Source organism: Macaca mulatta, chromosome 18 (assembly GCF_049350105.2).
Source record: "Macaca mulatta isolate MMU2019108-1 chromosome 18, T2T-MMU8v2.0, whole genome shotgun sequence".
NCBI classification, from domain to species: domain Eukaryota; kingdom Metazoa; phylum Chordata; class Mammalia; order Primates; family Cercopithecidae; genus Macaca; species Macaca mulatta.
In genome coordinates, this window is record NC_133423.1 from 60,375,715 (window position 1) to 60,519,893 (window position 144,179).

Sequence of the window (144,179 nt, forward strand, 5' to 3'; positions counted from 1 at the left end):
CAGGGCTTGAAGATCTTGCTCCATGGACACTTCATAAAATTGCTTTATAAGGTGATTAACAATTTGAAATGGATAAAATAGGTTTATAAAGTTAAATCTGACATATAGCACCAGCATGTGGTAGCTTTTTCTTATCCACGTTTTTAAATGCAAAATAATGGGTTATCTCCTATATGTCTTTCAGGGTGAATTATGAGAGTTAAATGTTTGCCTCCAGACAAAATTTTAATTAGACACACAAGTAGGAGAAAACCACTTTTAATTGAAAAATAAAGCAATACATCTCAAATAAGGCTCTGTTTAACAACAAAACTGTAATTTGTTGAAATAGCTTTCCTAAGTGGTACTGTGAAATTTAGGTATTGGGAGTATCAATACAGTTTCCCTCTTTTAATCCTGACTCAGCTATAATATTAAAAATAAAAACTTTTCCCCATAAATTTAATTTCCATAAATTAAATCTGTAAAGTCTATCCCTATTTACTGACAAAAAGAAGGGAAATTTTAAACAATCATTTTCATACTGAGAAATTCTCAGATAAAAGCAAATAGTATTTTCCTTATGAAAAAGCTGGTATGTGAGACACACAAGACTATCAATGATATTTAACTCATTCACAAAACTTTAAAACACAATTCCATCAAGATGACCTCTACTACAATTTTCCTTTAAAGAAGTTCCCAAATCCCAGAATGGTTTAACTTGACATATTGGATGTATTAAACTTTGAAAGAAACTATGAAAGTTACTGCTTTAAACTGGAAAAAACTATGGTCAAAAGTCTCTTAAAAAAGAGCTGTTTTTTAAATTACACCCATGTAACTGCAGAGAAAATGCTCAAGCACATACATAGTAAACATCACTCTTTAAAATGACAGAACAAAGGCATATGTTCATTAAGATGTATGGCTTTTTTTGTGGTTATTACAATCCATAAATAAAGTCTTTACTGTTTGACTGAAAAAGGTTTTTACAAAACTCCACTTCCAAAATTAACATTTTTATTAAATCAAGTTAAAAAAACGTTCAGTGTAGAAAAGTCAACAAGGGTTTTAACAAAACCAAAATATACCTTTTTATACAATATATGTATATATTAGCAGCAAACTACTTCTGAGATTCTCTTTTATGTTTAGTTATTTTAAAGAAAGCATAAACAATGTATATTAGTATGGAATGTCAGCGAATCCATTCTTAGTCCTTTATTCTGTGATTTGGGCCTTCTACAAAATACTTTATGATTTTCACTAATGAATACTAAGAACAAACCCAATTTTGACTAAAAAGTAGTGAAACAGTGGTTGGTAGAATCTTTCTCATTGTATCACGGTCACACATTATATTTGAGAATAACAAATGAGCACCATATACACAGGTAATTGTGTGTGTGTGTAAACTCAATTTTTAAGGTGTAATAGCAGCCAACTAGATCACTTAGCACTGTGACTATCACTTTTTAATTTGGTGATATACAAAATTTTAACAAATCAGATAAACACTTCAACCCCCTATTGCTTGTCCATTTAAAAAATCCTTAATAGAAATTCTATATATAACCTGACAAACTGCATACATACATACGTGTGTGTATATATACACACAAAAGTATATGTATATATACATATACATCTTTAGCTTTGAATAAATTTCTAAACTGAGATGAAGTCAAACCTCTCATTTACATCTTCTAGAATACAATATCACCAACTGAAAGTTTCTAATAAGAGTTTCAACTTAGTTAATCAGAAATACTGGCTACTGAAAATTCTGAGGCCAAAGAGCTGTTATTCAGCTTAGTATATTCCAGGCTTACGAATCAGTCAAATACTGAAATTACCAAATGCCCATGAAAGAAATAAATTTTTCTCTTTGTATTTCCTTCTAATAACAAAAAGAAAGTATCTTTACAACAAGCTTTCACTTTTTAAAGAACTAAAATTATTACAGAAATCTCACTAGTCTTCAAAAATAGCAAATGTTATATAAATACAATTTTCTTATAGTTGAATTTTTCAGCTAGAATCTGCATTTTAAAAATTTCCTTTGGATTATTCCATTTAGCACTTCAAGTTTCTATTCTGCAACTCTAATAACTGGCTCAGATTTGTTAGGTTATATCAATCACATCGTTCAAAATTTGATACTGTGTGTTAAATGTGTACAATAATAAAGTAAATGGGAGGAATGCACCAAATTCCAAAAGCAACATAATAATGAAAAATTCAAGAATATTTAATATTACAAAAAGATAAAGTACAACAGGGATTCTCTTTTACCATTACATTAGTGAAACATCTTTTTTATGCTTTTAAAGCTCATGTCATAACTTTCATTTTTTAACTTATCAAGAGGATGAAGTTTTTAGAAGCCCCACCTTTATTTTCAATAAAAAACTAAAATGACTGAATTACTTTTATTAATATACACATCAAGTTACTGAAACGGTGACCTCATGTAGTTTCCCCCTTAAAGATGGCACTTGCAGGTACAAAGATGCAGAGATGTCTACAGCCTTCAGATGTTTACTTGAAAAGATTCTTCAACAGCAGTTTGATATTGGGTTTCTTCATCTAGCTGAAGATTCTAAAAACAGTAACAACATTCATGTCAACAGGAAAAACATACTCAACTACTCAATACTTTGCCCAATACATTAGACATCTTGATACACATTACACACACTCAGGACAGTTATGTACAACATATATAACGGTATCTTTTAAGATACAAGATTTGAATACCTAAACTTTAATAAAAACTTAAGTTCAGTTGTAAAACAGAGAGATCAGCACAGAACAAAATCTGAGTTTTATAATGCCTTATAAGTCATTAATAAAAAACGTGGTTAATTGTAAAGCTGGGTAAGCATGCGCCTGTAGTTGCAGCTATTCAGGAGGCTGAGGCAGAAGGTAAGTTTGAGCCTATAAGTTTCAGGCCAGCCTGGGCAACACAGGGAGACTGTCTCTTTAAAAAATGAAAAACACAACTGAAGTTAATCATAACACACAATCATAAATATTTTTTGATTTATGAATGTTTTGAAAATTTCATCTCTAGAAAATAATGCCAAATATCTGACAGTAAACTGATTTTAAGAAAACAAGCATTTATTGAATTATAAGTTGAGTAAGAATTTTTTTTTTTTCGGGAGTTTGGCTCTGTCACTCAGGCTGGAGTGCAGTGGTGCAATCTTGGCTCACCACAACCTCCACCTCCTGGGCTCAAGCAATTCTTATGCCTCAGCCTCCCAAGTAGCTGGGATTACAGGTACACACCATCACACCCACCTAATTTTTGTATCTTTAGTAGAGACAGGGTTTCGCCATGTTGGTCAGGCTGGTCTTGAACTCCCGACCTCTGGTGATCCACCTGCCTCAGCCTCCCAAAGTAATGGGATTACGGGCATGAGCCATCATGCCCAGCTGAGTAATAAATTCTTAACCATCACATGAAGTCTACAGCTTATTCAATCAGTTATAAAACTACTCCTTAATTTTAAAAATTACATTTGCTATATTTGCTATCAATTTTATGCCCTATGAGTTTTGCTTTAAAATTAAGGCCTCTATTTGACAATGTGAAATAATTAGATTATTGACTTTTCTTGTCTTTTTTTTTTTTTAATACAGAATCTCGCTTTGTCATCCAGGCTGGAGTGCAGTGGCATGATCTCTGCTCGCTGCAAGCTCCGCCTCCTGGGTTCATCCCATTCTCCTGCCTCAGCCTCCTGAGTAGCTGGGACTACAGGCACCCGCCACTACACCCGGCTAATTTTTTGTATTTTTAGTAGAGACCGGGTTTCACCGTATTAGTAAGGATGGTCTTGATCTCCTGACCTTGTGATCCGCCCACCTCTGCCTCCCAAAGTGCTGGGATTACAGGTGTGAGCCACCACGCCCTGCCTAGATTACCTACTTTTCTATGGCAAGGTAAAACAACTTGACAATTAGATCAAAAGTGGTTCACACATTTTTGTATTTCCAAATACATTACAATCTTTCTTACAATGAGAATTTAATAATAATCTAGAATCAACACTGGAAGGCAGACAAAAATGTAGATTTTGTTCATGTCACTGTGCTTACCTAAACTGGAAAACAAATAGCCATTCTTTGTCAGGGCTAATTTTAAATAAAGTTTTGATTAAACTGAAGTTGAATAAAATGCAATTTAACAATTAATAAAACAGGTATTCACCTAATTTTAAAAGTACATCACACATATTTAGATGTAGAAATTAATCCATTTTGCTCTATGAATTCATTTTTACATTATATAACTTCTCTTACACTCTTAGTCTCTTTGTAACCTAGCTTTGCCTGATAACTAAGCTCCCTCATTTTAAAAAGGATGTGTCTTACATGCTTGTTAGATGTGAGAAATCTAAGATTTCTAGCATAATACAAGCAACTTATATGACATGAGAAATATATCCTCCATATGTTGTACCAATTTTACTTCTCCTGTAGGTACAATTTTCCCTTAAATCTACACAGAGTTTTCATGTAAATCCTCATTTTGCTAATCTGGGTGCTTGCTGTTCCTCTATTAATTCTCTTTAGTACAGGAGGTAGAGAATAAACTCCATTTTTACCATTTCTACAAGCTAAAGTTCACCAATATTATTAAAAACCTAAGAACTTGCTCTAAATCCATCCAGTAAGATATAACAGCTTGCTACAAAATTTAAGTCTAGATTTTTTTAAAAAGTTATTTTAACTTGAATATTTAAACAGTACTTTTTTAATCTTGAAGAATTCACTTACCACAAATTCTCCATAATCAAACTGATGTCTCTGATTTAGATGACTAACAAAATTTCTGGTAATCTGGCTAGGATCTCCCCAAGGAAGAGACACACAAATAGGACATGTCTATAAGAAACGGATTGTTTTAAACAAAAATTAATAAAAACAATGAAATATTATACAATTATTGAGACTATTAAAATAGCACAGGGATATGTAACCAAAAATATCTACGTGAGAAGCATTTTTAAAGGCCAAGTTCCATGACTAGATCATTTCCCAATTAATTACCTTAGATAAATGACATTAATCTAACACAGTAAGAATATCATTCTATTCCTTAAATCTCTTATTACACAAATGTTTCAACAGAAACAGCACATCTAGCTTTTAATAATACCAACTGTAATAGTTATCACTAACTGGTTGCCTGCAACATACCCAATATATTATCTCATTTGATCTATACAATAATCATATAATTAGTATTAGTTTTATTTCATTTGTAAGTAAAATAAAAATGAAGTAAACTGGAAAATTTACTTTAAATTGTATCCTTAGTTTTTCTTTTCTTTTTTTAAACTAGAGACACGGTCTCGCTGTTGTCCAGGCTGGGTCTCAAACTCCTGGGCTCAAGCAATCCTCCTGCCTTGGCCTCCCATAGTGCTGGGATTAAAGGCGTATGCCACCACACCCAGCCATATCCTTACATTTAAATGAAGTACATCTTAAAAAGTGAATGGAGGCCGGGCGCGGTGGCTCAAGCCTGTAATCCCAGCACTTTGGGAGGCCGAGGCGGGTGGATCACGAGGTCAGGAGATCGAGACTATCCTGGTTAACATGGTGAAACCCCGTCTCTACTAAAAATACAAAAAACTAGCCGGGCGTGGTGGCGGGCGCCTGTAGTCTCAGCTACTTGGGAGGCTGAGGCGGGAGAATGGCGTGAACCCGGGAGGCGGAGCTTGCAGTGAGCCGAGATCATGCCACTGCACTCCAGCCTGGGAGACACAGCGAGACTCCGTCTCAAAAAAAAAAAAAAAAAAAAAAAAAAGTGAATGGATAACATAATTGTAATAACACACAAAAAACCTTCAGTAATTAAACTCTAGTCAAAGTTTATGATACATCAAATATTATGCAGAAATGAATAAAAATTTGGTAATCCAATATAAAACTAAGTAAAATCTTAAATATGAGCGAGATTTCCTGGAATTTCTTTGGCACTGTATTTGTCTAAGCATAACTGAACCCATTCTAATAAGCAAAGTAGGTAGTACACCTTCTTAGGTGGTATGTGAGAGCTTAAGATCATCCCTCAATGGTTATTGAAGGATATTCTTTTTATTTTCTTTATTTTTAAATAGACAGGGTCTCACTATGTTGCCCAGGCTAGTCTCGAACTCTTGGGCTCAAGCAATCCTCCCCTCTTGGCCTCCCAAAGTGCTAAATTACAGGCATGAGCCACCGTGCCCGGTCCTGAAGCATATTCTTTCACAACTCTTCCTAGCATACTCAATAAAACAACTTAGAAATATCTACAATTCTTATTGATAACATTTTCCTTCCTCTTCTTTCTGAAGACAGTATTTATATATCCAAATGTTCAGCTGAAAGGGAAATATCTCTCCCAGCTCAGTTTCTCCTGTTCCATTCACAGCTGAAATAACCTACCTGTGAAACACTTCTAGGATCATTGTATGCTGGAATCCTGAATTCTGCTCTATCTCCCTCACTATCAAAAAGCTCTCACCATTTTCTTACATACTCTCAAAATGTCATAAAAAATATGTAGGCATCAAATAGAAAGTCTAAGTCTTTTCTTTCCTTGCTTTATGCATTCACATACTATATTCTGCAAGAAAACAATAAAAAGACCTGCTGACTTTATTCTTACTTAAAGGTATTTTCACCTATAGCAATCTACCTGACTAGATCTACTTGTCTGCCATCTACAGAGCAAGTAGTAACTGAGGCCTCAATGGACAGGTTGTGCTACTGCGCAGGAATGAGTTCCCAGTTCATCTTTCATTACTTCACTCTTCTCCAGACTGCTATATTACCTCACACTATGCATCTCCCTTTTTATAATGAGAGTTACTGCAATTTTAAATATCTCATTTTGCTTCACAGTCATCAATCCTTTGTTGACAAAAATCTACCTTACTGATAAAGCCCCAACCAAATATAAATCAACTACTTTCCCTCGTATACATAAAGTGAAATAAATAGAACAGCACGTTTTATTCTAAGCAGAAGACTGTCTTAAACATATGTACTTACCACAGGAACTATCTGAAATAGGTGATTACTGTTACAGTGATCCAGTAAACGCTGTCTGGTAAAATTTGATTCTTGACACAGGGGACACTTAAAAGTAGGATGACCAGAAGAACTATAAAACAATTTTAAACGAAACATACTTACTTCAAAATCATAACATAAAAATAATGCTCTCCTATTTTTTGAGGAATCACTACACATTTTTTAAAAAGTTATAATTTTTAGACTATTCAAAGATTCTCTCATTTTGAACATGTTTTCAGGAAATGATGCATTACAGAGGTTCCCAATCTCAGTTTACAGTACTTTTAGTGTCCTCAGTAAATTTTTTCATGGTGTCTCTAGGTCAAAACAAAAACAAAACCAAAAACCTAGCTGGCTCCATTTATTGCGTAGTTAGGTCCAAACTTAATTGTAGTCGTTTGTGTGATGCCAATAGCTGTCATTGTATGTCCCTTGAAAATTTTTAATATTCTGTAGTATTCCACATTTTGCAAACCTTATATCTAGGAACTTAAAACTTGTAAAAGACTTCCATCAATATTGTATCTCTAATAAATATCAGGCCCTAGGAATCCAACATCCAAAATTCAAAGGAAAAGCAAAAAAAGAACTGATCATGAGAATGAAATACTCGAAAACATTCTAAGGGCCAAGCATCACTGAGTTTTAATACTTCTGAATTTCAGGAAGGGACAGTTCAACATGGACAACTTTACCTGAATAATGTGTGGAAGAAACCTGACCACAGTGAAAGAGAATAGCTAAACTCTTCTAACCTAATGTGATTCTTAAAAGCAGTAACTGCATTTTCTATTTCTAAACTGCTAACTTCAAACACTATGCCTAATGATTTAACTGAATTTTTAAAGTTTAATTTACAGCCAGGCACGGTGGCTCATGCCTGTAATCCCAGCACTTTGGGAGCCCGAGGTAGGTGGATTATCTGAGGTCAGGAGTTCGAGACCAGCCTGGCCAACATGGTAAAACCCTGTCTCTACTAAAAATACAAAAATTAGCCAGGCGTGGTGGTAGGCGCCTGTAATACCAGATACTCAGGAGGCTGAGGCAGGAGAATCACTTGAACCTGGGAGGCGCAGGTTGCAGTGAGCCAAGATCACACCACTGCTCCAGCCTGGGCAAACAAAGCGAGACTCTGTCTCAAAAAAAAAAAAGTTTAATGTAAAAAGCTATTTGATAAAGTAATAAATATATTATTTGCTAAAGTGGCAGGATTTTTCAAAAGCTTACCTTGTATTCTCTTGGTAAGTTTCTGTGTTATCAGATGTGGATGTTTCACTCCTATTGCTTAAGAAGCACAGGGGGAAAAAGTTAGTACCTCAAAGTTATGAAAACACATTAAAGGTTCATTATCTTGAACCATTAATGAAGAAGACTAGTCTGAATTTGTTTTAAAATTCTGAACTTCAATACTCCTTTTTCCTATTGAGTCTCAAATGGTTCTGAACTATGAAATAATTACAATATTAATTACTTTTAAATAAATTGACTGCTTACTAGATTCTTATTCATGTTCTTTAAAATTAACTTATGCACAGTTACAGAAGTATGGAGAATTTTGCAGAATTACCTTAAATCCCATTCCTCTACCTTTACCTAGACTAGTAAGCTTTTAAATGCTAGGGTAGACTCAAGAATTTGTGAACTTTTTTACTTGAAACTAGGACGTGGTATAAGGTTATGCCCTCCAAAGTGGAGTAATTTAAGAAAATATGTAAATGTTCATTATGTTTGTATTTTATTTCCAAAAAGGAAAGAAACCAGGCTTCACTAACATTTAATATATAGAACAACTTGACATCTCTACTTTTACCATATGCCAAAGAGTCATGTGTCATATGGAATATCAGAGGAATCCTGAGGGAAGAGTAAGTATTCCATACAGGGACTGTCACTTGTGTGCTACGGAATTTGATCAATGTGGTCAATTTTTATTTATTTATTTATTTTTTGAGATGGAGTCTCAATCTGTCGCTGAGGCTGGAGTGCAGTGGTGCAATCCTGGCTCACTGCAACCTCCGCCTCCTGGGTTCGAGCAATTCTTCTGCCTCAGCCTCCCAAGTAGCTGGGATTACAGGCGTGAGCCACCACGACTGGCTAATTTTTGTATTTTCAGTAGAGATGGGGTTTTGCCATGTTGGCCAGGCTGGTCTTGAACTCCTGAGCTCAGGCAATCCACCCACCCCAGCCTCCCAAACTGCTGGGATTACAGGCGTGAGCCACCACGCCCAGCCCAACGTGGTCAATTTTATAAAAGCAAATGTCTTTCAACAGTAGAAATCTTAACACAGTAATAAGATAGGTAGTGGCTAAGAAAAAATTGTACAACACAGGTTGGTTCTATATCTCAATGCCAAAGTTTAAAAAGTTGAACTTAAACTGGTTATTCATTTTTCCTTTATAAAACGACAAGGAGTACTATATCATCTACCTAGCAGCAGATCTTTCTTTTCTGTTTACTTTCATAATAAATGTATACACAACAATGTGTACACAGTGAAAAAGCACCATTCCAATGACAGTTCACTTCTGTGAAGATAACCATGTTATGTCTCCACACATAGCCCAAGCAAGCAAGCAAACTTCACTGTTAAAATACATAACCTGGCTGGGCGCGGCAGCTCACGCCTGTAATCCCAGCACTTTGGGAGGCCAAGGTGGCGGATCACAAGGTCAGGAGATCGAGACCATACTGGCTAACACGGTGAAACCCTGTCTCTACTAAAAATACAAAAAAATTAGCCAGGCATGGCGGCGGGTGCCTGTAGTCCCAGCTGCTGGGGAGGCTGAGGTAGGAGAATGGCATGAACCCAGGAGGCGGAGCTTGCAGTGAGTCGAGATCCCGCCACTGCACTCCAGCCTGGGCAACAGAGCAAGACTCCATCTCAAAAAAAAAAAAAAAAAAAAACATAACCCAGGCTGGGCGCAGTGGCTCACACCTGTAATCCCAGCACTTTGGGAGGCCGAGGCGGGCGGATCACAAAGTCAGGAGTTCGAGACTAGCCTAGCCAACATGGTGAAACCCCGTCTCTACTAAAAACAAAAATTAGCCGGGCGTGTAATCCCAGCTACTTGGGAGGCTGAGGCAGAATTGCTTGAAACCAGAAGGCAGAGGTTGTAGTGAGCTGAGATCGTGCCACTGCACTCCAGCCTGGGCAACAAGAGCAAAACTCTGTCTGAAAAGAAAGTATATAACCCAAATAGACTATTAAACTACTATTTGCACCTTTCTGGAACTAAAAACTTGCTCTTCAAAATAAAGTCAAATTATGGAGAGTGCATTTATTAAGGGAGTGTTATATGATTTTGTTACCAAAAACAGCATGTGTCACCAATTAAACAACTCATATCTATACATTGAAAATTGGTAGATTTTTTCTAACCAGCTTAAAAATCTTCCAAATTAACATAATCAATAGGTTTTAAATGTGCCCTTTAAAAATACTATAACAACTTCTAATTGGTTTATAGAACTATAACATCATTGGGGAAGATGCAAATTTCAGCAACAGTCCTTTTTATATTTAGAAAATAGGCTTAAAATTTTGGGGCTTTTTTTTTTTTTTTTTTTTTTTTTTTGAGATGGAGTTTCACTCTTCTTGCCCGGGCTGGAATGCAGTGGCACAATCGTGGCTCACTGCAACCTCCGTCTCCCGGGTTCAAGTGATTCTCCTGCCTCAGCCTCCTGAGAAGTTGGCATTACCGGCATGCACGACCACACCCAGCTCGTTTTGTATTTTTAGTAGAGACAGAGTTTCTCCACATTGGTCAGGCTGGTCTCGAACTCCCGACCTCAGGAGATCTGCCTGCCTTGGCCTCCCAAAGTGCTGAGATTATAAGCGTGAGCTACCACACACAGCCAGGATTGAAAATTTTTATTTTATCCTATGGCATACATTTTCCATTTGGATCTACTTTTTTTTTTTTTTTTTTGGAGACAGTCTTGCTCTGTCTCCCAGGCTGGAGTGCAGTAGCGCAATCTCGGCTCATTGCAAACTCCTCCTCCTGGGTTCAAGTGATTCTCATGCCTTGGCCTCCCGAGTAGCTGGGTCTACCGGCACATGCCACCATGCCTGGCTAATTTTTGTATTTTTAGTAGAGCCAGGGTTTTACATGTTGTCCCAGCTGGTCCTGACCTCAAGTGATCCACCCACCTCGATCTCCCAAAGTGCAGGGATTACAGGCGTGAGCCACCGCACCCAGCCAGTACTATGCATAGCTTTAAATAAACAAACACTGGGGGTACATACTCAATTATTTTACTGATAGGGTAATGCAATCACAAAACTTCTGATTTAAAGCATTTAATATCAAAGTTAATACCCTTTTTAAACATGTTCTCCTTTCTATCTACCATTGTAACTTCAATTTTTCCATTATTACTATCATTATCATCATTCTAGTTCTTAGTCATCCTTGTTTCATGCCTGGCCTGTTGTATTCATCATGCCTGCTCATCCTTGTATCATGCCTGCTCATTTAGCTCAGAATAGGTTCAACAATAGAAAATCAATTACTGACAGTAAATTATTATTTTTTAAAAATTATATGATTTTATCAGATACAGAAACACCAATAAAATTCAATCTCCATAATAAAACAAAAACAAAAATTTATTTTCCCATAGTTATGTCTGTTGCTTTTAATGTTCTATATCTCACTTGGTTTACTGCATTTAATAGGATCTCTATCCAATGTTAAAGAGTAAGCAAAATGCTTTTTAAAAATATAAATGCCTAGACTCCAGATATCAGAATATCTGGAACTCTAGCCAGATGTATATATGTTTTTAATTTCATATATTATTCTGATTTGAGTAAAACTATTTAATGGGGAAATCTTAAATTCAGGGTAATACTGACATGGAGCAGATAAACTGTAAAACTAAAAGATCTATGCTAAAAAAACTATAGTAAATATTATACTTATTTGTAAAATTATAGGTGTATTCCCACTAAAATCAGGAAGAAGAAAAAGATGCGTGCTATTTAACACTGAATAGAAAACCTACTCAATGCAATAAATCAAGTATTATCTAGAACAGTAGGTTTAAAAGGAGCAGACAAAACTGTAGGAAAATATGATTTTCTATATAATAAATGTAAAAGAATCAACAGATAGATTTTAAGAACTACCAGATTAGAACTATTACAACTAATAAATCATCAAAGTTGCTGAAAACAAGATTAACATAAAAATCAATCGATATTTCTACTCTCTAGTAATAACTAATTAGATTATCAAACAGGGAAAAAAGGGCTCATTTTTATAGCAACAAAAACTATAAGGTTTTACTAGAAAAAGATATAAAACATTTACTCATGTTCTAAATGAACTGTTAATGCATTTTTTTAAAATGAGAAAGAGGCTGGGCGCAGTGGCTCACTCCTGTAATCCCAGCACTTTGGGAGGCTAAGGCAGGTGGATCACCTGAGGCCAGGAGGCCAAGACCAGCTTGGCCAACATGGCGAAACTCTGTACCAAAAATACAAAAATTAGCCAGGCGTGGTAGTGCATGCCTGTAGTCCCCGTTACTCGGGAGTCTGAGGCAGAAGAATCACTTGAACCCAGCGGCGGAGGTTGTAGTGAGCTGAGATAGCACCACTGCACTCCAGTCTGAGAGAGAGAGTGAGACTGTGTCTCAAAAAAAATAAAAATAATAAATAAAATAAAATGAGAAAGAGGCCAGGCACCACAGTGGCTCATGCCTGTGATCTCAACACTTTGGGAGGCTAAGGCAGGAGGACTGTTTGATCCCCAGAGTTTGAGATCGGTCTGGGCAACACAGACCCTGCTTCAATAAAATAAATAATAAAATAAGAGAGGTCATATTTCTAGAGGAATGAAAAATTGATCACCTCCTACTGCCACCCCTCTACCCCCGGAAAAAACACCAGAATGCAGAGATGTGTAGAACAGAAGTGGCATTATAAATCAGTAGACAAAGAACCGGCTCCTCAATGAATGGTACCAAAACAAATGGTTTATCACATAGGGAAAATTTTTCCTACCTCACATTATACATCTCAAATAAATGTGAAAAGCTCAGCTTTTAAAGTTTAAGAAGAAAATATCTTTTATAACCTTGATGTAGAAAAAATTTCTCAAGCATGATATAAAAAGAAAATTAAAGAATATACATACACATGTAAATACAAGTGCTGTAATCCCAGCACTTTGGGAGTATAATACATGTAAATACTTTTCTATGTCAAAAGGCACCATACAAAACCAGCCAAAGACTAAACAAAGATATCTGCAATGCATGTAACAAAGGATTTTTTTTTTTCTTTTTTTGAGACAGAGTCTCGCTCTGTTGCCCAGGCTGGAGTGTACTGACACGATCCCAGCTCACTGCAACCTCGGCCTCCCAGGTTCAAGCAATTCTCCTGCCTCAGCCTCCTGAGTAGCTGGGATTACAGGTGCACATCACCACGCCCAACTAATTTTTGTATTTTTAGTAGAGACAAGGTTTCACCATGTTGGCCAGGCTGGTCTCAAACTTCTGACCTAGTGATCTGCCCACCTCGGCCTCCCAAAGTGCTGGGATCACAGGCGGGAACCACCGCGCCAGCATTATCATTATTTTTTGAGAAAGAGTCTTGCCCTATCTCCCAGGCTGGAATGCAGTGGCCAGATCTCGGATCACTGCAACCTCTGCCTCCCGGGTTTAAGCAATTCTCCTGCCTCAGCTTCCTGAGTAGTTGGGACTACAGTTGTGTGTCACCACACTTGGCTAATTTTTAGTAGAGACAAGGTTTCACCATGTTGGCCAGGCTGGTCTTGAACTCCTGACCTCAGGTGATCTGCCCACCTCAGCCTCCCAAAGCTGGGATTACAGGCGTAAGCCACTGCACCCAGCCATAACAAAAGATTATTATCCAGAATATATGAAGAATACCTATAAACAAGAAAAAGAACATTTTAATACTATGCCAGATTTCTTCATAGTTATTTAGCCACTTAAAATATTAAACAATCTGGAGAGAAATTTATTAGGAAAAATAAAAGACTGCTGGCAATTTTCCTTTTTTAGTTTTTGTGAAGAGCTGTATTTGAAATAAACTGTATGAGCCTACTGATACCCAGTTATTAATGTTTACAAAGAGTCAAGATTAGTAGGAACAGTCTGAAAACAGACCAAATGATTTCCAAGGAAGATAAAATTGAAATGTCTTCTGTATCTTAATGATTACATTCATCTTCCCTCCTCCTCCCCACCTCCTGTGGTTAAAGAAAACAAAAATATATAACCTTATGTTAGAAGCAGAATTTTGTTATAAAATAGGAATGGCCTTAGTAAAATTAGCACTGCTATCTAATTATTATGGGAAACTACCCCACACCAATGCAAGAATTTTACTAAAACATCCTCCAATATTTACTAATTTATAGTAAACAGTACTACTCTGAATGATATGAATGAAAATGGCATAGATTATTTTAGATGGCTCAACTGGAAGTTATAGCTTACAGTTAGATATATGGAAAAAATAATGTCTGTTTTACTGATTCCTGTATATTCAATAACATGTGGAGTGTGTCCAGCACTTCAGAAGGTATAATAAACAGTATGAATTTGTGAAATGATCTATGAATTTATTTTGCAATTTTTTTTCTACTCAGATAATGCCACTTTAAGAATTTCCATAGCCATGCTCTATTCAGCTGTCTTCTTCAGGTTCTGGTATCTATTTCCTCCTCTCTCCTGCTTTCAGCAGACCCAGAGCACACCATTATTCCTTGTGGCTTCCTATACCCTACTTATATAGTGTACCTAATATACTATTCTTTGAAAATAGTCCCTTTACTAAATTCTCCTCAAACTGCATAATTAGAGCCCACTGTTTCCTGCTCAGACCATGAGTATACCATGGATCACATCTTATTTTTCCTACCATTAAAACAAACAAACAAAAAATTTCTGGCTGGGCACGGTGGTTCATGCCTGTAATCCCAACACTTTGGGAGGCCAAGGCAGGTAGATCAATCACCTGAGGTCAGGAGTTTGAGACCAGCCTGGCCAACATGGTGAAACCCCATCTCTACAAAAAATGCAAAAATTAATTAGTTGGGAGTGGTCGTGGGCACCTGTAATCCCAGCTACTTGGGAGGCTTAGGCAGGAGAATCACTTGAACCTGGGAGGTGGATGTTGCAGTGAGCTGAGATCGCGTCATTGCACTCCAGCCTGGGCAACAAGAGCAAAACTCTGTCTACAAATAAATAAATTAAAAATAAAAAAAATAAACATTTCTGGCTGGGCATGGTGGCTCACACCTGTAATCCCAGCACTTTGAGAAGCCAAGGCAGGTGGATCGCCTGAGGTCAGGAGTTCGAGACCAGCGTGAGCAACAAATTGAGAACCCCAGCTCAATTTAACACCAAAAACTCCCCGCCCCCCAAAAAATCAAAAATTAGATGGACGTGGTGGCATGCGCCTGTGGCCCTAGCTACATGGGAGACTGAGGCAGAAGGATTGCTTGAGCTCAGGAGGTTGAGGCTACAGTGAGCCATGTTCACGCCATTGCATTCCAGCCTGGATGACAGAGCAAGACCCTGTCTAAAAACAAAACAGAACAAACAAAATAAATTTAAAAATTAAAAAAAAAACACTTTTCCTTCCTTTGCCAATTTTCTTACTGACTAAAAATCCATATGCAAACTCAGTTATTCCATTGCAATCAGAACTCTGCATAGGATATAGAAATAAATAAGACTAAAAAGCTCATTCTAGGTGAGGAGACAGGCTGAAATAAATAAATAAATACAACAGTTCTACCAAGAAGAAGAAATTCTAGAGTTCAGGAAGAATTTTACTGAGTAGCTAATACTTGGTCTAAGTCTTCAAGGAGAAGAAAAAAGTCGACCAGCTGGCAAAATGCAGGTTGGGATATTACTGGTAAAAGTGTGGAGGTGAGGGAGTGATAATGATGATGATGAGGAAGAAATAACATTTTTCAAGCAAAGTACCATTCAAGTTTCTTTACCTGTATTAACTCATTTATTAACTTCAACCCAATGAGGTCCTAATATCATCGCCTCTCATACCTTTCCTTAAACAGATGAGACAACTGTGGCAGTTTCTTGCCAGTGTAATACAATTAGTAAGTGACATCTGAAATTTGAGAGGCCACGGTGGGCAGATCACTTGAGGTCAGGTGTTCAAGACCAGCCTGGACAATATAGTGAAACCTTGTCTCTACTAAAAATACAAAAATTAGCCAGGCGTGGTGGCACGTGCCTATATTCCCAGCTACTTGGGAGGCTGAGGCAGGAGAATCACTTGAACCTAGGAAACCTAGCCTGGGCGACAGAGTCAGACTCCGTCTAAAACACACACACAGAATGCAACACAGATTAGAGGATAACTACCAACTAAAAGGCTATTATCATAGTTCGAGTGAGAGATGATGAGGGCCTGAGCTAGGGAAGTGACAAGATAAAAGTATAGATGAGGAATATTGCTATTAGGAATCAAGTGTCTATGACCAAGTGGATCTAAGAAGTAAGGGGGAGGAAGGCCTGTCTCCTGACAAGAAAATTTGGTCATTAAAAGCAGTGATTATAGTCATGTACACTAAGAACTTTACTGAAAGCTGGGGATATGCTCAACAAGACAAACACCATCCCCTCACACAAGAACAGTCTACTGGGTAAAAAAGCAGATAGGAAATTACAATAAAGTAGAAGTACAACAATAAGAAAAACATAGAAATGAAGAAACCCAGAAGGACTAAACAAAACTACAAGAGCAACAAATTTCAACCAAATTTCCTTGACACTAACAAATCAAGTAAAATGAGAACCTGAAAAGATTTTTCAGACTAGGCAATCAGAAAATTACTACAGATCTTTACCAGACAATCACTAAAGATCTTTACCAGAAATTTCAACTGAGTAGGGAAGATGCCCAATGTAGTATGATCAACATGAAGTGCTCACGGGCGCTTAAGTTACTAAAAATTAGCAATATGTAAAATGAAAAGCCACTAAAATAAAATCTTACAGACTGCTTAACATACTGCCTCCTGGGAACCTTTCTATAATAGTGGCAATATTGTCTTTCCTTACACAGTTATGTGTGTGCTTACTACTGAAGTTTTCAAAATTAACAATGCATTGTTATAGGGATACATGCATGGGTGATGATACATAAAGAAAATCAAAGGAATGAATAATCCAAATAAGAGGATAGTGGTTGCATCTAGGAGTATACGGTTCAAATGGGGCAGGAGTTCACATAGACATTCTAAAGTTCTGAAAAATGTCCTATTTCTTGACCTGGGTTAATAGGTAACTGGATGTTTATCATTATTTTTTTAAACCACAAGTGCATTTTGGCCATTTTTCTGTGTAAAATACATTTCATAAAAATGTTTAATGTACATAAATCTGAAATAAGATACAAATCAATCCAAATCTAGTTGTTTAAAAGAAATGAGACTCAAATAGAACTGCATTGCACCTGGTTTCACTTTTACATGACATTTTAGAATAAAAATTTCAAACTCTAAGTCTATCCCTTAGATAGCAAAGAAAAAATAGGCTGTAGTTTGCAAATACATTACTGAAAAGATTTTTCTATAGTTTTTCAAATCACTTCAGTTGCAAAATCAGTAAGAGAAAAATCTCCAACTGATTTTTTACTCAAAAACGAAAATTCTTAGAATGATTTTAAATAACATAAGCTTAAGTTCATGAAGTTCATCTCCCAGATGAGATCTTACGTGTGCCAAACAGATTTTGAAGGCAAATGCTGTAGTTCTGATACTTGGCAATTCACTTTAAAAACACATGTGTACATACACACACATATCACCCCAAATACCTTATCATATAGTTCCCAAAACAATTTCCATTTCAATTATGAAAATTCTGTATTTAGGAATAAGTATTGCTTACCTGTTCCCTACTGAATCTTGAGAGATCTGAAAGTTTGGAATGATAGAAGAAACACCATATTCATCCTGATACTTCTTACAAGATTTGTAATGATGTCTCATGCGATAGAATTTAATCTGTAAATTATTAAAATGTGACTTTTAATTTAAAATAGAACTCATAAGATTTGAGATAGTGTCAAAAAGAGGGAAAAAAAACTAAATACTCCTTTTAAACAAGAGTTGTATTTTTTTTAAGTAAATGATTTCATCCTTAAGTAGGAGTTAAAAATAGATAATACATTTCTGTTCATTAAATGAAGAGATGGAGAAGAGTCCATCTGTCCATAAATTCACTGCAAAAAATAGCAAATAACTTCACACTTGAAAAGATACTACTAGTAGTAGACAAAAAAATTAAAAGCACTAAGAGGATGCCAGATGCTATTGGGCATGTCTTATTATTTAACTTCTGCAGCCTGGCAGAGTTAGAAAGCAGTTTTAAAAAATTAAGTTCCTAGCTGGGTGCGGTGGCTCACACTTGTAATCCCAGCCCTTTGGGAGGCTGGGGCGGTGGACTGCTTGAGTTCAGGGGTTCGAGACCAGCCTGAGCAACATTGTAAAACCCCGTTTATAAAAAAAATACAAAAATTAGCCAGGTGTAATCTCAGCTACCTGAGGGGCTGAGGCAGGAGGATTGCTTAAAGCCTGGGAAGTCAAAGCTGCAGTGAGCCAAGACTGTGCCACTGTACTCCAGCCTGGGTGACAAAGTGAGACCTTGTCTCCAAAATAAGAAAAAAAATTAAGTTCCCAGGAATACTTGGAACATTTTTCAGTTTCTCACTGAGGAATAGCCAGAATCTCTCAAGTGTGTTTTCTAGCTTCAATTCATTGCCCTGTCAAACACTTCCTTCAAAAAGATGGAAAAGCATATCTGACTTGTGTGAATGCATGAAATAGCAACCAGTTTTGCTCTGAATTCATTAGCTATTAGAAAAAATGTCGGTGATAAATCTATAGACACATGGATATACTCAAAGCCTAACCACCCCTCACTATTTTATTCCTTCTCCAAATGCTAGAACAATAAAATCCAGATTAGAGAATTAATGCTGGTTATTTGTTAACACCTGATTTTCCTACATGTTCCTTAAAATTAACCAAATATGTTGTGATTTCTTTTTTTTTTCTAACAGTTTTGTTCTTGTTGCCCAGTGTGGAGTGCAATGGCACAATCTCAGCTCACCACAACCTCCACCTCCTGGGTTCAAACAATTCTGCCTCAGCCTCCCAAGTAGCTGGGATTATAGGCATGCACCACCACACCAGCTGATATTTGTATTTTTAGTAGAGATAGGGTTTCACCATGTTGGTCAGGGTGGTCTCGAACTCCTGACCTCAGGTCATCTACCCACCTTGGCCTCCCAAAGTGCTGGGATTATAGGCGTAAGCCACCATGCCCGCAGCTTGTGATTTCTTAAATACATAAATATATAAGTAAAGTGAGCAGCTAGAGAGTTCCTTAACTACATAAATCCATGTGCCCAAACTAGTAACATGTCTATGTGCAAAGCTGCAATAATGATGCTACCATGAGAAAAACTTAAGGGTTGAATTTGTACCAGAATGAGGTTTAAATGAGCTAAATGCCAGTTTGCTAATTTAGTTACTTTAAGTAAGTAATCAATGAGAAACTACTTTTAGAAAAATGCCATGCTAAATATCATGAAATTCAGTGATTTTTTTTTTCAGTGTCATTTCTCAGTAAGTTTATAATCTAGTAAGATCTATGACCACAGCTTTTTTTGGCCTTTTCTATCCAATTCCCAGTCTAAATATCTTTCATCTTTTAAAAAAAAACAAACAAAAAAAGCAGCAACCAAGAAAATTCAAACAATTTCAGAGTAGAAACTTGGCTTCCAAAGAAGAGATATGTCACATTTACTCTACCTGTTTTGCACAGCATCTGCAGCTACCAGAAAACTTCCGCATTATATTTTCAAGGTCTAAGGCCCGTTCAGGACATGCTCTCTCTCTTCTAGTCACATTTCCACGACACAGGGGACAATGTGCTCCACTTTCCCTCATTGCAGTCAGGAAACATTTTCTACAGAAGCTAAACCAAACATTATGACACATTAATTACAGAAAAAAATTACTCTTTTCATCTCTATAAATACAAACAAGTGATTATAAATATGTATTCAAATTAAATAAGTTAAGCTACTCATATGCACATAAATCTCAGAAGTTTAAGAACTGTATATGTAGTTATCAGAGAGTAAGACTGATAACTGGACTAGATGGTAAGGTTTTAAAAATTACACTCAAGTCTTCTTTACAACTTCCTAACACAGTATATGATGAATAAATATTAATGCTACATATTAATAATATTACTAGAGGAAACATGGTACAAAGGAAGAACTGGATCCTGGCTCTGCCATTTAGTAGCTGTGTAATCTTAGGCCAACAAATTAACCCACACTGGATCTCCATTTCCCCCCCTTACAAAATAAAAGGATGAATGACATAAGCTTTTGTCTCAAACTGATGTATTTGTGACATGTTGTTCCACAAGACATAAACAGGTCTACTACAAAAGAGCACACAAATGATTTGGGAAGTTCTAGAATAAAGTTAATAGGTTTTACCCAAAGTTAGGTGTTACCCAAAGTTATCTGCGTGTTAATAGGTGTTACTCAAAGTTATCTGGTCAGGAAATAGGAAAATTTCCCAAACTGTGCAATGGAATGTAATTTGAGAAATATTTAAGAATACTTCCGGCTTTAAACATTTATAACCAACTTTCTAATTAGAATCAAACTAAAATCTTTTTATCTTCTCTAGCCCTACCAAATACCTTATTTGATCATTTTGCTTTTAAGAGAACCAGTTAAATTACAGACATATATATCTGGGATCTAGAATATATATACATTTAATCCAATCTTCTATAAATATATATGAATATTCCTCATAACAAAAGTTGAGGGGAAATGGTGCAGTAACAGATCACATAACCTGAGTTTCCTAACCATGTAGCACCTTTTTTTTTGTTTTTTTTTTTGAGACGGAGTCTAGTTCTGTCGCCCAGGCTGGAGTGCAGTGGCCGGATCTCAGCTCACTGCAAGCTCCGCCTCCCGGGTTTACGCCATTCTCCTACCTCAGCCTCCCGAGTAGCTGGGACTACAGGTGCCCGCCACCTTGCCTGGCTAGTTTTTTTGTATTTTTTAGTAGAGACGAGGTTTCACCGGGTTAGCCAGGATGGTCTCAGTCTCCTTACCTCGTGATCCGCCCGTCTTGGCCTCCCAAAGTGCTGGGATTACAGGCTTGAGCCACCGCGCCTGGCCAATGTAGCACTTTTAAACAAGTCAGTTTTCCCCTATAAAATCCGTTTCCTCAGTCATGAAATATTAAAAGTATCTACAATTGACTGGGCTGTTCAGAGGATTAAAATAGATAACACATATAAAATGCTTAACACAGTATTTGTGATAGTCAGGAAAGTGCTCAACAAATGGTAGCTAACATCATTAAAACAGCACTAGAAGTCATTACCAATTAATACTACAAACCAAAACATTAGGCAGGGTGCAGTGGCTCATGCCTATAATCCCAGTGCTTTGGGAGGTCAAGGCTGGAGGATGGCTTGAGGCAAGGAGTTGAAGACTAGCCTGGGCAACATAGCAAGACACTATCTCTACAAAAATTAAAAATAAAAAAAATTAGCTGGCTATGATAGCATGCACGTCCAGTCCCAGCTACTCAGGAGGCTGAGGCGAAGGATCACTTGAGCACAGGAGGTTGAAGCTGTAGTGAGCTATGAAAGTGCCACTGCATTCCAGCCTGGGTGACAGAGCAATACTGTCCCTCAAAACACAATAACAATTAAATATATTTACCATAGCCAGAAACCAAAATAACGCAAAGTAAACAAGATGCCAGTTTTCACTTGTCAAACTAAAAACTAATTTTATTTATTTATCTTTACTTTTTTGAGACAGAGCTTTGCTCTGTCGCCCAGGCTGGAGTGCACTGATGCAATCTCGGTTCACTGCAACCTCCGCCTGCAGGGCTCAAGTAATTTTCCTGCCTCAGCCTCCCCAGTAGGTGGGACTACAGGCACACACCACTGCGATGGCTAATTTTTGTACTTTTTGTAGAGATGGGATTTCGCCAGTTGCCCAGGTTAGTCTTGAACTCCTGAGTTCAAGTGATCCAGCCGTCTCGGCCTCCCAAAGTGTTGGGATTACAGGCGTGAGCCATGGTGCCCAGCAAAACTAGTTTTAAATATAGTAAAAGTAACCAAATCTGGGCACAGCAGCATGTACCTGTAGTCTTAGCCACTTGGGAGGCTGAGGTGGGAGGGTTTCTTGAGCCAATGAGTTCAAGGCCCACCTGGGTAACACAGCATGACCCTATCTCTAAAAAAATAGTAATAATAAAACAATGGCCAGGCACAGTGGCTCACACCTGTAATCCTGCACTTTGAGAGGCTAGCGCAGCAAATGGCTTAATCTCACAAGACCAGCCTGAGCAACATGGCGAAACCCCATCTCTACTAGCCTGGCATGATGGCGCATGCCTGTAGTCCCAGCTACTCGAGAGGCTGAGGTAAGAGGATCACTTGAGCCTGGGAGGCGGAGGTTGCAGTGAGCCAAGATTGTGCCACTGCACTTCAGCCTGAGCGACAGAGTGAGACCTTGTTTCAAAAAAAAAAAGAAAGGAAAAAGACAAAAATGAAAAAGGTAGGAAATACCAAGTGTTAGGGAGGATATGAACCAAACTCACATTGGATGCTATGGGAGTATAAATTTATACAACCATTTGGAAAACTGGGTGGCAATATCCATTAGAGCCCATAAATTCCACTCTGAAATATATACCCATCAAACCTATATACATAAAACCGTGGGCAGTGGCTTATGCCTATAATCCCAGCACTTTGGGAGGCCAAGGCGGGAGGATTACTGGAGGCCAGGAGTTTGAGGCCAGACTGGACAACATAATGAGATTCTGCTCCTATAAAAAATTTAAAAATAAAAATAAAAAATTAGCTGGGCATGGTGGTGCATGCCTGTAGTCCTACCTACTTGAGAGACTAAGGAGGATTGCTTGAGCCCAGGGGGTCAAGGCTGCAGTGAGCTATGATCACTCCATTACACTCCTGCCTGAGCAAAAGTGAGACCCTGCATTTATTTGAAAACAAAAATTACATATATAATCAGAAAAAATTTGCTAGAAAGTTCTTAGCCACACTATTTATAATAGCCCCAAACTGAAAACTATACATAGGTCTGCCAACAGAAGAATGCATAACTAATTATGGTATATTCACAAAATGAAAACTACAATATGATGTATTGAGAATGAAAATGTTACAGCTATAAGCAACAACATGAACATAATGATAAAATGTTGAGTTAAGCCAGATATAAAAGAGTACAAACTGCATGATTCTATTTTTAGAATCTACAAAAAGCAGTTCAACTATTTAAAGGTCAGAATAATGGTATCCTGAAGGAGGTGGGATATGTTCCCTTGGTGAAGGGAACATTAAGGGAGTTTCTGGGATGCTAATGTTCTGTTGCTTGACATAGGTGCTGAATGGTTGCTTGATATGGGTGTACTCAATTTGGGAAAATTCACTGAGATGGACATTTGTGATAGGGACACGTTTCTGTATGCATTTTATACTGAAATAAAAAATATTTGGCCAGGCATGGTGGCAAATGCCTGTAATCCCAGCACTTTGGGGAGCCGAGGCGGGTGGATCACCTGAAGTCAGGAGTTCAAGACCAGCTTGGCCAACATGGCAAAACTCTATCTACACTAAATCAGCCAGGTGTGGTGGAGGGTGCCTGTAATCCCAGCTACTCAGGAGGCTGAGGCAGGAGATTCACTTGTACCTGGGAGGCGGAGGCTGCAGTGAACCGAGATCACGCCACTGCCCTCCACTCTGGGCAACAGAGCAGGACTCCGTCTCAAAAAAAAGAAAAGGAGTACCCCTTACACAAGGGGAGTTATATTAAAACTGTTATAAAAATAACTAAATAAGACCGGGAGCAGTGGCTCACGCCTGTAATCCCAGCACTTTGGGAGGCCGAGGCGGGTGGATCACAAGGTCAGGAGTTTGAGACTAGCCTGGCCAACATGGTGAAACCCCGTCTTGACTAATGATACAAAAAATTAGCCAGGCGTGGTGGCGCGCGCCTGTAAGCCAGCTGCTTGGGAGGCTGAGACAGGAGAATCATTTGAATCTGGGAGGCAGAGGTTGCAGTAAGCTGAGATCATACCATTGCACTCCAGCCTGGGTGACAGGGTGAGACTGTCTCAAAAACAAAACAAAACAAAAAACAAACAAAAAACTAAATTAAGATTATCTTCTAACTGGCCTTAAAAAAAACCCTAAAATTTAAAAAAGAATGAATTACTAGAAAAAAAAGAAAGTGGGCCAGGTGCAGTGGATCACACCTGTAATCCCAGCACTTTGGGAGGCTGAGGAGGGCGGATTGCTTGAGCTCAGGAGTTTGAGACCAGCCTGGCCAACATGGTGAAACCCCGTCTCTACTAAAATACAAAAATACAAAAAAAATTAGCCAGGCATGGCGGCGTGCACCTGTAGTCCCAGCTACTCGGGAGGCTGAGGCAGGAGAATTGCTTAAACCCAGAAGGCAGAGGTTGCAGTGAGCCGAGATCACGCCACTGCACTCCAGCCTGGGTGACAGTGCGAGACTCCATCTCCAAAAAAAGAAAAAGAAAAAAAGGAAAGTGAATTTAACTAGAGACAGTTAACACATTAGAGCCCTAATCCAGTGGCCCAACAGCCACAGAAGACAGACAGAGAAAATTATATTTAAAGAAACAAAAGGAGAAAGTGAGAGTGTGAGGGGAATTTCCAGAGCTAAAAAATATGTCAGCAGAATAGAGACAAGTGAATGACCTGTACAATAAATTTAAGAGTCACAACCAGATAGATTACTGGAAAAAATTTCAAATAATAATTTTTCGGCCAAGCGCGGTGGCTCACGCCTGTAATCATAGCACCTTGGGAGGCCGAGGTGGGTGGATCACGAGGTCAGGAGATCAAGACCATCCTGGCTAACACGGTGAAACCCTGTCTCTACTAAAAATACAAAAAATTAGCCGGGTGTGGTGGAGGGTGCCTGAAGTCCCAGCTACTCAGGAGGCTGAGGCAGGAGAATGGCATGAACCCGGGAGGTGGAGCTTGCAGTGAGCCAAGATTGCACCAGTGTACTCCAGCCTGGGTGATAGAGACTCCATCTCAAAATAAATAAATAAATAAATAAATAAATAAAAATTAAAAAATAATTTTTCAACTTCTAATATCTTCCACAGAGGAAGTAAAAATAGATCACCTACTAAGGAAAGAGAATCAGATTAGCATTAAACTCATGAGCAATAACAAATGACAAAACAATAGAATGATGTGTTCAAAGTTCTGAGGAGAAATGATTTATAACCTAGAACTGCATCTTCTGGATACTAAATCATTTAGTATCACTTAAGGCATTTCTGATATAATGTAACATATGAAACACTGAAAAACTTTGCATTCTGCATACCTGCACACTGAAACTTATAGGGCTTATGGAAAAAAATGGTTGGAATAGACCACTCGTGCAACCTTGTTTCCTGACGACCAACAAAACCCAAACAATCCAAATAAAAATACGAACGATTCTGAAAAGGTATATAAAGTTCCTAACAAACATTTCACCCTAAAATTTTTTTAAAAGAAAAGAGGGATAAGTGGTTGAAGCTGGTAAACTATGGAAATAAATTTAAAATGCACAAGGGAAAGGTACATGCAATAGGTATTCCGAGAGAGAACTCATAGCCAAACTGAACTAAGAAGATGAAGGCTGGGCACCTTGTGTCACAGTGCTTAATTCCATGGTTTGTTATATTCAGCTATGTTTTTAGTGTGCTTTGCTTCAGCTGCCATTTGTTGATGGACCAAAACAATTTTCAGGGGAAAAAAAGTCACATATAAATCTATCCATTCTGATATAATCTGTTGTAGCAAGCAGAACAGACTACATTACTGTTTAGTCCATCATTTGTCTTTAACCTTGCTTGTGGTCTTCTGATATGGACATTTTTTAACTTTCAGTCATGGCATTTTCCTAAAATTATGGTTTATGTTTTTGCAGTCTTAAGAATTCCCCACTTCGGCCGGGCGCGGTGGCTCAAGCCTGTAATCCCAGCACTTTGGGAGGCCGAGACGGGCGGATCACGACGTCAGGAGTTCGAGATCATCCTGGCTAACACGGTGAAAGCCCGTCTCTACTAAAAAATACAAAAAACTAGCCGGGCGAGGTGGTGGGCGCCTGTAGTCCCAGCTACTCGGGAGGCTGAGGCAGGAGAATGGCGTAAAAACCTGGGAGGCGGAGCTTGCAATGAGCTGAGATCCAGCCACTGCACTCCAGCCTGGGCGACACAGCAAGACTCCGTCTCAAAAAAAAAAAAAGAATTCCCCACTTCAAGATCAGAGATATTCCCCCACATTTCCTTCTAAAGTTTAAGCTTTGCTCATTAAAGTTTTCAATCCATCTACAAATATTATTATGTATAGCACACAGCAGAGATTCTACATATAAAGCTATTGCCCAAATACTATCTTACTGATCAAAGCCACCTTTTCCTCATTCATTTGCAATGTCACGTCTATCAAAGATAAAAAGTTCCAAAATATACGTGGAACTATTTCTGGACTCTATAGTATATTCTAGTCATTTATCTACCGCTGAATGAACACAATATGATTTGGCCAGGTGCAGTGGCTCATGCCTGTAATCCCAGCATTTTGGGAGGCCGAGGTGGGAGGATCAGTTGAGGTCAGGAGTTCAAGACCAGCCTGGCCAACATGGTGAAACCTGTCTCTACTAAAAATACAAAAATTAGCCAGGTATGGTGGCAGGTGCCTGTAATCCCAGTTACTCAGGAGACTAAGGCAGGAGAATCACTTGAACCCAGGAGGCGGAGGTTGCAGTGAGCCAAGATGGCGCCACTGCACTCCAGCCTGGGACAGAGAGGGAGACTCCGCCTCAAAAAAAAAATAAAAGCATATGATTTTTTAATTTTCATCTTGTATGTTTGTATTTTTAATAACATTTTGACAGGAAAATCAAAGAAGCCAACCATACTATTTTAATTACTATTGTTTCCTAATATCTCATTATATCTGATAGGGTTGTGCTATCTCTATGTTCTTTTTCAAATATTTTCTTAGTTATTCAGTCATTAACTCTTCATTAGAATTTTTTAATCCATTTTTCAAGTTCTACCAAAACATCATGTTGGGACTTCACCAGAACTGTATGTTTAGAACTGTGTGGAGAAAATTGATACCTTAAATTTACTAAATCTTTCTAACCATAAATGTCATGTTCTCTTATGCTTTTCAATAAAGTTTTGTAATTTTCTTCAAGAAGCTGTGTATATTTTTATTGTTTAGTCCAAAGAACTTTATAATTTTGTTGCTATTGTAAGTGAGGTTTTTCTTTTATTAAATGTTTTATCTGATTGATTACTGCTGGCATAAAGATATGTTGTTGATTTTTGTCTGTTCTTGCATCAAATCTCTCTGTACTCTTTTGTTTCTCTCGCTTTTAATCGACAAGTTATGACATTTTATCTCTTCCTTTTCAATCTCTGTGTATCTTATTTCTTCTTTTCTCATTGAATTGTCTGAAACACAATGTTAAATGTCAGGGGTGATGCGGACATCTTTGACTACTTCCTAACTAGAAAAGCACCTAAAGTTTACAACTAGGTATATTTGCTATAGATTTTAGGGAAGCCACCCTTAAGGTAGATTTTTTTGTTTGTTTGTTTTTTAAGTTTTAGGCCACGCCCCGTGGCTCATGCATGTAATCTCAGCACTTTGGGAGGCCGAGGTAGGGGGATCACTTGACCTCAGGAGTTCGAGACCAGCCTGGCCAACATGATGAAACCCCGTCTCTACTAAAAATACAAAAATTAGCCAGGCATGGTGGCGTATGCCTGTAATTCCAACTATCTGGGGGGCTAAGTCACCAGAACTGTTTGAACCCAGGAGGCAGACATTGCCGTGAGCCAAGATCAGGCCCCTGCACTCTGGCATGGGTGACAGAACTAGACTCTGTCTCCAAAAAAAAAAAAAGAAAAAGTTTTTGAGCCTATTCCTAATTTGCTATAAAGTTTTCAAAAGCTCAGCATGTATTCTGGTCTAAAAAAAAAATTGTAATGATAAAAAGGGATAAAAAAATGTTATTTAGTGGAAAATTGCTGTTTATTAATTGTATTCCTTGAAGGACAAACCTTTTTCTTTTTTCTTGGTGCCTTGAATATCAGGTACACAAAAATGTTTAATCAAATGCTGAATGAGACCAGACACAGTGGCTCACACCTGTAATCTCAACACTTTGGGAGGCTGAGGCAGGAGGATCACTTGAGCCTAGGGGTTCAAGACCAGCCTGGGCAACATTGTGAGATTTCCCCATCTCTACAAAAATTTTTTAAAATTAGTGAAGTGTGGTGGTGTGCACCTGTAGTCTCAGCTACTTGCAAGGATGAGGCAGTAGGATTCCTTGACTCCAGGAGTTCAAAGATACAGTGAACAATGATCACACCACTGAAATCCAGCCTGATCAACAGAGTTAAATTAAAATTAGTCTCTAACCAAAAAATGAAAAATAAACAAACGCTAAAGGAATTTTTACTAAAAAGGAGAAACAAAGCCAATAATTTCTATTCAGCATTTACTTTCAAAAATACTGACACACAACTAATAAACCGAATGGTCTGGATTCAAAAAATATATATATACACACACACACACATATATATAGGCTATAAAAACAAAGCAAATATTTAAAGGCAGAAAAATACATAAAAGCAAAAAATCAATTTAGATCACAAAACGATTTTGTTAGAAAATCCTAAATTGGCAGGGCATGGTGGCTCACACCTGTAATCCAAGCACTTTGGGAGGCCAAGGCAGGTGGATCACCTAAGGTCAGGAGTTCGAGACCAGCCTGGCCAACATGGTGAAACCCCACCTCTACTAAAAATAAAAATTAGCTGGGCGTGGTGGTGCACCCCTGTAATCCCAGCTACTCGGGAGGCTGAGGCAGGAGAATCACTTGAACCTGGGGGATGGAGGTTTCAGTGAGCCGAAATAGTGCCACTGCACTCCAGCCTGGACAATGGAATGAGACTCTTTCTCAAAACAAAACAAAACAAAACAAACAAACAAACAAAAACAAAACAAAAACGAGAAAAGAAAACTCCAAGTTAACCTCCAGAATTATTACATGTGATAAATCAGGTGACAAACTGTACAATACAAACTCTTCAAATATTAATTGCATTACTACAGACTAGTGATATTATTAAAAACATTCATATAAGAAACTAAAAAAAGGTCAGGTGTGGTGGCTCACACCTGTAATACCAGCACTTTGGGAGGCCAAGGTGAGAGGATCACTTGAGTCCAGGAATTTGAGGCCAGCCTGGGTAACATAGCGAGACCTCCTCTCTACCAAAACAAACAAACAAACAAAAAAAAATCAGCCAGGCATGGTGGTGCACGTCTGTAGTCCCAGCTATTTGGGAGGCTGAGGTGGGAGGATTGCTTGAGCCTAGGAGGTTGAAGCTGCAGTAAGCCATGATTATGCCCCTGTACTCCAGCCTGGGCAACAGAGTTAGACCCTGTCTCAAAACAAACAAGCAAAAATGTAATATGGAAAAATGCATGCAGCCTTGCTAGCAACTAAAGAAATACATTTTAATGTGACTTCTAGACACCATTGTGAACTGTATTAAAATAGCATAAAAATGCTTAAACAAAATTGGCAAAGATGATGGATTACAAATATACTTTTATAGTACTAATGGCATTTTGTAAATTAGCTCAGTTTTGGAGAAAGCAACATGACATGTATGAATATAGCAGTTACCATTTATTGAGTACATAATATGTGCTAGGTGCTAGGCTGGGTCCCAGAAACTATCCATTCATGATCTTGAATTCTTAAAAAAAAAAAAAAATTTTTAATAAGTTCCTTTATTTTACAGATGAGGAAACTACGGCTTAAAAAGTAAAATGTTAATAAACCTATAAGAGTGAGGCGGGCAGATCACTTGAGGTCAGGAGTTTGAGACCGATCTGACCAACATGGTGAAACCCTGACTCTACTAAAAAAAAAAAAAAAAAAAAAAAAAAAGAAAAGAAAATTAGCCAGGAGCGGTGGTGCATGCCTGAAATCCCAGCTACTCGGAAGGCTGAGGCAGGAGAACGGCTTGAACCTAGGAGGTGGAGGTTGCAGTGAGCCAAGATTGCGTGTGCCACTGCACTCCAGCCTGGACAACAGAGCGAGACTCTGTCTTTAAAAAAAAAAAAAAAAAAAAAAAAAAAGAAACCTATAAGAGGTTGAAGCCCAGAAGATGCTTCTGTCATTCAAATACAAAGCCCTGCATGTTCCCTCCTACCTCAGGATCTTTGTTCAGAATGTTTCCTCTCCCCAGAATGTTCTATACACAAACACAGCCCTCCACAAATTAACACCTGTAACTCACTTAGATCTCAGCAACAATATCGCTTCCTCAAGAAAGGGTCATCGATACTCACCCACTCACCCACTAGATCTGGTCCCTCTCTTATACTCTCTCAAAACCTATAAATTTGTAATTACACCATTTTTCTGAGTGTTTATTTTAATTTAAATATATCTCAGGCCAGGCACAGTGGCTCAGACCTGTAATCCCAATACTCCAGGAGGCCAAGGTGAGCAGATCACTTGAGCTCAGGCGTTCAAGACCAGCCTGGCCAATATGGTGAAACCCAGTCTATACAAAAAACACAGTCCAGGTGCGGTGGCTCCCCCCTGCAATCCCAACACTTTGGGAGGCCGAGGTGGGTGGATCACCTGAGGTCGGGAGTTCAAGACCAGCCTGACCAACACGATGAAACCCTGTCTCTATTAAAATTACAAAATTAGCCAGGCCTGGTGGTGCATGCCTGTAATCCCAGCTACTTGGGAGGCTGAGGCAGGAAAAATCACTTAAACCCAGGAGGTGGAGGTTGTGGTGAACTGAGATTGCGCCACTGCACTCCAGCCTAGGCAACAAGAGTGAAATTTCGTCTCAAAAAAAAAAAAATTGGCCGGGCGCGGTGGCTCAAGCCTGTAATCCCAGCACTTTGGGAGGCCGAGGTGGGTGGATCACGAGGTCAGGAGGTCGAGACCATCCTGGCTAACACGGTGAAACCCCATCTCTATTAAAAATACAAAAAAACTAGCCGGGCGAGGTGGCGGGCACCTGTAGTCCCAGCTACTCGGGAGGCTGAGGCAGGAGAATGTCATGAACCCGGGAGGTGGAGCTTGCAGTGAGCCGAGATCGTGCCACTGTACTCCAGCCTGGGCGACAGAGCGAGACTCCGTCTCAAAAAAAAAAAAAAAAAAAAAAAAAAATTAGTTGGGCATGGCGGTAGCACATGCCTGTCGTCACAGATACTGGGGAGGCTAAAGGGGGATCACTTGAGCCCAGGAAGGTCAAGGCTGCAGTGGGCCATGATCATGCCACTGCACTCTAGCCTGGGCAACAGAGCAACAGAGCAAGAAACTGTCTCAAATATATATATATATAAAAAAATAAAATAAAATAGAGGTATTCAGGTCTTTTATCTCCAATTTTACTGTTCCTTCCTCTGTACAACCAAGCATGTTTCCATATATATATCTCAATCACTAACACCCAGCTCCAAAGGGGCAGGGATCCTATCTATTTGCTCTTTACAACATCCCTGGCACCTAACAGTGCCAGGCACCTATTAAGCAGTCACTAATACTTGCTAAAGCAATGAATGCCAATTTACCTTAATTTAAAAATTATTAAATCGCTTAACCAAAAGATATAATTGACAGTTCTCAAATCAAAACCATGAGCACGTTCCACGAACAAGACACTTCACTAGGGCTGCAACCATTCTTGTGTGATGTATCAGAAATATTTGTTTGTATCTACCCTTTGACCCAGCAATTCCATTTGTCAGAATTTAGCTGGCAGGAAAAACTCTCATATGTGAAACGATATATTAGTAGGCTTAAATAAGTAAAAGCAGATCTTGGATGCTGCCTTTATAAAGCTTGCAGTCTAACCAGTGAAAATGACATTGGTCAAATCATCTGATTCCAAAAATGTTTTGATTACAAACTGTGATAAGAGGTACAAAGAATGGCTGGGTGCAGTGGCTCACACCTGTAATCTCAGCACGTGGGAGGCTGAGGCGGGCAGATCATTTGGGGTCAGGAGTTGGAGACCAGCCTGACCAACAAGGTGAAACACCATCTCTACTAAAAATACAAAAAAATTAGCCAGGTGTGGTGGCGCATGCCTGTTCTTCCAGCTACTCGGGAGGCTGAGGCAGGAGAATCTCTTGAACCCATCGGGTGGAGGTTGCAGTGAGCCAAGACTGCACCACTGCACTCCAGCCTGGGCAACAGAGCAAGATTTCGTCTAAAAATAAAATAAAATGAAATAGAGATATTCAGGTCTTTTATCTCCAATTTTACTGTTCCTTTCTCTGTACAACCAAGCATGTTTCTTCAGACACAAAACGAATTATTCTCATCTCACTTTGGGCTGGAACAGTAAGTGCTAGACAGAATTATTTCAAAACAAAGCAGAAGGAAGGAAAATGGTACAAATCAAGAATTACTAAAACTAATTTTCATGTTTCTGAAAAGGCCTGTATCTTCAGAATAGGGCATTACCCTATAACCAAAAAAGTTCTGTTTACATTTCTCTCAACTTTAAACTAGCAGATGCTAGATGAATTTCCGTTACGCATTCTCCCAACAAAAGGCTAATCAACAATACTGGGAGAGTGAAAACAATAGTCCCACTCATCATGCTCCCAATTTCAGTATAAATTAAATAATTTAAAATCTGGCACTTAGTCTATCTATCTTCCTAGTCTATAATTGAGATCATTCCCCAAAAAAACTTAAAAAAAAAAAAAATCAAAGGTTTTAAATTAGTCTTCAAGATTTAAAATGAAGTCAACCTTTTGTTATATAATTAAATAGCACAGACTTTAGGAAACAAAATTATTTTAAAGTATATACTTAGAGCACAACTTCTCAAGTAACAAGATACCAATAAAGCTGTTAAAATTACAAAAAGCCAGATGCTGTGGCACTTACCTGTAGTCCCTGCTGCTCGGATGGGAAGACCGCTTGAGGCCAGGAGTTTGAGATCAGCCTGAGCAACACAGCAAGACCCCATCTCTAAAAAATTTTAAACTATAAGAAATACATTGCCAGGCGCAGTGGCTCACACCTGTAGTCCTAGCACTTTGGGAGGCCGAGGCAAGCGGATCACTTGAAGTCAGGAGTTCAAAACCAGCCCAGCCAACATGGTAAATCCCTGTCTCTACTAAAAATACAAAAAATTAGCGGAGGCCGGGCGCGGTGGCTCAAGCCTGTAATCCCAGCACTTTGGGAGGCCGAGACGGGCGGATCACGAGGTCAGGAGATCGAGACCATCCTGGCTAACACTGTGAAACCCCGTCTCTACTAAAAATACAAAAAACTAGCCGGGCAAGGTGGCGGGCGCCTGTAGTCCCAGCTACTCCGGAGGCTGAGGCAGGAGAATGGCGTAAACCCGGGAGGCGGAGCTTGCAGTGAGCTGAGATCCGGCCACTGCACTCCAGCCCGGGCTACAGAGCAAGACTCCGTCTCAAAAAAAAAAAAAAAAAAAAAAAAAAAAATTAGCGGAGTGTGGTGGTGCACACCCGTAATCCCAACTACTTGGGAGGCTGAGGAAGGACAATCACTCGAACCAGGGAGGTGGAGGTTGCAGTGAGCCGAGACCACACCACTGCACTCCAGCCTGGGCAACAGAGCGAGATTGTCTCAAAAAAAAAAAAAAAATTATACATATACACACACACACACACATATATGTATATGTATATATATATATACACACACAGCCTGAATAACAAAGTGAGACCCTGTTTCTAAATTAATTAATTAGGCCGGGGCCAGTGGCTCATGCCTATAATCCCAGCACTTTAGGAGGCCAAGGCGAGCAGATCACTTGAGCTCAAGGGTTCGAGACCAGCCTGGCCAATATGGTGAAACCTCATTTCTACTAAAAATACAAAAAAACAAAAATTAGCCGGACATGGTAGTGCATGCCTGTAGTCCAGCTACTTGTGCCTGTAGTCCCAGCTACTCAGGAGGACGAGGCAGGAGAATCGCTTAAATTCAGGAGATGGAGGTTACAGTGAGCCAAGATCCTACCACTGCACTCCAGCCTGGGCAACAGAGAGAGAGTGTCTCAAAAATAAATAATTAATTTAAATTTTTTTTTTAATTAAGGATTAAAAAAAGTAAATATGAACTAAAAACTCAGGAATTGGATATTCAAGCTGGTCAAATAGGAAATTACACAAATTTGTGCTTAACAAGAAGTAGAAGTTCATTTTAAAAGATGCCTACTTACAGAGAGGCCTAAAAGCAAAAACAGATTAGATTTCCATTTTTAAGAGTTTAGCAAAGAATCAAACTTGTTATTATATGTAATTTTTATTGCAATAGTAGCTTACTTCTGCCATGTACAAGAATTATTTCCTTGACTGTTCAAAACAAGGAAGAACAGAGGTTTCCAAGAGCCTTTGAAGATTACAGAATAAACACCAAAAGAGATAAACACCTTACTCCTACGCCAGTCTGTACTTTCTTCTGAAACCTTGCTTTGACTACCTGCTCAACTTTCATACTAATTTGTCTTAACATGTTTTCAAAATATTACATCTGCCAGGTGTGGAGGCTCTTGCCTGTAACCCCAGCACTTTGGGAGGCTGAGGCAGGAGGACAGCTTGTGCCCAGGAGTTAGAGACTAGGTTGGGCAACAAAGCAAGTTTAAAAAAAAAAAAAAAAATTTTAACAGCCAGGTATGGTGGTGAGTGCCTGTAGTCCCAGCTACTTGGGAGGTTGAGGTGGGAAGATTTCTTGAGCCTGGGAGGTTGCGGTTGCAGTAAGCTATGATCATGCCACTGCACTCTCACAACAGAGCGAGACCCTATTTCAAAAAAAATAAAAACAAAATTACATCTGACCACTCTAAGGCATCTGACAATGCTGACTGCTTCCTTAACAGTCATTTGCAGATTATTTGAATCCTCAGTTTCCACTCACTTTATTCCTGGTGTTCTTCCTATCCTTCTGTTCATTCCTTGTCAGGCTGCAATTTTCTCCACTCAGTATTTAAGTACGTATTCTCCAGCACTTTGCTTTATCTAGATGCTCTTCAATCTTTCCATTTATATACCTCACTCGGTGACTACGTCGACACCCACAGCTTTAGCTCCATGTATTCCAGATCTACATATGGTATATACACTTAACTACTGAACACACAGTCAACAAATCTCACACACTGTCCTTAAAATGTCAGGAGTCTCTCTGCTCCATTCCTACTATCAATTCCTTAGTTCAGGTTCTAATCATTTCTCTCCCTGACACATCAATGAATGACCTCTTCACTAGTCTCACCACTACCAAGCTGAAAACCCTGCTATGAAGGTAAATTTTCTAAAAATGAAATGTGACCATGCTGCTCCTCTGCCAAAAATTATTTACTAGGTCTAGTATTATTCATTAGGTTATCTAATTATTTAATAGGTTTTCAGGAAAACGCTCAAATTAGCTTACTCAGTAAGTTCCTGCCAATAACTCTAAAAGCTCCATCTCCACTACGCTGTCTTTGGCTCCAGCCAAATTTCAAAGTCCAGCTCACATTCATCCTCTGTACCCTCCTTGACTCTGGCATTCCCCACAAACCCTGAACACAAACGCTGACCTAAGGCGTTACTTCATCTAGGAAATCATCCCTATCCTTTAGGCTAATTTAGATACCTGCTCTAGATGCTCACATAAAATATCTTCTGTATCAATCACACTCATGTGTAGGTCTCTCCAGCGGACTATTAACAGTCTCCAGGGAAACAGTACTTAGTAGTCCCTGCACCAGACAAATAGAAAGCATTCAACAACTGCAGGGAACGAATGGGGATTAAATGGGAATTTATATTTTAGTAATGTTATTCTAATGATAATGAACTTGCTCCTTTAACTAGGAGAGTCAGTAGTCAAATCCTGTACTGTCATTGAAATGGCAATTAAAATTTTTCATTTTCTAACTGATCCACAGTAACCCAAAGTCCTTATCATTTCAACTCTCTATTCATGAATCAAAAATTGATTTTGTAGCCAAATATAAATTTCTTTAAAGGCACAGGTCTGTCCTTTGTGAAGAAGGCAGGGTAAATGACATAGATAACTATGTTACTTAAAAAATAGGTCAGGCGCCATGTCTCATGCCTGTAATCCCAGCACTTTGGGAGGCCACGGCAGGAGGCCAAGGCAGAGAATGACTTCAGCCTGGGAGTTCAAGACCTGACTGGGCAACATAGTGAGGCCCTGTCTCTATAAAAAAGAAAACAAAATTAGCCAGGCATGGTGGCATGCTCCTGTAGTCCCAGCAACTTGAGAGGCTGAGGCGGGATGGTTGCTTGAACGGGGGAAGTCAAGGCTGCAATGAAACGTGATCACACCACTGCACTCCACCCTGGACAACAGAGCAAGACCATGTCTCGAAAAAATAATAATTTTTAAAAATTCTCTCCAATTCCCCCACTAAACTCCAACTGATTAAGATCCTGTTCCTCCATTACCACCTCTTCCAAATTAAACTTTTTTCTCCCTCTGCCTATTCTTTAATTCATTGTTCAGGCAGAACTGTCTAAGCATAATGAGTTGATTTGAGAAAGGTCCTGAATTAAATACAATCATCTCCAACATTTTCCACAGTCTTGAGGTCAAACCAAATTATAGTCCTTGATTTAAAATGTCCCACAAGGGAAGTGGACTAGAGCAATCTACACGGAATTTTGGGGAGTGCTAAGAAATTACAATGAGGCCCATGAGGTCAATGACCCAAAGGATAATTAGAATGATTCTATCTAAAAAAAATACCTGCTTTGTATATATACAGTTAGCAGCTATTACAACTTCCTCTCACCTTGCCCTCCTCCCTCCCTTTTATCTACCCACTGCCAACACAGCACTTAAATTTTTTTATATATTGGAAAGGGACCAAGTTATGCTAGATTAAAGGTGAAAGATCTATATTGTGCCCTAGACACCTCCAAACCTTTTTTTTCATGTCAAATGGGTAATGTGTTGACCTTGTAACAAGGTTTGAGGGTGGCACATCTCACACATGCCTGTGAACACTCAATCATCACATTATGAACTACAAAAGGATCCCTCAAAACATTTCTCTAAGAATCTGCATTTGTTGCACAAAATAATAAGATGTCATTCATCTCCCTTAAAGAGCGAAAGCGTAACTGGCATAATCTCTATCATGAAAATCCACACACTCTTGGCTCACACAACCAGCACAAAATAGAAATAAAGTAGACAGTGCAGTTAAGATTGGGGAACAAAATGAGAAGAGTTGGTATCAAGAAAACAACCAGAGTAAGGGCATTTGCAATTAAGACCCAAAAATTCAATCCATCCTTTACAAAATTATAGAGCCTTACCTCAAAAAAAAAAAAAAAAAGTGGAAAGAGAATGAAATACATTTAGAAGGTTAGTCAATTCTTTTCGGTTGTTTGCAAGCACACGTAACTTTCAAGCCTGAGTGTATTTTTTAAAAATAAAGATTTCCAGGCCCCACCTGCCCAAAAATTCTTTTGTAAGTTTGGAATGGAGCCTGGGAATTGGTATGTTTACTTAAAAAGCTCCCGGGGGACTCTGATCATCAGTCAGGTCTGTCAGAAGGGCTATACACCTTTTCAAGAAGGGCGCTTTCCAACCCTTACTCACACCCTAGCCGTCCATAAAATCTTATCAAAGTTCTTGTAAATATGCCTGCCAATCAAACGCACGCGTTATCTCACCCAACCCCTTTGTGCTCTCCCCCACCCTGGGGAGCATTTCACTTTCGGCCCATTCCTCGTAACAGAAGTCTGCCTTTCTCCTCTCCACCCTTGTATTAATCAAGTAATAAGCAGAAAGGTAAAACAAAGGGGAACGCTCACTTCCATGCCCGAAAATCCTGTCGGTTTTCACAGACCAGAGAAGAAAACTCATTCTAGATCCCTCTAACACACAGTGGACTGGAAACGAAACAAAACGCTCTGGAGGGTGTTCTGTGAAGCAGGGTTGAGGGGAAGTTACAGAAGAGCTCTTGGACCGAGGGGACGCACCAAGGTTCTGAAAGAGGAAACTTGAAAGCTGGGCAGGTCGCGGGGCGAGCGGGCCCGCGTGGGCACCGCCGGCCGCTTTTGACACTCGACACCCCAACCTTCACCCGGGTTGCTAAGAAACAAAAAGGCTCCAAGTTCCCTGCAATTCCTCCCGGGCCTGGCGGAGACTACAGGGGCCTCCGGGGCCTGAAGACGCCGCAGGGAACGGCCTGGCCACTGCCCCGGGGGCGCGAAAGCCAGGGAGAGCGGGAGAGCGGGAGCTCGGGCTGAGGGGGCAGGACGCGCAGAGCGGGCCCCGAGGCTAAGGAGGAGGGCGGCCCGGGGCTCTGAGGGGCAGGGAACGGGACCTCGGGGGGCAGCGACGCTCGAGCAGGCCGCGGCGGGCTCGGTTCCCGCCAGGCGGCAGCCGGGGGTCCCGGGCCGGAGGCCGGGCCTAAGCAACAACCCGGCTCCGCGCGGGGGAGGGGGCGTCTACTCACACGTGCTGACAGGCCGCGGTCCGCACGGGCGTTTTGAGCACCTCCTGACAGACGGGGCAGTAGAAATCATCTTCGGTGTAGGACGTGGCCGCGGAGAGGTCCTCGGCCATGGCGGGGGATGGGGAAACAAGGCGATGGCGACAGCGGCAGCGGCCGAGGTGACGGTGGCGGCCCGGGGCCCGACTCCCTACGCGAACCCGGAGGGGGGAGGGGGATCGCGTCAGGATGCGGCGCGCTCCAGGAAGGGGGCGGGGCCCTGGGTAGGGCGGGGCCGAACGCAGAGACGCGACTGCCGCACGCGCCGGGCAAGAGGCGACCCCTCCCACGGCTCCTCCCACAGGGGCTGGATGGGGGCGGTGCTTGGCGGGAGGCTGGGCTTGCAGCGTGCCGTGGGCCCGCCCGGCTCGCCCCCAGGCCGCGGCCTCACGCCCCAGGCCACGCCCTCACCGAGCTCCAGGCGCGGGCTGTCGCTCCGCCCTCAGCCGTCGTCTTCGCCCAAGGTCTTCCTTTTCACCGTTTTCCCGCTCTTCTCCTCACCCCGACCCCGAGCCCCGAGCCCCCAGGTCGTGTCCGCGACTTCCTCCCCGCCTCGCTTCCCGGCACCCCGGCCCCTCCACGCTTCCGCCGGGGGGACCCTCACCTAGGAGCCCCGAAGCGGTGCTGTGGACGGAGCTGCTTTTCCTTCACGTGTTCGTAGAGACGCGGCCCTGCGCTTTCCTCGGGCTTCCTGTCCGGCCGCCACTACCTTCGCAGCCGAGGCCCCGGGGCAAATGGAGGGCGGCCTGCGCTGTGCTTATCGGCCCCAAACGGGGCCGGACCCGAGGCTCATGGTGTAGGGAGATTCGCCCGCCCCCGCCAGCAGCTCTCTCTTGGCATCGCGCTGCCTACAGCCTACTCGGCCGTCACCGAACGCGGGAGCGCCTGGGAGCTGGGACGGGGTGTGAAGCGCGGCCTCTATAGCAACCGGCGCGTGGCACCTTCTGCGGGTTGTGACATAAGCAGCTGGGCGCCCGCGGTGACACCTGCGCCTCCCCGCCCTGCCTCCCTAGGCCCGGGACCCCAGCCACCTCTCCTGTCAAATACATTGGGCTTTTCAGGAAGTTTTCGTCAATGTTCAAGATTTAGTCTTTACTATTTGCCCCACCAGAATGTTTTGATCTTGTCAAGATGTGTTATAAACAAATATTTGTTATAGGATTTTAATCCTTTGGGGACAGGATTAAAGTTTCCTTGAGAGGATGTCCACTTTCTCCTTTAACGGCATGACTGATGCTTAAATACGGTCGCAGATGGAGTCTTCTACCCACACCTTTGGGTTGATTTTTGATTTTTTCTTTTTTTTTTTAGCTTTGAAGAGAAATGCTGTAGAAGCATGGACGTGGATTTTCACCAAGGTTATTCACTAATTTAAGTGTTTTATTTTTATTCTTTTTTTGTTTGTTTTTTTGAGACAGGTACTCACTCTATCTCCCAGGCTGGAGTGCAGTGGAGCGATCTTGGGTCACTGCAACGTCTGCCACCCGGTTTCAAGCGATTCTGCCCCCTCAGCCTCCCGTATAGCTGGGACCACAGGCGTGTGCCACCACACCCGCTAATTTTTGTGTTTTTATTAGAGACAGGGTTTTACCACGCTGGGCAGGCTGGTCTTAAACTGACCTCAAGTGATCCACATGCCTGGGCCTCCCAAAGTGCTGGAATTACAAGCGTGAGCCACCACGCCTTGCTTGTTTTTTTGTTTTGTTTTGTTTGTTTGATGAGCCCTTAATTTCCAGATATATCTGCACAATTGATAATTTATAAGATGGTTCAGCCTGGATAACAGAGTGAGACTCCGTCTCAGAAAAAAAAATAGAGAAGGCTGGACGCACGCCTGAAATCCAAGCACTTTGGGAGGCCAAGGCGGGTGGATCACTTGAGGTCAGGAGTTCAAGACTAGCCTGGCCAACATGATGAAATCCCATCTCTACCAAAAATACAAAAGTTAACCGGACATGGTGGTGGGAGCCTGTAATCCCAGGTACTCGGGAGGCTGAGGCACGAGAATCGCTTGAACCTGGGAGGCAGAGGTTGCAGTGAGCCGAGATTGTGCCACTGCACTCCAGACCTGGCGACAGTGAGACTCTGTCTCAAAAAAAAAAAAGAAAAACAGAAAAAAAGGATAAATCTATAAGATGGGATCACAATGACCTGAAAGAAGCTAAGGAAAATCTGGAACATTATATAGCATGTTCAATTAGCTTCAGAGAAAAGAAAGGTTTTATTACCATACTTTGTTAAAACCCTCCCCCATGGTCTAAATGAATAAATAGAAGCCATTTAAGGGACTAGTTAAATCAATTCTGCCATTTATTGTCTATGTTGACATTGGCACTGTTAGGTGTTATGCAGATGTCATGAACTTTGCTTTCAACTAGTTTACATTATTACATATCTATCAGAATGAGAGAGAAAAAATGGCATTTGCCAAAGTATCAAATTTTGCATTAAGCGATGGCTATAATGAGGATCAGAAATGGAATGATTAGAAATATATGGATTTAACAGAAAACGTTATGGAGGAAACGGGTTTTAGTGTACATCTCAAAAGCAGCCCAGGAGGCGGAAGTTGCAGTGAGCTGAGATCACACCACTGCACTCCAGCCTGGGTGACAGAGCAAGACTCAATCTCAAAAAATAAAAATAAATAAAACTTTCTAGTCAAATGAGATAGACCTTGATATGCTAAAGAGAAAAATAAAATAATTTAGAATACTGATTTCTTGACAAGGCCTGGCTTTATCTTACTACAAACCCTCAAAATCCTGTTTTGCTGGTAAAAGTGATCGCCTTTGAAGAAGTGAACTGGGAAGCTGGAGGATGGAACAGGAGAGAGGCTCATGTGTCACTCTCTACCCTTTGGTATCTTTGTAAATTGGTACCACGTGCAGTGTTGACGCTCACCTGGTTTGTACCAGTACCACTTTCCCGGTCTTTTTCAGCCTTGTCCATCCTGATTGGTCAGTAGTCTGTTCTGAATGACCAGCGCCAATTTGGTTCCAGTTGCTAAATATTTTTAATATTACTCTTGACTATGTACATACATGACTGTTCCATGAAAGGGCTATATATGCAAAGTGACTCTCAAATGCAGAAGAAGCCAAAAATCCCAAGAAGAGGCAAACAAATCCAGGAGTTGGCTGGTAGCAGGTGATTTACTGGGGAACTTATGGATGGAAGTGTGGTCTTGGGCAGCAGCAAGACAGGTGGGTGTTTGTACTGTTATGCTGCAGACCCAGGGCTTTTATACCATTAGGAAAGGGTATACATAATGTGTAGGAAAATTAAAGTTCACCCCTGAGGGAAGGACAAGAATACTATGTGGATTACAGCCTATAATTTGCTTAAGGGCAGGATTTATGATTAAGAACATGCTCTTTTTACACAAGGAATCATAAAGAAGAACTCTTAGGGGCATTCCTGGAACTAGGTTAATCGGAAGTTAACCTAGCATGTTAACATCCATGATGGAGTTCTTTAAGCTCCACGATAACCAATTGTGTAGGGAAAACTCTAATCCTATTTTACCTTTACTCTCATACCACCACAACAATCAACACAGAAGAAGACTTCTGCGAACAAATATGTGGGGGTTTTTCCCCTCGCACCAAGCAGCAGACAGCAGCTGGGTGTCCCCTAATTCAGTTCCTACCTACCCAGAGACAGTGTCAGATCCCACAGGTTGGGGGCCCAGTTCCCAAGACTGGCTTCCATACCCCCAGACACCACTTACGAGTCCGGGCCTCCGGAACTTCCGACCAATGAGCTTCAAGTTGCGGTTCCCACAGTCCACTCTTTGGGTTTCATTAATTTGCTGGAGCAATAACCTTTATAATACACCAGTAATTGTGTTTCTCTGAGTTCTGTGCGCTGCTCCAGCAAATTAATGAAACCCAAAGAGTGGGCTGTGGGAACCACAACTTGAAGCTGGAGCAGCGCAGAGAACTCAGAGAAACACGATTACTGGTGTATTATAAAGGATATTGCAAATGATACAGATGACGAGATGCATGGAGTAAGGTATGGGGGAAGAGGTGCAGAGCTTCCATGCCCTCCCTGGATTGGCCCTTTCCTCTTACCAGTGGTTTAAGCATGAGTCTGTACGTGACTCAATTATGACCAAAAGGCTGTGAAGGGAATTATTATGAGGGGCATCAGCAAGTACTTTTCTTTGATGATCAAAGACAAGGCCAGGCATGGTGGCTCATTCCTGTAATTCCAGCACTTTGGGAGGTTGAGGTGGGAGAAGAGCTTGAGGTCAGGAATTTGAGACCAGCCTGGACAACATAGTGGGACCCTGTCTCTACAAAAAAATTTTAGAGAGCCGGGCGCGGTGGCTCAAGCCTGTAATCCCAGCACTTTGGGAGGCCGAGACGGGCGGATCACGAGGTCAGGATATCGAGACCATCCTGGCTAACACGGTGAAACCCCGTCTCTACTAAAAAATACAAAAAACTAGCCGGGCGCAGTGGCGGGCGCCTGTAGTCCCAACTACTCGGGAGGCTGAGGCAGGAGAATGGCGTGAACCCAGGAGGCGGAGCTTGCAGTGAGCCGAGATCCGGCCACTGCACTCCAGCCTGGGCGGCAGAGCGAGACTCCGTCTCAAAAAAAAAAAAAAAAATTTTAGAGGCCAGACATGGTGGCTCACACCTGTAATCCCAAAACTTTGGGAGGCCGAGGTGGGTGGATCACCTGAGGTCGGGAGTTTGAGACCAGCCTGATCAATATGGAGAAACCCTGCCTCTGCTAAAAATACAAAATTAGCTGGGCATGGTGTTGCATACCTGTAATCCCAGCTACTTAGGAGGCTGAGGCAGGAGAATCGCTTGAACCTGGGAGGCGGAGGTTGCAATGAGCTGAGATCATGCCATTGCACTTCAGCCTGGGCAACAAGAGCAAAACTCCGTCTCAAAAAAAAAAATAATAATAATAGAAATTAGCATGGTGTGGTGGCTCACACCTGTAATCCCAGCTACCCAGGAGACTGAATTAGGAGGATTACTTGAGCCTGGGAGGTCGAGGCTGCAGTGAGCCATGATCACTCCACTGCACTCCAGCCTGAGCAACAGAGAACCTGTCTCAAAAAAATAACAAAAAACTACAAATATCTAGGTGCAGTGGTGTGCACCTATAGTCCCAGCTATTCGAGAGGCTGAGGCAGGAGGATTGCTTGAGTCCAGGAGTCCTACCTAGGCAACATAGCAAGAGCTTGTCTCTTAAAAAAAAAGACAAATCTACTCCCCCATCTAGATGTTTCTGTGTCTATATGTGCTACGTGGAACTGCTGCAAGCAGGATGAAACCATGCAAAGAGTCAGCTGTGAAAAGATAAGCCAATGTGCTGAAGGTGGCAAAGTTGAAAGATGGAAAGAATATATAGGTTCTTGATGTATTAATAGTTGAGTTATTCAATTAGTCAACCCCGAAACTGCCCTGCCTCCTATCAATCAAGATTAATTAAACACCTTCTAGTTTGAACCATTCTCAGTGGGTTCTTTGGTTATTTGTAGCTGGAAGTATCTGACCTAGGCATTTGCTTGTTCACAACTCAATCCCTTTCCGCATCTCTTTCCCTGTTCTGCTTTGTGTTGTTGGAGCTGACTCTTATAAACTGTTTCCCAGTTTCCCTTGCCAGCTGACATCTGGCTATATTCAGCCAATACGAAGCACCAAAGAGAGATCAGGAAGGAAGGAAGGACAAAACCAAGTTATTCCTCCCTCTCTGTCTCTCTGTCTCTCTCTCTCTCTCTCTCTGTCTCTCTCTCTCTCTCTCTCTCTCTCTCTGAGAAGGAGTTTCACTCTTGTTGCCCAGGCTGGAGTACAATGGCAGTCTCGGCTTACTGCAACCTCCACCCCCACGTTCAAGCGATTCTCCTGCCTCAGCCTCCCAAGTAGCTGGGATTACAGGCGCCCGCCACCACACCCGGATAATTTTTTGTATTTTTAGTAGAAATGGGGTTTCACCATGTTGGTCAGGCTGGTCTCAAACTCCAGACCTCAGGTGATCCTCCCGCCTCGGCCTCCCAAAGTGCTGGGATTACAGTTGTGAGCCACCTCGCCCAGCTCTCTCTCTCTCTCTCTCTCTCTCTCTCTCTCTCTCTCTCTGCTTCTGGCAGTGGTTTCATTTCTTCCTCAGTTTTGGCTTCTGTGAGGCTGCACTTCCTTTGGTCCTGCTTCCTGCTGGGCAGGCCCTTCCTTTTCTCAATGCCTTGTGTATTTGCCTCACTGTCGCACTTGGCCTTTCCGCTCTTTCAATGTCTTTGTAATTAGTTTCCCATATCAATCATCCTGTACTGAACCACCCTTGCAAGCTCCGCTTTCCTGAATGGCCCCTGTCCCATTTTCCTAGCTGAATCAACAGTTCAGAAGGAGAGGAGAGGCAAGTGAGAAAGAAATGCCGCAAAGTGGTTCTTCCTTCCCAAAGACAAGGAACTGGGTTACTTTTCATTGTAAGCTTAAATTCTCTCCTCACAGCTCTACAAAGTAGCTGAAATGGAAGTTCAAAAGTGAGATTAAATTAACTATAGAAAATGAAGGAATTTATCCTTTTTGAATTCACCCCAGTTTGAGACAGTTACATTTCAACTTCTTCATAAATGTCGTTATGAACATGAACTTTCATGACATTTAATTTCATATCATCCATATTTTATGTATTATTATACAGCTTCCATTTTTAGCAGTGTTCCTATGAGTAGCCCCAGTGACCCTGTTCATCCTGTGGGATCTGGCCTCTGTGTTACCGTTGATTAGAATAGAGGTGAATATAATCCCAGCCTGTGACAGCCACTCTCTCTCTCCCAAGTCTGTGGAACTGAGATTTTGATATTCTAGTTAGTCTATATTAAATCCCTTAATTTGGAAGGCATGTTAACACAGGAGCTGTGGGGCAGCCACCTTCTCCCTTGCCCAAACACACAAATCAGTTAGTAGAAAGAGAGCAAACCAACAGTGAAACAGATATTCAGAATGCAGCTAAAGTCGCTTCACTGAATAAACTATGCTGTCCTAGGAGGCAGAGCCCTAGATTAGATCAGTAATGATGAATAGATTTCAACAAAACAAATCTCACATTTCAACTTTTCTTTGATACTGTTCTTGGTTTTTTTGTTTGTTTGTTTGTTTTGGAGACAGAGCCTTGCTTTATCCCACAGGTGGGAATGCAGTGACGCAATCTCAGCTCACTGCAACCTCCATCTCCTGGGTTCAAGTGATTCCCCTGCCTCAGCCTCCCAAGTAGCTGGGATTACAGGCATGCACCACTAAGCCTGGCTACTTTTTGTATTTTAGTAGAGATAGGGTTTCACCATGTTGGCTAGGCTGGTCTTGATCTCCTGACCTCAGGTGATCCACCTGCCTCAGCCCCCCAAAGTGCTGGGATTACAGTTGTGAGCCACCGTGCCCGGTCAGTTGTTTTTTAATCTTTGGGAGAAACATTTAAATTTGAAGCTAAAAGATCTTTCTCCCTTTCTCTCTTGCTCTTCTCTCCCTTTCTCCCTTCTTTTTCTTATCTTTCCTCCCTCCCTCCTTCCTCTTTTTTCCCTTTTTGTTTTTCCTTTACTCCACATTTTTTTTTTCGAGACAAGGTCTTGCTCTGTTGCCCGGGCTGTAGTACAGTGGCACAATCACAGCTCACTGCAGCTTCAAACTCCCAGCCTCAGGCCATCCTCCTGCCTCTGCCTCCTGAGTAGTGGGAACTATAGGCGCACACAACCACACTCAGCTAATTTTTGTAGAGATGGGGTTTTGCCATGTTGCCCAGGCTGGTTTCAAACTCCTGAGCTCAAGCAATCTGCCTACCTAGGCCTCCCAAAGTGCTGGGATTACAGGCATGAGCCACTGCGCCTGGCCTTCTCCACATTTACTAACATCCTCTGGGCATTGTTCTGCCCTGGCTTCCTCACCAGGACAGAGGCAACTATAACAAGATTAGTTCCACTATCACACTGGAGGCAAAAACCTGACACCAGTTTTAAAAAGCAAACAAAGCCTACATTTTAGGGAAACAGAAGAACCCTCTAGCACACATATAAGCCCTTCTTTCTGTACATGAAGTTCAGTTATTCCAGCCTTCCCCTCAATACATAGGCATTTATTATTTTCTCAAAAGGAGGTAACCCAAAGTCCCTCCTAGCAGCAATGTCACAAGGTCATGAGACCACTATTTTTCCAGTTCAGTATCTCAAAAAAATTAACTTTCCCTTTACTTGGGTCTTAATCTGGTCCAACTTTGAGATCTCATGATACTGCAACCTTAGACCAAATAAGAAATGTAATTCCTATCAACCATCTGTTATATACCACAATGGAGAGCAAATACAACTACAATGAAAACTTCCATTTAGAACATGGAAAAGGGGGAAGAAACCACAGGACATGTACCATCTGTTGCTGGACAGAATTAATAAAGCAAAGCAGAGAACCACAGCATCTCATGGGCATCATTTGGTTGACATTGCAACAGTGAGAGCTCTATTGCCAACAAATCTAGCTTCTCTGATACTGCCTTCTGGGATTATTTCTATTGTCAAGGGAGCATCTGAAAGGACATTAGAGGAGACTACCCTGTTTGGGGGAGAGAGGATGGATATATCTCACTTACAATTCACTTTTTGTTAAAGGCACTGGAGTCCAAAAATGCCCTGAGGACCTTAGGGTCTCCAAAGAACTGGTTTTAATAAATCACAGGCCTGTTATACAAATTGTGTTTTCCCAGTGCTATAATTCTAATAAAAATTTAGTCACCTGACCATCAGTTTCATTTTAGGGGAAATTCCTAAAAATAAACACCAAAAATGTCAGGTCAGCAGGGCTGCTAAATTGAAGAGCCAAGGCTGGCCTACACCCATAGAGTTTCCATTTCTTAGCAGCAACTCTGGGGGCAATATATATCCCAGTACACTCTGCTTGACAAACTTTATATCAGGACAGCATGAAGAAGACTGACTGGGCTGGCAGAGAGATCTTCTCTATTCCCTAAAATATTGCCTGGTGATCTGAATTCACAGCATCCTGAATCTACGCTCCCAAGTTGCAGACCTCAAACTTGGCCCAAATAAACTCTCTACTTACATTTAAACAGACATATAATATAAATACAAATATAATATATATGATGTGTGTGCATGTATATATGTATGTGTGTTTGTGTGTGTGTATATATATGTACCAGTCCAATGTATTTTTACAGGTAGTGATATCCTATTTGATTTGCCAGGAGAGAAACCAGTGTGAAGTTTTGATTTCCTATTTGATTTGCCAGGAGGGAAGCCAGCGTAATGTACTGAATACCAGTCCAATGTATTTTGTACTGGTAGTGACATCCTAGTTGATTTGCCAGGAGGGAAGCCAGTGTGAGGTCCTCTAATGTAGCTCAGGGAGCCAAGATTCCCCAAACCCTCCATTCCATTCATGCCTTCCCACTCCAGTTGCCAGGATCTCAAACTTTCCCACTCAGCATTTCACACTTACATACAGAAAAGGAAGTGAATCAAAGAACTTGACGTCTGTACCTCAGTCCATAAAATGATTACTTTCTTCATTCGGACCTCCACATTCTCAATTCCCAACTTCCTTTTTTCTACTCACATCCAGAAAAATCTCCATGGAAGAATGGAAATTTCTGGTTGTACCTATTGAAAGTACTCAGGAAAAATCAACACAATCTGATTTATCAGTCTGGGTCTAATCATGAGATAGAAACCACACAATAATTTGAACAGAGAAAGTTTAATATTAAAAATTTTAAATTGTAATATATTTTATAGGCTGAACCGTATCCTTTTCTCTCCCCAATTCCTATGTTTAAGTTCTAACCCCCAGTACCTTAGAATGTGACTCTTTTTGGAGGTACAGCCTTTTAAAAAGTAATTAAGTTAAAATGGGGGTGATACTAACTATAACTGGCAACTCAGTAAATACCTAAGAGATGGTACAACCACTGCAAATGGTGGGGGAAACAAGCCAACAATGTTCTGTGCTTTAAGCTTCATCCAAAGTTTGGAGAGAGACCAGTGGGTGAAAAAAATAGCAACAGAGAGTAAAGTTGTTGTCTCTATATTTAAATACTTTATTTTTGAGACCCTAAGAACTTTGCCAGTAAGATGACATTTCTTCTTTCCTAAATTTCACTGACAATTATAATTTCCTAAACTGGGTGTCATAGAACTATATATACGCCGTGGTATTTGCTTAAGATTTTTTGTTTGTTGTTTTTTTCTTTGTGTTTAAAAAACACAAAACATGACATTTACCATTCTGACCTTTTTTTTTTCAGATGGAGTCTCGCTGTGTCACCTAGGATGGAGCCCAGTGGTGAGATCTTTGCTCACTGCAACCTCTGCCTCCTGGGTTCAAGCAATTCTCCTGCCTCAGCCTCCTGAGAAGCTGGGATTACAGACTTACAGGCCTGCGCCACCACGCCCGGTTAATTATTGTATTTTTAGTAAAGACAGGGTTTCACCATGTTGGTCAGGCTGGTCTTGAACTCCTGATCTCGTGATCCGCTTACCTCAGCCTCCCAAAGTGCTGGGATTACAGGCGTGAGCCACCACGCCCGACCCTTATTTGTTTGTTTGTTTATTTATTTATTTATTTATTTTTGAGATGGAGTCTCGCATGGTCACCCAGGCTGGAGTACAGTGGCACCATCTTAGCTCACTGCAAGCTCCGCCTCCCGGGTTCATGCCATTCTCCTGCGTCAGCCTCCTGAGTAGCTGGGACTATAGGCATCCACCACCACGCCCGGCTAATTTTCTGTATTTTTAGTAGAGACGGGGTTTCATGACCTTTTAAACCTTTTTTAAGTGTATAAGACAGTAGTGTTATCTATAGTCACCTTGTTATGCAACAGATCTCTAAAACTTTTTATCTTGTGGAACTGAAACTCTGTACCCGTAAACAACTCCCCTTTTCTACTTTCAACTACCATTCTGCTTTCTGTTTCTAAGACTTTGATCACTTTATTAAGTTTTTTAAATTAGAAAGTTACTGTTCCTCTCTTTAAGGTAGTTTTAAAACCAGCATGCCTCAAGGCCAAAATTTCTGGAGGATACATCCTTGAAATCCTGTCAAAGGACAGTATGATTTTGTTATAAGACTTTGACCTTCTTGGCCGGGCGCGGTGGCTCAAGCCTGTAATCCCAGCACTTTGGGAGGCCGAGGCAGGCGGATCACAAGGTCAGGAGATCGAGACCACAGTGAAACCCCGTCTCTACTAAAAATACAAAAAACTAGCCGGGCGCGGTGGTGGGCGCCTGTAGTCCCAGCTACTCAGGAGGCTGAGGCAGGAGAATGGCGTGAACCCAGGAGGCGGAGCTTGCAGTGAGCCGAGATCGCGCCACTGCACTCCAGCCTGGGCAACAGCGTGAGACTCCGTCTCAAAAAAAAAAAAAAAAAAAAAAAAAAGACTTTGACCTTCTTGCATACATTACTAAGAATGTTTCAAAGGCACAAAGTGAAACACCCTTAGAGGTATATCAAAACATAGTGGATAGGCCGGGCGTGGTGGCTCATACTTGTAATCCTAGCATTTTGAGAGGCCGAGATGGGCAGATCACCTGAGGTCAGGAGTTTGAGACCAGCCTGGTCAACATGGTGAAACCCTGTCTCTACTAAAAATACAAAAATTAGCTGGGCGTGATGGTGCGCGCCTGTAATCCCAGCTACCCGGGAGTCAGAGGCGGAGAATCGCTTTAACCCAGGAGGCGGAGGTTGTAGTGAGCCAAGACTGCACCACTGCACTCCAGCCTGGGCGACAGAGCGAGACTTCATCTCAAAACAAAACGAAAACAAAAACATAGTGGATATGAGAGCTAAATATTTTCTTCATTTTACCTGATTACCTAGGTTAGTCCATTTTATTTGGTTACCCAGGTTGACTCTGTAGCAGATTATTACACTGTATCATCTAGAGCCAATTAAACTCAGCAACTATAATATATAATATACAGTTGCACTTCAGAACTAGCACTGTAGCTTTAAAATGAACACAAAATAATACTGCTTCTCCTATAAGAGCTATATCACTGGACTAAATCTTTACTTTAGAACTCTGTCCAGGAGAGAAGTTGTCTGTAGTTGGGTTCACTTGATGGGCATATCTCTAAAGAGAAGGAATGCATCTGGCTTGAAGACATTATTCATGAAGAACATCTTGTGTAAGCTTATCAAACTACTTAGTCACTAATTTATTTATCAGATGTTTATGTAGTGCCTACAGAGATGCATGACACTGTGCTAACTTCCGGAAACAATAATGCACAAATTTAGACATACGGCTGCTTTCTTCATTATAATTTTGCTCCCCATGTAGGTTTTATTACTAAGAAAGTACACTGAAAAGCTAACATGAATATTTTCATCCATTTTTTAGCCATTCATTCATCTAGTCAATGAACATGTTGTTATGGACTGCATGTTTGTGTCTTCCAAAATTAATATGTTGAAGCCCTAACCCACCATTTGATAGTATTTGGAGATGGGGCATTTGGATGGTAATTAGGATTAGATGAGGTCTGGAGAGTGGAGCCCTGAGAGGAGATTAATCCCCTTATAAGAGACTCCAGAGATCTCTCTTTCTCTCCCTCCCCACCATGTAAGGACGCAGTGAGAAGTCGGCTGTCCAAAAATCTGTTACTGAAGTCACCCAGTCTTTGGTATTTTTTTATTGTAGCCTGAACAGATTGACACATGAATTGAATTTCTAGTAAAGCCCTGTGATTACAAAGATAAATCCCAACCTTTGCCCTTAAGGAACTCCCCATCTCGTGGATCTCAGATACATTTAATGTGATACCTATAGCAATCGATGTATGGTCAAGGGATACTGGTGATATAAAGGATGGTGTGACTGACTCTACTTGGGTGGGTCAAGGAAGTCTCTTTAGAAAAATAATGAAATTTATTTCAGGCTGAGGAAAAAGTGTGCAAAATCACAGAGGAATGAAACAACATGATGTGTTGGGGATGGAAGGACTAGGGCAACAATAAATATTTCCTAAAACAGAAGCAGTGACAAGGATTGCTCTATGAGAATTAAATTAAAACTAACTAAAGCAAAGTTTAAATATAGTAATTTAAAGATACACATTTCTTCCCAAGCTAACTTGACAGTAAACTGAATGATGTATTTTTTTTTCTTTTCTTTTTTTTTTTTTTAGAGATTTGGTCTCACTCTGTTGCCCAGGCTGGAGTGCAATGGCATGATCATAGCTCATTGCAGCCTTGAACTCCTGGGCTTATACAATCCTCATGCCTCAGCCTCCCAAGTAGCTGGGACTACTACAGGCACATGCCACCATGCCCAGCTATGAATGATGTATTCACCGATCTTTTTTATTATTATTATTACTATTTTTAAGCTATATCCTACAGGAAGGATATTCACTTATCTAATGGCAATAACAATTAAAAAGTGCCACTATTTAACCGTTATTAGACTTTATTACATACACTCCTTTTTTTGTCGTTATGAATGGTGTTGCAATAAATTTCATCCTGCATATAGATTCCATTTGGATTAGAGTGCCAGGAAATATTTCCAGATGTAGAATTACTGGGCCAAGAGGTAAGATATCACTACCAACTTGCTTTGAAATGTGTAAGTTATACCACTATCACCAGCACAATATGCCATATCATCCTTTCATGAGGGATTATTAATTGAGAAATTTTGCTAATAGACTGAATCAAAAAATATTTATTGAAGACTGGGCCTGGTAGCTCATGCCTGTAATCTCGGCACTTTGGGAGGCTGAGGTGGGTCACTTGAGCCCAGGAGTTTGCAACAGCTTAGGCAACATAGTAAGACCCTGTCTCTACAAAAAATTTTAAAAATTAGCTAGATGTGTGTGCCTATAGTCCCAGCTACTCAGGAGGCTGAGGCAGGAGGATCACTTGGGCTTGGGAGGTCAAGGCTGCAGTGAGCCATGTCACACCACTGCACTCCAGCCTGGGTGAGAAGGTGAAACCATGTCTCAAAAAAAGAAAAAAATTTATTAGAGGTAACACTATGCCACACATTATGCTAAGAGAGAAAAATGGTACATGATTAGAGTGGTCAAGTTAATGTCTTTGATTACTGGTAATATTAGAATTTTTTTCTTCTTTCAAAAATGGGGTTTTATGGCGAGGTGGCTCACACCTGTAATCCTAGCAGTTTGGGAGGCCGAGGTGGGTGGATCGCTTGAGGTCAGGAGTTCGAGACCAGCCTGGCCAACACCACCTCTGCTAAAATACAAAAATTAGCTGGGCATGGTGGTACATGCCTGTAATCCCAGCTACTCAGGAGGCTGAGGCAGGAGAATCGCTTGAACCCGGGAGGCAGAGGTTGAATTGAGCTGAGATCACACCACTGCACTCTAGCCTGGGTGACAGGGCAAGACTCTGTCTTAAGTGCTGGGATTTCATGTCTCAAAAAAAAAAAAAAAAAATGGGGGGAAGTGTTGCTATGTCGCCCAGGTTGGAGTACAGTGGCTATTCACAGGCACTATTATAGTGCACTATAGCCTCAAACTCCTGAACTCAAGCAATCCTCCTGCTTCATGTTGGATATTTTATATATGTGTTATCATCACACACTGATGATGTATATGCATATATATCATCAGTAGTTCTCATGATAGATTAGACAGCTGAAATATTTACTAAGTACCTGACATGTGCCATTGTTTCAGATTTTGTAGACTTTAGTGGTGAATACTTGCAATCAAAAATGTATATTCTAGAGAGAAGAAATAAACAATAAAAATGAAAAATGCATAAGATAACTTCCCATTCTAGTGCAGTTATGGAGACATTACAATAAAACAATAGACAAATTTGGTGGAGGAGTGACTTTGACTGGAATTACAAGAGAATTCCTTTATGAGAAGATGACATTTGAGCTGAGAGTTGAATAATTTAGAAGGCAGTCATGTCAAACTCCCAGGGAAGAGCTTTTCAAACAGAAGGAATACAAAGTGCCAAGATACAGGACTCACCGTAAGTTTGGTGTGTTTAATAAACCTAACAATGTGGATGAAGTATAAGGATCAAGGGAGAGAGTGGAATGAGACGAAGTTAGAGAGGTAGGCAGGGACCAGGCTGTGAAGGGTTTGGAAGGGCATGGAAGGGCATAGAAGGGCCTTTAGAATTTATTCTCATAATGATGGAGGCTGGGCATGTTGGCTCACACCTGTAATCTCAACACTTTGAGATGCCAAAGCAAGAGAATGTCTGGAGTCCAAGAGTTAGAGATCAACCTGGGCAACATAGTGAGAGTTTCTACAAAAATTTTAAAACTTAGCCCAGCATGGTAGTGCATGTCTGTGATCCCAGCTACTAGGGAGGGTGAGGTGGGAGGATGGCTCGAGCCCAAAAGGTCGAGGTTGCAGTGAGCTGTAATCATACCACTGCACTCAACCTGGAAGACAGAGCGAGACCCTGTTTCAAAAAAACAAAAAACCTCTTTCCACCATCTTTCCACATCACCACAATGGTGCACATAAATGTCCTGGCTGATGCTCTCAAGAGAATCAACAATGCCAAACACCAGGTTCTTATTGGGCCATGCTCCAAAGTCATCATCCGGTTTCTAACTGTGATAATGAAGCATGGTTACATTGGTGAGTCTGAAATCATTGATGATCAGAGCTGGGAAAATTGTGAACCTCACAGGCAGGCTAAACAAGTGTGGAGTGATTAGCCCCGGATTTGATGTGCAACTCAAAGATCTAGAAAAATGGCAGAATAATCTGCTCCCATCCTGCCAGTTTGGTTTCATTGTACTGACAACCTCAGCTGGCATCATGGACCATGAAGAAGCAAGACGAAAACACACAGGCGGGAAAATCCTGGGATTCTTTTTCTAGAGATGTAATATATATTTACAAAGAAACTGACTCGTGGACACACACACACACACAAACAACAACAAAGAAAACAATGGAGGCCCTGGAAGCATTTTAAGCAGTGAGAACGTGGCATGGCACAATCAGATTGATGCTTTTAAAGATCTCTCCAACTGCTGTATGAAAAATGGACTTTTTTTTTTTTGAGACAGAGTTTTGCTCTTGTTGCCCAGGCTGCAGTGCAGTGGCACAATTTCAGCTCACTGCAACCTCCGCCTCCCAGGTTCAAGCAATTTTCCTGCCTCAGACTCCCGAGTAGCTGGGATTACAGGCATGCACCACCATGCCCAGCTACTTTTGTATTTTTAGTAGAGTCGGGATTTCTCCATGTTGGTCAGGCTGGTCTTGAACTCCTGACCTCAGGTGATCCACCCGTCTTGGCCTCCCAAAGTGCTGGGATTAGAGGCGTGAGCCACTGTGCCTGGTCAATTTTTTGTATTTTTAGTAGAGATGGGGTTTCATCATGTTGGCCAGGCTGGTCTCGAATTCCTGACTTTAGGTGATTCACCCACCTTGGCCCCCCGAAATGCAGGGATTACAGTCATGAGCCACCATGACTGGCTGAGAAATGGACAATTTCTTACGTGTAGGCACGGAGTCCAATTACATAGCTCTAGGGATCCAGGCAAGAGATGCTGATGGATAGAATAGAATTGTAAAAATGGAGGTGATGAGAAATGGGCAGATTGGAATACATGTCAATGACTTCCTGATGAATCCATAATTTCAGATTCTGTACATCTGGAGAGGGCCCAGGAAAGTGCAGTTATATAACAAGTATCCCAAGTGGTTCTGATGGCAGCACACAAGGAGTATACTGAGAAAATACTGTTATAAGGGACAGAGAACATATTTGGCATTTTTGTTAATAAATAAGAAAGAACGATTCAAAAAAAGAAATCACTATCTTATGTCTGAGAAACTGACAGGTCTTTCATTTGGTAAAATAATCCCAAACTTTAAGTAAAATTAACAAAAATATTACCATGGCAGGGCCAGGCGTGGTGGCTCATGCCTATAATCCCAGAACTTTGGGAGGCTGAGGCAGGCGGATCATCTGAGTTCAGGAGTTTGAGACCAGCCTGACCAATATGGTGAAACCCCGTCTCTACTAAAAATACAAAAATTAGCCGGGCATGGTGGTGCATGCCTGTAGTCCCAGTTACTCAGGAGACTGAGACAGGAGAACTGCTTGAACCTGGGAGGTAGAGGTTGCAGTGAACTGAGATCATGCCACTGCACTCCAGCCTGGGTAACAAACCAAGACTCCATCTCAAACAAACAAAAAAAGAAAAATAAAATATTACCATGGCAAAAATGAATATCACTTCATGTTTTAGAAAGCTAGTCTCATTTTTACTTTTCACCCCTTCTTTCCACACATATTTTTAATGTCTTTACCCTGTGTACTTCCTGTCTTTGTCAACTCTGCCTGGCTTGTACTTTCATGGTTGGTATTACTATTATGCCCCAGTATCCAGTTCTCTTCTACATGAGAAGACTGCACTTCCTCAATGCCTTGACATTACATATGGCCATGTGACTTGCATTGGCAAATAATGAACAGAAATTACCTGTGTAGCCAACACAGCAGCCTGTTGTGAGGGGTGATATAGGAACACACAGTGATATACAAACGCCATGAGATGAAAGTACCCTGGAATTCTGAAGCTGGAGAACAGCTTCCCTAGAGAATAGCCAGGAACCACTGTAGACTTTGGGTGAGCCTGGGATTTGGGACTTGTAATTGTAGCATAATCCAATTCACCTAGATCAATACTACTCCCTGTGATTCTCCTTCGTTGGGCTTCTTATATGGCTACTTCGGTGGCAATGATTAGCCTTAAGATCCATGCACTGTCTTCGCTGAAATATTTAGGATTAAGACATCACATGATTTTCTAGTAATAATACAAAAACATAACTATTAGCTTCAAGGATCTCAGACATGAGTATCCCTCTGTAATATTTTGTCTTACTTATTTCAACAAAGATAATCTAAATGATAAAGGTAAATCTTCTCAACTGATCCTGGGTTCCCTCAATCATCTAGAACATCACTCAGCAAACAGAGAAGCATCAGAGGTTTCATCAGTAACACTTGTGTTCTGTCCTGTACATGTTCTTGCAAAAAATCAAAAAATTAATATGCTCATGACATATGGGTACACATGGCAGCTACGGCCATTCAAAACTTAGTATGGATTTAGCAGGGGGAAGAATCTATCTACATCTTACCTTTTAAATTTCAGTGAAGCCTCTTGCTAGCAGAATGAATAATTCCACAGTGCTCAGTATTATGTTGGCCAAATCAGTTTCTAAGCCTTGGCACTATTGCCATTTTGAGCAGGATAATGCTTTGTTGCGAGGGGCTGTCTTGTGCACTGTAGAATGCTGAACAGCATCCCTGACCTCTATCTAGATCTCAGGCCACTAGTACACCTGAGCCCTGTTAGGACAACCCAAAATGTGTCTAGACATTGCCAAAGTCTGCTGGGAGACAAAATTATCCCCAGTTGCAAACTACTGGCCTAAATGAATGTATACCTTTCATTCATCATTGTTGCTGAATGATGAAGATTTAAAAAGCATTACTAGGTTTGAATAAAAAAGTAACCAAGATTAATGTTTAAGAATAGACACAGTAGATATTTTAATAAAAACAATGGTCCTGCCATTTTTTATTTATCATAGCAATATATACTTACAGAAGAAAAAGAATTGTACATTTTAAATTCCAATCATTACACTAATTTTTTTCTAGTTGAATAATAAAAGAATGAATCTCTTAGTGACTTTTTAATGTTTGAAAAACTTAATGTTTGAAAATACAAATTAGGATATGATAAACATTCAATAACTGGAGTAAGTTCACTTCCAAATGAAAGACACTTGGCACCCAGTAACAGTAACGAAATGCAACATCACTGAAGACAGTAAGGAGGTCTGCCTGGAGGTCTCTAAGGAGGTCTGCCTGGGACCATATGTTTAGTGTAGATTCACAATCAATCCACTCTTTCAACCTACATTTTAAGAATTTAGCTTTAGAAGAATAACATGTGAATCAGTTTTTCTCTAATAAGCCTTGAAAAAGTTGTATCCTGAGGCACTATAAAGACAGTGAAACTTTTTTGTTGGTAATCAATAGCTTCAAATATTGGTTTTTACCAACGAATTAGAAATACCTTTTTATAAAAGGCCAAAGGCACAGTGAAACAATGAGTATTTGCACTTTACCATTTTAGAACTCAAAATAATTCAGAACACAAAATAATTCAGGCGACCAGCACCTAATCTGTCCTGTAGGTGGCAAAATTATCATAAAAGGAATCCAGGCACAGGAGTCAGAATTGCTGCATTGAGGTTAATAGTGACAGATGACTTAAAGCTTTATCCAAAATACAATTTTTTTTTTTTTGACACAGAGTCTCGCTCTGTCACCCAGGTTGGAGTGCAGTGACCGGATCTCAGCTCACTGCAAGCTCCGCCTCCCGGGTTTACGTCATTCTCCTGCCTCAGCCTCCCAAGTACCTGGGACTACAGGTGCCCACCACCTCGCCCGGCTAGTTTTTTGTATTTTTTAGTAGAGACGTGGTTTCACCACGTAGGCCAGGATGGCCTCAATCTCCTGACCTTGTGATCCGCCCGTCTCGGCCTCCCAAAGTGCTGGGATAACAGGCTTGAGCCACCGCGCCTGGCCTATCCAAAATACAATTTTTAACTTTTTTCAAGTTTTATAGATTCAAAGGTGCCTTTTGTACTGCTCTGAATTAACAGAAGTTTGTCTGCATGGTCAACACCAATGCTTAAAAATATGTTTTCATCTCTCAGGTGCTAGACTTTCAGTCTGATGATCATTTTTCTTTTTATGATTATTCCTGAAAAATTCCTCTCCTTTTTCTCTTGTTTCCCAACAGGTTTTGCTTGATTTTTATTTATATTTAATTATTTATGTTTTTGGAGACCAGGTCTTGCTCTGTTGCCCAGGCTGGAGTGCAGTAGCATGATCATAGCTCACTGCAGTGTTAACCTCCTGGGCTCAAGTGATCTTCCAACCTCAGCCTTCTTAGTAGCTGAAAATAACAGTGTGCATCATGCCCAGCTTTTTTTTTGTTTTTTTTTAAGAGGAGTCTCACTATATTGCCCAGGTTGGTCTTGGAACTCCTGGGCTCATGTGACCCTCCACCTCAGCCTCCCAAAGTGCTGGGATTATAGGTGTGAGCCACTGTAATCAGCCAGGTTTTGCTTTATTGTATGATCCATCCAAATTTAAGAAAGAGAGGTTGTGCAACTAAAAATTAGTTGTTACTTTTTAGCAGCTGTGAAAAGCAAACTTAAAACCAATATCTAAAAGGGAGGCTATGAGGCTCACTAGATTTCACTCAGCTTTACATTTTCCCAGTTATTTGTACTGGATAGAAGAACTGTAGCAAGACCTTTAAGGAGTTACAATAACTTACAGAAAATTTTGGGTACCATGGTTATGACTATGCTTATATGTAAGGAACAAAGAAGTTTATAAATGATCACAATTAAAAAGCTAACTCTAGTCAAATAACATTTTATCCTCAGGAGTTGATACCACTCATTTTCATGGCTTCTTTGCTTCCTTTCAAGATAGAGATACTAATCTATGCCCTGGATTCATAATTAAAGGGTCAGATATGAGAAACAGTCAGAGCCATCAAATAAACACTGGGGGCAACTGCCTGGCGCAGTGGCACACGCCTGTAATCCCAGGACTTTAGGAGGCCAACACGGGTGGATCACTTAAGGTCAGGAGTTCAAAACCAGCCTGGCCAACATGGCAAAACCCATCTCTACTAAAAATACAACAATTAGCTGGGCGTGGTGGTGCCCACCTGTAATCCCAGCTACTTGGGAGGCTGAGGCAGGAGAATTGCTTGAACCTGGGAGGCGGAGGTTGCAGTGAGCCAAGATCACACCACTGTACTCCAGCCTGGTGACAGAGCAAGATTCCACCTCAAAACAAAACAACAAAAACTGGGGTAAGTGTTAAACACACAGTTGAAGAACTAAGAATAAATGGGGGATAAAAGGAAGAAAGTACAGTATGCTATACCAGTATGTTCTGAAAATGTTGATATAGTATAACTATTTTAAAAATTGGGGTGCCAGGCGCAGTGGCCCACGCCTGTAATCCCAGCACTTTGGGATGGGTGGGCAGATCACCTGAGGTCGAGAGTTTGAGGCCAGCCTGACTAACATGGAGAAATCCCATCTCTACTAAAAACACAAAATTAGCAGGGTGTGGTGGCACATGCCTATAATCCCAACTACTCGGGAAGCTGAGGCAGAAGAATCGCTTGAACCCGGGAGGCGGAGGTTGCAGTGAGCCGAGATCGCACCATTGCACTCCAGCCTGGGCAGCAAGAGCGAGACTCCATCTCAAAAAAAAAAAAGAATAAAAAAATAAAATAAAATAAAAAATTGGGAAAGAATGGGAAAAGCAAATGGAACACTTATTTCAATTGCCATATTGGTTGTGGTTGTATTCTGAGGCAATTGCAAGTGTAAGGTAAATAAAAGAAATGAGTAATTGTGGGATGTTCTAATTCTATCATGCTCTGTGTTCTTGAAAACCAGGACTCTCAGTATAGAAGAAGAGTGGTATAGTTGTAACAGAAAGGTTAGATAAAAACCCTGTAGGCTGGGCACAGTGGCTCAAGCCTGTAATCCCAGCACTTTGGGAGGCCAAGGTGGTCGGATCACAAGGTCAGGAGTTTGAAACCAGCCTGGTTACTATGGCGAAACCCCGTCTCTACTAAAAATACAAAACTTAGCCAGGCGCAGTGGCTAATGTCTGTAATCCCAGCACTTTGGGAGGCCAAGGCGGGTGGATCACTTGAGGCCAGGAGTTCAAGACCAGCCTAACCAGTATGGTAAAACCTCCTCTCTACTAAAAATACAAAAATTAGCCAGGCATTGTGGTAGTCCCAGCTACTTGGGAGGCTGAGACAGGAGAATTGCTTGAACCCGGGAGATGGAGGTTGCAGTGCCCACTCCAGCCTGGGCAACAGAGAGGAAAGAAAGGAAAGGAAGGAAAGGAAGGAAGGAAAGAAGGAAGGAAGGAAGGAAGGAAGGAAGGAAGGAAGGAAGGAAGGAAGGAAGGAAGGAAGGAAGGAAGGAAGGAAGGAAGGAAGACACCATGATTTACAGTCTTGCCAAAGGACTGAACCAAAGTCTTCTCAAATACAATGTGCCTGAACCTGCCCCATGTGCTAATATCTAGAGGACAGGGGAATGTGCTGAACTGTGCCATGAGTGTGCAATCAGCAAAATACAAAGTATGTGAAACTCTATAGGTCCTAGGATCAGGTTCTTCACCAGGTAAATTCTAAGGAACTGGAAAGAAGAGGGAACTTCTAGATTAAAAAAGAGATGTAAAATAAAACATACATTTAATAATTTTAAATTGATAATATTAAAATATAGATATATGCATTTAGGTGTTGCAGCAGTAATCAAATGCAACAAAGTGATTACCATTTAAATCAGTCTAGTGGTTACTTTTGTGGGGTTGTAATTGTGACAGGATACAAAAAGGACACGTGTGGTGACTGGCTGAGTCCTAAAAGAGTATTTGCTTATAATAAAGCATTCAGCTATAAATTTTGTGTCTGGTTTTCAGTACTTTTATTTCATAATTTTTAAAATGTTACAATCAAAAAAGAAATCAAAACCCTTAGGGTTTTCTACTAAAAAGTTTGGATGTGAATACTTCTACTGTAAGTATCACCTGACGGTTTTTAAGAAATTGCCTATATTGTAGAAATATTTCAAAATAAACTACAAATATTTGAAAAATGTTGAATTCTTATGTATGCAGTTACAAAAAGTCAAAGAATTAAGTATACTTTTCTAACACAAAACTTATTTTGTTACAGTATTATGTAATGTAATTTGGTTAAATGGATTTTTTTTTTTTTTTTTTTTTTTTTTTGAGATGGAGTCTAGCTCTGTCACCCAGGCTGGAGTGTACTGGTGTGATCTTGGCTCACTGTAACCTCTGCCTCCTGGGTTCTAGCGATTCTTCTGCCTCAGCCTCCCAAGTAGCTGAGATTATAGGCGCCCACCACCACACTCAGCTAATTTTTGTATTTTTAGTAGAGACGGGGTTTCACAGATACCAGTGTTGGCCAGGCTAGTCTCGAACTCCTGACCTCTTGATCCGCCCGCTTCAGCCTCCCAAAGTGCTGGGATTACAAGCGTGAGCCACTGCATCTGGCCTAAATGGACTTCCTTGACTTCCAAAATGTTCCTTTCCAACTCCCGTACAAGATTATTAATGTTAATCTATTAGAGATTAGAGCAAGGGCATTGGAGCAGATTTCTTATTTCTTTGAATGTCTGCATTTTGTTTCACTCTCTATTTTCTTACATAGAACAAAGATTAGTTATCGTGCCTAACCATGATGGTAGTTATTAATATGTAGTATTATACACAGAGTGTTATCTAATTTGCAAACCAAGATCCTCCACCCACTTGCCTACCATGTGCCTTTTCCATATAATAACGACTGATATAGACAGTTTTTTTTTGTTAGATGTGTAGGAATCTCAAGGATGTAAAACAGATTTAAATCATCAAAATTAAAGCAGTTTTTAAATGCACTATAACAATAAACATGGACAAACATATAACTGTGTTGTACATTTTTGCCCATCAAGCATTGACAACTTCCCTTCAATTTGTTCAAGCAGCATCTTAAATGGTGCAATTCAGTGGTCCCTTTTCCCTTCGTTTTAATAAAATTATGTGGCGTTCGACTGATTCACATATTCAAGAAGTGACCGGTCTAAGACTCTTCGGATAAGAGCTTCCTCAATTATATTAAAATCCTATAATAAAGAAAAATAATTAGAAATATTCAGAGTCAATAGTATTTCAGAAACTGGAGGATGAGGGTCAATCCAACACCCTCATTTTGCAGGGAACTAAAGTTAGGAGACTTGTTCAAAGTTCCACAAAGCTTGTCATAGAACCCAGGACTTTTGCCTTGGGGCTAATGAATTTTCTCCTTCACTTTGCTGCCTATCAATTAACTAGTTACTGTCATAATAAAAAGCCTTGATTCAAAATTTGAAGTTTTTATCTGATATAATGAGAAGTTTTTAGTCATCATTACAAATCCTGCTCAGAGTGCTATGTTCCACACAAACCTGTAAAATGGAGCAAAGTTCAGGCACCCCCACAGGCTTCACCAATGCCAGCAGTACCACTGAATAGCTATTTCCGAAGAAAATGTTAAAAACAAAACTTTCTCTTTACCTCCCTATGTGTCAAAGTGGAATTCAAAATTCTATGTCAGCACATTCTATAAGTAAAACAAAAACCATTAAGAACCCTATCCTCTGCAATCCCTCTCCTCTTCCACAATAACAAAAGATGAAATCTCTATTCAAAGTCCATTCTGCAACATAAAAACAAAAAACAAAAAAAACTCCACAAAATCCAAAGGAAAGCCATAAAGCACAACAGAGCACAAGGTTTGGTCTTAATACTGGCTTGTTCTTAGGTAATTTAGTTAACCTTTGAGCTTCAGATATTTCAGTTAAATGAAGATAAAAATACAGTATTCACTTCACGGAAGTTGCTACAACTTATGTACATATCACAATTTATTGTGATATATACATAGAGTGCTTAGCTTAGTATATAGTAGTTCAGGAAGCAAAAAATCAAAACAAAGAACACTACTTCAAGCTCACTTCCACACCCAAGAAGATGGCTGTGAGTGGCTGCAAAGTATTCTTATCAAAGTGGCTTCATCCTGCCTAGCTCTGGATCATGCTTTGTCTGAAAGATCTTTTTTTTTTTTTTTTGAGACGGAGTCTCGCTCTGTCGCCCAGGCTGGAGTGTAGTGGCCAGATCTCAGCTCACTGCAAGCTCCGCCTCCCGGGTTTACGCCATTCTCCTGCCTCAGCCTCCAGAGTAGCTGGGACTACAGGCACCCGCCACCTCGCCCGGCTAAGTTTTTGTATTTTTTAGTAGAGACGGGGTTTCACCGTGTCAGCCAGGATGGTCTCGATCTCCTGACCTCGTGATCCGCCCGTCTCGGCCTCCCAAAGTGCTGGGATTACAGGCTTGAGCCACCGCGCCCGGCCTGTCTGAAAGATCTTGAGAACAGACTGAACATGATTAGCCAGAAGAGCCATAGAATCGACCTGGCTTTAGAACATCTCATAGAGCTAAGGTAAAGAGAAACCTCTTGAGATGGAGTCTCCCTCTGTCGCTCAGGCTGGAGTGCAGTGGTGTGATCTCGACTCACAGCAAGCTCCCCCTCCCCGGTTCACGCCATTCTCCTGCCTCAGCCTCCTGAGTAGCTGGAACCACAGGCGTCTGCCACCACGCCCGGCTCATTTCTTTGTATTTTTAGTAGCGATGGGGTTTCACCGTGTTAGCCAGGATGGTCACGATCTCCTGACCACGTGATCTGCCCATCTCGGCCTTCCAAAGTGCTGGGATTACAGGCGTGAGCCTTCCAAAGTGCTGGGATTACAGGCGTGAGCCACCGCACCGGGCCAAGAAAAACCTCTTTGTTTTACCAGAGAGAACACACAGACCAGAACCAAGTTCTGTTGAGGCCTGTGTGCCGTATGGGCCACAAAAGACACATGCTTAGAGATATGGAGCTGAGGATTTAAAGCCTCTGTCATGTTCCTTGTTCAGTTCCTCAAGTGGTCCTAACAATTCTACTCCTATCCCATCTCCAATTTGCCAAACATCTGTGCCTGAACTGTGCAAATCACTTTATATACATTATCTCATTTAATCCTAAGAAGAGTTTTGAGAGTAGGTGCTTTTAATCTCTTCCCTTAACCAATGGACAAACTGAGTTTCAGAGGTTAAATGCCTTCTGCAAGGTCGCACATATGTGACAGAGCTGTTGCTTAAAACTAGTTTAGAACCTGAGCTCCTTATGTTCAACCTGGATAATAATAATGGCAGATAGAAAGCATGGAGAAAATTCTCAAATGACGATCTTGAATCGTTATTAAATTTTATCTTGAAATTGCTTTTTTTTTTTTTTTTTTTTTGGAGACAGAGTCTCACTCAGGTGCCCAGACTGGAGTGGAGTGGCACGATCTCAGCTCACTGAAACCTCCGCCTCCTGGGTTCAAGCGATTCTCCTGCCTCAGCCTACGGAGTAGCTGGGACTGCAGGCGTATGCCACCGCCTGGTTAATTTTTTTATTTTTAGTATTTTTAGTAGAGATAGGATTTCACCATGTTGCCCAGGCTGGTCTTGAACTCCTGACCTCAAGTGATTTGCCCACCTCGGCCTCCGGAAGTGTTGGGATTACAGGCATGAGCCACTGTGCCAGGCCAAAACATTCTATTTTCTTGATTTCTTACATAATGCTAATACTCAACACTATAGCTATATATACATTTTTTTCCTCTATAATTTTATTCACTTGGATCAGAAAAGTAAGCTTAACAAAGACAGCATAAAAACATAATGTAAAAATAAGAAAATATACTTACTATGAAATCATCATAAAACAAAGTGTGACTAACTTGAAGATGTCTTATTAAACTGCCACTGAAGCTGCTTGGATTCTCATCGGGTATTAAACGGCAAAGTGGACAGAACTGGAAACAAACAATATCAGGGGTTCAAGAAAGAATTTAAAACAGTTATTAGTGCCAGAATTAAAAACAACGGCCGGGTGCAGTGGCTTATGCTTGTAATCCCAGTACTTTGGGAGGCTGAGGCGGCCAGGTCACGAGGTCAAGCGATGGAGACCATTCTAGCCAACATGGTGACACCCCGTCTCTACTAAAAATACAAAATTTAGTCAGATGTGGTGGTGCACACCTGTTATCCCACCTACTTGGCAGGCTGAGGCAGGAGAATTGCTTGAAAAAAGATTTCACCAGGTTTTGCCTGTACTCGTATCTTTCAGTATGTGTGTGTGATATCGTTTGGAAACTTGTCCCCACCCAAATCTCATGTTGAAATGTAATCCCCGGGCACAGTGGCTTGGGCCTGTCATCCCAGCACTTTGGGAGGTGGATCACTTGAGGTAGGAGCTCATGACCAGCCTGGCCAACATGGCAAAACATCTCTACTAAGAAGACAAAAAAATTAGCCAGGCGTGGTGGTGCACACCTGTAGTCCCAGCTACTCCAGAGGCTGAGGCAGGAGAATGGCTTGAACCCGGGAGGCAGAGGTTGCAGTAAGCCGAGATTGCGCCACTGCACTCCAGCCTGGATGACAGAGTCAGACTCTGTCTCAAAAAAAAAAAAAGATACAGACCATTCTGTCACTACAAAGGAATGTCAGTGCATTGCTATCCTTTATTTCCTTCTCTCTCCCTAACCTCTGCTCTGTTCCCCATATTGTTATTATTACTATTTTGAGAAACTTGTATAAATAGAACTATAGAGTATTTAACCTTTCGAGATTGGCTTTTCCCATTGAGCATGACTTTGAGATCCATCTAAGTTGCTGGGTGTATCCATAGCTCCCTCCTTATTACTGAGTAGTATTTCATGGTATGGATGTACCACAGTCTGCTTATCCATTTATTTTGTAAAGGGCATTTGGGTTGTTTCCAGTTTTTGGTTGTTACAAATAAACCTGTAAGAAATATTTGTGTACAAATGTTTGCATAAACATAAGTTTTCATTTATCTAGGACAAATTTTCAAGAGTGTGACTGCCTGGTTATATGATAGGTATATGTTTAACTTTGTAAAAAACTGCCAAACTGTTTTCCAGAGTAGCTGTACTATTTTACATTCCCACCAGCAATGTATGAATTATTCAGTTTTTCCTTATTTTCCCCAACATCTGGTAATGTCCAAAATTTTTTTTATTTTAGCCACTTTGTTAAATGTATACTGGTATCTCACCATGGTTTTAATTTGCACTTTCAACATTTTGGCCAGGCTGGTCATGAACTCCTGACCTCAGGTGATACACCCACCTCAGCCTCCCAAAGTGCTGGGATTATAAGCATGAGCCACCCCACCCAGCCCATGCATTCATTTTTTAAAGTATGAGACGCAGACTCATTACTGAGTGCCAAGTATGTGTTGTTAGGTAGTAAATTAGGTGGTATTCTCATTTGATCCTCACAAAAACTCAGTGAATTCATTGCTATCCTTATTTTGTTGATGAGCCCAATTTCAGAGAAAAAAAAATAGCTTGAATTTCCTCAGCTGTAAGTATCAGATCTGGAATCAACTTTAGTTGATTCCAGTGCTCTTTTCACATTCTAACAGTGTCCAATGTATCAACTTGGGTGATAACGTTTTTTTTTATTTAAATGAGGTTTTTATATACTTCTTTCTTATTGTTTTATGAGGATCTCAGTTTCAATATGCTCAATTTCTATAATTAAAGGTCTGAATTTTGCTCAACTTCGCTAATTTTTACATCTTATTTTTAGTAAAATTACATCCTTTTAATTATTATTGAATTTATAATCATTTACAATTTCCTAATGTTCTTGGTTAATTGGCACCACTGGTCATTCCAAGACAGCATTTAATTTTCCCTGATGCCACTACGTGTAATGAGAACAGAGCTGAGACCGAGAAATATTTCAACAGAAGAGCACTATTAATACTTGTAGTGTGGGAGAAGGAACCTGCTTACAGAAATTTGTTCATCCAACACTCTTTATTATGCCCCTACTATGTGCTCGGCACTTAGAATATGGAGATCAGTAGGATACTTTGAAGTTAGATACTTTGGGTTCAAATCCTTGCACCAGCAGTGTGATCTTGAGCATGTAAGTTTCCCTTTCTGTGAAATGGGGATAATATCACCTGCCTTGTAGAGTAGCTGTAATATTTACAGATAATGTCTTCAGTGTGCCAGGTAAACATCAAACATTCAATAAATGCCACACATTTACTACTATTTGACCCCTGTCCTTGAAGAGTTGGAGCTCCCCAGGGGAAGAGAATACCATGTGTCTAGTTGATCCCTACATTCTTAGTACCCAGAAAATAGTTTCCAATTTCATCTCAGCCTCTTGCTGATTTTCTGTGTCTCAGAGCTGTTAGATTTAAAATCATACGCCATTTAATATTATAAAGCTCAGTCACATTAACTCAGTCTTTAGCACATGTAATAAACAGCTGCCATTATTATCACTTAAGCAGATACTTTCAAGAGTGTATCATGCACCATATTCAAGATGTGAACAGACAACTATTCAAGACCTGTAAAGGGAATTACTAATTTTGCCCAAGGGTTCAGAAAGGCTTCAGCAGAGTTGCTGGTAACTGAAGTGGGTCTTGAAGAATGAGCCAGCCACGCCAGCAGGGAGGAGCATCACAGCAGAGGAATCAATGTGGGAAAAGGCAGTAAATCCTAAAAGAAAAAGGCCTGCTTAGGGCAATGGAAAAAGCTCAGTGTAACTGAAGGTAGGGCAAGTTGGGGAAGTGGCGGGGGATGAGTTTGGAATGATAAGTTGGAACTAGCTCTGCTCCGTATTTATTCAAGCACCTGAAATGGTTTTGGTAGACTTGATGCAAAAAGTCAGAGGTACAGAGATGTCTATTACCTTGATCCCTACCATTAAGGAGTTGATTAGAGTCTAGTGGAGAAGACAAATACAGAAAACCTGGAATTTTAGGCCGGGCGCAGTGGCTCACGCCTGTAATCTCAGCACTTTGGGAGGCTGAGGCGGGCAGATCACGAGGTCAGGAGATCAAGACCATCCTGGCTAACACGGTGAAACCCCGTCTCTACTAAAAAATACAAAAAATTAGCCGGACGTAGTGGCGGGCACCTGTAGTCCCAGCTACTTGGGAGGCTGAGGCAGGAGAATGGTGTGAACCCGGGAGGCGGAGCTTGCAGTGAGTCGAAATCGTGCTACCGTACTCCAGCCTGGGTGACAGAACAAGACTCTGTCTCAAAAAAATAAAAATAATTTTAAAAAAAAACTGGAATTTTAAGCAAAGAAGTTTTTGTTTTGTTTTTGAGACGGGATCTTACTTTGTTGACCAGGCGAGTCTTGAACTCTCAGATTCCAGCGATTCTCCCGCCTCAGCCTCCTGAGTAGCTAGGATTATAGGTACAAGCCATTGTTAATCTGACGTTGATAGGGAACTATTGGAGTCTTCAGTCTCTGGTGTACATAAAATTTAATTGTGTGACTAAAGACACATCTGTCAAAACAACATTGCAAACAATGGGCTGAAGTCAGTACTAGTGGAAAAACTTCTTTTGTTTCTTAAATTGGGAGATTAGACCTGAGGGAAGAGAGGGTAAGAATAGGAAGGAGAAAGAAATGGTAGATAAGAGACAGACTGAAGGTTACCTAAGTATTGACTTACACTCAATGTTGTCCATCTCCTAATATCAGCTCATCCTTTCTTGCTTGTCTCTACTCAATTACTTATATTAAGAGCCAACAACTGTACCGTGTACATTCAAAATATGTTGGCTTCATCTCTGTATGGATTTTTTCTGATGGTGAATGCAATGGGTGAATAATAGCTACCATATTAGAAGCTACTACCAACTTCAGATAATTGAAAACTGTTTCTAAGATTAGCCTCCCACTTATTATGATAATATCATAATAGTGATATTATCATGTCCTTATGCTCCCACCAACCTGCCCCAAACAATGACAGGTCTGTAGTGGATAAGCTTACAGCCCATTCACTGTGCAGGCCAGTGTGTCAGGGACCGGACATCTGCCTGTCCTGATTTGTGACCTGGCAGCTTAGAAGAGCTTCACCTCATCCTACTGATGCCTTCAGTTGATCCCCTTAGCCCTGCGGTTTCTATTTTCTGGCCTTGAGCATGTTGACTCCAAATAGGCCCTTTCTGTGCAGTGAATCTTCATTTATTGTTCTTTCTTTTCAAGAAATTATAAAGCCAAAAATAACCAAAATCATTCAGTAGATTTTCTCTACCTTTGTTTTACAAATGACCAAATTGAGGACCAAAAAAACCCTCTTGCTAGGAAAAGGGAAAAGATCTCCTGACCAAGCCTGCTTTAATAGGATTAAAACAAAACAACACTTGATATGGATGGAAATCAGATGAGGAAGATTCTTTTGAAAGGATATTTATTCCTCCAAAACCTTAGGATATAGATTATTCAATGCTGGTCAAAATATAATCAAATTTTTAAAATAGTCCAAATCAAAATGGATTAAAGACTTGAATCTAAGACCTCAAACTATGAAACTACTAAAAGAAAACATTGGGGAAACTCTCCAGGACATTGATCTGGTCAAAGATTTCTGGAGTAATACCCCACAAATACAGGCAACCAAAGGAAAAATGGACAAATGGAATCACATCCAAAAGCTTCAGCACAGCAAATGAAACAATCAATAAAGTGAAGAGACAACCCACAGAATGGGAGAAAATATTTGCAAACTCCTCATCTGACAAGGGACTAATAACCAGAATATATAAAGAGTGCAAACAAGTCTACAGGAAAAGAAATTAGCAATCCAATTTAAAAACGGGCAAAAGATTTAAACAGACATTTCTCAAAAGAAGACATATAAATGGCAAATAGGCATATGAAAAAGTACTCAGCATCATTGATCATCAGAGAAATGCAAATCAAAACTACAATGAGATACCATCTCACTGCAGGTAAATGGTTTTTATCCAAAAGTCACACAATAACAGATGCTGGCAAGGATGTGGAGAAAAGGGAAACTTCATACACGGGTGGTGGGAATGTAAATTAGTATAACCACTACGGAGAAGAATTTAGAGGTTCCTCAAAAAACTGAAAATCAAACTATCATATGATCCAGCAATCCTACTCCCAGGTATATTCCCCAAAGAAAGGAAATCAGTATATTCAAGAAATATCTGCACTCCCATTTTTATTGCAGTACTATTCAGAATAGTCAAGATTTGGAAGCAACCTAAGTGTCCAGCAACAGACAAGTGGGTAAAGAGAACGAAGTACATACACACAGTGGAGTACCATTCAGTCATAGAAACGAATGAGATTTTGTCATTTGCAACAACACGGATGGAACTGGAGGACATTATGTTAAGTGAAAGAAGCCTAGCACAGAAAGACAAACTTCATATGTCCTCATTATTTGTGGGATCTAAAAATTAAACCAATTGAACTCATAGAGATAGAGGGTAGAATGATGGTTACCAGGGGCTGGGAAGGGTAGTGGGGATTGGGGGAAGTGGGCATGGTAAATGGGTACACAAATATAGTTACACAGAATGTGTAAGATTTAGCATTTCATAGCACAACAGGGTGATTACAGTCAACAATCATGTATTGTACATTTAAGAGTATAGGCCAGGTACAGTGGCTCACGCCTGTAATCCCAGCACTTTGGGAGGCCAAGGTGGGTGGGTCACCTGAGGTCAGGAGTTTGAGACCAGCCTAACCAACATGGTGAAACCCTGTCTCTACTAAAACTACAAAAACTAGCTGGGCGTGGTCATGTGAGCCTGTAGTCCCAGCTACTTGGGAGGCTGAGGCAGGAGAATCCTTGAACCTGAGAGGCAGAGGTCGCATTGAGCCAAGATCGCACCACTGCGCTCTAGCCTGGGTGACAGAGCAAGACTCCATCTCAAAAAAAAAGAGTATAATTGGATTGTTTGTAACATAAAAGAATCCAACTATATGCTTAAGGTGATGGATATGCCATTTACCCTGATGTGATTATTACACACTGCATGCCTGTATCAAAGTATTTCATGTGCCCTATAAATATATACACCTACTGTGCATCCACAAAAATTGAAAGTACCTATATGTTCATACTTCTCACTTGCCTTCTCTTTATTTTTTTTAGAGATGGGGTCTCACTGTCACCCAGACTGGAGTGCAATGGTATGATCATGGCTCACTGTAACCACAAATTCCTGGCTTTGAGTGATCCTCCCACTTTGGCCTCATAAAATGCTGGGACTACTGGCATAAGCCACGGTGCCTCGCCACTTCAGCCCTTTAAAGGAAGCAATGGTTCTCAGCGTGAGGTCCTCAGACCAGCAGCATTGCCACCATCTGGTAACTTGTTAGAAATGCAAATTTTCAGGCCCTAGCTCAGACCTATTTTATCAGACACTCTAGGGGCAGAAGCCAGCAATCTATGTTTAAACAGGTCTTCTAGGTGATTCTCAAGCATGATAAAGTTTAAGAACCACTGCCTTAAAGACAATGTAATTTCTTTCAGAGAGACAAGAGAAAATAGTAGGTGAACAAATGAGAAATTCTACATCTAATACCTAGGCTGTAATGGAGAACACCTTTCTTAACTCCAGTACCTATAAAAAAAACAGTCATTTGGACCGGGCGCGGTGGCTCACGCCTGTAATCCCAGCACTTTGGGAGGCCGAGGCAGGTGGATCACCTGAGGTTAGGAGTTTGAGACCAGCCTGACCAACATGGAGAAACCCCGTCTCTACTAAAAATATAAAAATTAGCCGGATGTGGTGGCATGCCCCTATAATCCCAGCTACTTAGGAGGCTGAGGCAGGAGAATTGTTTGAACCCGGGAGGCAGAGGTTGCAGTAAGCCGAGATCGTGGCACTACACTTCAGCCTGGGCAACAACAGTCTCAGAAAAAAAAAAAAAAAAAAAAAAAAAAAAAGTCATTTGGGGTTCTGTTTTACTAAGAATCATTATTAGGCCAGAAATATGACTTAATCATAAAAAAGCCAGTACAGTGCTAAATAATGAACTGTATGGATAATATTCAATTATCTAGAATAATGGTTGTTTCCTCTGTTCTGCATCCACTGACCATACTTGGAGTGCTGTGCTCTATTTTAAGTGCTGGGTAAGGAAAACATCAATAAACTGCAATAGACACAGAAGCGAAATGAAGATGTTGAAAGGTCTAGAAACAAAATCCTTGTAATAACTGAGTTACCATTCTGGAAAACTGCAAGCACTCACACAGTAAGTTACTTATCACCTTGAGAAAGAGTCTACATTAGATCACCTCTGAGGACCCTTTTCTCTACGACTGTGTAAAAACCTTTATTAGCTCAAGACTATAAACAGTCCAAATATATTGTAGAAATAGAAATGCCGCTGTATGTCTATTATGTAGAAGCTTGAGGAAGAGAGGAAGAAGGTTTGTAATTTTTTGCCATGTAAAAAAAATCATTGTTGGCATAAAGCCAAGGGCATTGAGTTTCTTTGTACCTGTTCTCATTCTTCTACTGTAATCCACGAGAATTAGAAAAACTTCCAACTCCTTTTGCTCTTTTTTAAAAAAAAATTTTTTTTGAGATGGAGTTTCGCTCTTATCTTTTTTATTTTTTAATGTTATTATCTTTTTTTCTAAAATCGTCTCTTTTTTTTTTTTCCTGAGACAGAGTTTTGCTCTTTTTGCCCAGGCTGGAGTGCAATGGCGCGATCTCGGCTCACTGCAATGCAACCTCTACCTCCTGGGTTCAAGCGATTCTCCTGCCTCAGCCTCCTGAGTAGCTGGGATTATAGGCATGGGCCACCATGCCCGGCTAATTTTGTATTTTTAGTAGACACGGAGGGGTGGTTTCTCCATGTTGGTCAGGCTGGTCTCGAACTCCCGACCTCAGGTGATCTGCCCGCCTCAGCCTCCCAAAGTGCTGGGATTACAGTTGGGAGCCACCGCACCGGGCCAGTCCTTTTCCTCTTTATTTATGTGAGTCATTTTCTCAGAGCTTTGTAGGGCAATTTTAGAAAAGTCTAGATTTACGAGGAGTCAGAACCTAAAGTCTGTTCACTTTACAGAAAGTCTACGATTTCGTAGACTTTCTCTCCTTCTTCCCACATGATCCACTTACTTTTGTTTTCAGAAATATTGAAGAGAGTTAAGAGTCCTTGCAAATTCCAGGAAAAAAAAGTCCTATATGATGTTTAAAAAAAAAAAAAAAAGTGTCTTTTATAAAGGCAGCCAGAAATAATAATGGATTTCTTAAGTTTTTTAAAATTAGGATTTAAATCTTTTTTAATTTTAATTTTTTTTTTTTTTTTTTTTGAGATGGAGTTTCACTCTTGTTACCCAGGCTGGAGCGCAATGGCGTGATCTCGGTTCACTGCAACCTCTGCATCCCAGCTTCAAGCGACTCTCCTGCCTCAGCCTCCCAAGTAGCTGAGATTACAGGCATGCACCACTACAGCCGGCTAATTTTGTATTTTTAGTAGAGATGGAGTTCTCCATGTTGGTCAGGCTGGTCTTGAACTCCCGACCTCAGGTGATCCGCCCGCCTTGGCCTCCCAAAGTGCCGGGATTATAGGCATGAGCCACCGCACCTGGCCTAAATGTACTCTTAATAATCCCCACAATCCCCAAGTGTCAAGGGAGAGACCAGGTGTAGGTAATCGAATCATGGGGCAGTTTCCCCGATGTTGTTCTCATAATAATGAGTTCTCACAAGATCTGATGGTTTATAAGTGTGTGGTAATTCCTCCTGCGTTCATTTTCTCTCCTGCTTGTGAAAAAGGTGCCTTGCTTTCCATTTGCCTTCTGCCATAATTCCTGAGGCCACCCCAGCTATGTGCAACTGTGAGTCAATTAAGCCTCCTCCTTTCTTTCTAAATTACCCAGTCTTGGGCAGTTCTTTATAGCAGTGTGAGAACAAACTAATACAGGGAGCAAGATGTTGGAACGGGAAAAACTAAATCAGAATAACTTGGCCTAATTTTTTTTTTTTTTTTAAGAGACATGGTCTTCTTTTGTTGCCCAGGCTGGAGTGCAGTGGTGCCATCATAGTTCACTGCAGCCTCAAACTCCTGGGCTCAAGGGATCCTCCCACCTCAGCCTCCCTAGTAACTGGGATTACAGGTGTGCACCACCAGGTCCAGCTAATTTTGTCGTTGTTGTTGTTGTTGTTGTTGTAGAGACAGGGTCTTGCTCTGTTGCCCAGACTGGCGTTGAACTCATGGGGTCAAACAATCCTCCCACCTCGGCCTCCCAAAGTGCTGGGATTACAGGTGTAAGCCACTGCACCTGACCTAAATTCTTGCTATGTTAGCTTGCATAGGATTTGGCACATAATACAAGCTCAAATTCAATTTTTCATATCTACAGTAGGAATAAAATATATACTTTGCAGATTAGATAATATATATTTTATTCAAATTTTCTTCTTCCTTAGAATAAAGGATCCTAGGGCAAGAACAAATCATATTTACCTTATTTCCTTATGCCTAGACCTAACATAACTTGACACACAGTAGACACCTCATGAATAAAGAATTCCTTTTTAGGATAAAGATTTCTGGTACTTTTCTTTCTCTTCTGATGGATTTTTGCTAGGTTTTAGGTTTTTGTTTGTTTGTTTTTTACAAATGTCTTCTATTTCACATCAGTTCCTAAAACAGAGCACTTGGGCAGGTCAGAAATGGGAGAAGAATGGTTGATACACAGAATCAGATGGGAGTTCTTTTTCAGTGACATTCCCTTCCTTCCCTAAATTCTGATACAACCACATTTTCCCCCCAGAGGAGTTCTCACCACTCTTATGCGTCACTATTACTTATGGGAAAATAAGAATGATTTCATTCAGCATTATATTTTTTAGGTGTGATAGGACAGGGAAAAGATTAGGAATCACCAATGTAAGGGCCTCTGAGAACACATAAAATGTACAGGCCAGGTGCGGTGGCTCTTGCCTGTAATCTCAGCACTTTGGGAGGCCACAGCAGGAGGATCACCTCAGGTCAGTAGTTCGAGACCAGCTTGGTCAACATGGTGAAACCATGTTTCTACTAAAAATACAAAAACTAGCCGGCGTGGTGGCGCATGCCTGTAATCCCAGCTACTTGGGAGGCTGAGGCAGGAAAACTGCTTGAAGGTTTCTCAAGGAGGTGGAGGTTGCTCTGAACCGAGACTGCACCATTGCACTCCAGCCTGGGCAACAAGAGTGAAACTCTGTCTCAAAAAAAAAAAAAAAAAAGTACAAACATCTTCACAGGATCATATGAGCTTTGATCATCAGGATCATAGGTGAGAGCATCTAACATGGGTCCATTAGGATACATTTCCTAAAGTTTCTCACACCAAACACCAAAGACACAGAAATGGATTTGATACTGCTTCATGGATACATGGAGTCAAATATCCTGTCTCCCCCCTAGTCTTTTTGAACTGGTCCTTACTAGGGTTTTCAATAAGACACCCCTCCCTTATCCCATTAAGAATAAAGGCAATATTACTGACAGATCATAACCAACAGGGTAGTCGGCTTTCCAGTTCTCCTATTTTTCTTTTTTTTAAAGACAGTGTTTTACTCCCATCACCCAGGCTGGAGTGCAATGACGCGATCTCAGCTCACTGCAGCCTCTACCTGCTGCGCTCAAGCAATCCTCCTGCCTCCTACAGGTGCACTCCAATGTAACCGGCTAGCTTTTTAAATTTTTTTCTGCAGATGGGATTTCACCACGTTGGCCAGTCTGGTCTCGAACTCCTGACCTCCTGACCACAAGTGATCTGCCTGCCCTGGCCTCCCAAAGTGCTGGGATTACAGGTGTGAGCCACCATGTCTGGAGAGTTCGCCCAATCTTGACAGTGTTTCCCCATTTTTGTATTGTTATAGGGAATCCCTAAAAGTATACCATACTCAGTGCAGGTCTGACAGCCCTCACTGTGAATGACAAGTATTTTCTTTCTTTTTTTTTTTTGTTTGAGACAGAGTTTCACTCTTGTCGCGCAGGCTGCAGTGCAATGGCATGATCTCGGCTCACTACAACCTCCACCTCCCAGGTTCAAGCGATTCTCCTGCCTCAGCCTCCCGAGTAGCTAGGATTACAGGTATGCACCACTATGCCCGGCTAATTTTGTATTTTCAGTAGAGACGGGGTTTCTCCATGTTGGTCAGGCTGGTCTCGAACTCCCGACCTCAGGTGATCCGCCTGCCTCAGCCTCCCAAAGGGCTGGGATTACAGGCATGAGCCACCACGCCCAGCCAATGACATATATTTTCTACTATAAAACTTGAATTCCATTTCTAAAGTCTGTATATGACTGATTTAATATTTAATAGAAAATAGGTGTGTCAGAACTTAATTTTTTGCTGGTACCCTTTTCTTAGGTTCTAATAGCATAGATGCATGAACACCATATTTTACCTTTGAGGGCTTTCAGTTGCCAAGTACTTTGTATGCAATCTACTATCAATGATCCTTAGTGAACAGCATGTTCTATCAAGTTCTCCTGAAGCCAGAAGATGAATTCTAGGAGTACAAGTGTAAAAGAGCTGGAAGACAGTGCACTCATGTTACAGCCATCCCAAGATGCAAAGGATTCGATCCTTCGCAATATATATGATAATGGACACTCTGCTCTATCTGTGGCTTAGATTAACCTCCACAGCAACTCAGCTGATTATAGAACCCTTTCCATGTGATGACAAGTGCCATTTGAGGAGGTAATTAGAGGTTACTCAATTCAATACCCAAAGAAGAAAAAAGGAACATGCACTGAAAATATTCACAGGCAACTATGTAATTAAAATCAAGGTACAAGGCTGCATACCTAATTTTTTTTTCTTTTTTTTGAGACGGAGTCTCGCTCTGTCACCCAGGCTGGAGTGCAGTGGCACAATCTCGACTCACTGCAACCTCCACCTCCCGGGTTCAAGCGATTCTCCTGCCTCAGCCTACTGAGTAGCTGGGACTACAGGCACGTACCACCACGCCCGGCTAATTTTTGTATATTTGGTAGAGACAGGGTTTCACCCTATTGGCCAGGCTGGTCTTGAACTCCTGACCTTGCGATCCGCCCACCTCAGCCTCCCAAAGTACTGGGATTACAGGCATGAGCCACCACACCCAGCCACTGAAAGCAAATCTATTGGAAATTTTTTTTTCCTTCCAGAATTATTACCACATAGATCTTCACTGTCGCATCAAGTCACAGATATTCTAAGTACTCAGGGAAATTAACTGCTATGGGGAGGGGTAGCCCAGTATGTAGTCACCACAGTTTACACTTCAAACCAAAAGTCCTGTCCCTTCCTTAAGGAATAAGCCCCCAGGGTAAGGCAGAAAATATAGAACTCAGGCTGGGAGCGGTGGCTCACACCTGTAATCCCAGCACTTTGGGAGGCTGAGGTGGGCGGATCACGAGGTTGGGAGATAGAGACCATCCTGACCAACATGGTGAAACCCCATCTCTACTAAAAATGCAAAAATTAGCTGAGTGCGGTGGCGCATGCCTGTAATCCCAGCTACTCAGGAGGCTGAGGCAGGAGAATTGTTTGAACCAGGGTGTCGGAGGTTGTAGTGACATCGTGCCACCACACTCCAGCCTGGCGACAGAGCAAGACTCCGTCTCAAAAAAAAAAAAAAAAGAAAAAGAAAATATAGAACTCACTGGAACCTTTGAATCAGGGTGAATGGAATCATGTCTTTTTTTTTTTTTTTTTTTTTTTTTAAGACAGAGTCTTGCTGTTGTTGCCCAGGCTGGAGTGCAATGGCGTGATTTCGGTTCACTGCAACCTCTGCTTCCTGGGTTCAAGCAATTCTCCTTCCTCAGCCTCCTGAGTAGCTGAGATTACAGGTTCCTGCCAACATGCCCAGCTTATTTTTGCATTTTTAGTAGAGACGGGGTTTCACCATGTTGGCCAGGCTAGTCTCAAACTCCTGACCTCAGGTGATCCACCTGCCTTGGCCTCCCAAAGTGCTGGGATTACAGGTGTGAGCCACCGCACCCAGCCTGTCTTTCTTTACTACCCTTTTTCCACATCAGTACATCCTGCTATGTTCTAGGCACTCTGCCAAGAACTGGGCATACAGTGTTGAACGAAGGACTTAGGTCCCATAACTCCAGAAGCCTAATAAATTAGAGGAAGAGACAGACATGAAATGAATATGCAATTTTAAGTTGTGGTAAATACTGAAAAGTACAGGGGAGAAAAGCAAAAGCTGAAATTAATTTGAGTGTCAGGGAGGGCTTCCTGGAGGAAGTAAAATTTAAGCTAAGTTCCAAAGCATGAGTAAGAGCCAGCCAGTGAAAGAAAGAGCACCTAGAGGCCTGGCGCCATGGCTCATGCCTATAATCCCAGCACTTTGGGGGGCCGAGGCAGGGGGATTGCCTGATGTCACAAGTTCGAGACTCAGCCTGGGCAACATGATGGTGAAACTCTGTCTCTTCAAAAAAAAAAAGAAAAAAGCACTCTGGACAGAGAGACTAGCTGGAGAGCATGGTTCTTGCTAAAACATCTTCCCTTTACAGAATAAAACACATTTCTCTCAAAAGTAGTCTCATTAATGTTATCTACATTTAAGGAAAAAGAAAAAAAGTGGTCTCGTAATACAGTCTAAAGCATGCTGTTTGTGTCATCTGCTTCCTTTGAGTCTAATATTCCAGAGATAGAATTATTAAAAAAAAAAAAAAAATGACCGAGCTTAGTGGCTCATGCCTGCAACCTCAATGCTTTCAGAAGCCAAGGTGGGAGGATAGATTGAAGCCAAGAATTTGACACCAGCCTGGGCAACATAGCAAGATCTCATCTTTACCAAAAAAAAAAAAAAAAGAATTATCCAGTTGTGGTACACACCTGTAGTCCCAGCTACCCAGGAGGCTGAGGTAAGGATCACTTGGGCCCAGGAGTTTAAGGTTACAGTGAGCTACTACTGCACCACTGCAGTTCAACCTGGGTGATAGAGAAAGACCCTGTCTCCAATTTTTAAAAAATGGCAGAATATAACAATATAATTACTGCTTGACAAAAAGGAGCTATTGGCTCTTAAGGCTGCATATAAGAAAAGTCAAAATCCCTTGATGTTTTTTACATACATTTGATCATTCTTGAACAGCTCAGAAAGAAAAGATTGCTTATCTTGTGGTTTCATCTCTGAGTTACCTAATTATTTTTGGAAGTCAGAAGAATCATTTATCCAGGAAATCTCCAACTGCCAGGAAACCTCTTATGTGAGGTAGGTCAGATAATGTCACTGATCTTATCTGCTTGCAAAATCTGTAATCCAGTCCTTTAAAGCAATAATTCCTGGTTAACTTCCACACCCATCCAGAATCAGCATGGGACCCAGCTCTCCTTGCCCAGGACTTCCCTCAGGGTGTTTTCACCCACATGTCCCCATCAGGGATTCCTAAGCATGTGAACCCCAGCTATACCACATATCTGTCCCCTGCCTTTTCCTAACCATGGGGTAAATCATGACTTCTAGCGGCTCTAGATCCTTCAGAGTGACATGCTCTTGAGCTTCTGCTCAAGAGTGAAACACTAACACAGGACACCTGAAGGTCTTGTGTTCCAATTACCACCTCTAGACAGCCCTAGGGTATTACAGAACCTCGGATTTCCGAACAGTCTGCTCCTGCTTCAATGCCATGACAGCATCCTGGTCTTTGTGGTGAGATTTTACCACTTCACTTCCCCATCCTCCTCCTCCCCGCCACCCCCCAACTCACACCATCACCCCATGTGGGTTCTCTAACTGTGAGAGGACATCACTTCCTCTAAGAAATCTTCTCTAGGCCCAATTTTATAGAATTGAAAAGCATAGTGAACCTCCACTATCACCACCACCCTCTTCTATTAATGGAGTGATCACCAGGTGACAGTGCTTACTTTATTATATGCCTGATTGATGTACTACCTGTGAAAAAGGTATGAATGTCATCACCATCCGCATTTTACAAATGATGAAACAGTGCAGAGAGAATGTAATAGACTTCCTGTGATTAGAACCAAGCCTATCCCCTTTAAAGCCTAGGATTTAACTACAAAATCCCATAGGCAATCTGATCCCACCATTCCTAGTTTGTTTCCCTGCTTAGGTCAGCTGTCTTCAATGACCCTGAAGACCTGTAAAATCACAGAGGACCTAGTTTCATGGGCCACCTTCAATTTGGGCCAAACTGAGCAGCACATGGACTGGATTTCTGCTGGAGCAGGGACACAGTACCACAGAACTGACCAATCTGTGGCCAATTTGTGGCCTGCCCCAGATTGCTGCTTAGATGCAGCCTAGGACCACAGTCCAGAGGGCCTGGCATTCTTCCAGCCAAAGCAGCACCCTGGGTACTAATAGTCAGGGTTCAACCTTCTTCATAGAGTTGCTAGGAGACAAGAAAGTACTTAGAACTCAGTAAACTCCGTGATAGTAGTCACTATCATTCCATCCTTATGCTTTTTTCTAACTTCCTCTAGCTCCCCAGGGACCTATTGTGAAACAACTCCCTAGCCCAGTTCCTCCTACAGAGCAACTTGAGCAGGAAAAGCCCGTGACCATCTCCTCTGCTCCCTCCACATCTAACAAGCTCCTACTTAGCCATTCCAATTGTCAACTCCCTAGGCCATTAAGATCAGTAACAAATATCTCTGCATGCTTTTCTCTTGAACTTGCTATAGACCACAGGGGTTTCCCACGCAGCCCTGGAGCTAGATTACTGTATTCAAATTCTGTCTTTGTTACTTACCAGCTGTGTGACCTTGTATGATTGACTTAACCTCTCTGAGCCTCAGTTTATCATTTTTAAAATGGGGATAATCATCAAGCCTATCTCACAGGATTGCTGTGAGGATTTTCTCTGTCTCCATCTATTTTTCTTTTGAGACAGGGTTTCTTTTTTCTTTTTGAGACAGAGTTTCACTTTTGTTGCCCAGGTTGGAGTGCAATGGCGTGATCTCAGCTCACTGCAGCCTCTGCCTCCCAGGTTCAAGTGATTCTCCTCAGCCTCCCAAGAAGCTGGGATTGTAAGTGCCCCCCACCACACCCAGCTAATTTTTTAAAACATATTTTTAAGAGAGACGGGGTTTCACCATGTTGGTCAGGCTGGTGTCAGACTCCTGACCTCAGGTGATTCACCCGCCTCGGCCTCTCAAAGTGCTGGGATTACAGGCGTGAGCCACTGCGCCTGGCCTCAGACAGGTTCTTGTTTTGTCACTCAGGCTGGAGTGCAGTGGCACGATTTCAGTTCACTGCAACCTCCGTCCCCCTGGGCTCAAGCAATCCTCCCACCTCAGCCTCCCGAGTCGCTGGGACTGAAGGTGCACGCCACCACGCCTTGCTAATTTTTGTATTTTTAGTAGTAGAGATGGGGTTTCACCAAGTTACTCAGGTTGGTCTTGAACTCCTGGTCTCAAGTAATCTGCCCACATTGGCCTCCCAAAGTGCTGGATTACAGGTGTGAGCCACTGTGCCCGGCTGTATGTATCTTTCTCTTTATTCTCTATTGTCTTCCTATCTATTATCTATCTACCTACCTAATATACTTATGTTTCAATCTCATCCACTTTCTGAAAGGATTTTATGGAAAAAACCCTAAAACTGAAAAACCTCTAAAAACTTATATAAGAAAACAACACACACCCATTTGTGTATATATTACATAAAAATACACACTACATAAAATAATCTTCAAAGTATCATTTTATATTTGTTGAGCCAGGGTAAATTAAAAATAAATGTTCCTAATTATAGCCCACTAAGGTCAAAGTGGTTTACTCATAGATTGCTGACACAAATATAAATTGACTCAGACTTTTTGGAAAGCACTTTAAAAGTACATTTCAAGAGCTTTTAAAAAGTCTGCATTATTAATTGCAGAAATAATAATGTAAAGAAAGAATTTCCTCTTAGAAAAATTCCAATATAAGGAAAAGTTTAAATGTACAAGAATAGGAACTCAAATTCTAAAAATTGGTAGCAATCCAGGCCAGGAGTGGTGGCTCATGCCTGTAATCCCAGCACTTTCGGAGGCCAAGGTGGGTGGATCACGAGGTTAGAAGATTGAGACCTCAGCCTCTCTAGTAGCTGGGATTACATGTGCCTGCCAATGCACCCAGCTAATTTTTGTATTTTTACTAGAGATGGGGTTTCACCATATTGGCCTAGCTGGTAAACTTAGATCTTTTTTTGTTTGTTTGTTTTTGTTTTTTTTGTTTTGAGACAGAGTCTCGCTCTGTTGCCCAGGCTGGAGTGCAGTGGCCAGATCTCAGCTCACTGCAAGCTCCGCCTCCTGGGTTCACGCCATTCTGCTGCCTCAGCCTCCCGAGTAGCTGGGACTACAGGCGCCCGCCACCTCGCCCGGCTAGTTTTTTGTATTTTTTAGTGGAGACGGGGTTTCACCATGTTAGCCAGGATGGTCTTGATCTCCTGACCTCGTGATCCGCCCATCTCGGCCTCCCAAAGTGCTGGGATTACAGGCTTGAGCCACCGCGCCCGGCCCGCTAAACTTAGATCTTAATTGTGCATTTTGGATCATTTTAGTTGATTATGCCCATGATTACCTGTTAGAGATAATGTGTAATTTCATAAATGAGTGATCACACATTAGTCATTCTTATCAGTTTCAACGCAACACTTTCACATATCATGAATAGTCACAGAGTTACCATAACCTTAACATAAATCATTATCCTTTATAATATATCTATAAGTAGAAATCTATTAAATGGCTTTCCTAATGTGTCCTGAATTCAGACACTGCTGTAATACGTATAACAAAAATCCTTACCACAGGCCTCCTTTCCGATCTGTGATGAGTAATACAGTGATCCAGCAAGCTGTCTTCATCCAGTTCCCTTTGACAAAAGGGACATACACACCTGGAAATAACACAGAATACAAATATTACTAAAATGGTTGGCAACTAGATAGTAGTCACTTTTTTTTCTTTTTTTTGAGACAAGAGTCTTGCTCTGTGGCCCAGGTTGTAGTGCAGTGGCATGATCTCAGCTCAATGCAACCTCCCCACCTCCAAGGTTCAAGGGGTCCTCCTGCCTCAGCCTCCCAAATAGCAGGGATTACAGGCCCCCACCACCACACCAAGCTAATCTTTGTATTTTTAGTAGAGATGGGGTTTCACCATGTTGGCCAGGCTGGTCTCAAACTCCTGACTTAAGGTGATTCACCCGCCTCGGCCTCCCAAAGTGCTGGGTGGATTACAGGTGTGAGCCACCACACCTGGCCACATATCTGAATTTGGACTAGCCACATTTCAAGTGCCCAGTGGACACATCTTGGACAGCACAGATAAGGGACAAATATTCCTAAGTGTACATAAGGATTTAACAAGGTAGCTGCAGGTCACTTTTCTTTTTCTTTCTTTCTTTTTTTTTTTTTTTTCTTTTTGAGAGGGAGTCTCACTCTGTCGCCCAGGCTGGAGTGCAGTGGTGCAATCTTGGCTCACTGCAACCTCCACTTCCTGGGCTCAAATGATCCTCCTGTCTCAGCCTCCCAAGTAGCTCAGACCACAGGAACGTGCCACCATGCTAATTTTTTGTATTTTCAATAGAGGTGGGAGTTTCAACATGTTGCCCAAGCTGGTCTCAAACTCCTGAGCTCAAGCAATCCACCCTCCTTGACCTCCCAAAGTGCTGAGATTATAGGTGTGAGCCACCTTGCCCAGACTGCAGGTCATTTTTCATTCTTCACTGGAAACTAACAACATAGGCTTACGCGTGTAGTTATATGCTAGTGAAGGTGGAAAACAAATAACACCCCTAAATGTTATGTGAATTTGGAAAGGGAGGAAGAAAAAGGTAATCCAAGGACAACTGGGTGCTGCAATCCTCAATTTCTTAGTTCATGCATGCTCAGATTGCACTTCTCTCCCAAAGAAAAGTGCAGTGAGCCGGGATCGCACCATTGCACTCCAGCCCGGGCAACAAGCGTGAAAAGTCTATCTCAAAAAAAAAAAAAAAAAAAAAAAAATTCAGATTTGCTGGATGTATAAGATACACACTGAATTTTGACGGCTTAATATAAAAAGAAAAAAGAATGTGAAATATCTTGATAATTTTTATACTGATTACATGTTCAAATGATAATATTTTAGCAATATTAGGTTCGATAAAATATATTGAAGGGTAATTTAAACTTTATCTTCTTATTTGTTTAAATGTTGCAACTAGAAAATTTTGAATTACATGTGATTAACGTTATATTTCTAGGCCGGGAGCGGTGGCTCACAGCTGTAATCCCAGCACTTTGGGAGGCCGAGACAGGTGGATCACGAGGTCAGGAGTTCAAGACCAGCCTGGCCAAGACGCTGAAACACCGTCTCTACTAAAAACACAAAAATTAGCCAGGCATGGTGGCACACGCCTGTGATCCCAGCTACTCGGGAGGCTGAGGCAGGAGAATCGCTTGAACTCGGGCGGCAGAGGTTGCAGTGAGCCGAGATCGCGCTTCTGCACTCCAGCCTGGGAAACAGAGCAAGAGTCCATCTCAAAAAAAAAAAAAAGAGAAGAAAAAGAAAAAAAAAATCATTATATTTCTATTGGACAATACTGCCTTAAGTTCTTAGGGACAATATGGAGTCTGTTACAGACGTAACTTCCTGTCCCCCAAAACTTGTACTCTGGACAAACTCTATGTGTAAGAATTTTTACAATTTGAATTATGTGGTAAATTCTTCTGTAAAGCAAAGATTTTTTATCATAAATCCAAATATTAATTTATCTTGTAAAATAATCAACAACCCTCCCCATTTTCTATTATTTTAATTCTTTACTATTTAATTCTAACCAGTAAAATAATTGGGATTCAAATTAGCTTTCATATATTTTTAAATTTTCATAAAAGCCGTCAACCTTGCAATCAAACCCACACTTTCTCAACCTGTTTGTAATGCTTCCTTTCTATTGGTCATTGTGGTCAATCTAACAGGATCCATACTCTGTTTATAGCTAAAATACTCATTTGAAATTTATAATGTCAGGGTATAAAGCTAATCCTATAATAACAGGTGCTTTTGCAAGGCAATCTCTAGTAAAACAAAAGGAATGAAGTGATTGTTTAGACTTTTAATTTTGAAATGTAAGCTCTATTTTGAGTGTATTTTCTAAAAATGAGCAGAACTAACATTTTTCTCTGGGAGAGAGAAACTATACAGAATACCAATATTGGATACATGAATGTGTAGACAGATTAATGTCTGGAAAGCCATCAACCTTTGCTAGAGAGCACAAATCACTTTATTTGGTTAGTAGGAGCAGATTACAAACTTTATAATTACTCTGATGCAGCTAAATTTCCTTTCTCATCGGGACAATAATAACCTAGATGTGTTTCTTTCTTTCTTTTTTTTTTTTTTTTTTCCTGAGACAGAGTCTTGCTCTGTCACCCAGGCTGGAGTACAGTGGTCAGATCTCAGCTCATTGCAACCTCTGCCTCCCAGGTTCAAGTGATTCTTGTACCTAAGCCTCCAGAATAGCTGGGATTATAGGTGTGCGCCACCATGCCCAGCTAATTTTTGTGTTTTACTAGAGACGGGGTTTTGCCATGTTGCCCAGGCTGGTCTCGAACTCCTGACCTCAAGTGATCTGCCCATCTCACCCTCCCAAAGTGCTGGGATTGCAGGTGTGAGCCACTGCACCCCATGAATGTTTCTTTCTCTCTTTTTTTTTAAAGAATAAAATACTATCAATATCCTCCATTACATCTACCAGCTACCTCCCTCCTTCCCCTACCCCCATACCAGATTACCCATCAAAAAGGCAAAGGATTCAGGATGCCTGCCCAGCCTGTTCTCTTGTATACTGAGATGCTGCTGTCTATATTCTAAAGAGAAACAAGCAAAATGATAAAGAACGAGCTGGTGAAATGAGCAGTGGTGACAGAAGATGGATAATCCCAACCACGATCTACTTCAGGAATCATCTATTGGAAAACAAAGCCTAGCAGAAATGTAACAGTTCTGCATTCTATTTTTGGATCTGTGTTAACACAAACTTGTTTGAGGAAGTTGCCCCAATCTCTCCAGTCTGTGGTTGGTTGCCCCTGGAAATTTTTAAAGTAGACAGAGCAAAATTCTTCAACAATGATTGCTGTCAACAAATGATTACCAGTACCAGGTATTATAGTTGAGAACGTAAACATAAATACATAAATATTTTCATAAGAATGTTAAAGTTTCCAGCCCATTAAATTCTTTATAAACATTATCAATTATAGCATTAAACTATATCGTATGGAAACAAACCTTGCTGCTGTCTCCTCAAGTTCTTGTAGTGGTCCATACTTATCTATGTACTTCTGACAAGTCCGAATATGTGCCCTCATTTCACTGAGGCAAACCTACATAAAAACAAATTCAAAATGAACTCACTGTTAAAAAAGGGCTCAATGAAAGCTTATGCGATCCAGCCTTTTAACTTTCAAATAAGGTCATACTGTGGGATCAATTGACTAAATAGATGCATTCATAACACCAGTACCACCAAAAATTAAGGCATTATCAGGAATACTACTATTTTTCAAATTCTCCAACACTTAGAAGACCCAACTATTAAGTTCTTGAATTTGGTTCTTCTAAAAAGCATATACATTTTTTAAAGTAGATAGATGTGTAGCAACTCAAATTTACTTCTTTTGCATGCCATTACATAAACAGGTTTTAGAAAGAAGGAAGGGGGGAAAAGGGTGAAGAAAAAGAGCAAGAGAGAGAGAGAGAAAAGAAGAAACAATCTAAGATAGAAAAAGACACAGAAAAAAGAAATGGAGAGATAAGAAGAATAAATGGATAAATTTTAGAGGTGCCTATAGTAAGCTAAATGAAACACTGTGCCTTAGGGAAAGATATCAATACCATGGTTTTATAACACCCCCAACAGTATTACATGAATTCACAATACACCGTATACTTAATGGTCCCATTAAGAGCAAACATAAAAGACAGCTCTTGCAGTCCATTTTTATCAATGCAGAATAAAGAGCCCTTGTTCTTTCACATATACATTCAGAGATCCTAACCATGAGGGATCTGTTGCTAACATAACACACCCTATTAAATGTTTCATTAGAAACTCTGATAAGATCTTGTGCTAAAGGAAGCTCTGTACAGCTGTGGTAAGGTGGCCGACCCACTCTGCTTCATTTTGCCCAAGCTACGGAAGTTAAACCTCAAACATGAAATTGCCATGTCAAGGAAACAGTTATAATTGTTTAACAAAGGGCAAAAATAAAAGCCAGTGGAAAAGTAAGAACAAAACCCTGGCTTTACAAATATCCACCTAAAAGAGATAAAAACTAGGATTGATCTGCATAAGCTGTCTTAAACAGATGTATTTTACAATCTGTAACATCCAACTTTGCACATTAGCACTCTGTCATGTCTTTATGACTTTTGCTAGTAAAAATTTCTATTTGTATTCTTTGTTCAACAAAGATATGCATTAGTCATGAAAATTAACAAGCTGTGGACTACTGACAAATGCATTGATCAATTCATAGTCTAGACACAAAATTATCTGAGACGTTATAAAAAATGGCAGAAGAAATGTAATTCATTGTGCCTATTCTAATGGTGCTTATAATCTAATAGAGGAAAAAGGATGTGTAGACAAGTAGATAAGAAATTGTCTGATATAGGTGCTGGGCATGGTGGATCACGCCTGCAATCCCAGCACTTTGGGAGGCTGAAGTGGGTGGATTATCTGAGGTCAGGAGTTTGAGACCAGCCTGATGGAAGCCCCTCTCTATTAAATTAGCTGGGTGGGGTGGTGTGCACCAGTAGTCCCAGCTACTTGGGAGGCTGAGACAGGAGAATTGCCTGAATCTGGGAGGTGGAGGTTGCAGTGAGCTGAGATGGTGCCACTGCACTACAACCTGGACGACAGAGCAAGACTCTGTCTCAAAAAAAAAAAAAAAGAAATTGTTTTATATAGGGAACTGGAATACTAAGGCCAGGTCTCAAGGAATGGAGATCTGGTCGGGACTCTGAAGAACACAGAGAGTGCAAAATGGGAGAGGGCAAAATGTGCATAGAAGGAATGGGAAGAATTCCTAAAAAGAGGGATAACACAGAAAGGAAAAGACAGAATATAAGAAGTATCTCAAGGCTGGGCGCAGTGGCTCATGCTTGTAATCCTAGCACTTTGGGAGGATGAGGTGGACAGATCACCTGTGGTCAGAAGTTCAAGACCAGCCTGGCCAACACGGTGAAACCCCATCTCTACTAAAATACAAAAATTAGCCGGGCGTGGTGTCAGGACCCTGTAATCCCAGCTATTCGGGAGGCTGAGGCACGAGAGTCGCCTGAACCCAGGAGGTGGAGGTTGCAGTGAGCTGAGATCGCACCACTGCATGCCAGCCTGGGCAACAGAGTGAGACTCTGTCTCAAATAAAAATAAAAATAAAGATATAAGCCCGATCTTGGCACTCCAAAATTTGCTCTCTTTCTCTGGCTTACTATTGCATTTAAGATAAAATCTAGAATCTTCTCCATAACCTTCAAGACTTTACATGATCTGGAGAGGCTGATATAGTACCCAAGCTGAAAACTGCAACAGGCAAGGTGTGCTTGATAGAGACAAATACGGCAAAGTTCAGATTAATACAGGTGGAAATATGTCACTGGGTTTGATAATAAAGCATTGGTGGCCTGCAATAGAGTAGTAGAAGTGGAGGACACATCATAGAGGATCACTGGAGTAATGGGAAGAAGGGAAAATGGAGGTGGTCAATGAAAGCATTTGTTTGACAAATTAGGGGTGATGGCAGGAGTTCAGGGTTTTTTGCAGAAAAAAAATATATATATATATATATGAAATTGGAGGCTGGGTGAGATGGCTCACACCTGTAATCCCAGCACTTTGGAGGCCAAGGTGGGCAGATCACTTGAAGCCAGGAGTTTGAGACCAGCCTGGCCAACATAGCAAAACCCTGTCTCTACTAAAAAGACAAAAAAATTAGCCGGGCATTGTGGCACATGCCTGTGGTCCCAGCTACTCCAGACGCTGAGGCATGAGAAACACTTGAACCTGGGAGGTGGAGCTTGCAGTGAGCCGAGATTGCGCCACTGCACTCCAGCCTGGGTAACAAGGCAAGACTCTGTCTCAAAAAAAAAAAAAAAAAAAAAAAAAAAAAAAAAAAAAAAGACATGGACCCAAAGAGTGAGCGGTAGCAAGGTTTCTTGTGAAGAGCAAAAGGACAAAGTTCCCACAGCCTGGAAGGGGACCCAAGCGGGATGCCACTGCTAGCTGGGGTGGCCCGCTTTATTCTCTTATTGTCCCCTTTTTTCAATCCAACCCGCGATTGGCTACTTTTAGAATCCTGCTGATTGGTGCGTTTTACAGAGTGCTGACAGGTGCATTTCATAGAGCAGTGATTGGTGCGTTTCATAGAGCAGTGATTGGTGCGTTTTATGGAGCGCTAATTGTTTGACAATCCTCTTGTAAGACAGGAAAGTTCCCCAAGTCCTCATGTGACCCAGGAAGTCCAGCTGGCCTCATAGCTCACCAGCACTTTGGGAGGCCGAGGCAGGCGGATCACGAGGTCAGGAGATCGAAACCATCCTGGCTAACATCGTGAAACTGTGTCTCTACTAAAAATACAAAAAATTAGCCAGGTGTGGTGGCACGTGCCTGCAGTCCCAGCTACTCCAGAGGCTAAGGCAGGAGAATCGCTTGAACCCGAGAGGCGGAGGTTGCAGTAAGCCGAGATCGCACCACTGCACTCTAGCCTGGGTGAAAGAGCGATACCCCGTCTCAAGAAAAGAAAAGGTGAGTACCATGGGGTCAGAAGCAGAGGTGAAATAACTTTCACAGGGACTTAAGCTGGTAACCATGAACATAGGTGGGGTCACATACCAGGGTGTCACACTCAGCGCAGTTCTTATACTCTGATTTCATTCTTTTGGCTACATCAGTTGCTGGAACTCCTTCTGAAGGAAGATATGCCCGGCAATAAGGACAGGTCCATTTGTTGTTCTTTAGACTGGTAGCAATACAGGAACGGCAGAATCTATCCCAAACAAACCAAAACTACATCACTTTCCTTGAAAGCTGTAAGGAGCCACCACCATGTATTCATTTGTGTAAATTGTAATTTAATGACACCTTGTACCCCATGAGCCATACTACCAAATTACAGGTCCACTTGCACCCTACACATCCCGAGAACTGCTTAACTTCCCAGCAAGACTTCTTCAAAATCACACATTCTTACCATATGCACTTTCACGCATTTCAAGAAAAGAAAGAATTCAAAGTGGGTGAAATAACTTTCCTATAGGCTAAGTTTAAACGATAATTTAAAGAATGTCTACATTAGATTTTACCTCAAATTTCTTGAGAAAATATGTCTTTCTTCTGTGCGGTTCTGTGTGTCACATAAGAAAATGGCAGGAAGTCAAGGAAGTAAAAATACCAGACACATTATAATTCCCTATAAAACCATTTTCTCCTTCCCTCCCTGCCTTCCTCCCTCCCTCCCACCCTTCCTTCCTTCTCTTTCTCTCCCTCCCTCTCTGCCCACCTCTCTTTTTCTTTCTTTCGAGAGCCAGGGTCTCGGTAGGTTTCTTAGGCTGGATTCAAACTCTTGGGCTCAAGAGATCTTCCCCGCTTAACCTCCCCAATGGCTGGGACTACAGATGCAAGCACCACACCCAGCATAAAATAATTTTAAAGTCATCCCCAGATATAGAAAATTAGCTAATTAAGATGACCACTATTAGGAATGTCTTCCAAGTCAAGAAATACGTTCTCTGGTTTATTTAAAGGTGCTCATTATGAAATCTTAACATAATCAACATTTCCAGAAAATTCTCACCTATTTATAGGAGTTGTTGAAGGCTCCATGAACATAGAAATAAAAATGAGCATTTAGGTATTTATACACATCAGCATGAACCTCATACTTCTTAAACTACTCAGCACATAATATCTATTTGGGAGTATTAATACATGTCAAAAGGTAGGCTTTTTTAATTTAAAGTATACTATACATACTGGAAAGTTCTTATATCATAAGCATATAGTTGAATGAAATTTCAAAATTGAACACATCCATATAACCAGTACCTATAACAAAAACAGCATGGCCAGCCCCTAAAATTCCCCCTCTTGTTTCCTTCTTTTTTTTTTTTTTTTTTTTTTTTTTTTTTGAGATGGAGTCTTGCTCTTGTCACCCAGGCTGGAGTGCAATGGTGCGATCTCAGCTCACTGCAACCTCCACCTCCCAGGTTCAAGCAATTCTCCTGCCTCAGCCTCCTGAGTAGCTGGGAATACAGACACCCACCACCATGACTGGCCAATTTTTTGTATTTTTAGTAGAGACAGGGTTTCACCATGTTGGTCAGGCCGGTCTTGAACTCCTGACCTCAGGTGATCCACCTGCCTCAGGCTCCCAAAGTGCTGGGATTACAGGTGTGAGCCACTGTGCTCGGCCTCCAGACACAATTCTAACCCCTCCAAAGTAATCACTGACTTTAAAAAATGTATTTTAACATATAAAAATTATACTTATCAAACATTGTACCAGCCTATAGACCACAGCTTTCTCACCCCTGCTTACTGTCTTTGGTGGTGGTAATCACTGACTTCTAATAACAAAGATCAGTTTTGCCTGTTTCTGTACTTCCTGTAAATGGAACCCTCTGGTATGTATTCTTGGTCTTCTTTAGCTCAATATTATGGTCAGAAGATTCACCCATATTGTTGTACATAGTTGAGATTGTCCATTCTGATTTTGTGAAGTCTATGGTATGAATACACCCAAATTTATTTACCATTCTGTTGTTAATGGGCATCTGAATAGTATTTAAATACTTGCAGATGATAAACTTTAGTGATGAGCAGGCACAGCTATTTTCCAAACCATTCTTCTTCTTTTTTTCCTCTTTAACTCCTAATTATATTAGTCATTACTGATTTTTTCCCTCTTTATTTTTTTCCTTCTTACTATGTTTCAATTTGGCTTGGATCATGACTGATTCATAACAATATTCTCTTCTGCATCTGTTATCAAATTACTACAAGCACACAGAGGATGCTCAGTCGTGCGGTGATTGAGACATCTACTTGTTTATACCTGTCCAGCATCCATTCCTCCTTTTTCTTGCAATAGCATCCTGCTCTTGCTCTGCAGGAACAATACCTCTTATATTACATATAGACTCAGTGGGACCTCAGTCAAGGTGCCTGCCAACTCCTGCTGAAGGTGCGAGCACCTGGCAAGCCAAATCATGTACAGACCATGTCTCTGGAAGTTGAACACTGCACACAGTGACATAATGACTGATTCAGTAGCAACTAGATGGAATTTTTCTCTGTTTACGTAGAACTCCATATCTGCCTTGGTTCCTACCCTTTCCTTCTAGCTATTTTTGTTATTTTTTGGTAATTTTTTTTTTTTTGAGACGGAGTTTCGCTCTGTTGCCCAGGTGCATTCTCAGCTCACTGCAATCTCCATCTCCCAGGTTCAACCAATTCTCCTGCCTCAGCCTCCGGAGTAGCTGGGATTGCATGTGTGCACCACCATGCCCAGATAATTTTTTTTTTTACTTCCAGTAGAGACGGGGTTTTGCCATGTTGGCCAGGCTGGTCTCGAACTCCTGACCTCAAATGATCTGTCCGCCCGCCTCGGCCTCCCAAAATGCCGGGATTACAGGCGTGAGTCACTGTGCCCGGCCAGTAATTTTTTATGTCTGATTTCAAGCATGATACACTGGCTCTCTACAAAACTTTGTGAAAACACTTCCATATACCTTAATTCACTTAACTTTTTTTTTTTTTTTTTTTTTTTTTGAGACGGAGTCTCGCTCTGTCACCCAGGCTGGAGTGCAGTGGCCGGATCTCAGCTCACTGCAAGCTCCGCCTCCCGGGTTCACGCCATTCTCCTGCCTCAGCCTCCCGAGTAGCTGGGACTACAGGCGCCCGCCACCTCGCCCGGCTAGTTTTTTGTATTTTTTAGTAGAGACGGGGTTTCACCGTGTTAACCAGGATGGTCTCGATCTCCCGACCTCGTGATCCGCCCGTCTCGGCCTCCCAAAGTGCTGGGATTACAGGCTTAAGCCACCGCACCCGGCCAATTCACTTAACCTTAATAAACTCCCAAGAAAGATCATTATTTCCACTTATAGATAAGGAAACCGAGGCACATGTAGGGTAAGTTGCTTCTGCAAGATCACCTAAAGGAGCAGTGTGAAGAAGAAGCAAGAACAACCTTCAGACCAACTATAACCCATATGCTGTTGCATCCCTTACCCAGGGTTTATGTCCCACTGCAGCTGCCGCCCTGCTCAAGAGAAAGACTGAGCAGGATGCTAAGGAGATAACGCCAAGGTGAAGGACGAACCAGAGAAGACCCACAAGGTTGTCTGTTAAACCTGCTTCTCCAAAGCCAAGTCTAAGGAGGCCCTTGCAAAGAAGGGAGAGAAAGTACCCAGAGATAAAGGGAAGAACTGATGCTGGCAAGGAGGGGAATAACCCTGCAGAGAATGCAGATGCCTAAACAGACCAGGCACAGGAAGCCAAGGTGCTGAAGGTGCCAGGTGAAGTCTGTGCATTCGTGATAACTATGTACTTGTGATGACTGTACAGTTTGAAATACTATTTTTTTTTTTTTTTTTTTTTGAGACGGAGTCTTGCTCTGTCACCCAAGCTGGAGTGCAGTGGCTGGATCTCGGCTCACTGCAAGCTCCACCTCCCGGGTTCACGCCATTCTCCTGCCTCAGCCTCCCGAGTAGCTGGGACTACAGGCGTCCACCACCTCGCCCGGCTAGTTTTTTTTTTTTTTGTATTTTTTTAGTAGAGACAGGGTTTCACCATGTTAGCCAGGATGGTCTCGATCTCCTGACCTTGTGATCCGCCCGTCTCGGCCTCCCAAAGTGCTGGGATTACAGGCTTGAGCCACCGCGCCCGGCCCGAAATACTATTTTTATCAAGTTTTACAAAAATGCAGAATTTGGTTTTCTTTTTTCTTTCTTTCTTTATTTTAAGGTACGTTGTTAGCACACAGTGCACTTCATTTTTGTTTTCTGGGGACGGGATATCTGCCAGTGTCACTAATAGAACGTCTTGAAGCTGGATTGATGTGGGGAAAACACCTTTCTCTTCTAGTTTTTTGTTTGTTTTGTTTGTTTGTTTGTTTGTTTGAGACAGAATTTCACTCTTGTTGCCCAGGCTGTAGTGCAATGGCAAGATCTCTGCTCACTGCAACCTCCACCTCCCAGGTTCAAACGATTCTCCTGCTTCAGCCTCTTGAGTAGCTGGGATTACAGGCATGCGCCACCACACCCAGTTAATTTTGTATTTTTAGTAGAGATGGGTTTTCTCCATGTTGGTCAGGCTGGTCTTGAACTCCCGACCTCAGCTGATCTGCACACCTCACCTGAGTGCGGCCTCCCAAAGTGCTGGGATTACAGGCATGAGCCACTGCACCCAGACCTTTTTTTTTTTTTTTTTGGGGGGGTCGGAGTCTTGCTTTGTTGCCCAGGCTGGAGTGCAATGGCATGATCTCGGCTCACTGCAACCTCCACCTCCCGAGTTCAAACAATTCTCCTGCCTCAGCCTCCCAAGTAGCTGGGATTACAGGCATGCACCACCATGCTTGGCAAATTTTTGTATTTTTAGTAGTAGAGGAGGGGTTTCACCATGTTGGCCAGGCTGGTGTTCCCTTGTAATTTTGAGAGGCTTCCTCTTGGCTCCCAGGAGGAGGGATTCCCTGACTTTGACAAACATAGACAGCTTGGCACAAGAGCCTTGTGGTACGGAAAAACGAATTTGTTTTTATGTCCTCTTCTCCCTTTCCATCTTCAGCATAAACTTAACTCCGTTAAACCTAGACACCTGTTGGGGCCTGAGCCCCAGTCATTGGTTAGCAGTGTGTCAGGCAATCTGGACTTTCCAGTGATGCCCCTGAGATGGGGCTCCTCAAAAGAGCAGTGGTTCCATTTCTGTACTGTGTATCTTCAGACAAATTCTGCCATTCTCATTTCACTCCCTGAAAGTCAGGCTCGGCTCATGTTGAACAACATGCTAAATGTGAAATGTCACTCCTCGCCCTAAACTTTCTTGTTCAGAGCATCAAATGAATACTCCATTGGGTTTTTTTTGTTTGTTTGTTTTGCCAGATGTCTTGCTCTGTCACCCAGGCTGCAATGGTGCAATCTTGGCTCACTGCAACTTCTGCCTCCCAGGTTCCAGTGATTCTCCTGCCTCAGCCTCCCAAGTAGCTGGGATTATACAGGCGTGAGCCACCAAGCCCGGCCCTCCACTGCGTTTTAAAGAGGCTTTATGTTTTTTGGTAGTCCATTGAAAAAGGGAGTTTGAAAGTTGTTGTATACTGTTAAGGACTGTCTGCCCATGTTCTGCCTGAAATACTGTGACTGTTTATGGAAAGTATCTTTAATAAAGCTGGATAAAGTTTGGCTTGGGGGAAAAAAAATCACATAAATAGAAAGTGCTTGAGCTTGGCTGGGCATGGTGGCTCACACCTGTAATCCCAGCACTTTGGGAGGTGGATGGATCATCTGGGGTTCGAGACCAGCCTGGCCAACATAGAGTGAAACCCTGTCTCTACTGAAAAAAAAAAAAAATGCGGCCAGGCACAGTGGCTTCAGCCTGTAAACCCAACACTTTGGGAGGCTGAGGCGGGTGGATCGTTTGGGGTCAGGAGTTTGAGATCAGCCTGGCCAACATGGTGAGACTCCATCTCTACTAAAAATACAAAAAATTAGCCAGGTGTGGCAGCACATGCCTGTAATCCCAGCTACTCGGGAGACTGAGGTGGGAGAACCACTTGAACCCAGGAGGCGGAGGTTGGAGTGAGCCGAGATCGTGCCACTGCACTCCAACCTGGGTGACAGAGGAAGACTCCATCTCAAAAAAATACAAAACAAAACAAAATACAAAATTTAGCTGGGTGTGGTGGTGCATGCCTGTAGTTCCAGCTACTTGGGAAGTTGAGGCAGAAGAATCACTTGAACCCGGGAGGCAGAGGTTGCAGTGAGCCGAGATTGCGCCACTGCACTCCAGCCTGGGCAACAGCAAGACTCTATCTCTCAAAAAAAAAAAAAAAAGAAAGAAAAGAAAAGAAAGTGCCTGAACTTCGTTGGTCTTAGGCTGGGGTTTTCTGATCCAAATTTTGGTAACCTTTTATTCCACCACCATAGCTACCCCAGTTGGAAAGAGCAATATTTTAAGATCAAGATATCTGCCGGGCGCGGTGGCTCACGCCTGTAATCCTAGCACTTTGGGAGGCCAAGACGGGCGGATCACGAGCTCAGGAGATCGAGACCATCCTGGCTAACACGGTGAAACCCCGTCTCTACTAAAAAAATACAAAAAAAAACTAGCCGGGCGAGTTGGCAGGCGCCTGTAGTCCCAGCTACTCCGGAGGCTGAGGCAGGAGAATGGCGTGAACCCGGGAGGCGCAGCTTGCAGTGAGCCGAGATCCGGTCACTGCACTCCAGCCTGGGCGACAGAGCGAGACTCCGTCTCAAAAAAAAAAAAAAAAAAAAAAAAAAGATATCTAAGTCCTCTGCTATACATATTTTACTTCTTTCTATCTCAGCTGATTATAAGTTCTAAGGTACAATCTGACCTTGGATGTCTCTGAGTCTCTAAGAATTGGTTTTCAAAGTGTAGTCTATGAATGAAATTTATGACAAATGGCTCAAATGCTCAACTCATAATTAACATTTCTAATACACCACCTGTGGTTCTGACATGAATTATCTGCTTACATTATTTAGAGGCAAGCAGATAACATTTTGTTTTTTGTCAACTAGCATTTTCCCTTTTTCTTTTCTCCCCTACACCCCCCACAATTTGAGTTGTATGCCAGTGCAAGCAGAATACAAATACTGGTGCCGAGCCTTATGGGGGACACTTGTATACATTATCCCCGATTATTATAGGCTCCTACGATAATTCATAAAATGCTGCTGTGCTAAGCTGGGCGTGGTGGCTCACGCCTGTAATCCCAGCACTTTGGGAGGCCGAGGCGGGCGGATCACGAGGTCAGGAGATCGAGACCATCCTGGCTAACATGGTGAAACCCTGTCTCTACTAAAAATACAAAAAATTAACTGGGTATGCTGGCAGATGCCTGTAATCCCAGCTCCTAGGGAGGCTGAGTCAGGAAAATGGCATGAACCCGGGAGGCAGAGGTTGCAGTAAGCCAAAATCACGCCATTGCACTCCAACCTGGGCAACAGAGAGAGACTCTGTCTCAAAAAAAAAAAAAAAAAAAAGCGGCTGTACTTTCTCCTCATTTTATTGATGGCAAACTAAGGTTCAGAGTAGTGTAGCAATGTGCCCAGTTTATGCAGCCACAAACAGTAGTGCTCTGATCCTTAAACAGTTTGGGTAGGGCCTCAAATTTTGTAGTCTTTTCAAGAAACCTCAGTTCTTCCCAGTGACAAGTGGAAGCCACAAATATAAGACCATGAATGTGCCTATATAACCAGGAGTCTTGATATAATGAATGTGTCCCCCAAAGTTCAGGCATAACTTGGTTCCTGTTTTGGTGGTATTGAGAGGTGGAGCCTTCAGGAGACATTTAGGTCATAGGGGCTCTACTATGATGAATGGATGAATGCCATTATCACAGGACTGGGCTAGTTCTTGCAGAAGTGGCTTTGCTATAAAAGTAAACTCTCTGAGGCAGGAGGATCGCTTGAGCCCAGGAGTTTGAGTCCAGTCTGGACAACATAGTGAGACCCCCATCTCTAAAAAATAAAATAATAAGCGAGCTCTCTCACGTGCATTTTCCCTCTCTTCTACCTTTCCACCAGGGGATGACCCTAGCCAGGTCCCAGCACCACGCTCTTGGACTTCCTAGCCTCCAGAACTGTGAGCTGAAAAAATTATTTTTTTTATCCATTACCCAGTCTGTAGTATTTGATAAATACCCATTCCCATCATAGCCTGAACTAGTGTTTCTGGTTTACTTTAGAATGCCCTTGGCAGAGAGGAAAGGTCCATTCAGTTGGTTGGGGGCCTTAGAATTTTATTTTTGGTTTACACTGGGATTGCCCATGTCCTGTAAGAATGAAAGCATTCATGCATATTTCTGGATCAATTTTAAACTCACCAGGAAGACTCTCAGACTCTACTTAGGAAACCACCAATTTAGTGCAGGCTTTACTGCTCATACTTGACCACAAATTGAACGTTTCAATCCATTTACCTGAAAGTACTTCAGAATTATCCTAAACAGAGTTTCATTTTCTAAAAATTAGGTACATTCACTGCTGGGTGGGGTGGCTCACGCCTGTAATCCCAGCACTTTGGGAGGCAGAGGTGGGCCGATAACCTGAGGTCTGGAGTTTGAGATCAGCCTGGCCAACATGGTGAAACCCTGTCTCTACTAAAAATACAAGATTAGGTGGGCATGGTGGCATGCGCCAGTAGTCCCAGCTACTCAGGAGGCTGAGGCAGGAGAATCTTTTGAACCCAGGAGGCGGAGGTTGCAGTGAGCCAAGATCGCGCCACTGCACTCCAGCCTGGGTGACAGAGCAAGACTCTGGCTCAAAAAATAAAATAAAATAAAATAATACAAAATAAAAATAAAAATTAGGTACATTCTATGACTTAGAGCAGTTATATCTGAGGTCAATGGAGACTTGGCTCTATCTTATAGTGTGCTCCAGTTCATTGAGCTCTCTTCGGCCCATTCTCAACCTCTAGATGCTTTTTAGATAACTCAGTCTCTAGCCCTGATCTCTTTCCCCCAGTATATTCCTCCAGAGCCTTTGGCTATTTCCATTTGGATATCTGCCTATCAGACCGCTGTACATTCAGCAGGCCCATTCATGAGTGCACTCACTTCCTCCTGGGCCAGTATCTCTGACCCTGTTTATCCACCTGCCTTAAAGCCCAGCAGTTGGCTTTTATATCTTTCTCCCTTGCATCTACTATTTTCAATCTGAAAACAAATGTCTTTGAATATTTCCTTTAAATGTAAATCTGTTTTTTGTTTTTGTTTTTGTTTTCTTTTGAGGCAGGGTCTTGTTCTGTCACCCAAACTGAAGTGCAGTGGTGCAATCACTGCTCATAGCAGCCTCCCGAGCTCAAGTGATCCTACCACCTCAGCCTCCCAAGCAGCTGGGACTACAGGCATGCACCACCATGCCCAGCTATTATTTTTTTTTTTTTTCTGTAGCAACGAGGTCTCACTATGTTGCCCAGGCTGGTCTCAAACTCCTGGGTTCAAGCAGTTCCACCTCAGCCTCCCAAAGTGCTGAGATTACAGGCATGAACCACCACACCCAGACTTAAGTTCCATTTATACAGCTCCAAGTTATCTACTGGCTCTCACCACAGCTCTCTAACAGAAGATAAGGCAGAAGTGAGAAGGCTTTTCCCTCAAATCTATTTTTTACAACTGATACAGCAATATGAATAAAGTCCATTTAAAATTATAAAACATTAAAGTGAAACTTCTTAAAGTCCAACAAACGAAAAAGAACTAAGCTAAAAGTGAGGCTATCTGAGACATCTTGGAAATGTCATAGATCAACCTTTCGTGGCACAGTGTTCTTCCAAAAGAAATACAGAGATAAGAAATAATACCTGTTCCTGTGGGTTTCGCTTATGGAATGACTGAAGGAAACAGAAACCATGTTTTGAGCCTTTACTATAGGATATCTTTACATTTTAAATATTCATAAAAATAGTACTACTCACCCCGTTTTACAAATGAAACTTGAGATTCAAAGACATTAAGCAACTTAGTAGTAAAGAAAATCGGCTGGGCAGGTGGCTTAACCTGTAATCCCAGCATTTTGGGAGGCTGAGGTGGGCAGATCACTTGAGGCCAGGAGTTTGAGACCAACCAGGCCAACATAGCGACACCCCATCTCTACTAAAAAATACAAAAATTAGCCGGGCATGGTGGCACACGTCTGTAGTCCCAGCTACTGAGGCAGAGGTTGCAGTGAGCTGAGATCACGCCACAGCACCCCAGCCTGAACAACAGAGCGAGGCTCCATCTCAAAAAAAAAAAAAACAAGCCGGGCGCGGTGGCTCAAGCCTGTAATCCCAGCACTTTGGGAGGCCGAGACGGGCGGATCACGAGGTCAGGAGATCGAGACCATCCTGGCTAACACGGTGAAACCCCATCTCTACTAAAAAATACAAAAAACTAGCCGGGCGAAGTGGCGGGCGCCTGTGGTCCCAGCTACTCGGGAGGCTGAGGCAGGAGAATGGCATAAACCCGGGAGGCGGAGCTTGCAGTGAGCTGAGATCCGGCCACTGCACTCCAGCCTGGGCGACAGAGCCAGACTCAGTCTCAAAAAAAAAAAAAAAAAAAAAAACAGGAAACAAAATATTTTACCCCCAAAAATAATTATTTGACATACTTCGAGATGGCTATTGAGATGGCCTGCAGAAAGGAAAACCCCTGAAAAGCTGCATGTTGTGGGGGAGAGCGGCATTGGTAAAGTCTACATTGGTGAAAGGCTTTCTCTGAGGTCTCCTTTGCCCCATCTAGGATGATTAACCAAGAGTCTGAAACGTTTGAAGGTCTAACAAAGAAACTTACCATGGACTACTACCTATTCTTTTTTTTCTTTTTAAGATGGAGTCTCGCTCTGTCGCCCAGGCTGGAGTGCAGGGGCGTGATCTCGGCTCACTGCACGTTCAGTCTCCCGGGTTCACGCCATTCTCCTGCCTCAGCCTACCGAGTAGCTGGGACTACAGGCACCGGCCACCACGCCCAGATAATTTTTTGTATTTTTAGTTGAGACGGGGTTTCACCGTGTTAGCCAGGATGGTCTCGATCTCCTGACCTCGTGATCTGCCGGCCTCGGCCTCCCAAAGTGCTGGGATTACAGGCGTGAGCCACCATGCCCAGCTGACTAGCACCTGTTCTTTCTGAGAGCTGCTACCTGTCTAACTTTCTTCTGTATAACAAGACCGCCTTTGCCCCTTGCCGTTTTTTTCCCTCTTATAACCTCTCGTGCCATCTTGCAATCCCCCATTCTTCTGTAACCTCAGGTATAAAAACATCAAGCATCTGCCGGGTGCAGTGGCTCATACCTGTAATCCCAGCACTTTGGGAGGCCGAGGCGGGTGGATCACAAGGTCAGCAGATCGAGACCATCCTGGCTAACACAATGAAACCCCGTCTCTACTAAAAATACAAAAAAATTAGCCGGGCATGCGCCTGTAGTCCCAGCTACTCGAGACGCTGAGGCAGGAGAATGGCGTGAACCCGGGAGACTCAGCGTGCAGTGAGCTGAGATGACACCACTGCACTCCAGCCTGGGCGACAGAGCGAGACTCCGTCTCAAAAAAAAGAAAAAAAGAAAAAAAAAATCAAGCATCTGGTCCTTTCTTTCACTTTTCATATTTTTTATGACTCCCATGCCCATATGTACATTAATAAATGCGTATGCTTTTATCCCATTAATCTGCTATCTGCCTGTTTTATAGACTCAAAGTATCTAATCTTTAGGGGAAAAATTTAAGCTTCACTAAATTTTTGGTATTGTGATCTGGATATAAGTCATTTTGTTCATTCTAGAGCCAAAGAATGGGATCTTGGAACAACAGATGAAAAGCCAGCAAAGAAAGGCAAACTCATTTTTTTTAACCAAGTCAGTTCTCCTCTCTGATCTCTGCCTACAGTGCCTGGTCAAATGTGGATGGGATGAGTCTCTGTGTTTTACCTTTTCTAAATTTGGATAAACAGGGAAAAACATATAAATTAGTTCTTGTATTGGTCTGAATCGCTTTTAAAATAAATGAATGGCTATATTTAAAAGAAAACTTTTTAGAGCTCACATCTTAAATAGCTACCTTATTGGTACCTATGAAAAGATAGAAAAGGAATACAGGTTTAGAAACTCCCTCGGCAAGATTGTTGAAAAGTAGAAATCAGATACAAAACAAAGTTAAAATTCTTTGTACTCAAACTGCATGCTTTAGATCCCTTATGAAATTTGTTAAAAAAAAAAAAAAAAAAAAAAAAAAGACTCCATCCTGTAGTCTAGTGGTAAGGATTCTGCACTTTCACCTCTGCAGCCTGGATTCAATTCCCTTTCAGGGAACAAGTCCCTAGGAGACATAAATCCTTTAACTCAGGAAGGAAAAATAAAAGAAACACTTGGAAAAAATTGGTTTGAATTGTTTTGAATTTATATTTGTATAACTTCTTAACCTTTGGGGTACCCGTTCCTATTGTAAGCCTCTCATCCAGCTGTTGTTTTCCTCTGTCTTAAACAGTAGAGAAGGCCGGGCGCGGTGGCTCAAGCCTGTAATCCCAGCACTTTGGGAGGCCGAGACGGGCGGATCACGAGGTCAGGAGATCGAGACCATCCTGGCTAACACAGTGAAACCCCGTCTCTACTAAAAATACAAAAACTTAGCCGGGCGAGGTGGCAGGCGCCTGTAGTCCCAGCTACTCGGGAGGCTGAGGCAGGAGAATGGCGTGAACCCGGGAGGCGGAGCTTGCAGTGAGCTGAGATCCGGCCACTGCACTCCAGCCTGGGTGACAGAGCGAGACTCCGTCTCAAAAAAAAAAAAAAACAGTAGAGAATATGGCCAGACAAAAATGTGGGTTGTACCCTATTCGCGGCTGGCAAAACTTTCCTTTCTTTAAGCTGTTGTAGGCAATGATCTGGATTTTGAAAGGGCTGCAACTTTTGCTCCCTCTTAGGAAACCTTGGTTAAAGCCATCAAGAGCTTCTTGGTTTCAGTCTCAAATGTTCTTATTTGTTTTGATTTTGAGTTATTTCCTTTGGTTAAAACGCTGGTTTATACTTAGAGTGTGATAGTAACTTTTCCCCCATTAATCTGCTTCCTCTACAGAGAGACATACCTCCTGCTACAGCTGGGAACCAAACAGATGAGGAGAGGTGGGTACCCCTCAGACAGGGGGGTGCTGGGAGGGTCTGGGGAGAAAGAGGCACGAATGCCACAGCTACCATTCTCTCTGCTCCCACAAAAGACTGGGTGCTCAGGCTGGAGACAGTGGTTCACACCTGTAATCCCAGCACTTTGGGAGGCCGAAGCAGGCAGATCACCTGAGGTCAGGAGTTTGAGAGCAGCCTCATCAACATGGTGAGACCCCGTCTCTACTAAAAATACAAAAATTAGGTGGGCGTGGTGGCACACCCCTGTAGTCCCAGCTACTTGGGATGCTGAGACAGGAACATTGCTTGAACCCGGGAGGCAGAGGTTGCAGTGAGCCCAGATAGGGCCACTGCACTCTAGCCTGGGTGACAGAGCAAGACTACGTCTCAAAAAACGACTGGGTGCTCAGAGGACAAAATGTTTGCTGCTTGCATATTTAAAATGATTTTTAGGCTGAGGCATGAGAATCGCTTGAACCCGGGAGGCGGAGGTTGCAGTGAGCCGGGATTGCGCCGTTGTACTCCAGCGTGCGCAACAGAGCAAGACTAAAAAACAAAAAAAAAAAATTTAAGAAAAATGGCTCTGTGGTCAAAAGCCAGCTTAATTAATAGCTATATTCTCTATTCTCTTTCAAATCCTGTTTATCCCATGGGAACTTCTTAGTCAACTAGACCTTTGTTTGTTCCTCAGACTCCTACTAACTAAAACTGTATTGGCCTTTTGAAAGCTTAAAATCTCCCCAAATTGGCCGGGCGCGGTGGCTCAAGCCTGTAATCCCAGCACTTTGGGAGGCCGAGATGGGTGGATCACGAGGTCAGGAGATCGAGACCATCCTGGCTAACATGGTGAAACCCCGTCTCTACTAAAAATACAAAAAAACTAGCCGGGCGTGGTGGCGGGCGCCTGTAGTCCCAGCTACTCGGAGGCTGAGGCAGGAGAATGGCGTGAACCTGGGAGGCGGAGCTTGCAGTGAGCCGAGATCGTGCCACTGCACTCCAGCCTGGGTGACACAGCGCGAGACTCCGTCTCAAAAAAAAAAAAAAAAAATCTCCCCAAATTGGCTCCTCTAAGACTTGTCCTTCCATTTCCTTCCCCTTCTGCCCCTCCTCCTTTTTGCCATTTTTGATACCACATGAAGAGGCCTAGAGGGGACCTCTATCAACTGTGAGACTCCTTGAGGAACGCACACACATGCATACACAAACACAAAAGCCACCAGTCGCCCCTCTTTAGGGGTCCCCTGTCTTCTTCTTCTTCTTCTTTTTTCTTTTTTTTTTAGACAGAATTTCACTTTTGTCACCCAGGCTGGAGTGCAATGGCGTGATCTCAGCTATCGCAACCTCCGTCTCCTGGGTTCAAGTGATTCTCCTGCCTCAGCCTCCCGAGTTGCTGGGATTACAGGTGCCCGCCACGCCCCTGGCTAATTTTTTCGTATTTTTAGTAGAGATGGGGTTTCGCCATGTTGGGCAGGCTGGTCTCGAACTCCTGACCTGAGGTGATCCACCTGCCTCAGCCTTCCAAAGTGCTGGGATTACAGGCATGAGCCACTGCGCCTGGCCGTTAAGGGTCCTCTGTCTCTCACTGAGCCACAGAAGCCATGGGCAGGGTCCATCCTCTCATGTCTAAAGTTCTGCTCTCATGCATTAAACATCCTAATCTCTTTGGCTTTTGGATACTGAGGTGTGCGTGTGATATATGTTGTGTCTACATGTATATATATGTTTACACGTGTGTTTGTACAGTCTGTGTGATACCAACCTGACTTCTAAATAAATGAGTACTCACAAATTAACTATCCCAAATGTTTTTCAAAGTTCATATGACTTTAGTAATCTTTGGTAAATCAAGCTAGGATTTTTGTTTGTTTGTTTTTGTTTTTTGAGAACGACTCTCACTCTGTCACCCAGGCTGGAGTGCAGTGGTGCGATCTCAGCTCACTGCAACCTCTGCCTCCTAGGTTCAAGCGATTCTTCCACCTCAGCCTCCACGTGCACCACCCTGCCCGGCTAATTTTTTTAGTATTTTCAGGAGGGACAAGGTTTCGCCATGTTGACTAGGCTGTTTTCCAACTCCTGGGCTCAAGTGATCCGCCTGCCTCGGCCTCCCAAAGTGTTGGGATTATAGGTGTGAGCCACTGTGCCCAGCAATAAAACTAGTTTTAAATTGTTGGTTGGCTGGTGTGGTGGCTCATGCCTATAATCCCAGCAGTTTGGGAGTGCTCATGCCTGTAATCCCAGCTCTTTGCGAGGCTAAGGCAGTAGGATCACTTGAGCCTAGGAATTCAAGACTGGCCTGGGCAACATAGGGAGACCCTGTCTCTATAAAAAAATAAAATTTTAGCAGGGTGTGGTGGGGCATGCTTGTCGTTCCAGCTACTAAGGAGGTTGAGGTATGAGGATTGCTTGAGCCCGGGAATTTGAAGTTGCAGTCAGCTATGATCACATCACTGAGTAGTTTATTCTTAGATCATGTCTCTAAAAACAAACAAAATTACTGGAAATAAAAGAAACAATTCTTCAGGCAGAATATACAAAAAAAGCAAGATTATGTTTTTGGAGAGAAAGGTTATAAGAATGGCATGAGGCCGGGTGTGGTGGTACACGCCTGTAATCCCAGCAACTCGGGAGGCTGAGGCAGGAGAATCGCTTGAACGCAGTAGGCGGAAGTTGCAATTAGCCAAGGTCATGCCACTGCACTCCAGCCTAGGTGACACAGTGAGACTCCGTCTTAAAAAAAAGAAAAAAAGCCGGGCGCGGTGGCTCAAGCCTGTAATCCCAGCACTTTGGGAGGCTGAGACGGGCGGATCACAAGGTCAGGAGATCGAGACCATCCTGGCTAACACGGTGAAACCCCGTCTCTACTAAAAAATACAAAAAACTAGCCAGGTGAGGTGGCGGGCGCCTGTGGTCCCAGCTACTCCGGAGGCTGAGGCAGGAGAATGGCCTAAACCCGGGAGGCGGAGCTTGCAGTGAGCTGAGATCCGGCCACTGCACTCCAGCCTGGGCGACAGAGCCAGACTCAGTCTCAAAAAAAAAAAAAAAAAAAAAAAAAAAGAATGGCATGAAGTGTGACTTTTTTGTTAATGGAAAATTAATTTTGTCCAGAAGTTATTTAAAGATTGTTTCAAATTGAAAGAATAAAAAAAGATATAGATAAAACTAAATGAATACAGAAAGTTGGAAATAGAAGAAAAATTCTAAGAGGTTATAAAAGATATGTAAATCTTACCTTGTGTGGTCAAAGCTGACTGAAATTAGATGGACTTGTTTATTAGGCTTTTTTTTTTTTTTTTTTTTTTTTGAGACGGAGTCTCGCACTGTCGCCCGGGCTGGAGTGCAGTGGCCGGATCTCGGCTCACTGCAAGCTCCGCCTCCTGGGTTTATGCCATTCTCCTGTCTCAGCCTCCCGAGTAGCTGGGACTACAGGCGCCCGCCACCTCGCCCGGCTAGTTTTTTGTATTTTTTAGTAGAGACGGGGTTTCACTGTGTTAGCCAAGATGGTCTCGATCTCCTGACCTCATGATCCGCCCGTCTCGGCCTCCCAAAGTGCTGGGATTACAGGCTTGAGCCACCGCGCCCGGCCTATTAGGCTTTATTTAAATTAGCTTTATTATTGATATATTGATTCAAAAGTAAAATACGGTTTTCTCTTGAACAAGACTTTTGTGTATTAGAGATGGGGTCTCAGTCACAAACTGCTGGTCTCAAGTCATCCTCCTGCATCGGTCTTCCAAACTTCTGGGATTACAGGCATGAGCCACTGCACCCGGGCAAGTATACTTTTGTGAGCAAAATAATTTACCTTTTTCTCTTTGGATTGACAAACTGTTTTTTGCGTATTCTTATTTCATGGCAATATAGTTACATGCATAAGTTCAGTAACAATCTGAACAGGACATAATTGGAGACAGTGGTTATTTTCCCAAGGCTTTAACTGGAATGTCATACTTAGATACATGATCAAACTGCTTTGAGGGACTGAGATTGACATTAAAACGCCAATAGACTTACAAAAAGATTGGCCTGGTACCCTGTGTATATAGTTCCCTTACAAAATTCCTGACCTTGCGGTATGTAAAGAATTGTCACTTTCTTGGCTGGGTGCAGGGCTCACTCCTGTAATTCCAGCACTTTGGGAGGCCGAGGCAGGCAAATCACCTGAGCTCAGGGGTTCAAGACCAGCCTGGGCAAAATGGCGAAACCCTGCCCCTACAAAAAATACAAAAACTAGCTGGGCATGGTGGTGCGTGTCTTTAATCCCAGCTACTAGAGTGGCTGAGGCAGGAGAGTCACTTGAACCCAGGAGGCGGAGGTTGCAGTGAGCTGAGATCACGTCACTGCCCTCCAGCCTAGGCAATAGAGTGAGACTCCATCTCAAAATAAATAAATAAGTAAAAAATAGCCAGGCATGGTGGCAGGCACTTGTAGTCCCAGCTACGCGAGAGGCTGAGGCAGGAGGATTGCTGAGCCCAGGAGGTAGAGGCTGCAGTGAGCCATGATTGCACCACTACACTGCGACCTAGGTGACAGAGTGAGATCCCACCTCTAAAAATAAAGTAAAAAATAATAAAAGGAAATAAAGGAAATGTTAAAATGGGGGACTCAAGGAAACTGAAAGTATTTCACCCCAAAATGTACTTCTTTGATATATTCCCGCATACAGGAATAACCCTAAAAAGCTGCCTTTTGTGGGGGAGACTTGTATCTGTAGAGAAAATCTACACTGGTGAAATAAACAACCAGGCTTTCTTGGAGCCACCCCCTTATCCGTACCTAGGAAATTATTAACTGAAGGTCTGACACCTAGGAAGGTCTGACAGAGCAACTTAACACAGGCTCATGCCTATTCTTTCTAGGAGCTGCTATCTATGAAGTTTCATCTGCATAACTAGACCATCTTTGCCCCATTATCTTCTTTCTGTTGCCCTCCCATAACCATGTTCCAAGCCCCTATTCTGGTGTAACCTCAAGATGGTATAAAAGCATCAAGCATCTGGCCCTTTCAGTTTTCATAGTTTGATGACTCCCGTGCCCATATGCACATTAATACATTTGTAGGCCTTTCCTCCCCTGTTAATCTATTAGCAGTTTGTTTCATAGACTCAAGTGATCAAACCTTTAGGGGAAAAAAATCAAATTCAAATTTCCCTACAGTGGTCACACAGCTTGCTAGTGGCAGAGGGGAATTTCAAATCCAGCTTTCTATAAGGGCCAGTTACTACTGCATCACAATACAACTTATAAAGTGCTCTGTACATATTCAGTCAAGGTACTGCTGTTACTATTAAACTTGTTTGACTTGAAAATCAGCATAAACCACCTAGTTCAATATGTCTGAAACTGTAGCTTCAATATGGGATAATAAAATACAGAAGGTTCATTTGCATTTATTCATTTTCCAACTTAATTTCAATGGAAAAGAGTAATTCATTTAGAATGTACAAATGGCATTAACAACGCTCATAATCTCTACAGCAGAAAAGACTCTGGTTAACATTTATAAAGTGGAAGGGGCCCAAGTAAGTTTGCCAAAAGGAGGAATATGGAAATTCTGCCCACAGCTAGAACAATGGACATAGATTTGTCAAAACAAAGAACAGTAAAGAGAGGAAAGGCAATTTGTTCAGCCCTTGTAATGCTATTTTATGGTTATTTTTCCAGTTGCTAGTTTCCTATTCACTTTAACAAAGAAAAAGATTAAACAAAAAATTTAACATTTTGCAAACTTACATTATCCTTTAGTAGAAGGAAAAATATTGTAAATGGTAAGTTATACTATTCAAAGTCCAAAACAGGAAAACAATCTCCAGTCAGATAATTGAATTAGCAGCAAAGCGGTCTATTCCAAAAAGAATCTTCAAAATGCCCACTGTTTATGTTTTGCACAACTTCAAAGTTTTAATGCTAATAATGATTCAATTTAAATGGAGGTATCTTTAGGCTGTTATTGCCCTAAAATAATCAATATATTTTATGACTCACACAGCCCATCTTGGCTTCCAGATTGGCCTGTGGATATTACGTTAATGAGCTACATCTGGACAGCTGAGCAACAATATTAGTAATCAGAAAGGAGGGTAAATTTAAGCCTCGAGTTTTAAGAACAAAGCTGAAACAACAGGCCTCGAAAATACAGCTACGAAATAATGCCCAAAGCACTCTTTATTTATACATTGTGCAGGCTGCACACTTTTTTCCCTGGCTCACAGGTGGGCAGTGGTGAAAACTGCTTTTCAGATACAAGGCTATAGGTATTAAGTATCACCTAAGGATTCCAGGTGTGAGCCACCATGCCCGGCCTCAAAACTTCTGAATGCAAGTGCACAACATGTTTTTAAGGACTACCTAAATCCTTTCAAAAGTGATCCTCAGAAGCAATAATGCTATTTCTTTCTTCCTGCTAAGCCAAATGCATTTCTTTCTTCCTGCTAAGCCAAATACAAGTACATGCCACTGTGGTATCACACAGGGCTTCATCATACTATAGTCACCCTTCAAAGGACATTAAGTAGGCTTCCGCTTCTGATCCGTGCAGACACACACACACACACACATCCACGAACAAAATTCAAACCAAAGAGAGAAGGCTGGGTGCAGTGTCTCACACCTTTAATCCCAACACTTTGGAAGGCCGAGGTGGGTGGATCAATTGAGGTCAGGAGTTCAAGACCAGCCTGGCCAACATGGTGAAACCCCATCTCTACTCAAAATTCAAAAACTAGTAGGGTGTGGTCGTGGGCGCCTGTAATCCCAGCAACTCGGGAGGCTGAGGCAGGAGGATCACTTGAGGCGGGGAGACAGAGGTTGCAGTGGGTGGAGGTTGCAGTAAGCCGAGATCCTGCCACCGCCACCGCACTCCAGCCTGGGCGACAGAGTCAGACTATCTCTCTATCTCTCTCTCTCATACACACACACACACACACACACACACACACACACACACACACACACACAAAGTAAACAGAGAGCACGAATTCACAGATCCAACTCCACCAGTTACTCAAGCACACATTAAGCATGTGCCAATTTTATATAGGAACTTTGTTTTTAAACTCTTCTTAGAAACGACCACGGCTTTGCACCAACTGTGAGTTTTAGCTAAGTACTATGCCGTTTTGAGAAAGTTATTTTACTCTGTAATTTCTGCCGGTTTGGAGAGACGGCGTGTAAAGCAGGTAGTCTGCCACCTCCTGTCACGTTGTGGCTGGGTTTTGGAGGAGTACATTCAGGGGCTTGCGGCTAACGTCCAAGCCCCACCCTAGCAGGTTGTTAAACTCTAACGACTTGTGGAAAGTCACTCGGAAGCTCCAGTTTGACTTGCTCTTTGAGGGGATGGGTGTCTGTGTTGGGAAAGGGTAGCAGGGGTGGGGGTGGAAAAACACTTTGCACAGACCCTTGTTTGCTTAAGACGAGCCTCTGTGGGCATTCTGGGAACACGTGCACAGCTCCAGCAAAACAAAACGGACCCGGGTTTCTGGGGCAGAGGGAAGCGCAGCCTGTTCCACCGTGTTCAGCGGGGTACCTGCGCTTTGAGGGAGCCCCTGCCTTGCAGTTGGAGCTCGTTTCTTTTTCGTGCCCGGGCGAGCGCTCGTTCTCCAGCCAAGAGCACCCTCCCCTGTTGGCGAGCCCTGGCTCTGGGCGGGACCCGTGCCTGGATCCCCTTCTCTGGAGCTCCGCACCTGGACTTCGGGAGGAGGCAGCGCAAGGGGGCTGCAGGGCCCGATTGTTTCTTTTTTCTCCTCCCGAAATCCTGTGTCACCTTCCGACCGGCGTTTTCCCCGTGGCCCCGCACCCGACGGGTCCAGGTTTCTCTCTGCAGCAGTTTCCTAAGGCGCTGTCTTCCGTCCCCCTCCTTCCCCACACCATGCCCTCAGCTTCCCGACATCGCCCTCCTTAGGGGTGGGCCCAAACCGAGCTCCCCTGGCACTTACACGTGGCCACAGCGGGTCCGGACAGGCTGGTGTAACACCTCAAGGCACACGGCGCAATCGAAGGACGTGACGGGCAACTGCGGGTCCCCCCTGCGCTCCAGGGCCCGCGGGGTGGCAGAGGGGGGAGCCGATTTGCCGCTGTCGCTGCTCAGCACGGAGCCCATCGCTGTGCCTCTCGCCCAGACAGCTGCCAAGCACTCAGTGCCTGCTGCAGGGTTGTTTTGTTGTCGTGCGGTGGAGGAAGGAAGTCCCGGCCCAGCTGCGATCGCCGCCTCCCAGCGCGCGCAGCTCGCGCAGCCAAGAAGCAACCTCCGCCGATGCGCCCAACCCTGGTCTAGGGCAGGGCGAGTGCGCGGCCGCGGGGCTGAAATCTTCGGCAAACCGCCTAGGTTAAGGCGCGGAGGCGGAGGCGGCAGCCGCCAGGTGCTTTGTCTTGTGGTATTGGGAGGATTGAAACCTGAAACCTCAACTGCAGAGAAGAGGACTTGAGGCAGTAGTAAACCTTCCAAGCTGTCACACACAGCCTCTTTCCCCACTGTCAGAAGTTAAGTGCGGGCGTGGCCATGCTTAATGGTAATCAGAGAACAGCCGCTTGTAAGGACCATCCTCCACTGTTGTAATCACAATAAGCTGCAAAGATTGAACTATGACCTATGATTGGACGTCTCCTAAGACGGTGCTATCATTACTCTGTCGTCCAATCAATAGTCCATTAATGGAGAGAGAGCCTGGGTAGTGGAAAGAGTTCTGGAGATTCAGATTCCGATCCTACCTCTCTTACAGATATTCTAGTGCTAAACCCTGCCGTCTCCAGTTTCCTCTGCGGCTCAGGATTTCCTCTGTTGTTTGTACTCTCCCCATCCCGCCCTTTAAATGTGATCAGCCGGGCGCGGTGGCTCACGCCTGTAATTCCAACACTTTGGGTAGGCCGAGGCAGGTGGATCGCTTGAGGTCAGGAGTTCGAGACCAGCCTGGCCAACATGATGAAACCCCGTCTCTGCTAACAATGCAAAAATTAGCCGGGCATTAATTCACACTTTTTTCGAAGACTTATTTCGTGCCCACTGCACGCCAGACTCAGTTCTGGTGATGGAGACACAACTGTCAACAAGCAAACAAAATCCCAGTTCTCACAGAACTTACTTTAAAAAACAAAAACAAAACTTTACTTTGAGGTAATTATAGATTTGCATACAGTTGTAAGAATAGTACATAGTATATAATACACATATACAATAATATATAATGTAACACATGGGATATAATAACGCATATAATACATGTATGTATTTAACAGGCCGTAAACTTCATCCAGTTTACCCCAGGCTTTACTTTTAATTAGGAGATATAGGCCGGGTACCGTGGCTCACGCCTGTAATTTCAGCACTTTGGGAGGCTGAGGTGGGAGGATCACTTGAGCACAGGAGCCAAGATCGCGCTACTGCACTCCATCCTGTGCGACGGAGCGAGACCCTGTCTCAAAAAACAAACCAAGCCGGGGCAGTGGCTCACGCCTGTAATCCCAGCACTTTGGGAGGCCAAGGAGGACAGATCACCTGAGGTCAGGAGTTCGAGACCAGCCTGGCCAACATGGTGAAACCCTGTCTCTACTAAAAATACAAAGCTGGGTGTGAGCTACTTGGAAGGCTGAGGCACAAGAATTGCTTGAACCCGAAAGGTGGAGGCTGCAGTGAGCCGAGATCATGCCACTGTACTCCAGCCTGGGCAACAGACGGAGACCCTGTCTCAAAAAACCAAAAGAGGCTGGGCGCAGTGGCTCACGCCAAAGTGATGTAATCCCAGCACTTTGGGAGGCGGAGGCAGGTGGATCATGAAGTCAGGAGTTCAAGACCAGCCTGGCTAACATAGTGAAACCCCGTCTCTACTAAAAATACAACATTTCTTTAGTAAAAATTTTTGTACTAAAAATACAAAAATTGGCCAGGTATGGTGGCACATGCCTGTAGTCCCAGCTATTCGGGAGGCTGAGGCAGGAGAACCGCCTGAACCCAGGAGGTGGAGGTTGCAGTGAGCCGAGACCACGCCACTACACTCCAGCCTGGGTGACAGAGGGAGACTCTGTCTCAAAAACAAACAAACAACAAACAAACAAAAGGAAGATATGTATAATCAATCAATAAACAAATAAAATCATTTCAGATAATCAGAGCCATGAAGAAGATAAGACAGTAACTGACAATGAGGAGAAGAATAAACTCAGAATAATTTTTGGATGAAGTGACATTTGAGCAGAGCCATGAATAATGAAAAGAAGTGAGCCGTTCAAAGATTTAGGAAAAAGTGTGGTAAGCACTGGGAACAGTGAATGAGACAGGACCAAAGAAAGGAAAGACCTATGGAGCTGGAGCATTGGGTGGTGGGGGGCAGGCAGTGGGGGGAAATAAGATGAAAAGATAGTTATTCCTATCTTCAAAAGGAAAACAAAAACCTCCCTTTCATCCCACTTATGCCTCAACTCCTGCCCCATATCCCCTTCAAGGCCAAATCTCTTGATCTGATCCTCTACATTATGTCATCATTTCTTATTTATTCACTTCTTATTCAGTCCATTCTGAGTTCTGAGCCAACCTCTGCACCTCCATCTGTCCAAAAACTGCTTTATTATCAGTGTCACTGGTGACGTTCATGTAACTCATTCCAATAGATTCTTTTCAACTATTTTTGTGCTTGACCCCTCGACTATTTTTGTCAGTGCTGACCATCCCCTCCTGGAAGCACTCTGACTTTCCTTCTTTCTTTCTGGCTGTTGTTTCTCTCCTTTGCCAGAGTCTCCTCCACTGGCTCTGGGCTAGAGATCCTAGGATTCTGTCTTAGCACCTTTTCCCTTCTCCTCTCTGTCTCCCTCTCTCTTTCTCTCTCTCTCAAAAATCACACAGGTTCTGTCACTATTTTGGTTCCAAAGACTTTCACATCTTTATCTCCACCCCAGGCCATTCAAATGCCCAATAGCCCAATAGCTTACATGACTGACCATTTGACATAGACACCCTCAGCCCAATGTCTCCAATAATGAACTCATTATAGCAGCCACCACCTCACCTTCTCCAGTGGTTGATCTCTCTGTTAGCAAATGGCACTATGATCCATTTTATAGCTCAGTCTAGACACCTGGAAGTCATCCTTGATTTCCTCCTCTTATTCACATTGAATCAATCATAATCACAATCCTGCCTCCAATATGTATCTCAATAGTTATTTTTTTTCTGAGATGAAGTCTGTCTCTGTCACCCAGGCTGGAGGAGTGCAATGGCAGGATCTCAGCTCACTGCAACCTTTGCCTCCTGGGTTCAAGTGATTCTCCTGCCTCAGCCTCCTGAGTAGCTGGGATTGCAGGCACATGCCACCACGCCCACCTAATTTTTTTGTATTTTTAGTGGAGACAGAGTTTCACCATGTTGGCCAGGCTAGTCTTGAACTCCTGACCTCAAGATCCTGCTGCCTTGGCCTCCCAAAGTGCTGGGATTACAGGTGTGAGCCACCATGCTCATTTTCTTCTATTTCCATAGCCACCGCTTATTTTAAATCACTGCATTCTCTTGCGCGACTTATGGCAATAGTTCCTAGCTGCCCTACCTGCATCCATCATTGCCTCTCTCCAGTTTATTATCCACATGGCCACTAAAGTGGTCTTTCAAAAAGCAAACATCTTGTGTCACCCCATGCACAAAATCCTTTAATAGGTCTCCTAATCCTTAGGATTAAATTCCAAATCCTTAATATTATCTAAAAAGTCCTGCAAGAGGCCGGGCGCAGTGGCTCATCTCACTGCTGCAGTCTCAACCTCATGGGCTCAAACAGTCCTCCCACCTCAGCCTCCTGAGTAGCTAGGAGCACAGTCATGTGTCATCACACTCAGCTAACTTTTGTATTTTTTGTAGAGACAGTGTCCCCCAATATGCTGCCCAAGCTGGTCATGAACTCCTGGGCTCAAGCAATCCTCCTGCCTCAGTCTCTCAAAGTACTGGGATTATAGGCATGAGCCACCATGCCTGGCCTTGGAAACCTTTCCACATCACATTCATCTCATACTATCCTCTTAGTCTTCCATAGCCTGCTATATTTGCCTTCCTATTTATCCTGATAGTGGCTACTCTGAGGGCTAGAGGACCTGGCATGTGAGAGGTGACAAATATATTCACATTTATACATGTCTTTCAATAATTATCTCACAAGGTCAATATTATTATTCCCATTTTATATGCTCAGATTATTTAACTTAGCAAAAGTCACATAGGAAATAAGTTGTAGAACCAGATTTTAATTCTAGATTGTCTTTTATTTTTAAAAATCTATGCATTTTTTCACTAAGTCTCTGCTATAGAGATGAGAAGCATAAAAATTCTTAGAAAATAATAAAACAGTATTCAACAAAATGAGGCAGGCAAATAGATATGGGAGGATAAAAGCATCTGATATAATAAGATTCTTTTGTAGAAACGGGGTCTTGCTGGGTGCCGTGGCTCATGCCTGTAATCCCAACACTTTGAAAGGCCAGGGTGGGCAGATCACCTGAGGTCAGGAGTTCAAGACCAGCATGGCCAACATGGTGAAAACCTGTCTCTACTAATAATACAAAAAAATTAGCCAGGCATGGTGGTGCATGCCTATAATCCCAGCTACTCGGGAGGCTAAGGCAGGAGAATCACTTGAACCCGGGAGGCAGAGGTTGCAGTGAGCCGAGATCATGCCACTGCACTGCAGCCTGGGTGATAGAATGAGATTCCGTCTCAAATAAAAGAAAAAAAGAAACAGGGTCTTGCCATGTTGCCCAGGCTAGTCTTGAACTCCTGGAGGCAAGCAATCCTCTCTCCTTAGCCTTTCAAAGTGCTGGGATTATAGGCATGAGCCACCACACCAGACCAATAAGACTCCTAATAAATCAATCTATCTATCTTTCTTTCTTTCTTTCTTTCTTTCTTTCTTTCTTTCTTTCTTTCTTTCTTTCTTTCTTTCTTTCTTTCTTTTTCTTTCTTTCTTTCTTTCTTTTTCTTTCTTTCTTTTTCTTTCTTTCTTTCTTTCTTTCTCTTTCTCTCTTTCTTTCTCTCTTTCTTTCTTTCTCTTTCTTTCTCTTTCTTTCTTTCTCTTTTTTTCTTTCTTTTTTTGGAGACAGGGTCTTTCTCTGTGATTCAGGCTGGAGTGCAGTGGCGCGATCTTGGCTCGCTGCAATCTCCACTTCCCAGGCTCAAGTGATCCTCCCATCTCAGCCTCCCAGGTAGCTGGAACTACAGGCGTACGCCAACATGCCCAGCTGATTTTTTGTATTTTTTGAAGAGATGAGGTTTCACCATGTTGCCCAGGCTTGTCAGTCTTTAAACTTGTAGATGACAAGGGTGATGATGATAACAGTGATGGTGATGGTGTCAGCCTGAAAATAAATTCACAATTCCGTTTCTAATCCCTGAAGTATATCAAAAGTATAGATTAGTACAAAGAAAATTTGAAAGGCCTATAATCAACATCCTGTCACCAAGAAGACTAATGTATCTCTCAACCAACCCCCAAAAAACAAAGATACAGCTCTTTAAAACATCTAGGAAAATATGTACTTCACTTATTTATTTCCATGGAAGGGATGAAAAGAAATTAGTTCATAATTTCAAGCAATGTTGAAGAAATGAGAAAAACATTCCTATATTCTTTGAAGTTTATTTATCAACAAAACTATTAGAAAACCTGAATGTTCATGATAGAGAAATGTTTTTCTAAAGTATGATAAATTCACTCAACAAATAGATAAAACAATGTTAAAAATGTTTGGCCCACCATTTTTAGGTCCATTAGAAAGTATTTCATAAAATAAAAAAAAGTACGTAGACAAGATAATATATGGATATTTACTGTAGTGTTGTTTGTTATAGCAAAATATTAGAAACACTTTATTTTTGAGATATTTTATTTATTTATTCATTTCTGTGTTTATTTTATTTTGAGACAGTGTCTAGTTCTGTCACCCAGTCTGGAAAGCAGTGGCTCACACATCACTGCAGCCTTGGCTTCCTGGGCTAAAACAATCCTCCTACTTCAGGCCTCTTGAGTAGCTGGAACAACGGGCACATACCACCATGCTCAGGTAATTTAAAAATGAGTTTTTTGTAGAGACAGAGTCTTGCTATGTTGCACAAGCTGGTTTTGAACTCCCGGGCTCAAGTGATCCTCCTGCCTTAACCTCACAAAGCACTTGGATGACACTCATGAGCCACTACAGCCAGCTAGAAACATTTTAAATATTCACCAATAGGTGACTGGTTAAATAAATTATGGCTATCTCCAGATTGCCGTGAGCCGAGACTGCGCCACTGCATACCAGCCCAGCGACAGAGTGAGACTCAAAAATAAGCAAATAAATAAATAAAGGCATCTCCATACAATGGAATACTATGCAGCCATTAAAAAGCAAGTCAGCTTTATAACTGTCCTAGAGAAACCCCTCTGAGATGTATTATTAAGTGAAAAAAGCAAAGTACACAACTGTATTTATTGTACACTATCATTGATTTTTTTGAAAGACTATACATGTGCACACACGTAGGTATAAGGGTTTATGTGTATGTATAACATATGTAGACACACAAAATGTATATATACTGTTTATGCATATTGATTTTTTGAAAAGATACACAGGAAATGAATAACTGTGGTTGTTGCTAGGGAGGGGAACTGGTTCCTGGGAAACAGGAATGAAAAAAAGACTTTTACCATATGATCTTTTGTGCATCTTGAAATTTGTACTGTTTGTATGCAGTGCCAAGTTAAATATTAATAAATAAAAATTAATAATTTTAGCCAGGCATAGTGGTGTGTGCCTGTAATCCCAGCTGCTCAGATAGCTAAGGTGAGAGTGTTACTGAACTGAAACTGCCTTTGCCAAATTATGACTGAGACAGTGAAAGAGATCTAACTTAATTGACTCCATCCTGCTTCTAACCTCCAAGTTGTCCTTGTTCATTTCCTGGGCATAGGCTGAACTAGCTTTGGGAGAAACTTAGTTTATAGTTTAAAACAAAGACAATAACAGCCCATTTCCAAAGCAGACCTCCTTGCCTGGGGACCAGACTGCCTTTGTAGGACTAACATTAGCCACAAGTTTAGAAATTACGGTTTAGGAGTCATGCAGCTGGAGGCTACAAGATTCTGACCCTCCCTAAACTGCTCCTCAGATGAGTGCTTGAGACATTTTACAGATCCTGCACTTGATGGATCAGCTGGTACCACCCAGATCAATAAACTGGCTCATCTGATCTTGCGGCCCCCACCCAGGAACTGACTGAGTGCAAGAAGACAGCTTCGACTCCCTGTGATTTCATCTCTGACTAATCAGCATTCCTGGCTCACTGGCCTCCCCTCTCCGCTGTCAAATTGTCCTTAAAAATTCTGCTCCCCAGGGAGACTGATTTGAGTAATAAAACTCTGGTCTCCCGTACAGCTGGCTCTGCATGAATTACTCTTTCTCTGTTGCAAATCCCCTGTCCTGATGAATCGGCTCTGTCTAGGCAGACAGCAGGGTGAACCCTTTGGGCAGTTACAAAACTGGGCCTGTTTTGCCCACACCACAGTAAGCCAACCATGAACATAATGAGTTTTGTAGCAGAGAAAGAATTTATTTATGTGGGCCGCAAGGAGATGGGAGAACAGGTCTCATGTCTGCCTCCCCAAAGATGGAGTTTAGGGGCATTTATGGGATAGAAGAGCAGGGTCGTCTAAGGCATGGGGAAACATAATTAGGCATAAGGAAAAGTGAGGTAATCAGTGTTCCGTAAAAGTGTAGTCTAGATTTTTGGTTCTTCATAGGACACATGTTCAAAAAATGGCAGCATTGGCCAGGCACAGTGGCTCAGGCCTGTAATCCTAGCACTATGGGAGGCTGAGGCGGGAGGATGACTTGAGCCCAGGAGTTTGAGGCTGCAGTGAGCTATGATCACAACACTGTATTCCAGCCTGGGTGATCCTGTCTTTATAAAAAAGAGAAGGAAGGAAGGAAGGAAGGAAGGAAGGAAGGAAGGAAGGAAGGAAGGAAGGAAGGAAGGAAGGAAGGAAGGAAGGAAGGAAAAGAAAGGAAAGAAAGGGAAAGAAAAAGAGAGAAAGAGAAAGAAAAATCACGAGAGAGGGAGGAAGAGAAGGAAGGAGGGAGGAAGGGAGGAAGGAAGGAAGGAGAGAAAGAAAGAGAGAAAGAGAAAGAAAGAAATCGAGAGAGGGAGGGAGAGAAGGAAGGAAGGAAAGAAGGAAGGAAGGAGAGAAAAAGAAAGAAGTCGAGAGAGGGAGGGAGAGAAGGAAGGAAGGAAAGAAGGAAGGAAGGAGAGAAAGAAAGAGAAAAAGAGAAAGAAAGAAATCGAGAGAGAGAGGGAAGGAGAGAAGGAAGGAAGGAAAGAAGGAAGGAGAGAAAGAGAGAGAAAGAGAAAGAAAGAAATCGAGAGAGAGAGGGAGGGAGAGAAGGAAGGAAGGAAAGAAGGAAGGAAGGAGAAAGGAAGGAAGGAAGGAGGAAGGAAGGAAGAGAGAAAGAAAGAAAGAAAGAAAGAAAGAAAGAAAGAAAGAAAGAAAGAAAGAAAGAAGGAAAGAAAGAAAGAAAGAAGGAAAGAAAGAAGGAAAGAAAGAAAGAAAGAAAGAAAGAAAGAAAGAAAGAAAGAAAGAAAGAAAGAAAGAAAGAAAAAGAGAAAGTAAGAAAGAAAGAGAAAAACGTGGCAGCATTAGCATGATCTGAGGTGGAGCTCTCAGCCCTCTGATGTCAAAAGGTCACCCATCATACATGCGTGCAAGCCCAGTTGAAGGATCAGTGGTCTCACCTGGTATGAACTGAACCAAAGCTGATTCTATGTTCCTGAAAAACAACTTAGGCAACCGTTACCTTTGTGACCCACACATCAGAGATGTTATTTATAGTAAGGCTGAAGGGGCCCTTTCTTTAGGAAAAGAAAACAAAAAAACAGCTGAAAGCAAGTGACATCAGCGTCAGGTTTGCCCTCACCTTCAGAATTGCTTGAGCCCAGGAGTTTGAGACCAGCCTGAGCAAAATAGCAAGACTCCATCTAAAAAAAAAAAAAAAAAAAAAAAAATAGAGGACTTGGGGGAAAGGGGAGAGAGAGAGCATTAGGACAAACCTAATGCATGTGGGGCTTAAAACCTAGATGACGGGTTCATAGGTGCAGCAAACCACCATGGCACATGTATAACTGTGTAACAAACTTGCACGTTCAGCACATGTATCCCAGAACTTAAAGTAAAAATAATAATAATAATAACTTTTTTTTCCCCTTGAAATGGAGTCTCATTCTGTTGCTAGGCTGGAGTGCAGTGGCGCAATCTCAGCTCACCACAACCTCCACCTCCCTGGTTCAAGCAATTCTCCTGCCTCAGCCTCCCGAGTAGCTGGGACTACAGGTGTGCATCACCATGCCCGGCTAATTTTTGTATTTTTAGTAGAGACAGAGTTTCACCATGTTGGCCAGGATGGTCTCGATCTCTTGACCTTGTGATCCACCCACCTCGGCCTCCCAAAGTTCTGGGATTATAGACGTGAGTCACCACGCCCAACCTAATAATAACTTTTAACATACATGTACCCTTTATCTCAATGATTCTACTTCTGGAATCAATGTGTAGACAAACATGTGCACAAGGAGGTTAAAACAGAAATGTTGTTCTTTTTTTTTTTCTTTCATTTTTTGAGATGGAATCTCACTCTGTTGCCCAGGCTGGAGTGCAGTGGCATGATCTCGGCTCACTGCAGCCTCTACCTCCTGGATTCAAGTGATTCTCCTGCCTCAGCCTCCCGAGTACCTGGGATCATGGGCACCTGCCACCACGCCTGGCTAACTTTTTTTGTATTTTTATTGGCGACAGGGTTTCACCATGTTGGCCAGGCTGGTCTCGAACTCCTGACCTTAGGTGATTCAGCCCCTCCTCAGCCTCCCAAAGTGCTGGGATTACAGACCTGAGCCACTAGCCTCAGCCTGTTGTTCTTTGAAACACTGTCTATAGTACCAAAAATATGCAAGCAACAAAATTTCTGTTTATTAGAGGGATAATTAAATATGTTACAGTGTAATATATTTAAAATATAAATATTGGCTGGGCGCGGTGGCTCAAGCCTGTAATCCCAGCACTTTGGGAGGCCGAGACGGGCGGATCACGAGGTCAGGAGATCGAGACCATCCTGGCTAACACGGTGAAACCCCGTCTCTACTAAAAAATACAAAAAACTAGCCGGGCGAGGTGGCGGGCGCCTGTAGTCCCAGCTACTCGGGAGGCTGAGGCAGGAGAATGGCGTAAACCCGGGAGGCGGAGCTTGCAGTGAGCTGAGATCCGGCCACTGCACTCCAGCCTGGGCGGCAGAGCGAGACTCCGTCTCAAAAAAAAAAATAAAAAATAAAAAATAAAATAAAATAAAATAAAATATAAATATTAAATGCAGCAGTTAAAAATAATTTTTGGTGGGAGGCAGTGGGGACTGGATCTTGTTCTGTCATCCAGTCTGGAGTGCAGTGGCTCACTGTTCACTGCAGCTTCAACCTCCTGGGCTCAAGCAATCCTCCCACCTCAGCCTTCAGGTAGCTAGGACTAGAGGTGCCCACCACCATGCCTGGCTAAGTTTTTTATTTTTAGTAGAGACGAGGTCTCACTATGTTGCCTAGGCTGGTCTCAAACTCCTGGGCTCAAGCAATCCTCTTGTCCCAGCCTCCCAAAGTGCTAGGAATACAGGCATGAGCCACAGCGCTTAGCCTAACAAACAAAACTTTTAATAGCACTTAACTATGTATCAGTTATTATTCCAAGTGCTTTATATGTGTTAACTCATTTAATCATCATAATAACTCTATGAAATAGGTAACTAATGTTATCATCCTGCTGTTTCCAGAGAAATAGAGGTACAGACAGTCCAAAAACTTACCTCAGATTACATTTATGATAAAAAACAGCTGAGTTGAAGCCAGGACTTCTGACTCTAAATGTTAATGAACTTAACCCCTACACAATGTTGACCTTCTTCTATTTTTTCCAAGACATTGTTAACTAAAAAGAGATGTTACTGAAGAACACAAAAATCAGGCCGGGCATGGTGGCTCACACCTGTAATCCCAGCACTTTCGGAGTCCGAGGCTGGCAGATCGCCTGAGGTCAGAAGTTCGAGACTAACCTGCCAACATGGTGAAACCCTGTCTCTACTAAAACTACAAAAAGTAGCCGGGCATGGTGGCAAGCACCTGTGATCCCAGCTACTAGGGAGGCTGAGGCAGGAGAATTGCTTGAACCCAGGAGGCGGAGGTTGCAGTGAGCTGAGATTGCGCCACGGCACCCCAGTCTGGGCGACAGAGACAGACTCCATCTCAAAAAAAAAAAAAAAAAACTGTGGACAGCAGGCTTTGCTTGTTCCTAGCAAACCTGGAAGTGTGTCCCTTTTGTAATTGTTTATATTCTTTTTTTTTTTTTTTTGAGGCGGAGTCTTCATTCTGTCACCCAGGCTGGAGTGCAGTGGCGCGATCCCAGCTCACTGCAAGCTCCGCCTCCTGGGTTCGTGCCATTCTCCTGCCTCAGCCTCCCGAGTATCTGGGACTACAGGCGCCCGCCACCGCGCCCGGCTAATTTTTTTGTATTTTAGTAGAGACGGGGTTTCACCGTGTTAGCCAGGATGGTCTCGATCTCCTGACCTCGTGATCCGCCCGCCTCGGCCTCCCAAAGTGCAGGGATTACAGGCATGAGCCACCGCGCCCGGCTTATTGTTTATATTCTTAACCTTAACATTAAATTACGGTTAATTTGGAAAGAACTGCCATGTTTACAGTGCTGAGTCCATAAATAAGGTATATCTCTCTCTTTAAGTGCTCTTTCAAATTCTTCAGTTTTTTGTTTGTTTGGTTTTGAGATAGGGTCATACTCCTGCCCCTCAGGCTGGAATGTAGTGGCACAATCTTGGCTCACTGCAACCTCTGCCTCCTGGGCTCAAGCCATTCTCCTGCCTCAGCCTCTTGAGTAGCTGGGATTACAGGCACCTGCCACCACGCACAGCTAATTTTTGCACTTTTAGTAGAGACAGGTTTTACCAAGTTGGCCAGGTTGGTCTTGAACTCCTGACCTCAGGTGATCCGCCAGCCTTCACCTCCGAAAGTGCTGGGATTACAGGAGTGAGCCATCGTGCCTGGCCACATATGCTTCTTATGGAGAAAAAAGATTCTATATTTCTCACTGAGGGAAGTCAATGCCCACACACTCAAGGCCACAGCTTTCTCTTGCTGAGTGTCCTTGGCAAGTTTTTTCTTTAGTCTTAGGTTCTCCATCTGAAAAAACACGGTGTTTACCTACAGAATTGTTGTGAGAGGTTAAATGCAGTAGCAAGTAAATCCTTAAGTCATTGCCTGGTAGGTGGTGTTAAGTATCAGTTCTCTGTCTCTCTGACTTCAATCATTCTGAAAATATTCAATAAAAGCCTAATTTGTGTTAAGCACCTCATTAGACATTGGGGACACAGTCCAGAGCAAGGCCCAATGGAGTGAACAGCTATTGTTTTCGGCTGCCAAGCACCTCTTCAGCTTCTTCTGTAACAGCACCATACACCCTTCCTTCGAGGGAATTGTTCTTTCATCAAGCCACAGATAGCATTTTGATTGATTACTATGAACTGTCTCACGTGTCTGTGTGAAGAGATCACCAAACAGGCTTTGTGTGAGTAACAAGGCTGTTTATTTCACCTGGGTGCAGGCGGGCTGAGTCTGAAAAGAGAGTCAGCAAAGGGTGGTGGGATTATCATTAGTTCTTATAGGTTTTGGGATAGGCGGTGGAGTTAAGAGCAATGTTTTGGGGACAGGGGGTGGATCTCACAAGGTACATTCTCAAGGGTGGGGAGAATGACAAAGAACCTTCTTAAGGGTGGGGGAGTTTATAAAGAATCTTCTTTTTTTTTTTTTTTTTTTTTTTTTGAGACAGAGTCTCGCTCTGCCGCCCAGGCTGGAGTGCAGTGGCATGATCTTGGCTCACTGCAAGCTCCGCCTCCCGGGTTCACACCATTCTCCTGCCTCAGCCTCCCGAGTAGCTGGGACTACAGGCGTCCGCCACCTCGCCCGGCTAGTTTTTTTGTATTTTTTAGTAGAGACGGGGTTTCACCGTGTCAGCCAGGATGGTCTCGATCTCCTGACCTCGTGATCCGCCCGTCTCGGCCTCCCAAAGTGCTGGGATTACAGGCTTGAGCCACCGCGCCCGGCCAAGAATCTTCTTAAGGGTGGGGGAGATTACAAAGTACATGGATCAGTTAGGGTGGGACAGAAACAAATCCCAATGGTGGAATGTCATCAGGTAAGGCTGTTTTTACTACTTTTGTGGATCTTCAGTTGCTTCAGGCCATCTGGATGTGTACGTGCAGGTCACTGGGGATATGATGGCTTAGCTTGGGCTCAGAGGCCTGACATTCCTGTCTTATATTAATAAGAAAAATAAAACAAAATAGTGGTCAAGTGTTGGGGCGGCGAAAATTTTTGGGGGTGGTATGGAGAGATAATGGGCGATGTTTCTCAGGGCTGCTTCAAGCGGGATTAGGAGCGGCGTGGGAACCTACAGTGGGAGAGATTAAGCTGAAGGAAGAATTTGTAGTAAGGGGTGATATTGTGGGGTTGTTAGAAGAAGCATTTGTTATATGGAATTATTGGTGATGGCCTGGATGTGGTTTTGTATGAATTGAGAAACTAAACGGAAGACACAAGATCCGAATAACAGAAGGAGAAAAACAAGTATTAAAGGACTAAGAACTGGGAGGAACCAGGACATCTAATTAGAGAGTGTCCAAGGAGGTGTTAGGGGGTTTAGTGTAATTACTTGCTTGGTTGGCAAGTTTTTAGGCTCTATCTTTGAGTTTTTTTTAATGTTGTCATATACCAGGCCAGACTGATTTAGGGAAAAACAACACCCTTCATTTAAAAATATGCAGAGTCCTCCTTTTTCAGCAATGAGTAAATTGCGGTACTCGGTGATTTTGGAGGAAAGAAATGCAAAGCCAGCAATCGTTTGTAAAGAAGGATTAGAAATGGCTAGGAGAGAGTGAGTGAGATTGATAGTGTGGTGGAGATAGCTGGGGAGAGGTAGAGGGTGGCATAAGAATGGGAAGAAGAATAATTGAGTATAAAAGTAAAGAATAGGACTTCATCAGGGTGAAAGTGTTGGAGTGTGTCCTGTCAACAAAGATCATCTGTCCACTCCAAAAAGGAGTCAAGAGTGGAGGACTGGGGATACATGTTCACAATGGAAAGGAAATGAGAGGTTAAGAGGCAGGCTAACAGCTTGTAACCTACATGGAAGAGGTTATGAAATGATGACAGAATAGAATGGGCCTGTGGGTTGGAAGGAGATATTTTCCTTGGTCCAAGAACCATTTGTCTTGTGTGGGAAGAGATTGATAGGTGGAAACTTCAGTAGGAGAGTAAATAGGAGTGACCAATGAGAAGGAGAAAAACTGGCCATGAGGGATAGAAGTTGGAATACTAGCTGCTTCTTTAGTTACCTTATTAGCATAAGCGTTGCCCTGAGCGATGGGATCTGATGCCTTTTGACAGCCCTTGCAGTGAATGACTCCAGCTTTCTTTGGAAGTAAAGCAGCTTTGAGAAGAGTTTTTATTAAAGAAGCATTAATAATGGAGGACCCTTGCATAGTGAGGAAATTTCTTTCTGTGCATGTAACAGCATGGTGGTGCAGGATATGGTAGGCATATTTAGAGTCGGTATGAATATTGACGCGTAGTCCCTTTGCAAGAGTGAGGGCCCAAGTTAAGGCAATGAGTTCGGCTTGCTGAGAGGTAGTGGACGGGGGCAGAGTGGTAGCCTCAATGATAGATGTGGAAGATACTATAGCATAGCCTGCCTTTTCTGGTGAGTAGCAATTAGGCCTAGTGGAACTGCCATCAATAAACCAAGTGTGATCAGGGAAAGGAACAGAAAGAAGGAAATATGGGGAAATGGAGTGAATGTCAGGTGGATCAGAGAGATACAAGTCATGCGGGTCAGGTGTGATATCTGGAATAATGTGGGAGGCGAGATTGAAGTCTGGACCAGTAACAATGGTAATTCTGGGAGACTCAATAAAGACTGAGTATAGCTGAAGGAGCTGGGGGGCAGAAAGTATATGCGTCAAGTGTGAGGAAGAAAATAGATTTTGAAAGTTATGGGAACTGTAGAGAGTAAGCAGAGCATAGCTTGTGATTTTGAGAGCCTCTAAAAGTATTAAAGCAGCAGCAGCTGCTGCATGCAGACGTGAGGGCTAGACTAAAACAGTAAGGTCAAGTTGTTTGGACAGAAAGGCTACAGGGCACAGTCCCGGCTCTTGTGTAAGAACGCTGACCACACAGCCCTGTACTTTGGCTGTGTGTAATGAAAAGGGTTGGGATGAGTTAGGGAGGGCTAGTGTGGAAGCAGCTTTTAGGGCTGTTTTTTAAGGAATGGAAAGGGGAGTGGGGGAAGGATTTAGGATTTCTGGGGTCAGCTAGGTTTATCTAGAACAGAATGGTTGTGGAGGGAGGTATTGAGGTTAGGAGAGTATATGGGTTTGGCACCATGGGGTAGATAGGCAAGACAATTTGGTTGATAAGGTGCAGATCCTGAACTAACCTGTAAGACTTGTCTGGTTTTCGGACAGGTAAAATGGGGGAATTGTAACGAGAGTTCATAGGCTTTAAAAGGCCATGCTGTAACAGGTGAGTGATAACAGGCTTTAATCCTTTTAAAGCGTGGTGTGGGATGGGATATTGGCATTGAGCAGGGTAAGGGTGATTAGATTTTAATGGGATGGTAAGGGGTGCATGATCAGTCACTAAGGAGGGAGTAGAGGTATCCTATACTTGTGATTAAAGTGGGGAGATACAAAAAGAGGATGTGAAGGAGGCTTTGAAGTGGGGGAAAGGTGGCAATGAGGTGTGGCTGTAGAGCAGGAATAGTCAGGGAAGCAGATAATTTAGTTAAAATGTCTCGACCTAATAAAGGAGCTGGACAGGTGGGAATAACTAAAAAGGAGTCCATTAAAGAATGTTGTCCAAGTCGGCACCAGAGTTGGGGAGTTTTAAGAGGTTTAGAAGCCTGGCCATCAATACCCACAACAGTTATGGAGGCAAAGGAAACAGGCCCTTGAAAAGAAGGTAATGTGGAGTGGGTAGCCTCCGTATCGATTAAGAAGGGTACGGACTTACGCTCTGCTGTGAGAGTTACCCAAAGCTCAGCGTCTGTGATGGTCTAGAGGGCTTCCGAGGCGATGGGGCAGCATCAGTCTTCAGCCGCTAGAAGATCTGGGAAGGAATCGGTCAGAAAGCCTTGGGCCAGAGTTCCAGGGGCTCTGGGAGTGGCTGCCAGGTGAGTCGAACAGTCCAATTTCCAATGGGGTTCCGCACAGATGAGACATGGCTTAGGAGGAATCCTGGGCGGCAGGCATTCCGTGGCCCAGTGGCCAGATTTCCAGCACTTGAAGCAAGACCCTGGGGGAGTCGGCCCTGAAAAAACGCCTGGCCACTGCGGTTCAGATGTTTTGAAGCTCCTGTGTGCTGGAGATGTGGCTGGGGTTTCTCTCACAGTGGAGGCAAGGAATTGCAACCCAGAAATAATTGAAACTTGGCTGCCTCTACTCTATTATTGTACACCTTGAAGGCGAGGTTAATTAGGTCCTGTTGTGGCGTTTGAGGGTTGGAATCTAATTTTTGAAGCTTTTTTCTAATGTCAGGAGCTGACTGGGTGATAAAATGCATATTGAGAATAAGGCGGCCTTCTGGCCCCTCTGGGTCTAGGGCGGTAAAGCATCTAAGGGTTGCTGCTAAGCGGGCCATGAACTGGGCTGGGTTTTCATCTTTACCTTGGGTAGTTTCTTTAAGTCTGTCATAATTAACAGCTTTGTAAGCTGCCTTTTTAAGTCCTTCAACTAGGCAGGAAACCATGTAATCTCGCCTAGCTCTACCTGTGGAATCTGCCGGATAGTTCCATTGGGGATCCTCCCGGGGAACTGCTCTAATGCCTTCCTGGAGGTCTGGCTCATGAAGCCAGCGGTTATCTGTGTGAGACTGGGCCGGAGAAAACCTCTTTCCCATTCATCTGGGGAGAAGGTAGAAGTCAGGATGACATTTAAGTCACTCCAGGTTAAATTATAGGATGGAGTTAGATATCGGAATTCCTGTATGTATTTAGTGGGGTCTGATGAGAAAGAGCCTAAACGCTGACTGATCTGAGAGAGGTCTGATAGAGAAAAAGGCACACATACCCTGACTATGCCTTCAGCTCCAGCCATCTCTCTAAGAAGAAATTGTTGAGCAGGTGGGGGAGGGCTAGTCACGGAACGAAACTGTAAGCCAGACCGGGTGTGGGGAGGGGAGGTGATAGAAGGATTATAGGGTGGGGGAGCAGAGGCTGAGGAAGAATTGGGACCCGGCTTGGCCTGGTGAGGAGCAGCCTGGGGAGAAGGGGAGAGGTCAGATAAGTCTGTAGAAAAGGATTCAAAGGACTCAGAGCTTGGGGTTGAGACTGAAGGAACAGACAGGAGAGAAAGATGAAAGATTTGGGACGAGTTTCATGGTGAGCAGAGACTAGGGAGGGACCAATGTGTCAAAAAATGCCTGGACGTCAAGCACCTCAGACCATTTGCCCATTTTTCGACAAAAATTATCTAGATCTTATAGGATAGACAGATCAAAAGTGCCATTCTCTGGCCACTTGGAACTACTGTCGAGTTTGTATTGGGGCCAAATGGTATTGCAGAAGAAAATAAGATGCTTAGATTTTAGGTCAGGTGACAGTTGAAGAGGTTTTAGTTCTTGAGAACACAGGCTAAGGGAGAAGAAAGGGGAATGGAGGGTGGAAGTTTGCCCATAGTGAAGGAGGCAAGTTTAAAGAGAAGGGTAGAGACACCGAGAAGGGGGTGGTGAGCAGCCACAGCAGACGTCCTTGCAATTGATTTGCCACCAAGGGAATGTGGGTGAATGACCAAGGCAGGCATCCCTGCGATGATCAGAAAGGTGAAAGGTGGGTGAATGATCAGGCAGGCGTCCCCGCAGTGATCAAACACCAAGGGAAGACTGTTTTCCAGAGTCCGTGACTGGCACCGGAGTTTTGGGTCCGTGGATAAAATGTGTCTCCTTTGTCTCTAATAGAGAGGAAAAAGAACTGGAATTGGAAGGACAGGGAGATTGAAGGGTAGTGAGAGAGGAAGATTGAAGGGTAGTGATAGAGGCTGAAGAAGAGTGAAAAGACCACTTACCTGATTTGAAATCAGTGAGATGTTCTTTGGGCTGGTTGGTCTGAGGACCCGAGGTCGTAGGTGGATCTCCTCACAGAGTGAGGGTGGGGACAGGGGACTGGTCTCCCGAAGGAGTCCTCCTGTCCCGGGTTTCTGCACCAAATGTCTCACGTGTCCGTGTGAAGAGACCACCAAACAGGCTTTGTGTGAGCAACAAGGCTGTTTATTTCACCTGGGTGCAGGTGGGCTGGGTCCGAAAAGAGAGTCAGCAAAGGGTGGTGGGATTATCATTAGTTCTTATAGGTTTTGGGATAGGCGGTGGAGTTAAGAGCAATGTTTTGGGGACAGGGGGTGGATCTCAAAATGTACATTCTCAAGGGTGGGGAGAATTACAAAGAACCTTCTTAAGGGTAGGGGAGATTACAAAGTACATGGATCAGTTAGGGTGGGGCAGAAACAAATCCCAATGGTGGAATGTCCATCAGTTAAAGCTATTTTTACTTCTTTTGTGGATCTTCAGTTGCTTCAGGCCATCTGGATGTATACATGCAGGTCACTGGGAATATGATGGCTTAGCTTAGGCTCAGAGGCCTGACATGAACTACACACAATGTTAAATGTAATGTATGTGTATGTGCGTATGTATGTTTCAGTGATGTAACAATGACCTTGTTGAGGCTGCCACTGATAGTCTCTGCTTTTTATGCTTCATGACCCTCCTCTGGCATAGGTAGAAGTTCCTATTGCTGTGACCTGTAGCTTCCCTAGTGTCTGCCCTTCCTAAGCACAGTTCTTTTTTCTCTCTTACTTATGCAGCATCTTACCAATACTTCTTTCTTTCTTCAGATTTGAGTTCTGTTGCCTGCAACCAAACTAACCAACACATTTATCCTGTCCTCAAGACTTTCATGGCCTATTATATAATATGTATGGAAAAATAGCCCTTGAGGCCACGCGGTGGCTCACACCTATAATCCCAGCACTTTGGGAGGCCGAGGTGGGGTGATCACCTGAGGTTGGGAGTTCAAGACTAGCCTGCTCAATATGGAGAAACCCTGTCTCTACTAAAAATTCAAAATTAGTTGGGCATGGTGGCACATGCCTGTAATCCCAGCTACTCAGAAGGCTGAGGCAGGATAACCTCTTGATCCCGGGAGGCGGAGGTTGTGGTGAGCTGAGAACACACCATTGCACTCCAGCCTGGGCAACAAGAGTGAAAGTCCATCTCAGGAAAAAAAAAAGAAAAATAGCCCTAGCATTTATAATTCCGTATAAGGCTGGGCCAGGCGCGGTGGCTCAAGCCTGTAATCCCAGCACTTTGGGAGGCCGAGACGGGCGGATCACAAGGTCAGGAGATCGAGACCATCCTGGCTAACCCGGTGAAACCCCGTCTCTACTAAAAAATACAAAAAACTAGCTGGGCGAGGTGGCGGGCGCCTGTAGTCCCAGCTACTACGGAGGCTGAGGCAGGAGAATGGCGTGAACCCGGGAGGCGGAGCTTGCAGTGGGCTGAGATCCGGCCACTGCACTCCAGCCTGGGTGACAGAGCGAGACTCCGTCTCAAAAAAAAAAAAAAATAATAATAATAATAATAATTCCGTATAAGGCTGATGATACAGATCTACAAAGAGAAAGAGCAGCCATGTTAACTTAGTTCAGGGGATGTAATGAAGGGGAGGATGAAAGAAAGAACATTCTAGATAGAGGAGCCTGGAAAGAAAAGGAAGGAAGAGGCCGGGCGCAGAGGCTCATGCCTGTAATTCCAACACTTTGAGAGGCCGAGACGGGTAGATTGCCTGAGGTCAGGAGTTTGAGACCAGCCTGGCCAAAATGGTGAAACCCCGTCTCTACTAAAAATACAAATATTAGCCAGGTGTGGTGGCAGGTGCCTGTAATCCCAGCTACTCGGGAGGCTGAGGCAGGAGAATTGCTTGAACCTGGGAGGCGGAGGTTGCAGTGAGCCAAGATTGCGCTATGGCACTTCAGCCTGGGCAACAGAGCCTAGATTGTGCCATTGCACTCCAGCCTGGGTGACAGAGCAAGACTCCGTCTCAAAAAAAAAAAGAAAAGAAAGGAAGGGAGGGCATTCCAGATAGAGGGGACCTGGTCAGCGCAGACAAGGAGACCAGAAGCAGCAAGCTCTGTTTGCAGAGACTGCAAACAGTTCCTTGTTGCTGGAATTTTAAGCACACAGCACGCAGCAGGGAGAGAATAAAACTGGAGACCTAGGCAGAGAAGTAATTAAAGCTGTATTTGACAGGTTGAAAACTTTCAACTTGCTTCTGTGGCTTTGTGGAGCCAATTAAGGGTTTAGGTAGAAGAAGGAAAGAGCCCTAGCTACAGTTTCGACAACTCATTCGGTTTAAGTCAAGGGTTCTCAAACTTTATCTTGCATCAATCACCTGAGGAGCTTGTTAAAACGGCCCCATTCTGAGATATTTCAATTCAGTGGGTTGGGATGGGCTGCAAAAGCCACATTTTTTAGCAGTCCCTGGATGATTCTAAAGGGGTCAGCAGATCATTCTTTGAGATACACGGTCCTACATGATGGACCACAGGAGACTCTGCAGGTTACTTTGACAGCAGGAGGGACGTCAGGTGGCAGGAGGGAGTTACTCACATTTTTTCTAGTGTCTTCTGCCCACAACTCTGCCTCCTCACTACTGGATGACATTACACTGGTTAAATATCCTGGCACTGAAACATAAGCTATTTCTACAGTTAATAAGATAATTTTTAAAAAATTCTTATCTATAAACCTATTGAGAGTAATAAAGTTTCACAGTATTCTACAGAAATACAAACATCTGAGATATGAATTTGAATAGCACACCTCCTCAATCCGAAGCATCATTTGATGGTAAAACAAGGCACCATCTTTTAAAGCCAGAGGGACATAATCACAAATAAAATCTGCTGAATGAAGGATTTATGAGTTCACCCAGGTAAGACAGCCAAGGACCTGAACTTTCTGCCTTGATTTTGGCACAGTTGGGTTTTCAAACTTGCATATTGCCCTCAGTTCTTCTGCTAGCCAATCTCATCGCTATTTGTTGCTAGGCCCTCCAGATAGCATATTGGGGGCAGCTGTCTTCTTGACATTCCGACCATTGTAGCTTACTTCAACTGTGGGCAGTCACATTACAGCACATCTTCAAAGCATGCTGTCTTCCTCCAGGAATAACTCAGTGAATATTTCAGTAGCTGTCAGTTGGCAACAAAATTGGGTAACGTTTGCCAGGCGTGGTGGCTCACGCCTGTAATCCCAACACTTTGGGAGGCCGAGGCAGGCGGATCACCTGAGGTTGGGAGTTCGAGACCAGCCTGACCAAGAGGAAGAAACCCTGTCTCTGTTGAAAATGCAAAATTAGCCAGGCGTGGTGGTGCGTGCCCTGTAATCCCAGCTACTTGGGAAGCTGAGACAGGAGATTCGCCTCAACCCGGAAGTGGAGGTTGTGTTGAGCTGAGATTGTGCCGTTGCACTCCAGCCTGAGCAACAAGAACAAGACTCAAAAAACAAAACAAAACAAAACAAAAAAACTGGGTAATGTTTGAATCAACTCCACATTCATGGTGTTCCAGCTCAATACGCATGAAATCATGGCATATTTAGAATGGGAAAAGTCAAAAAGGGCATCTGACCCAATTCTCTAATTTTGCAGAGAAACAAACTGACTCTCAATGAGGCAAAAGCATATTGTATCTGGATATTACATCCTTCATTCCAGATCAACACATTTGAAATAAAAATTAAGTCATTAAGTGTACAGTACTTAGAAAGGACTGGCCTATTTAGAAGGGATGTAACCTATTTGGTAAGGTAAAACCACAAATGGTAAAAATATAAAAAACAATAAACTATTTAAATAGTAGTTTAAAACAAAATTAGGCTGCGCGTGGTGGCTCATGCCTGTAATCCCAACATTTTGGGAAGCTGAGGTGGGAGGATCACTTGAGCCCAGGAGTTTGAGAACAGCCTGGGTAACAGAGTGAGACCCTGTTTCTACAAAAATTAGCTAGGGCTAAGTTTGCAGCATGAGGCTGCAGTGAGTCCTGCTCATGGCACTCTACTCCAGCCTGGGTGACAGAGCGAGACCTTGTCTCAAATAAATAAAACAAAATTAGAAGCAATATAACAAAGCAGTCCATGCATGATTAATTGCAGGCAATTATAAGATCTTTTTGTAATTTTGTTTTTTGAAATGGAGTCTCGTTCTGTCACCAGGCTGGAGTGCAGTGGTGCGATCTCAGCTTACTGCAACCTCCGCCTCCCAGATTCAAGCAATTTTCCAGCCTCAGCCTCCCGAGTAGCTGGGACTACAGATGCACACCACCACGCCCAGCTAATTTTTGTATTTTTAGTAGAGATAGGGTTTCACCATGTTGGCCAGGATGGTCTCAATCTCTTGACCTTGTGATCTGCCCACCTCGACTTCCCAAAGTGCTGGGATTACAGGTGTAAGCCACCGCACCCGGCCTTTTTGTAATTTTTTAATTTTTTACTACACCACACCAACAATTATATCAATAGTTTTCTACTGGACATTCTTCTACACAACTAACCATCTTTTGTCATTTTGTCACAGAAGAATGTCAGTGCTTCATTCTTTACCTCCTTTTTTTATATTTTTTGAGATGAAATCTTGCTCTGTCGCCCAGGCTAGAGTGCAGTGGCGCCATCTTGGCTCACTGTAACCTCTGCCTCCTGGGTTCAAGCGATTCCCCCTGCCTCAGCCTCCCGAGTAGCTGCGATTACAGGAGCCTGCCACTATGCCCACCTACAGACTTTACTTTTAAATAATGTGATTGCTTCCTGTGCTGACACTATAAGTAAATAATATAGATAAGTTATATCTTTCACCTCGGGTAAGTAAAAATATATTTTATTCGTACATACATGTGTATACAAGTATGTTCCCACTATGGAAAGCTCCTTTAAATTAGCAGAAAACAATAAAAATAACAACAGATCCGATTTTGATTGATTACTATGGACCATGCAGAATGTTAAGTGTAAAAATGTAATACGTGTATATGTATGTGTCAGTGTTATAACAATTAAAACATGTATATATGCATATATACACATAAACATTTATATACATATATGTATACATTACACTTGTGCGTATAGTTTAATGTTTACAACAACACTTTCTTGTTTACCCTTTTTTCAAAATTGAGGCTCAGAGAGCTTAAGTAACTTGCCTAAGGCCAAACAATCCCTGTGTGGTAGAGAAGAGTTTGATACTCAAGTTTTAGACTCCTAAGTCTTTGCTTCTGACCACTATGCAAGCATACGGGTTCATAGTACCATTTTTTCCTACTATACCATCAAATAGCTAGGTAGGACTAAGTCTGTTCTGCTTATGTTGCTTGTTTTCTTTAATGTATTAAAAGTTCAGCACTCTGAATGCTCCAATCCAGAAAATATTATAGAATATGGTGAAAACAGGCAGACTCGATTTTTTAAAAGATATAACATAGGTAACTTAAAATATCTTATAGTAGTAAAGATGTCCCCAGAATACAGCAGATATAAACTTTATTATTCCCATTTTATAAATGGAAAAAAATACTCAAATAGGCCTCACACACCATTTATTTCTAGCTGTGCCTCCATAATTTGAAACATAGGGCATTTGAAGATATAAATACCTGGAAATTATGGTAGCGGTTAAATCCTAATGATCTAGAAATGGCAACAACCACTAGTGTAGGGATTTTATTCGCCCACCTTGGCCTCCCAAAGTGGTGGGATGACAGGTGTGAGCCACCGCACTCGGCCAAGCTTATTACTTTAAAGACTTCAACTAGGATCATCAAAATAAAAGTATAGCAGGGCAGGCGCTGTGGCTCAAGCCTGTAATCCTAGCACTTTGAGAGGCTGAGGCGGTGGTTCACCTGAGCTCAGGAGTTGGAGACTAGCCTGGGTAACACGATAAAACCCCGTCTCTACTAAAAATACAAAAAAATTAGCTGGGCGTGGTGGTACACACCTGTATTTCCAGCTACTTGTGGGGCTGAGGCAAGAGAATAACTTGAATTCAGGAGGCAGAGGTTACAGTGAGCTAAGCTCGTGCCACTGCACTCCAGCCTGGACAACAGAGCTAGACTCTGTCTCAAATATAAATAAATAAACGTGAGTATAGCATTTCTTAACTTCAGTGCAATAGACCAAAACAATAAATAATCACTGGTAAACACAAGTTTATTGAAAGCACAATATTCAAGAGTACATAAATGATCATATGAAGAGAAGTAACTTAAATCCATCAATCCTCCTTCAAGACACTGGGGATCCAGTATGATGACAATATGCCACAGTTTTTTTTTTTAGTTTATGTCTATTGTTCTAGTGAATTGCATTAGCCTTCTTTCTTCTTCTATTGATCTAATACAGTACCGACTTCCCTCCCAATATATTAAGGCAGCTACTATTAAAATGCCAATGTTGGCTGGGCGCGGTGGCTCACACCTGTAATCCCAACACTTTGGGAGGTCGAGGTGGACTGATCACTTGAGGTGTTTGAGACCAGCCTGGCCAACATGGTGAAACCCTGTCTGTACTAAAAGTATTAAAAAATTAGCTGGGTGTGGTGGCCCGCGTGCCTGTTACCCCAGCTACTCAGGAGACTGAGGCAGAAAAACCACTTGAAACCAGGAGGTAGAGGTTGCAGTGAGCCAAGATCATGCCACTGCACTCCAGCCTGAGTGACAGAGGGAGATCCTGTCTCTAAATATATAAATTAATTAAATAAAAATAAAATGCCAATGTTGCTGTGGTAAGCAACTTTGTGATCAGGAATATAAGAATACAACCTGTCAAATTGGAGGTGATTAATTATTTTAACATGAGACTGATTAAAGATGATTCTACTTAAACAAAAAGAAAGCAGCTGTGAGTTTGTCTTGTATTTAACCTTCGTATTCATAATTGCTGACCATAATACATAAATGAGCAAAAGATTTCATGGCAATGCTAGTTCATTCCATTTGTTTCAGGATACTCCAGCAGCACATAAACAAAAATTGGAATAATACGAAGAAGAATAGCATAATTTTTTTAAATTAAAATTTTAAAAATTAAAAAATCAAGAAACTAAAAAAACTTTAAAAAAATTTTTTTTCAGGGAAGCATCTGGCCCCATTGCCAAATGCGAATTAACAGCCAAGCCAGGTGTGGTGGCACCTGTAGTCCCAGCTACTCTGGAGGCTAAAAGGGGAAGATTGCTTGAGCCCAGAAGTTCCAAGCTGCAGTGAATCATAATCGTGCCTCCGCACTCTAGCCCAGGCAAAAAAGCAAGACCCTATCTCAAACAAAACAAGATAAAAAGAGGCCAGGCACGGTGGCTCACGCCTGTAATCCCAGCAGTTTAGGAAGCCAACGTGGGCAAATCACGTGAGGTCAGGAGTTCAAGACCAGCCCCGCCAACATGGTGAAACCCCATCTCTACTAAAAATACAAAAAAGAGCTGGGCGTGGTGGCGCACACCTGTAATCCCAGCTACTCGGGAGGCTGAGGCAGGAGAATCACTTGAACCTGGGAGGTGGAGCTTGCAGTGAGCCGAGATGGTGCCACTGTACTCCAGCCTGGGCAACAGAGCGAGACTCCATCTCAAAAAAAAAAAAAAAAAAAAAGAGAGAGAAAGAATGAATAGCCAAAAGGTTGGTCAAAAATGGAAGCAATTAATAGCTTCCAGTAACATAAATAACTTTGTTACCCTAACATAAAAATTGTTTCATTTAACATCTGGATGTCCTTTGTATTACAGCTACTCTATAGTACTATAGACAAAGGACATCCAGATGTTAAATGAAACAATTTTTATGTTAGGGTAACATAAAGTTAATATTAACGATGGGTTAATTCTACCCTAAACATGTCTTATCCGAATAAAAACTCAACAAAAATTTTAAACGGAACTACAGGGCTTCTGGCACACATAAGACCTAACTCAGAAATGATGTTTTTTTAATACAGCACAGCAGTGCCCTTTTTCTAGCTTGTCTCTGTGTTATCGAAGTGAATAAATGAAGAAAAAAAAAAAAAACCAGATGATTCTAAGTCAGCAGTTGCAGAGGTAAGAGAAGAATCATTGTTTCCTTCACTTTAAGGCCCCTAGAGAGTCCTCCCTCAGGAAGTACAGTGGAAAATCAATGCCAGATGGCGCTCAAGGAGATGCTGCTAATGGTTCTGCTATTGTTAAATCTCCTGTGGAGAAAATTCCCTCACAGTTAATCAATACAGTAATGTAGCTCTACAGACTTTCCATCTCAGAAACCACTGACCTCCATTGTAGGTGACCACCTGGCTCAGTGTCACCCCACAGGCCCCAGCAAAGACTATACCTTATGGTACCAATAATTTATAACTTTGTTCAGACAAAGCAGCAGATATATCCCCCCCTCCCACCTTTTATTTGTTTTTAAATGGTATTTTAACCTATTAAGGAAAATTCATAAATAATACCAGCTACTACTTATAAGGCACTCATTATGTACCAGTATGGTGCTGAGCATATTACATCGATTAACTCATTGCATCCTTCACTTTTGGACAGGTGTTATCCTCATTTAAAGTTAAATAAATGGCACAAGGCTATGCAGCTTGTAGGTGGTGCAGCAGGAATGTAGGTGGGGTTGGGGGCCGGGTGAGTGTGACAACAAAGTTTCAGTTTTTTATCTGCTGCATTATGTTTTCTTTCTCTTTTTTCTTTTTTTTTTTTTTTTTTTTTTTGAGATACAGTCTTGCTCTGTCGCCCAGGTTGGAGTGCAGTGGCTCCATCTCGGCTCACTGCAACCTCCACCTCCCGGGTTCAAGCAATTCTCCTGTCTCAGCCTCCCCAGTAGCTGAGATTATAGGCACACTCTACCACGTCTGTCTAATGTTTGTATAGTTTTATTTTTATTTTGAGACAGAGTTTCACTCTTGTTGCCCAGGCTGAAGTGCAATGGTGTGATCTCGGCTCGCGGCAACCTCTGCCTCCTGGATTAAAGCGATTCTCCTGCCTCAGCCTCCTGAGTAGCTGGGATTACAAGCATGCGCCACCACACCCAGCTAATTTTGTATTTTTAGTAGAGACGGGGTTTCTCCATGTTGGTCAGGCTGGCCTCGAACTCCTGACCTGAGGTGATCTGCCCACCTCGGCCTCCCAAAGTGCTGGAATTACAGGCATGAGCCACCAGGCCCGGCCAATTTTTGTATTTTTAGTAGAGATGGGGTTTCACCGTGTTGGCCAGGCTGGCCTCAAACTCCTGAACTGAACTGAAGCAATCTGCCCGCCTCAGCCTCCCAAAGTGCTGGGATTACATGCGTGAGCCACCATGCCCGGCCTGCATTATGTTTTCTATTCTAAAATACAAAATGTAAAATAATAACCTCATAAATCATCTCATAAGTTTGATAAATGCTTTCGTTTTCTCATATTCCCTTTCATTGTTGTTCAAGTATATATTGCACTTCTTTTCTCTTTATTGTTCTCCACTCCTGCTCTATCTGTTTGGCGCAGCAAGAGTACCCACTTTCCTAGAAGTGACCTTCAACCCAACACCCCTTCCCCAGCCACCAGCCACTGTTCATTAGTTCAAGAATGGCCACCTGACCCAAGCTGGGCTAAGTTTGTTCTGCAGGAATTTTAAAATTCAGAGAGATTTCAAAAGTTAGAGAGGAAGGGAGGAAGAGAGGGAGAGAAAATAAATCAGTCTCTCTCTGCATTAGCTGTAACATGGAAAATTCAAAAGCCGTGTGTAGTTATGTTCTTAATTGTGGACTGAAGAACAGAGGCAGCCTTTCTGGCAGTAAGAAAAAGGCACTGCAAAAAGATGAAGAAAAAGGACTCTTGAATTCCTTACAATTGGCTTATTCCAGAGGCCAAGCTGTGACGCTGTCCTTGGATTCCATGAAATGTCCCGGTTTTCCAAAAAGTCCTCTCTTTTGCTTAAGTTAGCTACAATTTACTCTTGTTACTTGCAACCAAAAGCATCCAGATTAATACTTTTTTAAAGGCCGTAAACACTTTCTCAATGGTCTGGAGGGGAAAGGGCTGGAGTGAAGTCTGAAGACGCTCCTTCTCTCTGCCAAAAGGGGAGATAGTCCATGTCACGCTGACTTAAATGGTGAGGAGACTTAGTGGTTCCGGAAGCTACGAGTCCGGAGGAAGTGCGGGTTTCTGGGATGACTTAATCCAGGGACTGTAGCACCATTTCCCTGCGGAGTTGAGTCTGGCTCTGTCGCCCAGGCTGGAGTGCAGTGGCCGGGTCTCAGCTCACTGCAAGCTCCACCTCCCGCGTTCACGCCATTCTCCTGCCTCAGCCTCCGGAGTAGCTGGGACTACAGGCGCCCGCCACCTCGCCCGGCTAGTTTTTTGTATTTTTAGTAGAGACGGGGTTTCACCATGTTCGCCAGGATGGTCTCGATCTCCTGACCTTGTGATCCGCCCGTCTCGGCCTCCCAAAGTGCTGGGATTACAGGCTTGAGCCACCGCGCCCGGCTCCCTGCTGTTCTTCTGATTTGCCTCCTCTATGTCCACCTCATCCTTGGGCAAGTGGTGAGATAACTGCTGCCTATGAGTGCAAGGAAACTTTTCTAATGTTCCCCGGCACATTTTCATCGGGCTGAATTCTTGTTTTTTGCTTTTTTTTTTTTGAGACAGTGTCTCGCTCTGTCACCCAGGCTGGAGTGCAGTGGCATGATTTTGGCTCATTGCAACCTCTGCCTCCTAGGTTCAAGCAGTTCTCCTGCCTCAGCCTCCCAAGTAGCTGGGATTATAGACACCTGCCACCATGCCCTGCTTATTTTTGTATTTTTAGTAGAGATGGGGTTTCACTATGTTGACCAGGCTGGTCTTGAACTCCTGACCTCAGGTGATCCACCTGCCTTGGCCTCCCAAAGTGCTGGGATTACAGGTGTGAGCCACCATGCCCAGTCTGGCCCTAATTCTTGTAACAATTCCTGTGACCAGGGTACAGTCATGCGCTGAGGTTAGGCCCTGAACTAGCATCTGGAAAGCAGGATGAAGATCCATCAGGTTCACTTTCCGGAAGATGTGGCTGCCACTCTAGAGCCTGGCTATTTGACGGAGATTCTACCACAATGTCACCTTGGGCTCAGCCAGGGGTTTGTTATCGGCCTTATACATGCCCCTTCCCCTTCCTTACTGAGAAGCAATATATATGGTATGAATAGCGCAGGCTGTGAAGCCAGCGTGCCTGAGATTTTTCAGATTCTTGGCTTTCCTCTGGGTCTTTTTCCTGTTCTCAGCAGCAGCTGCCCCTGTCCCATTCTTTGTTTAAAGGAGACACTGGAGTCTTTGGTATGTGTTATGGAGCCTGTGCTCCCCGTAACCTCTACATGGCCAATGACTGCCCCTTCCGAGACAGCCCAAGAAGCTAGGGGTGACCTGGGGAGCGCCTACAGTTGGTGATCCTGTTGGCCATAGGCAAGCTGAGCCCACTGCCACATTTTATCCGGTTTGCATCTGCTTCTTACAGCAACTTGATATTTTTCTTGGCCTTGAATTTCTCTGTAGTGGTGCTGGGTGCAAGGTGTTGGCATGTCATGAATACTATCCAAGTGTCTCTGAGATAGTAAAGAGTGCAGTACTCTGCAAACAGATTGCCTAGGCTTGCATCCTAGCTTTGGCACTTACCAGCATGTGAACTTGGACAGCTTAACTGAACCTTTCCGTGCTTCATTCTTTCCATCCATAAAACAAAATTAATAATAGCACCTACTACATTGGGCAGTGAGAATTAAGTGAGTTAATATACATAAAGCATTTTGAAGAGTGGTTGGCTCATAATAAGTCCTAAGCATTTCCTACCACATTATTACTATTATTGCTATTATTATTATTATGTTTTGAGATGGAGTTTCACTCTTGTTGCCCAGGCTGGAGTGCAATGGCACAATCTCGGCTCACCACAACCTCTGCCTCCCAGGTTCAAGCGATTCTCCGGCCTCAGCCTCCTGAGTAGCTGGGATTACAGGCATGCACCACCACGCCTGGCTAATTTTGCATTTTTAGTAGAGATGAGGTTTCTTCATGTTGGTCAGGCTGGTGTCAAACTCCTGACCTCAGGTGATCCGCCTGCCTCGGTCTCCCAAAGTGCTGGGATTACAGACGTGAGCCACCGCACCCAGCTTCCTAACATTATTATCATTATTATGTATTATCTTAGGTTACATTCCTAGGAAGTAGACTTTTTTCTTAGACGGAGTCTCGCTCTATCGCCAGAGCAGAGTTGCAGTGGTGTGATCTTGGTTCACTGCAACCTCCGCCTCCAGGGTTCAAGCGATTCTCCTGCCTCAGCCTCCCGAGTAGCTGGGACTACAGGCATGCACTCCCATGCCCAGCTAATTTTTAAATTTTTAGTAGAGATGGGGTCTCATCGTGTTGGCCAGGATGGTCTCTCTCTCTTGACCTCGTGATCCACCCGCCTCAGCCTCCAAAAGTGCTGGGATTACAGGCGTGAGCTACTGTGCTTGGCCTGAGATAGACTTTTTTATATTAATTTTTTTTTTTTTAATTAGAGACAGGATCTTGCTCTTTTGCCCAGGCTGGAGTGCATTGGTGTGATCACAGCTCACTGCAGCCTCAACCTCTTGGGTTGAAGTGATCCTCCTGCCTCAGCCTCCTGAGTAGCTGGGACTACAAGAATATGACACCCAGCTAGATAGGGATTTGGGTGTAGGAGAGTTATTGGGTAGTACTTTTGGGATCAACCACTGTGAATAAGAGAAAGAAGGAGGATTGGGCAGAGAGAGGGGTTGAACAGTGACGCAGATGCCACAGAGACCTCAGCCTTTCCCCACGGGAGAGGTGCAGCAGGGATGACACTTGAGGCCTTTGTACCACTCATCATTCCACACTTCTGTTTCCCTATTTCCCTGAGAGTATGTTGGGTGTAGGCTTTCCCTGAGGACAGGTGTAATTTGGAGACAGGACAATTCCTAGAGTGGGACTTGGCTGTGGGCCACTAGCCGACTTCACTCCTGGCAGCTGAGAGGAATGAGTGCTTTGGTCATAAACCGGCTTATATGAGATGCATTCACCTAGGAGTCAACCCAAAGACCCATCTAATTATGACATCAGCACCTAGCTCAGCGATCTGGGCATTGTGTTGTCATGTTTATCAGTCCTGGCTATAGCTTCTCAGAATGATAACTTACCTCCCAACACCCCACTACTCAAAGAACAAGATTACTGATTAAAAAGTTGGAAAATAGGCTGGGCACTGTGGGACATGCCTGTAATCCCAGCACTTTGAGAGGCTGAGGTGGGTGGATCATTTGAGGTTAGGAGTTAGAGACCAGCTTGGCCAACATGGTGAAAACCCATCTCTACTAAAAATTAAAAAATTAGCCAGGCATGGTGGCGCGCACCTGTAATTCCAGCTACTCGGGAGGCTGAGGCAGGAGAATTGCTTGAGCCTGGGAGGCAGAGGTTGCAGTGAGCCGAGATCGCACCACTGCACTCCAGTCTGGGTGAGAGAGTGAGACTCTGTCTTAGAAAAAAAGTTGGAAAATAAGAGACTGGGCGACAATACACACTGTCCGCTGTTCCAGAACACATACCAGCCACATCCTGTTGGACAGGAATAGCAAGAGCTCTGTGCCATGCACAAGGTTAGGCCCTTGATTAACCACACTGGCAGTCTCAGGCAGTACCCCTGAGAGGACTGCCCTTTCTATTCCCCTTATTGAGCCCTAGTTCTGTCTTCTAGAAGGTTCTCTTTTATCCCATGTCCTTGGCCATATATGAACATCAGCATAGATCCTCTTCTAACAGCAATATCAATTAAGCAACTTATTTCCTGATGATAGACTTTCCAGGTCATGGAAATTACCTGAGAATTGAATGGTCAGAAGATATTCAAAATGACACTTTTTTTTTTTTTTTTGTGAGATGGAGTTTCGATCTTGTTGCCCAGGCTGGAGTGCAATGGTGCAATCTCGGCTCACTGCTCCCCCTCCCGGATTTAAGTGATTCTCCTGCCTCGGCCTCCCGAGTAGCTGGGATACAGGCATGTGCCACCACGCCTGGCTAATTTTGTATTTTTAGTAGAGACGGGGTTTTCCGTGTTGGTCAGGCTGGTTTTTATTAATCTGAATCAGGTTATATACCGTCTCAAAATAAGAATGGTCTTAATAATTTAGGCCTAGGATCCTGAAGTAATAATTGGGCAATGGAATGGGTTTATCTAATTGGGGCACATTCCTATAACTGTTCCCCATTTCTCAATCATTTGGCTTAAAAAATAGTAAAAGAAGTAATGGATATTGAGGAATCATCTATACATTGCTTCATTAGTGACTCAACTGGATTAACTTGTTTTATGGGCAAGATATATAAAGCATGGACGAATTTGGAAAATTTTGCAATATAATCTCCTCCAATTGTACTCAAGAATCCAAAACTGTACTTTCAGCCAAAACAATTGCTAAAGAGACATAATTTATTCTAGAATATAGTTTAGAGATAAATGTTTAACAGGTGATTGTTAGTGGCAAGGAAAGGCAATTAACAAATTAATTTATTTGGTTTTACTTATATTGCTTTTATAATGGTGGCTTATTGTTCATTTTACATTAGATGGTATGATTTTGCAATCGTTACTGTCAGGGGATAAGTAAAATTGCCAAAAAATAAATAAAAATGCATAATGTCCATGGTTAAGTAAAGTAGGGTGTTTTGTCTGTTTCCCCAATTAGGAACTTGATCTCATTCAGCTTTATAAATCTGACATTTTATCACAAGGTCTTAACCATGGTGGAAACATAACCAAAGGCCAGACATGATGGCTCACGCCTATAATCCCAGCACATTATAGGCCAAAGTGGACAGATCACTTGAGGCCAGGAGTTTGAGAACAGCTTGGCCAACATGGTGAAAAACCATCCCTACTAAAAATGCAAAAAAATT

General features: G+C 42.4%; 2 protein-coding genes, 1 non-coding gene and 1 pseudogene across 6 annotated transcripts; 1 reads left to right on the forward strand and 3 right to left on the reverse strand.

Moving 5' to 3' along the window:
- Positions 1-242: 242 nt before the first annotated feature.
- RNF138 (ring finger protein 138) lies at positions 243-38,908 on the reverse strand. Of its 3 annotated transcripts, none has more exons than XM_001100574.5 (7): positions 38,710-38,908; positions 19,882-20,047; positions 17,954-18,069; positions 8,281-8,337; positions 7,030-7,141; positions 4,768-4,875; positions 243-2,584 (listed from the first exon to the last, which is right to left on the reverse strand). In XM_001100574.5, exons 1-7 carry the CDS (start codon positions 38,817-38,819, stop codon positions 2,516-2,518), a joined length of 738 nt encoding a protein of 245 aa, XP_001100574.1. In that variant the 5' UTR covers positions 38,820-38,908; the 3' UTR covers positions 243-2,515. The 3 variants fall into 3 exon arrangements, with proteins under 3 accessions (XP_001100574.1, XP_077831191.1, XP_077831192.1); XM_077975065.1 differs by lacking the exon at positions 38,710-38,908 and adding an exon at positions 38,063-38,168; XM_077975066.1 differs by lacking the exons at positions 17,954-18,069; positions 19,882-20,047.
- LOC114673898 (small nucleolar RNA U13) lies at positions 37,176-37,278 on the reverse strand. The gene has a single exon (XR_003724748.1). It is a non-coding gene; the product is annotated as a small nucleolar RNA U13 (small nucleolar RNA).
- A 15,311-nt stretch (positions 38,909-54,219) lies between the features above and the next one.
- LOC706834 (small ribosomal subunit protein uS8 pseudogene) lies at positions 54,220-54,738 on the forward strand (annotated as a pseudogene).
- A 6,529-nt stretch (positions 54,739-61,267) lies between these two features.
- Positions 61,268-111,256, reverse strand: RNF125 (ring finger protein 125). 2 transcript variants are annotated; one of them, XM_001099929.5, is made up of 6 exons: positions 111,054-111,256; positions 90,128-90,281; positions 86,521-86,615; positions 83,050-83,140; positions 65,147-65,254; positions 61,748-62,497 (listed from the first exon to the last, which is right to left on the reverse strand). In XM_001099929.5, exons 1-6 carry the CDS (start codon positions 111,215-111,217, stop codon positions 62,411-62,413), a joined length of 699 nt encoding a protein of 232 aa, XP_001099929.2. In that variant the 5' UTR covers positions 111,218-111,256; the 3' UTR covers positions 61,748-62,410. The 2 variants fall into 2 exon arrangements, with proteins under 2 accessions (XP_014977269.2, XP_001099929.2); XM_015121783.3 differs by lacking the exon at positions 65,147-65,254 and having other exon boundaries at positions 61,268-62,497.
- Between the last annotated feature and the right edge of the window lie 32,923 nt (positions 111,257-144,179).

Excerpts from the sequence above, each read along its gene's own strand:
- RNF138 (XM_001100574.5), bottom strand. The coding sequence starts at position 38,819 with ATGGCCGAGGACCTCTCCGCGGCCACGTCCTACACCGAAGATGATTTC. Across the intron at positions 20,048-38,709 it reads ACCGCGGCCTGTCAGCACGT|CTTCTGTAGAAAATGTTTCC; the intron begins GTGAGTAGACGC and ends TGTTTGGTTTAG. Across the intron at positions 4,876-7,029 it reads TATTTCAGATAGTTCCTGTG|ACATGTCCTATTTGTGTGTC; the intron begins GTAAGTACATAT and ends CGTTTCTTATAG.
- RNF125 (XM_001099929.5), bottom strand. The coding sequence starts at position 111,217 with ATGGGCTCCGTGCTGAGCAGCGACAGCGGCAAATCGGCTCCCCCCTCT. Across the intron at positions 86,616-90,127 it reads GCGCTGAGTGTGACACCCTG|GTTTGCCTCAGTGAAATGAG; the intron begins GTATGTGACCCC and ends GTTTTTATGTAG. Across the intron at positions 65,255-83,049 it reads GATCGGAAAGGAGGCCTGTG|TTCTGTCCACTTTGCCGTTT; the intron begins GTAAGGATTTTT and ends GTTTGTTTCCAG.